Source organism: Cupressus sempervirens, chromosome 8, assembly GCF_028749045.1.
Source record: "Cupressus sempervirens isolate cs-2001-9-10 chromosome 8, ASM2874904v1, whole genome shotgun sequence".
Lineage (NCBI taxonomy): Eukaryota > Viridiplantae > Streptophyta > Pinopsida > Cupressales > Cupressaceae > Cupressus > Cupressus sempervirens.
Genome location: NC_143125.1, coordinates 313,102,024 through 313,246,202, shown reverse-complemented (window position 1 = coordinate 313,246,202; position 144,179 = coordinate 313,102,024). Strand labels below are relative to the sequence as shown.

At 36.4% G+C, this 144,179-nt stretch overlaps 3 protein-coding genes across 3 annotated transcripts; all 3 read left to right on the top strand.

The window, feature by feature from the left end:
• The first annotated feature begins 25,069 nt into the window (after positions 1 to 25,069).
• LOC149542644 (NAD(P)-linked oxidoreductase superfamily protein) lies at positions 25,070 to 141,774 on the top strand. The gene is made up of 11 exons (XM_089797530.1): positions 25,070 to 25,328; positions 25,666 to 25,757; positions 25,849 to 25,889; positions 88,570 to 88,731; positions 88,824 to 88,846; positions 89,051 to 89,122; positions 89,269 to 89,436; positions 140,056 to 140,138; positions 140,249 to 140,311; positions 140,940 to 141,008; positions 141,115 to 141,774. The coding sequence occupies exons 1-11, from the start codon at positions 25,085 to 25,087 to the stop codon at positions 141,229 to 141,231; spliced, it is 1,134 nt and encodes a 377-aa protein (XP_089653656.1). The 5' UTR covers positions 25,070 to 25,084; the 3' UTR covers positions 141,232 to 141,774.
• Positions 134,185 to 135,379, top strand: LOC149542646 (uncharacterized). Its single transcript, XM_089797532.1, has 2 exons — positions 134,185 to 134,984; positions 135,124 to 135,379. Exons 1-2 carry the CDS (start codon positions 134,311 to 134,313, stop codon positions 135,362 to 135,364), a joined length of 915 nt encoding a protein of 304 aa, XP_089653658.1. The 5' UTR covers positions 134,185 to 134,310; the 3' UTR covers positions 135,365 to 135,379.
• On the top strand, positions 135,475 to 137,502 carry LOC149542645 (uncharacterized). The gene is made up of 4 exons (XM_089797529.1): positions 135,475 to 135,624; positions 135,766 to 136,166; positions 136,304 to 136,709; positions 136,844 to 137,502. The coding sequence occupies exons 1-4, from the start codon at positions 135,480 to 135,482 to the stop codon at positions 137,422 to 137,424; spliced, it is 1,533 nt and encodes a 510-aa protein (XP_089653655.1). The 5' UTR covers positions 135,475 to 135,479; the 3' UTR covers positions 137,425 to 137,502.
• Positions 141,775 to 144,179: the final 2,405 nt, after the last annotated feature.

Genomic DNA, 144,179 nt, shown 5'->3' with positions numbered 1-144,179 from the left:
AGCAGGGATGCAAATCCTTGCACGGTGTGTAGTGAATCCTCGAGCAGAGCCATGCACTTTCTTGTGCGTAGTGATGCAGTCTCGCGTAAAACTCAAGACCAGTGCTCTTTCTCATGCGAGAAACAGGAAGCAATTAGGCTTGGTCGAGGAAGTTTTGAAAGTTGGTTTTTGGACACCTTATTAGATTTCACACCTTTCTAGTTTAAAACAGTCTTTCTAAGGGGTTTAAAATATATCGTTTAAGTATAAGTGGACATATTTAATTTCTTATATTTAAGATATATGTTAATATATGCGACGAATCTTTTGAGATAGGTTTTAGACCTCTTCGAGATAAGATAAAGATTCTAGGAAATTTCAGGGCTTTAGAAATTTAGACTTAGCCAAATTTTAGGATTCTTCATTTTACCCCATCTTGGTGTTTTGTTGATGAGTCATCATTTCTTCGAGCCCTCATCATGTGTGTGGTTATTGTTGACCTTTGTTTGCTTGTGTCTATTTGGTTGTGGCATTCAAAGATTTGTTGGTTGCCGGGATTGTGGCAAAGTCTTCCATTGCAATCTTTGTGATCCCTATATGATGTTGTCATGTGCATTCATACTTGTAAAACAAAAATATCTTGGCTTGAATTGAATCCTTGTTCCAAGGATCTCTGAGCTGGGTATTACACAAGATCTCTATATATATGCATACATATATACATATATACATACATACAAAAGTACATACATATGTATATATATACATGTATGTACATACATACATACATACATACATCTACATATGCAACTTTATCACCTTGAAAAATTGTATTTGATCCTGCTAGCTAGGAACAATTGATTGCTCATTTTATTGTACCTCATCTGATGATAGTTCTATAAGAATTTGTAATCAACCTAGCTAATCAACAACTAGACCATTTTAACTAGGTTATGGCTTGTTTCTTTTTTTAAATATCTAATATGATATGTTTTTCTAAAATTTCTTATCCATTTTTCCTGGTCTGCATTATTTTTGTTGGCTGAGAGGTTATAAGACACTTAATGTTGCATGAAGAATAAAATGTATTAGCATTCAAGAAATGTCACAGATGCTTTTGTATAAGTTGCATGGTTTTTGGATGGATACAGTCGTTCACAGGATGTTGAAGAATCCAACAAAAAGGTTGTGCAACCAAGATAATGGAGGTTTGAAGTAGTTTCTTAAAATAGCAATGAAACCCTCATTAAGTCTAGGGTTTGAAGGTCTAGTCATCTCTACAATAGCTAGGTGCCCAAAAGTCAAAAGTTTGGACACTCTTGATAAGGTAAATGTGTAGGCAAGTTCATTTGTCCAAGATCTTTGAAGGTTTTGTGAGTTTGTGGGTTGAGTGTGTCTTTAGGCCTATTAGCCTAGAGTAAGGCCTATGATTTGAATACCTTAATGAATAGTTGAAAAACTAAGATTTTAAAGTTTAGTAGAGCTCAGTATTGGGTATCTAAATCCTCCTTTAGCTTTGGTAGTTGTTTTGAAGAATTTTGATTTCTTGCTTAAACACCCCAAGATAAGGCTACAACGAAGAGCCCTCATTAGGTCAGTTTGTTAGGATTGGTGCTAGAGCCCACTAAGGTGCATGTAATCTTAGGAATGTTTGAAAGATACATAGATGTTGAGAAGTTAGAGATGATGATGCTAATGTTGAAAATCATCTACCTATCACTTGCAAGTTGTTGTTGATGTATGAGAAGATATTATTGTACCTTAAAGGATACAATCAAGTATGCAAGCTTTAATTGTGCATGAATTTGTGTGCAGATGGACCTCTCTAATCATTTCCCATTTGATATATTTTTTAAAGTGGGAAAGATAAATTGGCATAATAAGTTGATTATGAAAGGAAATATTTCAAATGCATATTGTGGTTTCTTGAAAAGCATTTGACATGAGGAAGCAAAATCATCAGGGCCACTCAGTGAATTTCAATGTTATAGAATTTGGAGCAGTTGGTGATGGTTCACATGAACTTAAGATCTCTCAGATAAAAGGCTCACAATTTATGGTTGTGTTGTAGGTTGCCTCCTAAATATCACTATTTTATTGCTTAAATACAGTAGTATCATTTTTTATAGAAATTGTTGACAAATTAGATGTTTTTCACCATGTTTTAGGCAATGTCTATCGTAAAATGCACAACTGTTGTGGTGGAAAATTTGGAATTTTGGAACAGAAAAAAAATGCACCTTGCTTTAATCTACTCCTCAAAAATCCAAGTCATGGGATTAAAGATTAGAGCTCCTAAGAAGAACATTAATACAAATGGAATTCATCTTCAAGGAGCCAAGAATGTCCAAATAAGAAACAATGACATTAGAACAAGTTGCCAAGTCTAAATTACATATTACTTTGTCATCTTTAGAATGAAAATATTTTGTATAACTCAAACTGTCATAGTTATGATATTAAATTCATAGCATAAGGAATACTTGGTTTCTTTTTGGGTCTCTCTTGACAAGGCCTGCCATTTAGTTTTAGACCTACCTTGACAAGGCCTTAGATATATGGTTGTTAACTTAAAAGATGTCCAAACTATGTTAATTATAAAAAGATTATGTGACAATATTCTTAATAAATTATGAAAGGTCTATACTTCATTCTAATTTGCTAATATAATTTACTAATTCTAATTATTGTTGATTATGAAGTAGGGGATGATTATATCTCCATTGTATATGAATCCTCCAATGTTGATATTCAAAAGATCACATGTGGACTAGGCCATGGCATCAGGCATTTAAGGACTTAATCATGAGATATTACATGTCTAAGGGCTGATTTTAATGTTTTCTTTTGTTATTTTCAGAATTGGGAGCGTAGGAAAATATGGGGAAGAAGCAACAATGTTAAAATGTTCATTATAAGCCTTTAGACCTATTTAAGGTACCAAGTAGGCATGTGGTAGCATAAAATGAACAAATACTTTAAAAACTGCAAAATGTTGCTATGTTGTCAAAATCTTGTTGACAACATTTTGCAACATGACAATTTTTAGAAGATGGAAGTTCAACCATCTTGGGATGTGAAAGGTCATTCTATTACTTAAGCAATGCAATCTCATGTAGAAATTAGAGAATGGAATGTAGATAGGAGAGAGAAGAGTATGGTGAGGGATTAAATAATAAAAATCATTTTTTGTGAAATCTATTGGCTAACTATACTTCTAGGCTCCCGTATGAAATAAGCTTGTGAAATATAGAACCTAGTATAATTAGCTCACTACATTAAAGCTCCAAAAGAGGGGAGCTATTCAAAATTAATCCCTAAATCACTGCCTAATACCCAACTTATATAATTTAATATAAATTTTAATTACATTATGATTTACAAAAGATCCCAATGACCATATGAAGACAAGTGTTTTAATCCAGTCATTATCTAATGACAAAATGAACACTAGAGAGCCAAGCCAAAAATGGGCATAAAAGCCGCACTCATTGATTTTGACCCAAAATTCAAATTGTAACCATGACACTAACAAAAGTCATCCGATGTAAACACAAACTAGATCCCTAAGTTGAATACAATATCTCCAAAAATAAAGTGAGATCCATCAAATTAAGACATGTGAGATCACAAAGAAGCCATGATTTACTATAAAGCCCTTTGAAGCTAGCAATTACCAAGGTAGGTACATTTAGGAAACAAATGCAAACCCAATCAGACTTCTTATTTACTGTATGAAAGCAGCCCATAAAAATTGAGTGTATGCAACATATTTTAAACAAAATTATACACAAATAGTCTTCAAAATAGAAGTACCCTAAAAATTAGGCTACATTGCAACATGAATGTATAACATTTGAACTTAAATATAAGTATCACAATTCGATAAATATCACATGACCAGCCATATCAAAACTTCCATTGAAAAGAATGACCAAGTTCATTCTATTTCTATTTGTTCAAAAGAATCTAAAAAGTCTTTCACTTCCATATCAACATCATCAATTCTATTTCTATTGTGCCCTAGATGGCCTATAGTGAAATTCTTAGCAAAATTTGGAGGTAGACATTGAAAAATATGATCTCTAAGAAACATGAGAATTTTTTTTCCTCACATCTCTTTTGGGGTTATTCTCTACCATAAATATAATATTTTCTTTCTAAGCTAAAGCTTTGAAAATATTGATGTCCATTTCTAATATTCTATGGGACTCTAATATGGGTAACATCAAACTTGTAGCCTCCATTAGAATGTTTGTGTACTTCTATTTTTGGAAAGACCTTAAGCAGAGATTGAATCCTAAAATCATTTCAATTCAAAATTACAAGGTTCATAATAATGCAATTTGTAAAGCTAGTTGTATAATTAACAAGTCAAAAGATTATTTGGTTAATGATTCAAACTGATTGGCACCTTTTATGTTCAATGAACTATAAATGTGCCACTATATTTATTCATGATGGTACTAATTTTCATAAGTTTATAGAATATAGTAATCTTGTACCAAATTATCTTATTATGATATTGAAAATTGGTTTATTTGGTTGGCAAAAATGCAGAGTTTGTAAGTCAAGTATTTATTTAGATTGGAGATAGAATTTTATGTTTCTTTCTTAAATATTGTAATGTCCAATAGTTAATACAAGCTTTGAAAGAGCAATTTTCCTATTGTATAGTATCATATTGAAATTTGTGCCAACCTTATTGTATTAAAGATAAGATAAATATGTTTACATCTTTCCAAATCCTCACAATTGTATATTTTATACTTTTAGGTACTCTGGAGGAACTAGTAATTAATATCTATATATACATTATGATGCACTACAAATTAATGGATAGCATAAAGTTTCACCTAATGTTAGCTATGACAATATACCCAAAACAAATAAAAATGTCATTCTAGTGGTCTAATAGATAACGACATGCTTGAATATTGGATGATTTTGTTTATGAAAATTCAAAAGTGTATAGAAATGCCTTCTTGAGACTTTTATGCACACCTAATAGATCCTTTTGTTTTTGTCTTTGGGGTCATTATTTTTGTTGAGTTACTGCATGTTACATGTGGTTTGACACAAGGTCTATTTTCTTTGGGTATTATAGAAATTTTTGCTCCTTGTAGCATTTCAAAGCATCCTATTTTGAGTAATGCTCTTGGGTTTTGTAGAATGGAAGAAAAATATTGTTTTGGGCTTTAATATACCATCAAGGCTAAGAAATTACAAATAAGTTGGACGATTAAGATCTCATTTAGAAAAGTAAGTTTCCTTATATATATTATATCAATTTTTTGGTCTATGTGTCTTCATTGTAGATAATCTTGAAGTAGTTCCATCTACTTAGCTTCTAAGAGTGGCGAAGGCCTTTTAGAGAAAAAGAGACTTTGTGCCAGAAGCCCTAAGAAGATGCAATGTGTCGAAGATGAAAAAGACAAAATATGTGCTAGTTTCTTTCTCCCAGTATTCATACATTCCAACTACCACACCAAAATCATTAAGGTAAAATGTGTACAAATAATAGATAGAGAATTATAGAAACCCTAACCTTCAAATTTTTTTGGAGAAAGTTTGAGCCATGCCTCTCTGACAACTTTCAAAGTAGGTTTGAAACTTCCTAAACCACACTCACTTACTTTTGTCCAAAATATTTGAGAGGTTAATGGGCAAGGAAGACCGTTGATTTTCAATGCCATTGCCCTTGATTCATTCTTGTCCTATCAGTCTCTCTAGGAACCCAAGATATCTAATTTTTCATTGTCTTAGGGAGAAATGCAATTTATAACTTGAAATGGAAGGCAAGGTCCAGGGTACTAACCTAAAATGGCTCCCGTGCAAACTAAACAATAAACTCCCACCACCAAACAAACTTGCCAAATAACAAATGATGTTATGAATTTTTTTTTTTTCCATTATGAACTCGATTTAGTCAAAATTTTGACCAACTTAGGCATAAAAACCCTAGTTTGATCAAAATTTAGACCAAATTAGGGATAACAACAAAAAGAAAGAAATCATAGACCAATATGGCCTTTGGTCAAAAATATTGGTCAAAAAACAAGGGGAAATGTACTAGTGATTGTACATAGAACTGAAGAACTAAAGATAATGGAGAAATAGAGACAATAACTTTTTGTATTAATTTCTTAATTGGAACTATTAATGTTTTGTAGTTGAATGCATTCCTTTGCCTAGTGTGTCATTAGAATTTTAACATCAACATATTCAAATGATAGAAAACTAATTGTAAACATAAAAATTAATTTTATAGAAGATCTTTATTGCAAAATATTAATGCATTTACAACAAAAGATACAACAAACTCTAAATTGGTTAAGTGGAGTAGATAATAAATAATATTTTATCATTATCCATATGAAGGAAAACACTCAATATAAGGAAATAATACCATGTAAGGAGTAGTGGACTCTAGCAATTCCAAAATAAGCAATTCCTCTTTTGTTTTCCCCATGAATAATGTGCTCAATTATTGACAGGTGGAGGCATAAATAGGATAACAAGATACTAAGGAGGGTGGTGGTGGGGGGAGCGGGGGGTTTGAATCAAATCTTAAGCACTTTTACTTTTCACCAATTCATTCACATATTCACTAGTTAACCAATGTCTGTAAAACTTGTAATGATGAAGTTGTTGTATCATATAAATTTAATCTATCACATGCATGAAAATAAACACATAACACAATATTTGGTACCAAAAAATCCCCCAAGGTGAAGGTAAAACTAGGGTGGGGATAACACCCACAAATCTTCACTACTGTAGCAATAAAGTTAACCTATTATGGTTACAATGTTTGATCATAAAATATGATCTACCTTGTGAGGGTTCTACCCTGTTAAAGGCTTAAGAGACTACTAGGTCTCACCTTGTTAAAGGATTTAACACTTACAAAAAAGAAAGAACCCAGTTAGGAGATTTACAAAGATTTGTTAAGACTACTTTGTTAAGAGATTTACCTTGATTCAAGTCGATTAGAATTGATTTAGTACCTAACTCTTGGTATGCTCTATAAGTTGATTTCAAGTCTTCTCCTTGCTAACTGATCCTCTCCTCTTATATGATAATCCTTGTCTTCCCCTTCACTGTTATGATTAGGTCACTTGCTCTGTTGAGTGATAACAAAACAACTTCACTAACTTTTGATCTGATCTTGATTCTTCACTTCATTAATAGCATATTACTCCTTATTCACATGCATACACTTCTCTTCTCCACTCTCTCTTAATTTAATCTAGGTTATAGGTTAAGATCTTTATTTAAAGAGTTTTCTAAATCCTTCCATAATAGTCTCTCCATCTGAATAGTTGATCACAACACAAAGGGACATGTAATCCACATCATTCGTGCATAAAAATCTCTATAAAAACCTCTACAAATATTAAATATTCCTTCCATGTCGGCTCAAAAATAGTTTACCTCAAAATTTGTTCCATTCCTAACTTTTATATAAACTTTGCATTGGTCAACCTTTACTATTTTCTAACACCTAACATTATTTTTGCTTGATCTGTATTGTGTTTAGCACAAACTATGTCACTCGGCACTTGGATGCTCAAAATTGCTTGGTTGATGTTGAACTCAGCTCGTATACAAAATGCTTAGTGATTGTAATGCCTCGCTTAAGCACCCAAAAGAAATAAACCTAATATGTTACAAAGTTTACTAAACTATTTTTAAAAAAAATTTAAACAACATCAAAGTAACATTAATGTGGAAGCAATATATACATACATATCAAGAATACGTAATCAATTAAAAATATAGTTTCAATTCCTCAAGGGTTCCTTCACATTGAATCACATTTAAGAAAGTTTTATTAATAAGTTTAAGTCTCAATTACAATGTCCATAATCATAAAATGAATAAACACATGCATAGTCATATAAGCAAATGCATAAGTACAACTAATAATATGAAAGTGCATCTAATGAATAACATCTATTGCACATGTCATAGGGTATATGAAAATAGATACAAGTACATCAATATACAATACAATATCCTATAGGATCTCAAAACACATGATACATAGATACATCAAATGAATAGAAGTCTTTAGAAGTCTTCAAGATAATATGAAGAATGATAATGGTACCACTGTATCAAGGAGCATCCAACATCTAGCAATATAAGGGGGACCCAAATGGTAAGAATATGCTACCTCCCGACCATGTGGTCACCTAATCAAGCTCCTGGTCCCACTGTGCAAGATAGATAATGTATGATCCACACATAGATAATCAAATTATAAAATAATCCTAGGAAAGAAATCTTGATAGCCAAAACTACCTCAAGGGTAACACAAACTACTCAAGAAGAAGAGATAATCAAAATTGAAAGGACACTCATTCCAATATTAATATCTCATACCAAGTCAACATACAAATACCAAGACCAAAAATATACAACCACCTCGAAATCAATGTCAAGTTTCACAAGTACAATGACCAATAGATAATAATCGTCATCAATAAAAGTAAACTACCAATCACTAACTCCAACAATAAAAACACTACCAATGAATAACTAATCATTCATTAATAAAAGTCAATTGTTAACAATAAATGAGATCTAATCAATAACAACTCACAATAAATACACTATCAAAATTAATATCCAACAAGTACACCACTAGAGACAAATATATAAAAAAAAATCATGAAGAAGACTCAGGCTACATACTATGGAGTGTCATCACATGAGCCAACTCTAAGGTTAACCTTGCAGTCTCTCAAGACCCTGACCCGCTAGTGACTCTATGTAGAACTAGAATACCCTCTCATGATAATGAGGAAACTAGTCATACCTCTTAAGGTATCATCTTCATCTCATCCCTAGTCTATACAAGCACTCAAGGCATAGACTAAAAAAATCTCTAACTTATCTTTTTAATGTATCTCAAGGAAAAGAGCTAGGCAAGATATTTAATTAATATATTATCACTTGTTACACAACTTACAATGAGTTACCCCGGCCGCCACGTCGGGCCCCGACCCACATTGTAAGCCACTTCCATAGACATGCAAGTAGACTACCTTCCCAAAAATCAACATAAAATATAAATCTCAATTCAAATCATGAAGTTCATCATGACATCCAGTCAAATAATCATAAAAGAAATCTCAAAAATGCCTCTAGTGCACATCCTAACTTGGCCAACTAAACAATCCACAAAGAAAAACTATCAAGAAAATAAACATCACAAGACTATAAATAGAATATTAAAAAACACAGTTTTCAGCCAAATGATTTAATTCCACCAATTTATCTTGTTTAGTTTGGGTCATAAGGATTTGTTTAGAAATAAAGTAAGAATATATATGTTAATATAAATTGTTATGCTAATAGAATTATTTAAAAATAATAAGTATTCAAATATCTAATCTTTTTGTGCATATAAAATATCATGCAATATTATCATGTTATTAATTTAAATAATCTTAAATCATAAATGATTTAATTAATTTCATAAATGTATATTATTAGATTAAATATTAATATCAATTTCATTTCTAAAATATTAATTTGACTTCTATTTAAGTCCAATATTAACATTTACTTTTCTTTTAATTCATAATGCAACAAGAGATAAAATTATAAATTTAATTTAATTATTTATAATTTCTCTTATAAAGTCAAATAGTTATTAACTAAATGATTACAAAGTGAACTCTACCACAATTTCTCTTAAAATATAATAAAATTCTAAATATTTATTTATTAACCCCCCTTTTGCATTAATAAATATAAAATCATTTATATGCAACTATGAGTTTAATTAAACTTAAATTAAACTTAAATAAATAAATATGAAAATTAAATTATTTTTTTATAAAATAAAAATAATTATACAATTAGTATTTTCACATGTCTTTGATCTTTCAAATCATGCAAGCATACTATACTCAGTTTTCTATTTTTAGCATATTTGTTTTCACATGCATGTAACCATACTATGCTTTCTACTTTTAGTATATTTGTATTCACATGCATGTAACCATACTATACTTAGTTTTCTATTTTTAGCATATTTGTTTTCACATGCATGTAACCATACTATACTCAATTTCTATTTTTAGTATATTTGTTTTCACATGCATGTAACCATACTATACTTAGTTTCTATTTTTAGCATTTTTGTTTTCACATGCATGTAACCATACTAAGTTTCTATTTTTAGTATATTTATTTTCACATGCATGTATATGTTTAGTTACAACGTGCTTTCCTCTCAACTAATCTTTTGCTTTCCAAATAAATATTGCAATTAAATTATTTTAGATGTAAGAAGAATATTCATCTATATTTAGAAAATTGATGATAATCACATAGTTCTAATGACAAATTTAAAGTTGAAACCCTAACTATTTTTTTTTTATTTTCTTCCAATTTTCAATAATCAAATTTTTCGTTATATTAGAAAGGGGTTTATAAGATTACAATCACAATAATTTTCTATAGTTTTCCTATAATTTTTCTCAATCAAGTTTTCTTGATTATAAGTTTTTCTTTTTCAAAATCTACAACATAATTCTTTATTCAACAACAATACAGTAAATTAAAACCCTACTTCAAAACCACAACTAAAATCTGAGACAATTTGTGAATGCATACAAATCCAAACCCTCTGAAACTTTCGAAAATTCTTTTGATCCAATTCCAAATTTTGCTTTCCAAAACCTATACAACTACAAAATGAGCTCTAGATCTCTGATAAAAAGTTCTCCCCTAAATTGGGGTTTTGATTGTGTAATCATAAGAGGGAACTCACTAATCAATTATTGTTTATTACTTTATTACCTTTTACCTTTTCATGCACAACTCTTTTAGACATTTAATTACAAAATATCTTAATTTAAATAATCAACTTTCTCTTTTTAATTAATTTTTGAAGTATTTTTAATAATACATTTATTAATTTAATTAATAACATTATTTAAAGTTTATCATTAAATTAAATAAATATAACTACGCAACAATTAGAACTATAACTTCATCTTTAAAGTTCATTCTTTTATATTTTATTTTCTTCTAGTTTATTAATTAGTGTTATTAATTAGTGCAAGCACTAATTAGAGCATAGTTTAGTATTCAAATTAATAATAATAATCGAAGCTCATTATTTAAATGCAATTCTAATTTAATTATTATTAAATAAATAATTATAATAAAACAGTATTAAATCTTTAATAATTTTTGATAATAAGTATAATAAAATGATTCCTATTAAGACTCGGATTCAAGGAGGTTAATTAATGTTCAAATCTCCTCTTAATAGGGTTATATGCAATATGACTCAGTTAGTATTACTATCTGGTGCTTAAAGTATGGAATAAGGATTTAAGATGTTGAATCCAAAGTTTCTATTTGTTATTTAGCACAAATACTTAGCATTTCTAGCTATTTATTGATGTTCCTTTTGAAGACTATATAGGTGTTGGCTATTTGATTTTTAGGTTAGAATAGTGATTCTTTGATGTTAGAATTTGATAGGATCTTTAATAAACTTCAAACAAGTTTTTGCTAACTAAAAAAGGATTGATATCATTTATTTTGATACATGCATTTTAAAGAACTAGTACATATAAATTAATGTAAGGTGATAACTATTTTCTAAGGTATCCATTATATTTAATATGATTATGTAGTTTTATCACTAACAATTTTGATGGAGTTAAGAAGGCAGGGTTGAGTTCTTTGCGCAATTACGAAGGGATGCAAAAGTATAAAGGCTAAAATGATCATTCTACAAAGGTCACAAGTGCATTCAAGAATTAATGACAAATGTATTTATTTGCACTGTATACTCTTTTGAAATAATAACTTTTTGAACTGGAGTATGCCCCTTTTATGCTTTAATGATAAATGATGTTAGTCCCGAGCTAGACTAAAGATTTTCTTCTCTGTTCTTTCCTGCCAGTGCCCATTTGAATGGAGAATTGCTGATGTAAATTATTAATTTGTATTCATAAATATAATCAAGGCCTTGGCCATTTACCAATAATAATAATAATTTAATATTTTAATTATCTCTTTGTCCAACTTCTCAAATTAGACTTTTAAATTAAATATTTTAAACTGAAGTACATATTTAATTAATTTATAATTAATTTAATATCATCATATTCTAATTTCTCTTTAACCAATTTTCTAAATTTAGACTTTTAAATTAAAGCACACATTTAGTTAGTTTTTTTAATTAATTAGATATTCTCATGCTTTAATATTTTCTTTTTAATCAAATAAAATTTAATAATTCTCAATATTACATGATTAACCCAAATATTATAATTAAACCCTTTACCAAATAAATCACATAGCAAAATCCATATAAAAGAAACATTACCAAAATAGACCAAAGCTCAAAATCAAACAACACAGACAAAGATAAACTCATAGGTTTTAAAAAGGGTGAAAAGTCAGTTATGAGTCCTCCTTGCAAGACAAGTATTTAGGCTATGGCTGGAATTGGACTTGAACAATATCTCCCCATTCTTACCATTGAGTTATTGTGATAGGGCATGCTCATCCTAGCAATTCAGGGAAGTTGATGCTCGATACCTACATTATGTATAAAAGATGAGAATGTACTGTTGGAATTTACAAGTAGGAAGATTTACTTCTGAGAGGGGGGGTGAATCAGAAGTAACTAACTTTAACCTATTCAAAACCTTTTAACTGAAAACATTCACATGCATCTAATTCATCTAATAAACATGAAAGTAAAGACATGCATGAAAACATATAACACAAGATTTTGGTAACCCAAAAACCCTCCAAAATGAGAAGGTAAAATTGGGGTGGGGATGACACCCACAAAGTATCACTGTAGCAATATGCAATTGTTTAAGGTTACAAATTTTGACCACTTTCAATGGTCTGCCCTATGAAAGACATGTCTTATTAAAGACTTTACACCTTGTTAAAAGCGACCTAGTTAAAGGATTTACAAACACTCCTTTAGAATGTTACCTTGTTAAAAGATTTAGTACCTTGTTGAAAGACTTACAACGTGGCTATTAAACCAACCTATCATCATAGGATTTTTATTCCTAATACAATGTCTAGAGAGTATTAGAAAGTCTTGATCTAATGACTTGCAATCTTCAATTACTGATTCCAGATCTTTGTTCTGCTCTATCTGTTTTGATCCTTGCTTGATCTAATATATCTCTCCTCAAAATTTTGACTTTGTTCTTGATCAACTAAATTTTGCAATGTTGTTCTACTCTTTCTAAGTCTTTACACCCCTCTGCACTTCACTAGCATTCTTCCATAAACTCTTACTCATTCATGTGAATAATGGGGTTTCATCCTCCTTTTAAGGGCTTCGAAGACTTAGGGTTAGATATGAATCTACAATCAATATTCATTCTTCTTTTTTCACTTAATTCTTTCATTTTTCCTATTGGTTGCATGTTTTCTCCATTTTTCTAATTGGTTGCATGTTGATTACATAGGGAATGCAAAAGATTCGATCTTATCTTCAAGATCCTTTGAGATTCATCTTGAGTCGGCTCAAAAATGGTTTACATATGAGTTTGTGAAGACACAAACTCATATGTTGATTCTGTGTTACTTGGCACTTACTAATTGCTGATGCTCGACACATATAGGGATTCTATCTCACTCGACTCCTGTAGTAATTATATTTCACTCAATATCTATACTTTGTTCAACATCTATAGTGACTCAGCATCACTTGTCACTCGATACTTGCTACTTGCTTGGCACCTAAAGTTCACTCGACATCTATATTATGCTTGGCATCAACTTGAGAATTGTCTAAGTGTGTTGACACTCAATTGTCAAAACCAATCTGAGACCAACAATCTCCCCCTTTGACATGAGTGGAAAAAACACTTAACTAAACCTTATGAATCTGGTCTCTATGAGTATACTGCGCATTCTATTTGGCATATATACAGATCTTCAAAAACTTATTCAAAATTCTATAGAAGACTATATACCTCAAAAGCTTGTAACTCCCCTTGAGCTGATATGCCATTTCTGTAACCAAAATTCCCTTAAGCTGAATTTGTCTCATGCTGATGTGTCTGATACTCTTTGCCTTGTCTGTACTCTATATCTGCTTTTGTTTGTATTCCCCCTTTGTTTTTTCTTTGTGTCTGCTCCCCCTTTCACACATCTTCTTTCAGTTTTTGCATCCTTTTTGATGTATCTCCTTATTACTTCCTCAATATTCTGATTATCTCTCCCTTTTGGTATTTCTCCCTTATTTACACATCCATTCTTATTATATCCTATCTTTATTATGTCTCCCTCTTTACATGAATATCTCCCCCATTCTTATTATATGCATAGTGTTTATATCTCCCCCTTTTTGACACTTATCTCAAAGGGTCCTAAGAATGAATAGAATATTTAGCCAAAAATGTTTTGTTTACCTCCATTATCATCTTCAGAGAAGCATCCCAATTGTCCAATGCTATTTCCAATGCTTTGAGCTGGATGGTTGTCTCTATTGCAAGATGTACAAGGCCTTCAAAGGTAGAAAGATTAGGGTCTTTCTTTAAAACATTTTCTGCATAGGCCATTTCTTTATGTAGTATTTTCAGATGTGGGGTAATAGCAGACTGTATTTGTATTAATTTGGCCTTAACATTGGCCTATTCTGCTGTCAATAGAGCTAACTCCTTCAGAGTGTGAAGCGTTGTGGCAAAATGCTTCTCACTTTGAGCTGGACCTTTAGGTAGTTGTGTGCTAGATATCTTAAGATTCCTTTCCAAGCTCAATATTCGTTGGCTAGTTTCTTGTGTGAAATATGATAAATCACACAATTTGGAGTACAATGAGAATATGTTCTCAAGTACTATTTTAACTTTCTCAACCTTTTTAGCCAGTTCAACCTGTGATAGTGCTATCTCACTGGATATCTTCTCATTAACCTTCATTTGAAATTTCTTTTCAGACCATTCTAATAATTTGACATTAGTATCAAGGTCTTTGTTCTGTACTCGGTCCATAATGTTGGATAATTGCTCCATGAAAGGCTTTGTTTCATTAGGTACAGGCAAGTTGAATGCATCAAGAAATATGTCTTTGATTTCTACTAATGCTTGATTTTGTCTATACTCATTTCTAAGTATCTCCTACTTCTTCTTTCTCTCAAGTGCCTCTTGCACTTCATTTATTTGTGCCAGGTTCATTGTTTTGTAGTCATAACTTGGTATGACTATTTCCTCATCAAGTTTAGGTTCTCCATAGTGAAGTACCCTTGCTACCTTGGTGGAGCTCAATCCTGGTGCTGAGATTTGTAGTGGTACTACGTCAGTGCTTGGCTGCTTGGTAGGAGTCGCCGTAGTAGGCAGATTAACCAATGTCTATATTGCCTCTTGCTCTCTTTCCTTAGGGGTTTTCTCCTCTTCCTTATCTTCTCCACTTTTTCCTTAATCAATGACAATGATTTGAGGAGGTGCACCTTGGCTTTATGCTATAGGAACATCTTGTCCTGTCTGCTCCTTTGTTGGCTCCTCAGTAGTTGTTGTTGCTATTACTATGGGATCAACCTTAATAGTTGTGTCTTGTGTTGCTTGCTCTTTTGGTTGATCATTTGTAGTTGTGGGAGGTTGTGAAGGTGGTTCTTGTATGTTCACCTTCTCCTTGGTAATTTCCACTACAACTTTTTGCAACTCTTCTACGCTCACCAAAACAAGATTTGTGCACAACTATGATTGCAATATTGTTTGGTGAAGGATATTTTTGAGATCCTCTACAGTTAGTGGATTGATGTTCTAACCTAAGGTGTCAGGAACATCCTTTACAATTATAGTTTCTACAGGTGTTGTATGTGGAGGACTTGGTTGTGTCAATTGGGTGTCTTGGACACTTTGTTCTAGTTGTTGCTCCTCAGTTGTTGCCTCATCACCTTCTTGTGTGTTCTCCACTATTACCTCTTCTTTCTCTTTCTCTCCTTCTTCATCCTTTTCATTCTCCTCTTCTTCCTCATCATTTCTTCCCTTAAAGGGATCTTCCTGCCCTTCCTTGACAATAGTCAATCCATAAATTAATTTCCACATTTGTGTGGATTTCTTTACAACATCCTCTATTTTATTCTTTAAAATACTAAAAGCTTTGTATTCAGGTGCAAATTTGCTCCCATGTTTCTTACTAGCCTTTCTTATTTGACCTTTAGTTAGGTCAAACATCACATGAGCCAATGTTGACTCTCTTATTTCCTTTTCCATATTTAGGCAGTAATGCCATTTATTTTCTACACTGGAGCTTAGCTCCTTAGGCATAGAATTGTCCAATTCAAGTGGGGTAGTCTTGAACTTGGCCATCATAGTGTAGATAGACTCTTCCACTATGTTATGTTCTTCTCTTGACAATTTATTAAAATCAATTCCTTTTAATCCAGTCAAATCTGCATTGTCCCTAATGTTATCACAAATATTTTACAAATTAGATTTGGTGGAATGTCTTACCAATCTGAATTGATCATTATCAAATTCTATCTTTTCTTCATTTGACTTTGGGGGTGCAACATATTTTCTTCTTTTCTTTTGTTTTGCAGGCCCTCCTTGCTCTATGGATTTTTGCTTCCCCTGTTCCTTTGCCACTTGTGTTGTTGCCCTAGTGTCTACCCTTGTAGTTGGCTTGGCTGGGCTCAGATTTGTTGTTTTCTTCTTCCCCTTGGGTTGTGCAGCTGGTTGTTTCTATGCCTTTCTCTTCTTAGGCTCTAGCTTTGGTGCTTCTTGCTTGGCACCTTCTTCTCCCTCTGCATCCTCACCCATGCCTTGGGTCAAAGAAATTGTCTCATGTCCTTGTTCTTCTTCATCATCTTCAGCTTCTTCTTCATCATCATCTTCTTCTACAGTGCCCTCACCAAATTTGGCTTTAAGTTTCTTTACAAGCTTATCCTTTTTCTTCAATGTGGAGGCAGTCTTCAACTCCATATCCACCTTTGACCTTACCACATCATAAGTACCAAAATGTGGTATACTTTTGTCTACTTCCTCAGCTAATAATGCAGTTATGGCTATAGATGCCTAATTTATGTTTATTTCATAGCTAAGAGGTCTTAACCATCTAACTCTTGGTATGGCTTCTTGTATGCAAGTATAATCAATATCTACAAGAAAACATACATCATTTACATGCTTTTCTACCAATGAAACTGGTATTCTTAGCCTCTACTTCATGGTCTTCTTGAAGTCTTCAAAATAGCTAGTCATAAGGGTCTCAAAATTAGCTCCCATTTGTTCTATATATTCATTTACTTGAGCTATTATAGACCTATTTTCTTTCTAGACAACTTTACCAAAAGATGGAAATTCATTCTATACATAAGAAAATATGCAAATCAAAATTGCACCAAGCTTGCACTATGCTCCTTTGGTTCTCCTTGTTGCTATTAAGTTCTCATTGATTTGTTGCAATTGCAGTTCTGCAAGATCATAAGTATGATCCTTTTTCACTAGTTTGTAACCCACATCCACTGCAATGCAAGGTACACTGTTAAGTCTGCTAGATTGATAAAATTTGTGTGAAATGACCCTAACAACAAAGTCAACAAGAGGGTCTTGGATAGTCTCTATTGTCATTCCTCTCTTATTCCATTTGGCACCAGTGTTCTTTTCAATTGCTTCCTTGGAATCACTTCTAAGGGTCTTTGGCCGATCTAGGGTTGGATACCCTGTCACTTTGTGTACAATCCTTTTTGTTATTTTTATTGGACCATCCTCCAACCATAAACTTCCATTATGAATCCTGCTAAGCACTATCCTGATCCATTTAGTTTTGAAAACTGTGGGGAATTCTAGGGCACGCGTCAAACCCTTATTCTCAATGATTTGGTATTCATCTCTCAATACTCCATTTTCACACAATTTGTCATAGGCTTCCCTCATCTCCGTGTCTCCTATGGCTCCAATTTTGTAGTTGTAACATCTTCTAACATCTTGGACCATAACTACCTTAGGGGGTATTATGGATAGGGCTCCAAATGGGTAATTTTTGTATGCTACTTTTGGGATTGGCCAAAAATATGGCTATTTCACTTTATTTGACACTAGTTGAACCTCAAATGGCTCTTTCTCCTATGGTTTCCTAGAACTGGAGGCCATTTGTGCTAGCTAGGGTTTTAACATGAAGAAATTTAAAACTGCGTAGCTCGACACAAATGTAAATACCTTGAATTTGATGAAACTGTGTTGAATCACTGTTGAAATTGGCTCAAATGTTGGATTCTCTGCTTTGAAGTCATTCTGCACTCTTCTTCATCTATGCTCTTTGTTTGCAATGAAGAAAATGATTCAAAATGCGATAATATACCCTATTTTCATAATATTTAATGCTTAATACATTTACAGCTGTCCACTCGACTTCTTAAGAATTTATGCATTACTCAGCTTCCATTGTCTTTCCACTACTTAGCATCCACAAAAGTATCCCTCATTTGGTTTCAACTGAAATTTCTCTTTACTCGGCTTCCACTACCAACTTGGCTACAACTAATCATTCGACTTCTACTAATTTTGGCAATCAACTCAGCTTGTACTAGAATTTTACTCGGCATCTAAGGGCAACTTGACAACACTTATGAAATATTAAAATTTTAACTTTGCATCTTTATTCATGCTGGTCTTTTCCATCTTAGTACTTACTTGTTTAGGAACTGATGTATGATAAGTCTTTGTATATCAGTCCCACATGCCTTTTCTTTGCTTAGTTTGATGAAGTGTGACCACTTGACCTTTTAGGTGAAGTGATCCCTTCATTTTATGCACTACTTTCATCTTTCTTTTTCCATGTTTTATTCATTTCTCCTCTGATGTTTTCAACATCCACCTTCTCTTTTCCTTTGTTGATCTCTGAGTTGGGTGCCTTTAACCTTGTTGGGCAATTCCTGTTGATATGACCAATCTTCAAAAAAGTAAAACATGTAGTTTGACTTAACCATCTACTATAGTTTCCATTGAAATGTTTTCTTATACAATTTTTAGTAATGGCAGCTATACCTGGTGTTGTAGCCCCAATTGTAGTGATGTCTATGGTTATTTCCCCTTACTGGCTGATTAAGTGTCCACATAGGCTTTAATCTACACTCAAAAGCTCTATGTCCATACTTCTTGCAATTGTAGTAGTGGTCTTCAAATCTTGGTGTTCTGATAGTCCTAGTCTTGCAGTCATGTGCTTGATGTCCTTGTTTGTTGCACTTGTGACAGTGACCCACATTCTTAGGTTTGTCATGTTGATGGGCATTCTTGCTCCTGCATACATTAGAGGTATGTCCTTTTTTACCACAAAAATGATAAGTAGGTTTAGTGTTCTTACCTTTGTTACTCATTTCTTCTATAGTTTTGGATGACTCTCCTTGTTCAGTGTTGGTGTATCCTAGTCCTGAAGTATCATTGCTAGCCCTTAGTAATTTTAGTAGCTGCTCAAAGTACTTGATGGCCTCATTTGGTTTGTTGAAGCTCTTTGCAATTTTCTTCTCTCTTTTCAAGTCATTTTGCAATTGTTCATTTTGCATTTTCAGTGTGGAGATCTCAATATCTTTGACATTCAGTTCGTGGTGTGCATTCATCATATGACTTAGGGTGTCTAGCTGCATGTTTGAAATTCTTGCAAGTTCAATTGGCTTTTCTTCCAATCTGTTGGCAAGGTTTCTTTTGTCTTCTTCTAGCATAGCCTTATCTTAAATGGCTTCTTTCTTTTGTTCAATCACTTCACAAAGCATCATGGCTTGTGATTCTTGTTCAATATTGAGTGTTCTGATTTCTTCTACTTGGGCTCTATTCTTCTCCATTAGGTCTGCTATTGTTGCATCAAACTCTTTGGAATCTCCATTTGCAAACAATTTTGAGGTGTTAATCTCTTTGTATTGTGTATCATTCTCAGCTATTGCAATCTCTCTTCTTCTCTTTAAGGATTTTCTCAGTTCTTCTCTTGCTTCTTCCAAGGTGTGTAGAGCAAGTTTTACATCAATTGCCTAATTCTTTATGATCTTCCCAAGTTTTTAGACTTCCATTTCCAGATCTTTTCTCCAAGCTGTAAGGCTCCTCCTTGTGAGATCTTGGCTTTAATACCAAATTTTGGAATTTACAAGTGGGAAGATTTACTTCTGAGAGGGGGAGTGAATCAAAAGTAACTAACTTTAACCTATTCAAAACCTTTTAACTAAAAACATTCACATGCATCTAATTCATCTAATAAACATGAAAGTAAAGACATGCATGAAAATAGATAACACAAGATTTTGGTAACCTAGAAACCCTCTAAAATTAGAAGGTAAAAACTAGGGTGGGGATGACACCCACAAAGTATCACTACAATAGTATGTAATTGTTTAAGGTTACAAAGTTTGACCACTTCTAATGGTCCGCCCTGTGAAGGGCCTGCCCTATTAAAGACTTTAGACCCTGTTAAAAGTGACCTAGTAAAAGGATTTACAAACACTCGCTTGGAATGTCACCATAGTAAAGGATTTAGCACCTTGTTGAAAGGCTTACAACATGGCTATTAAACCAACCTATCATCATAGGATTTTTATTCCTAATACAATGGCTAGAGAGTATTAGAAAGTCTTGACCTAATGACTTGAAATCTTCAATTGCTGATTCCAAATCCTTGTTCTGCTCTATCTACTCTGATCCTTACTTGATCTGATATATCTCTCCTCAAAATTTTGATACTCTGTTCTTGATAAACTAAATTCTGCAATGTTGTTCTACTCTTTCTAAGTCTTTACATCCCTCTACACTTCGCTAGCATTCTCCCATAAACTCTTATTCATGCAAATAATGGGGTTTCATCCTCCTTTTAAGGGCTTTGAATACTTAGGGTTAGGTATGAATCTACGATCAATATTCATTCTTCTTTTCCTGCTTAATTGTTTCATTTTTCCTATTGGTTGCATGCTTTCTCCAGTTTTTTGATTGGTTGCATGTTGATTACATAGGGAATGCAAAAGATTCGATCTTATCTTCAAGATCCTTCGAGATTCATCCTAAGTTAGCTCAAAAATAGTTTACATTTGAGTTTGTGAAGGCACAAACTCATATGATGATTCTATGTTACTTGACACTTACTAATTGCTGATGCTTGACATATATAGGAATTCTGTCTCACTCAGCTCCTATAGTAATTCTGTTTCTCTTGGCATCTATACTTTGCTTGACACCTATAGTGACTCAGCATCACTTGTCACTCAACACGTGTTACTTACTCAACACCTAAAGTTCACTCAACACCTATTATAGCTCGATATCTGTATTATACTCGACATCAACTTGAGAATCGATTAAGTGTGTTGACACTCAATTGTCAAAACCAATCTGAGACCAACATGTACATGTATATAAATATATCTAAACTAAACAAGCAATAATAGGGAGTGGTACATCATGTAGATCTCGACTAGCAGGTGACTACAACCCCCTCCCTTAACCACATCAAACATGACAAACAAAAAGATAAAACAGACACACACACCATACACATGCAACTATGGGGTAAGTACCATAATAATTATAAGTCAAACATCAAATTCTCAGATACAATAATGCATCGTTACAAATATAAAGTAATCATCATTAAAGCATCATTTAACATTGCTATGAAACAAATCACATTTATTAACTACGAATCATTAAAGAATCATTAATTCACTAGTAACCATAATAATTAAACAACACATGAAATATAGTCAACTAAGTAATCATCATTGATATATCTCTAGTCCAAGTCATGAAATAATATCCTTGAAACTCACACATCCATGAAATAGGCATAAAAAAGTTTGGTAAATATAATGGAAACACAAACTATAGGTGGGCACTGTAGTGACCATTCACTTGCTTGGCTCCTATAGAGCTTGTTACATATTTGCTTATGCACATGACTCAACCTATGTAGAGTAGCTTAGTTGCAATGATAACTATCTAACTTTGCCTTGTAAATGACTAAGTGTTTAACACTATTAGACAACAATAGTTACAGATACCAACACTCAACATCATATATGAGGTTTGGTTTTCATATTGTAATGAATTTGGTGCTAGGAGTGCTTTTGTAGAATAAATAAACAACAACAAAATGTTATTTTATTATAAAAGAAGAGGGGTCATACTCCCAATCCAATTTGAAATTCATCACAGTCAATTGTGGTTTTGTAAAAGAAGTTAATATACTCTATACATATATGAAGAGAAGGAATTCAGAGCATTATAAATGTGTAATGACATGATTTAATAAAAGAAAATAGATAATTCTAAACTCTAACTTCAGTAGTTTTAAATTGGAAAGCATCTTCATAAGCCCTCAAGAAAATTTATTCAATTTTACTAAAAAAATCAAGCATACGTTAGAAGGTAACACATTTTTTGTAGCATTAGTCTTTCCATGAGAAGTCTTTAGATAGTAAATAAAAATTCTACTATATTAGTTGCAATACAATCACAATGTTAATAAAGTTTACATAAATATCTTGTAATGTGTTGTGAACATTTCTTAAAAGTGATACAAATGGATCATTGAGATCTCGTGCAGGGTTAAACAATACCAACCAAAGCTCTAACAAAAGCATAACCATGTTATAATTACATTCTAAATCTACAAAATATATTCACAACTTAAATTACCCATTCTTTTGTGTCTTGGAGTTTCTATTACAATAAATTTTATTTTATTTTTAGCATGTTTGCGATATAAGAAATTATGAGCCAATTGTTTATCCTAAAATAAAGAATTATATGATTTAAAAACTTGAGAAATTGAAAAACTTCCGAACAATATAAAAATATTTGATCATTCTTAATTTATGAAAAAATTGACAATATTTAACATAAAACAATTCTTTATTTTTTCAAAATTAACAATTAATTATCATCTTTATACACTATTTTTATTTATAAAAAATATTTCATAAATATTAATCATTATCATCCACAACTTGACAGGGAAAAATGATAAAAGACATTTTAAATATTAAATACATACAATAAAATTGTACATATAATAACTACCATTTTTTAATTCTTTGTCCTCATTATTTACTTTTTATTATTACTTTTCATTCTTCTAAAAACTAATGTTTTAAGGAGGAAAATAAATCTTTGATTTTTTAATTTATGAATAGTCCTTTTATAAGTTACAATTAGTATTATATTATTATTAATTTGACTAATGATAAAGTATGACATCATATACTTTCAATAATATTAATTGCACAATTAATGCAAAAAGAGTTATAAATTTTCCTTGGTTTTTGATTTCAAAAATTCATTTTCTCCTTTACTATTTTTAGTGAGAGCTAATAAGATTTCAATTAAATAGTATTCTTCTATTTCAAAAAATAACACAAAATGTTCAAACTTTATAAAGAATTTAAAATTTAAAAAATTTCTTGAAATGATAAAGTGTGGTGTGACATCTTCTTTTGTGATATTTTCAATGGAAAAAATAATAATTTAATTTTTCTTTGGTTTTTTTATTTCAAAAATTCATTTTCTCCCTTAAAACAAATAAAAGTTTAAAGTTTATAAAGAATTTAAAACTTCAAAAAATTCTTGAGTAAACATATTTTATAATTTTTTATTAGTTATGCCAAAGGCAAGAAACTATAATATTAATTGTAATCTCATTTTTAATTAAGTTGTCCAATTATGACCATTTATTTTTCAAAAACTTTCCATTCTATATAGTTTTCATGTATTTTCAAAATTTATTAATTTTATTATAAAATATTTACATCTCATCTTATTGGTTGCAACCTACTATAGTCATGAGAGGAGCTTTTATATTTTTGTTTCCAAACTTGCTTTTATATTTTTGTTTGCAAACCTTATAGGTGATAAGACAATTCATGCAATAAAATAGATAAATGGGACAATATATTTGACAAGTGGGACAATATATTTCACAAGATGTGAATATCTTTTGTATATTCTCACACATTTTATCTTGAGAAATTAAATGTTTATTTACATGTTACAGGAAATGAAATGTTTTATTTGGTGGGTGTTTGTTATTATTATTTATTTTGCAATAAAGGAAGTGCAATATTTTTATCATATTAAAATAAAATATTTTAACTAATTAAAATATTTTTATCATAGATTAAAGTTTTATTTATAAGAGAATTGCAAATGTAATAATCAATGTTAATCACGTCTCCACAATCAACAATGACAAAAGGTAAACCACATAATTTAATAGAGCAACCAATTGAAAGAAAAATTAATTCAGTAGTATTTAATATATCACACACAGATATCTAATTCAATTCTTCCCTACTATTGCAACAAAAGAATAATAATTATGCTCCACCTTTCTTCACTCCAACTGAATAATGATATGTACATTGTAATAATAGAATGCAAAATAATTAGAATACTTATGCTTTTTACTATACTAGTCCAAATATGTAAAATGCTTCAACTCCAAGAATGTAAATTAAAGATAAAATCAAATATTAGTATGCTATAATTAGTTATGGTTATTTTGTGAAAGAAAAACAATGTCAATGTTATCAGACCACAACATTAGCTACTTTAGCATTTCTGATCTCATCTTCATAATTTTTCCAAATGTATGATAGTTATACATAACAATACATTTAAAAATATGCAATGTATCTAATCAATGTATTACATAAAATGCATTGTAAAATAAAACCACAAATTTCATCATAAAACCATTTCAATATGTACTTTTACTAAAATAATATTTACCACCATGTTTTTACTAAAATTAGATCTTCCACCTTACCTCATGTCCCATCGACAACTAGATGCTTTGCATCCTTGTTACACCTTAAGCATTCCCGACGAACTAATAAGTTCTTTACTCCCCCTATGCTACCATGCCTCTAAAAAAATGAGGAAGGAGCCTCAATTCACAACTCACATCCCACCAAAGCCCGAATTGGCACTTAGAAAGAACGGTATGATAGGTTCACTGTGTCAAGATTTAGAGCATTCACCTTGTATGACGTAAAGTAGCAGACGTTGCGAAATAATGGCCAGGAGAAACGATATAGAATGTGTGACAAGCATTCCTCAATATTGTGTTGAATATATACACCAAAATTCTGTAGCAGAGTGGGCTGGGAAGCTCCATGGCGCTCACATTTTGCACTCATCCTAATTTCATATTGAAACAACGTATAAACCACATAAGAAACATGCGACCAGTTGGCAAAAACCATGTCGCGAAAGTTAGTGGTGGAAATGAGTTGAGCACAATGGAGAAAGAGACGGTGACGGTGAAATTGGGAGCATCGGAATTAGAGGTCACCAAGCTTGGCATTGGTGCCTGGTCATGGGGCGACACCACTTTTTGGAACGATTTTAGCTGGGATGGTATGGTATATGGAATCCTCTGCAACTAAATATCTCTTTCACAATTACCCACTCAATCTTTTAGGGGATTCCTAATGGTTAATATAGTACCTGTTGAATTGGGTAATCCTGTTTATCATGAAATGTCCACTTGCTAAGTGATTGAATTTACTTTTCGTTTGCAAAATCTTTAGCCGAAGTTTTATTTATGATGTACTCAGTTGTGGAGATACACAGCTCTTGCTACTTTGAATATGTTTTTAGTTTTGGTGGAGTTTGAATTCAAGATATCCAGACTTGTATCTGGTGTAGACAGATTACTGAAATGACACTTTTGCGTGTGAATCAATGAATGCAGACCGTAAGATGAAAGCAGCAAAGGCGGCATTCAATGCCAGCGTGGATGCTGGCATTACATTTTTTGATACTGCAGAGGTGTACGGTTCCAAGGTTGGGGATATCTACAAGCACCTTTTTTATTTTATTTCCATGAAGGTGATGTTTTGGAAGAGATGGATTGATGTATTTGTCAATGCTGCAGCTGGCATTTGGGGCGGAGAATTCAGAAACTCTGTTAGGAGGGTAACTACTTCAATCCCGTTCACCCATTTAGTTCTTGTAAGATCGATTTCTTCACAAAGAATAAAATTTTCACAAAAAATAAAAATTTACCTCGTATCTCGTACAGCACTAACCTCTGGTACTAGTACACTATGTCCCCATGTTGCTGCTTAAATCAATTTTGTGCTTAAATTTAATTAGTATAGTGTTCCTATGCAAAATAAAAATTGTAGGAAAAGGAAAATTTAAAATCTTTTCCTAGTTTTGTAGAGCGGCTATTTTTTAGCAAATAAAAATAAGTTGTGGGAAAAGAAAGGGGGGCTAGACATAAGCAGTGGCTGCTTATTGAAAAAAGTGATGCGTCTTCACTACATTTTTTTCATACCCTTTTTATTTGCCTATATTTTTGTTTTCAGAATTATTTGCAAGAGAAATGGGAAAAAATTGATTTAAAAATAATATTTAGAACACTGCTTAAAATTAAGCAGCAAATATTATGATCCATGGGGCCACTAGCTCCACAAATTGTGCCACAAAACAATGAGCAACTGCTGCTAGCAAAAATAAGCCAAGCTGCCGCATAGGGACTTGCTCGTAGAGTCAATTAGGGTGATGTATCGTTGAAGTTAATTTGTATCTGTTTTTCACACAAAAGGATGAAATAATGTAACTTTTAGCTTGATTTATTCCAACCAGTATAACTTTCTAAGGACTTTTGAATTTTCTCTTTTTAGAATTTGAAACATTGTCAAACAATTTTGATTGAAGTGGCAATAAAGGTTTTCAAAGAAGACACAACGTATACAGCTGGCCTAGAACAGAATGGACATGGCTATCCTCTCTACAAATTGTTCAGTTGACTGATTTTCAAAAAATTGAAAACATCATGGATTTTTCTGAAAATTTCAGCATTTGATCTTCATGATCTGCATAGTTTGTAGTCAAAAGCAACAAAAAATTTGGAATAAAATCACTCTATTTTCATGAATCTAGAAAAAAAAAGTTTGACTTTGTTTTGTCTTTAGTGCATTTTGTTTGGAGAATAGCCTATCTCAAACAGAACAACCTCAAAACAGCAAACCGCAGAGCATAAAATGAAAGAAAGACCAAGAAAATATTACAAACATTTTCTTGAGGGTATCAACAGCTTCCAGCTCAGCCTGGAAGAAGCTTTGTTGAAGTTCTTGATGCTCCTTAGATTTTTTTTCTCACTCTTATTGTTTTACTTTACTTTTTGGCAGACATCACAGGACCACAATTAAGATGCCAAAAGCCTTAAAATATGAACCAAAATTTAGTTTTACACCATGAGAGTACCAACACGCATAGTTATATATTGCCTCTTATGTCTAGAGGCAAATTCAGGAACCGTAAAAGATAAGCCTCAAAGTACTTCCCACTTGCCGAATATTGAAGTAGTGAACTTATGTTGAGGCATCTTGAAAACTTATGTCGAGGCATCTTGAAGAGGTCTTTTGGCTCTTCTTGAGGGTTAGGATTTGCCCATAAGTCCTGATTGCATGTGTACCAAGCCTTTAGGATATACAGGGAGTTGATCTTTTGCGCAAATTCTCTTGAGCTGGCCTTCAGTGTGCAATTTGAATGCTTTGTTTGCTAGCATTTTTGTGGCATGATCACGGAAGTTGTTTGCCTTTTTGGATAATGAGTTTGATACCAATTGCCAAGTTTGCTTCTATTTATAGCATGCGCGTCTCATTCTATCTAGCTAACTAAGCTCCAACCAAGAGCTAAATGGTTTATCCATATTTTCTGAAGCTACTTCATAGTGTTTGAATATTTTTAGATGAAATTACCTTTGCAATTTTGGAGTATTCCGTCTATCCTTGCTCTCCTTAAGTTCCACTCAGAAGCACCATCAATATAGAGCTTATATTAATCTGGGTGAGGGAGGCTTTGGAATATAAATCAGTCTTAGATATATCAGGAGCCACTTTAGAGTAGAAGGCATTGCTCCAATTATATGTCAAACTGTTGCTCAACATGCTTGTGGAGTCAACATTATCTGTAGATTTTTTTTGGTATATCAACAATCATTTTAATAGGGCTTTGATTTGCTGGATTACTAACTCCCCTATGTGAATATGTGTTCTTAAATGTCCTTGCATTGTGTTCAGTCCACAAACACCAGGAGAAAAAACCTAGGGCCATTATATGCACCCTGAGGTTTTTTCATTTTTCTTTGTATTGCTTTTTCAGCGTGGATATATGGGTTTTTGAAAACTCGGGGTTTGGAGTCGTGTCCAAGTAGCATGCCAATATGGCTATATTGAAGATACATAAGTATAATAGGAAAAAAAAATGACATATGAATTTAATATTCTGCATACAGTTTGTGCATTATCGAAGCAGATTCATTCTTGTTTCTAAAGACTATTGATTGCGAGAAGCATAAAATGCATAAGCAACTAGAAAAAGATGCTTGGTGATGCAGGCCGACATCAATTTCCATTTCTGTTTCTTAGTTTGCTTCCTTCAGCTTAACAGTACCGAAGGGTGTAAGCTGAAGCCATTATGCATTCTCTGAATTAGTATACAGTCATATCATCTTCTCATCTTTGTATGATAGTAAAATTTGTTAGTTTCTAAGAATCTCAATTAAGGAAGAGATCTGCGAAAGATACTATTGCCTCATGCTCTGAATTGTATGTATCTATCTTAGTGGGAGCTTAAGTTATTTAGTCTTATAGTAATCAATAACATGGGAAAAATCTTGTAATTGTTGGGCATTTTGAAGTTCAATTTATTTAGAGTTACATTGTGCGGGGGATACCCATGCTGATGATTCTTCTAAAATCTTACTCTTACTGCTTGCTCTAATTGGTAATTATCTGCCATATTGGGAGCTTACATTAATCAAGTCTTTCAGCACTCTAAAAAATGGGCAAATTCTTGTGATTGATGGGAACTTTGAAGCTCTTTAGCTAAAATTTAGATAGTGGAAAATGCTTATCCAAACAATCCCTCGAAAATCTTATTCTTAAGCCAATTACCAGCTTTCCAAGTGAGTTGTTTCTGGAGAAATTTTGTTCTCATTTCAAATGTGTTGTAATTCTTGACATTGGTTGTTGTCATAAAACCTATGTTCCCCCGAGTTTCCGATACGGAGTCGATGGGGGATGGCGGGACGGGTTTTTGCGATGGCAAATTTTTTTGACAATTTTGAGGACTGAGGGGGGACAACAAACGGGGACGGATATATATATATATATATATATATATATATATATATATATATATATATATATGGAAATTTTAAAATATACATTGAAATTTGCAAATATACATGTCATTCATATGAAACTAAGCATAAAGCTTGTCATTTAAACATTATAGAACCATAACATACAACATTTGAATGCTATATAGGAAATAATATCTGATTTTAGTACCCAATTGTCAAAATGCATATCAATATCAGTGAACACTGAACAATGAACATTAACAATTGTCAATATCATAATGTCATAATGATAGGCATGATAAATCTAAAAATCAAAATCAAAATATGCCCAAAGCTATAGGCCCAAACTGTAGAGGGCTGCCATAAAATAATAAGTATCAATGTATCATAATCATGTTCATGTTCAACATAAAAAACAAAACATAGAAAAATGAAGTAGATTGCTGCTCCTATTCTGCCTCTACTGCCATGGCATCAAAATCAGAGTTCCCCTCACCATCATCCTCCACAGGAAGTGTAGTCTCATCTAATGGAACCCCAACCAATCCTAGTGCTGTGTCATCCTCATCTATTTGGGCCACATCCTCAGGCTCAACATCCCATCACAAAGTTGGTGTCTGCCTATGCTCTGGAGTCTGACGATGGGCAAGTCGAAGAGCATGATGCACTGTCACTAGCTTCTCCGCTCTTTTAGAGGTAAGTCTGTTCCTCTTGATAGAGTGGATATATGGATATGTGGACCAATTCCTCTCTGTAGCTGAGGAACTAGCTACTTGTGCAAAGAGGCGACTGGCAAGTATTTTTAACTCAGGTGTATCTCTCCCATGCCAGTTCCACCATCCAATAAGATCTCTTTGTGCCAAAACAACTTTATCCAACCTTGCTTGTGGCTTACCCAAGTTTGGGCCACGAAGGTTGGTGAAGTCAAGGAACTGTGCACGAAGAGTAGAGGCATATTGAGCTGAATACATCTTATCAATTGCTCTTGTGAAACCATCCAAAACCTTAGGATTATCACATGAGAGGCCCCTTCCACCCAACTATGCATACCATTTGGGATTTAGAGCAAAGGCTGCCATATGAAGCAGGGTATTTATTATGTTCCACCCCTGCGTCATAATAGGCTTAATATGCTCTTCATAAAACTCCAATGTAGGATCCTTTGCTGCAACAATTCTCTTCATCTTCCTCAACATGCTAACAATAGTCTCATAGATCTCTCCCAAACTAGAAGCATCAGTATCAACATATCTAATGACATCTATAATGGGTGCTATGACAGAGCAAATATATTTACAAGATACAAACAAAAATAAAATCAGAATTAGAATTTTAAGAATTTTAAAACTATTAGTAGGAAAATCTGCAAGCAAAAGACTAATAGCAAATTTAAAAATCAGCAACTTACTTCATTGTGGACTACCAACTCTCATCAAGGATCCTTTGCCTCACCGCTTTTCCTTCAGAGGACTTAGAATTAGACCATCGTCCCCACTCTGGATTCACCAGCATTGATTGAAAGGCCTCATACACCTCAATCATCCTCTCCATCAAGATGAAATATGTGCAATACCTATAGCAACAATTATAAATTAAAATATTAATAAATAAAAAATTTAAACTTAAACATTAATGATTAAAATTTAAAACTAAAAGCATCACATGTAAGTAAACTTATAAATAATTTTTTTAAATAACTTAAAGTTAAAACAAATTAAAAGTAAACTATAATTAAAATTGACATAGCTTGTCTCGGTTGGTTTGAGGAATTCCTTAGAGAAGAACCTGAATAGACCAAGTGAAGTGTGGTGGTTGCAAATAAACATTTACACTTCTCTAGCTTCTAGCACTGCCTGTTTCACCCATTCAATCTTCCCTATGTCTTTCAATGCATTGTTCAAGGAATGAACACCCAAGGGGTCCAAAAGATATTCCTAGAAGCACCCTCTATCATCAAACCGGCTAATTTGCACACAAGTGCAGAATTTGTGATAACCTATACAACACTAGATGACCCAATCTCCTTTATGGAATCTCTCAAAATGGTGAACTGGAATTTTGCATCCTTCTTCTTTCCTGAGCTTTCAAAAAATAAGAGCCAGCAGGGGATGTGACAATGATATTGATGAGTGACCAATGTCTAACATCAGTCCACCCATCCATCACAATAGAGCAGCCCGTCCTAACCCAAGTGTGTTTCATATCTTCAAATAACAAAGCAACCTTTGAGTACTCTTCATCTCGGATGGTGGTTCGTAGCTTATGCTCACCAGGGGGTAGAATTCATGCTTAAAATATCTTTCACCATTTGTTTATAGTAAGTGGAACGGGTTGCATTATATGGGATACCATTAGCAACAAAGAATCTACTAGAGGATGCCTCACACTTTTCCTTTGCTTGTGTATTAAACATACTTTCCACGGAGCCCTTCTCACCATTACTCATCTTTCTTTTCCCTCTAGACTCAGCAGGGCTGCCACTAGTACCAATGGCGGATGACATATGCCTAGATGATTGTGAGGGAATAGATGGTGATGTCACTGTCAAATTTTGCCCCTCCATTTGAGCCTTTAAGTGTAGCCTTTGGCATTCTAATTTTTGTTCATCAGTCAAGTTAGGACAAGCTTTGACTCCTTGGCATGAAAGACCTAAAAAGTGTGATATCACTCTTGTATAGCTGCCTCTAAAATCATCAAGACAAACATGGCAATCCCACACCCTAGTCCCTCCTGAATTCTTTTTATCTTTTGGCCGAGGTGTGACATATTGGAGAAGAGGTTTTTTCTTATTGAATGGACTCTTTGCGAAATTCTTCATAATGGTGGAAGGGCATGTAATGTCCCCGTTTTGGTGGTAATTTGATTTAATTAATTTAATTAATTAAGTTGTCCAAAATAATGAATATTTTATGAGGATAATTAATTAATTATTTTAATTAAATAAATAAGTGGTATTAAGTTAATTATTTATAAAGTTATCAAATAAATAAATATTAAAAAGGTAACTTTATATTTAATTAATTTAATAAAGTGACTTGAAAAAATATCTTATAAAGTCACTTAATACATAAAATAAAAAGTGTTCTAGAAGTTCTTAGTAACTTCTTAGAAAATGATGCTTTTAGAAGTCCTTAGTAACTTCTTAGAAAAGTAAATAAATAGAGGGCTTGGCCTCTCATTTGGAGAGATGGGATTTGGTAACTCAACTACATCTTCTATGAGCATTTGTGGAGCCTGATAGTCTGCAAATATTCAGCATAATCCTTGAGAACGATACCTCTCAAGAGATTGCATAACTGAGGAAGTGAAAGACCTTCTGAAGGGTTGCACTTTGGAAGTCGTATTCAGCCATTTTAAGTTGAGCTTAATTTGTATACTCAGACTACCTGAGGGTTTGAGTTTTTAAAAGCAGTTCGAAAAAGCGGATCCGAAAAAGTAGTCCGAAAAAGCAGATCAGAAAAAGCAAAGCAAAAAGGCAGCATTGGAGAAAATTATTACAGCCATCTACGATTAGGTTCTTTTGGATATTACATGCATTGTTCTTATCATTTAGATGCATATTAGGAGGTAAGGCTATGTTGATGCGAATTTTGTATCACTTACATAACATATTAGGATTTGAATATTCAATATGGGATATCAAACATGCAACTCCTCTCTTGAAAAGTTATTACTCATGAAGCCATAAGCAATAGCTCCAATGTTCCTTACATTGTTGGATACTTGCTCAGTTTTATCGAAGTGATTTGCTGGTAATCATGTAGGCGGCCTTACGCTATTCATTCGAGGATGACTTGAACTTTGGTGGGATGAAGGTGGTGGTGGCTTGGTTTGTGAAATGTGCAGAGGCAGATGATGTTGATAGTGGTGGTGATGAAGGATGTGTCTGCTAGGGATGATGTTGATGGGAAAGCGATGGGTATGGGAGGTGAATGGATGTGCTCTAATACTTAACTTAGTCCTCTAACTTGCTTCTCTAAGCTTCGACTACCCAGCTACTTACTATTCTACTCCTACTCCTATGAATGGAAGATTAGCAAATGGACGGGGATCGAACCTAATGAGAGCTGACCAGCGGCCTCACTTCCACAAGTGCAATGATTCAAACGAATAATAAACTAGCTTACCACACAAAGCTTCCCAACCAGCCGCTAGGATGCTAGTGGTCTAGTATTGATCCCTATCAAACATTTACCAATGCTACCATACAACTATCCATCTACTTCACTCCTACTTAGCAACTTGAAATGAAACCAACTTTAACAACTTGAAAGGAAATCTAACTAAGTGGGAGTAGAAAACATGCAATAATACCCAATGTTCTTAATCAACATGCAAATCGCAACAATGAAAAAGAGAGCAATTTTGGTATTATCTTCGCAACAATTTCTCCAACCCCTTTACAAATGAGAGCAAATGGCCTTTTATAGGGGCCATAAATACAACGGACGGTGGAGATCAAAACAAGATCAACAATCCAAATTGGATCCTCAAAACCCTAATTAGGGTTGCCACCCAATCGGCCAATGAGAAGCTGCCACCTCATCAATGGACCAATGAAAAAAGCGCAAAAAGTGGCAACCAATGAGAAGGCACCAAAATGGTGGCCAATCAGAAATAGACACTTGTCCTATTTTAGAAGAAAGGGAAATTGCCACTTGGGCTTACATCAAATGACTTTCTAATATAAATCTTCCCTTTTCTTTCATCTTCTTAGCTAAGGCAATGAACTTAGCTAGCCTTTCGTTAACTTCTTCCATAGGAGGACAAGGTGTGTGCTGCGCCCTGAGTTCCGTTGACTTTGCCATGCCACTTGCAGCTTGTAGTATCCTTTCGTGATTCTCATATTCTTTCTCAAGTCCAATAAAAGCATTGAGAGAGAAAAGGGTGCCCAAATGCTTCTTCTTGATAGCAACCTTCCCCAACTCATCCAATCTCGATCCAAAATCTGTTTCATTGACATCCTCTTCTCTGATATCCTCAAAATCAAGTGCCACCTCAACGTTGCTCATCATGATTGAAATGGAAGTGTTGACGCTTGAGTTGTGATGTGCAACTGCCTTTTGTATATCCTTTTATGATACCGCCATTGGTATTGGTTATTCGCCTCATTTTTGAGAAGGGAGTTTTGGGCATCATATCCTCTGTCTTTTTTAGTGTTTTCCCGCTTCAGATTCTTATTTGCACTACCATCCTCCGTGCTCGTTGCCCTATTACGGGATGGTAGAGTGGTGGACCAGAAGGCAAGAAGAACCAAGAGGAGCAATCCTTAGACTAGAATGAAAGATGGATGTCAGCTTAAGGACCCCTTGCAACTCTAGATGATGAAAATTACCTCTACCTATAGCCAAGGGGGATTGTCCTTCTTTTAGTCTGTCTTTCATTCGTATCATGTCCACTGTAGCGATATTGGTGTCAGTTATTCTCTTCATTTTCGAGAAGAAGGAAGTTTTGGGCATCATATCCTCTTTGTCTTTCTTAGTGTTCGCCCGCTTGGGATTCTTACTTGCACTACCATCCTCCATGCTCGTCGCCTTATTACAGGATGGTAGAGTGGTGGACCAGAAGGCAAGAAGAACCAAGCGGAGCAATCCTTAAACTAGAACGAAAGATGGATGTTAGCTTAAGCACCCCTTGCAACTCTAGATGATGAAAATTCACCTTAACCAATAATCTTACAGTGACTTTTCGAAACCTAGGATATGACTTCAAGAATTTCAAATCCCTTGCAAATCAGAAATTTATCATGCAATTCACCTCCAAATAAAATTACCCAACCTAGGGCGAAAATCGCAGCCTCTTAAAAAAATCAGAATTTTATCTCCCACAAATTTTTGCCTTACAAATTTTGCCCTCCACAAATTTCACCTTCCACAAATTTCGCCAAGCAAGAAAAGTGGAGATATGCTCTTGCAAAATCACCAACACCTTGAGAAGGAGAAGTGAAAAGTGAGAAAGAAATGGGAGAGAGGCCTCCTCTTATACCCAACTTTCTTCTTGGACCCTGGGAGAAAGAAAAACAAATAATTAATGCAAAATTTTGGCCCACAATTAAATACTTAAACAAAATTAATTTTGCCATGATGAAAATTAATTTTTAAAATTGCCAATTAGTTCTAAATTGCAAAAAGAAATTAAATAATGCTTTGAGGGTGTTAAATATTTCCATTTAATAGGGGTTTAGTAATTAATACGTTATTAAATTTGGATTTTGGCTAACCAAAAACTATTTTTTCAATATTAAATTACCAATTTCATTAAAGGCAAAAAGTTTTCAAGGCAATTTTTATCTATTAAAGCCATTTTTTTGCAATTTTTATCCAAATCGATTTTGCAATGCCAATAATTTTTTTTTTTGACAAAAATAAAATAAAATTTCTTCTAGAGCCAAAAATCGATTTTGCAATTTTATTTCACCATCACAAAAATAAATTTTCTTCACCAAATTTTTTTTTTTTTTTTCCAAAAGACCAAATTTAACAAAAATTTCATTTTTTGAAAATTATCCAAATTTATACAATTATATCCAAATTTTCAAAAGAAAATGTCTAAGTGCAAAATTTATAATTTTATCATGGCAAGTTGGAATTAACTTTGAAATTTGTTCGGCCTAAGGATAGAATTGGTGGCTCTAGAAATCAAGTTGAAACTGGGTGAAAATAAATCTAACTTTTCTCCCATTGACCCGAAAGTGTCCAAGGCTCAAAATTCTCAAAATTGTTGTACAATCCAAAAATTTGCCGAGGCGATAAAAAAAGAAGGGGGGTCCCCAAAATTTTGGGGCGATGGTGTGAAAACCTCACAACAGGCTGTAGGTGAAATGTTGTAACAGATTTAAGCATTATTCATGCGGATGTAAGCCAAGAGTCTTGGCTATTTCATACTAGCATTGTAATTGACATTTTATGTGCAATAAAGGGGACATAAGTTGCTAGTCTGATATAGTGTAATTGAATATGTATTTATCATTCATGATCAACTTATTCGTTTGCTTGCCAATTGTTTGACAAAATGCCAAGTGGCTGTAGGTTCTCTTTTTTGGCATAAATAATGTTATAATTTTGTATCTTAAGTGTTTGTCAAAATTACTAGTTGCTGTAGCTGCATATTGCAAGTAGTTTTAGTTACATATATGCATTGAATATTGTCAAAATAAGTTGCACATTCATGTTAGGTCATTGTTTAGTCAATTCAGAGTCTTCTTGCAAGCATTCTTATTGATGCTAAGTGAAGGAAAGAGCCATAAAAACAAATTGAAATTTTATATCAGTCATATGACCCTTGTATGCAAAGTGTTTTCTTGAACCTTTAGCAGCATTTTGGGATTAGATTTGAGTAGGGTCATTATAGTGGTATCAGAGCTATAAGTCCTGCCATCCTGTGGAGGTCTTACTGAGAATTTGGAATAGCTAGATAGAGAGAAAAAATGTTTGACAAAATGTATATCAGTCCAGATCAAGAAAATATAATGTTTAGGTTACTGGATACATTAGAGGAGCAAAATAGGCGAATGGATATGATGCAACATGAGCAGAATAGGCGAATGGATATGATGTTGCAGCTTATGGCTAGACAGATGGGCATCAATATTGATGATTTGTATGTTGCTCCAATGCAGGAGGTAGTTGATTCCTCAGGTGGGATCAAGACACGTATAGAGCCACTTAGCTATGATGTTGGTGTTTCAGCAGAGTCAGTCAATGTGGGTTTACACTCTAGTCTAATTGATTCACAATCTGGCATTGAGTCATATGTGCAGAGTCAGGAGTCCACATATGAAGCATTGTCAGCAGATGACGATGCAGCAATAGTGGGACTAGGAGAATGCGAAGATACTGTCATATCAGCAGCCACTTCTATGTTAGTTGAACCATCCAATGAGGAGTTTAGTAGTATGCATGCAGTGGTTGATGTGTGTTCTAATGATGGCACACATGTTGATGTTGATTATGAGATTTCATCAACTCCAGATTCGGTTAAGTTTTCTATTGCAGTTGTTAGTGTTGTTCCTATGTCCATATATTTTGATACAGCTCCACCTATTGTTGATACAATTAGCATGAGTGCATATGGTTTGCCTGTAGCTACATCCTTTTCAATGTATGATGGTGATGACCAGGATTTTAGTCCAATATATTATGTGGGTAGATACAGGGAAGAAGAGATTTCTTAGATCTTCTACAAAGTTGCCTTTTGGTGTCATCTTGACTTCTACATCACCCGCACAAGTTTTGGGTGCTATGTTATAGGACGTGGTTGGTCTTGATGAAGTTGATTTGTAGTTGGTTTAATGTCCACAAGGATGTCACATGCTACTTCATTTGGGGTCCAGGTGGAGGTTGGAGTTCATTGTGTTGTTGGATTGCTTGAGGTCAAGCAATTTCAGAAGGGGCGGACTGTAATGTCCCCATTTTGGCGGTAATTCGATTTAATTAATTAAATTAATTAAGTTGTCCAAAATAATGAATATTTTATGAGGATGACTAATTAATTATTTTAATTAAATAAATACATGGTATTAAGTTAATTATTTATAAAGTTATCAAATAAATAAATATTAAAAAGGTAACTTTATATTTAATTAATTTAATAAAGTGACTTGAAAAATATCTTATAAAGTCACTTAATACATAAAATAAAAATAATGTTCTAGAAGCTCTTAGTAAATTCTTAGAAAATGATGCTTCTAGAAGTCCTCAGTAACTTCTTAGAAAAGTAAATAAATAGAGGGCTTGGCCTCTCATTTGGAGAGACGAAATTTGGTAACTCAACTACATCTTCTATGAGCATTTGTGGAGCTTGATAGTCTGCAAATATTCAGCATAATCCTTGAGAACGATACCTCTCAAGAGATTGCATAACTGAAGAAGTGAAAAACCTTCTGAAGGGTTGCACTTTGGAAGTGGTATTCAGCCATTTCAAGTTGAGCTTAATTTGTATACTCAGACTACCTGAGGGTTTGAGTTTTTGAAAGCAGTCCGAAAAAGCGAATCCGAAAAAGCAGGTCCGAAAAAGCAGTCTGAAAAAGCAAGTCCGAAAAAAAGTCCGAAAAAGCAGATCCGAAAAGGCTGTTCGAAAAAGCAAAGCGAAAAAGTAGATCCGAAAAAAGCAAGTGAAAAAGCAGAGATCAGAAAAAGAAAAGCAGAAAGGCAGCGTTGGAGAAAATTATTACAGCCATCTACAATTAGATTCCTTTGGATATTACATGCATTGTTCTTATCATTTAGATGCATATTAGGAGGTAAAGCTGTAGGTGAAATGTTGTAACAGATTTAAGCATTATTCATGTGGATGTAAGCCAAGAGTCTTGGCCATTTCATACTAGTATTGTAGTTGACATTTTATGTGCAATAAAGGAGACATAAGTTGCTGGTCTGATATAGTGTAATTGAATATGTATTTATAATTCATGATCAGCTTATTAGTTTGCTTGCCAATTGTTTGACAAAATGTCAATTGGTTGTAGGTTCTCTTTTTTGGCATAAATAATTTTATAATTTTGCATCCCAAGTGTTTGTCAAAATTACTAGTTGCTGTAGCTACATATTGCAAGTAGTTCCAGTTATATATATGCATTGAATATTGCCAAAATAAGTTGCACATTCATGTTAGGTCATTGTTTAGTCAATTCAGAGTCTTCTTGCAAGCATTCTTATTGATGCTAAGTGAAGGAAAGAGCCATAAAAACAAATTGAAATTTTATATCAGTCATATGACCCTTGTATGCAAAATGTTTTCTTGAACTTTTAGCAGCATTTTGGGATCAGATTTGAGTAGGGTCATTACAGGGCATTTAAACAAATCAGCTTTAAGATCGAGTTTTTTTTCTAGTCTCACTACTAGCAACATCAACCCCAACTACATTTTCTTCTTCACTACTACTCGTACTCCCACTGCTGCTCATTGTGCTTTGTTTTGACTCTTGAGAGGTTTAAATATGCAATAGATATATGAGCTGAAACAATGAAAAAATAATTAAAAAGTCAGATTTTGCAAGTTGCAAATCTATTTAAAAAATGATAGATGGAAGCATAAATTTCATACTTGGTGCACAAAATAGAGGATCAAACCCTTGGTCAAGCTCTTGGAAGCAAAAATATCACCTCCTCTTCTTGCAAAATGAAAACTCCAGCCAGCTGCAACACAAAATGAAAACCAAACAAATGAGGAAACAACTAAAATGTGTTGAGTTTAAACCTTTTAGGGCATTTGGAGGGGTGGGGCCAACCTGGCTGACCAACTTGGAGGCTATAAAATATTTTTATGTTAACTTTGATCATTTTTATGCAAACAAAAGAGGGGGATGACCGACTATACCCGGTAGGGTTGGGGGATGGCTAGACGTCCCCTTTTCGTACCGGGTACGGCCGGCTGTCCCCCTTTTTCCCCTCTGGCATCCCCAAGTTTCGAAAACGTTTCCTGCATATTTTGAGTTTTTGGGGAGAGCTGGGGGACGTCCCATACCTATCCCCCTGTCCTTGGGATGTCCTTGTTCCCAAAACGTCAAGTTTTAGGCCGGGTACATGTCCTCGGGGAACATAGCATAAAACATTGTGGGTTGCAATGTTTGCATCTAGTGGCTCATTTTTGTCAAAGGTTTTCATTCTTACAGGTATAATGTTTTCTTCTATTGAGCTTTTTATGACTTTTAGATTTCCAAATACTGTGCCAAGCCACAAGAAAATACCTGAAATTATTTTTTCCTTGCCATAGAAAATTCAGTTCAGTAAGTATGACACTTGTAGCCATGTGCTTTTTCAGAGGCAAGAGATGTAGGAACTAAATGGGGACTACTTGAAAAGCTGACCTGAAGAGTCTTGTTACTCCCAAGAGAAAGAGCTATTCATTTTTTCGGTGTGATGATTTTACTTTTGTTTGTGGAATTGTGATATCGCACAAGTTTATAACTCAATACTATTTTTAGAATGGAGAGGAAAACCCAAATATTTTAATGGATAACTTCTAGCATGGAAACCAGGATTTTCAGATTGGCCCTCTCATAGGGGGAGGGGCTGGTATATTTGGGAATATAACGCGAGATTTATTTCTATTCATTTTCTTGCTTTATTCTTCTGCTAAATGTTTAGGAGATGATGTCAACAACTGAATTTTATTAGTAGATTCGAAACTGTAGTGTATCTCCAAAATAAAAATTGGAGAAACGAGTTTCTTCTATTAGAGGGAGTACCACCTACTATTAAACTTGGCCTCTTCTAGAGAATTTCTTTTCTTTTTACTCATTATGATGAATGTGTTTGGGCTCAATGGGTCCCCTTGTCTTAAATCCCTGGTGGGCATGAAGGTAGTTATTATATTGCGCTTAATAGAGATAGTAAAGTTGGGTGTTGTTATACAACTAGTAGTCCAACTAATTAATTGCTGATTGAATCTTAAAGCTTGAAGGGTGTTGGAATATCATTAACCAATTGCACTTATCGAATTTTTGTATATCCCATCTGATCATGATCCTAGGCCTTCATTTGATTTCTAGATAGAGTAGAATTTCTTGAATCATCATATTGTTCTCAATTATTTGTTTTACGGGGACCTCGATTGATTTTGTCTTAGTTGCCGATTCGAGTTTGGGGTCGGATTCGGGTTCAAGAATCCAATTTGTGGATTTGTGAGCACATATATATAAATATATATTTATATATGTGCATTATATATAAAAATATATAATATAAATATATATGGATTCTTGTATATTGATTCCAAGTTTGGCTTGTGGGTCCTTGGGGATTTGTGATGGATTCGTGCAACTATTTGGATTCGACCTTGTGGATTTGTTTCTCTATATATTGTAATTCTCACATATATCTATTACCTGCCCTTTTTATTAATACTTACGAGATTCGCGGAGCGCGAATCGGGACGAATGCACAGGGTCAAATCTAGACCCTGCGTGAATCCAACACGAATCGGTTTGCGAATCTGGACCTGGATCCAGTTCGGGGTCCGAATTTGCGAATCCAGTAACTAGGGATTTTGTTAGAGACTAACTTACTTATAGATGTTTTATATCTGATCATCCAAATTCTGAGATGGTTTTATCATAGGTAGTATTCCTGTATTGATCCATCTATTCTTTGTGTGCTACTTGAGGAATTAGAGCCAACTTCGTGGTATTCAACTACTTTAAAATTTCTTTGTTTTTGTAGAATTCTTCCACAACTGCCACTATATTGTTGTGTTGGCTCCCAATAGTGTTGATGAAAGAGGTTTAGAGATTTATCCAACACCCTTTTCACACCTATAATATTTTTATCTAAGTTGTCAGTTTAGGTTTGGGGATGGGTTTTGATTTGGGTATGGGTTCGTGGGTTTGAGGGATATGTTTTTCCATTTGAGTTCATGGGAGGGTATATATATATATATATATATATATATGCATTAAATAGACAAAAAATAAGAGAAACATACACAATTGCAAAACTAAATCATTTCATAGTATGAATATATGTTGCTTGATCATTGATAAATGCCAACTGTCAAAGATAAACATTAAATACTCACTCATTAATCTATGTTCACAATTCTAACAAAAATCATACATTGAATTGCTGAATCACAAAATGAAAATTTAAAACGTACACTAGTTCATCAAATAATAATGTTTGAAACATAATAATAATAGTGATAAGTGTTTAATAGTTTATCATTGTATCAAGACTCTTCAAGGGTCAAATGGGTCATCAAAAAAAGAGGGATCAATGGGTTCATCCCCGACTACAACTAAATCAAGATCCTCATTATTGGAACCCAAACCAGTTCCACTAGCCCTAGACGGTGTTATGTTATCAACATCATCATCCACATCTAGCAAGGTAGCTCTAGCTAGATCCTTAGTGGTCATATCTGTTACATCCCAGTTTTTGCCAGATATTAAATTGCTTATGTAGAAGTTGAGCTTTCATGTGAAGATGACATGTTAGTTATTTGTTATGATGTTCTTATATTTTTATTTAGAAATATTGGTAAGATGGTTACCCATTCATGAGAATCATGAGAAGTGAAATGGTAGTTAGCCGTTATGATGTTTTATGATCATTAATTTGTTACAGTAATTATGACTATTTAAGGAAAATGATATTATCGTGGAGAATTTCATCTTGTAGGAGCATGTCAAAGAGGGGAAGTATTATCAAGAAAGGAATTGGGCAAGGGACACATCACCTATGAGTTGACAGGTATGAATTCTACCCCCAAGGCTAAGGGGTAAATGGCTAGGCAAGCAAGAGTATACTAGGGACTACCATGAGCTGCTTGGTCAATAAATATGCACTATTAAAAAGATCTCTAAACATTTAATTAAAATATGTTACCTTGTGCGTGTGATGATCTCAGAACTTCATGTGATATTGCTATGCCTTAGCACAATCATATCATATTATCTATATATGCTTGTATATATATATATACACACACACATATATGTATGTATGCATGAATTAGACGTATGTATACATCCACTTAATATAAGATGTATATGTTAAATATGATGTTAAAATACCACACACACACATATACGTGTGTACATACATACCCAAGTATAATTAGGTGTTGTATGATGTTATTTTACTAAGGTAAATAGCATGGGTTGATATTATTCCTTGGCAATAATCTATATTTCATCTTGAGTGGCTATATTTTTATAATGTTTTCCATCGGCCTTATATTATTTTGTATGGGTGGCCACATTAATAATTATTTTATTTTCCACATTGAACTGATGGCCGTATTCCTTGTAACTCCTTGCCATCTTTGCAAATCTTATTCCGAACTGAACATGCAGCGGAGAAGACTAAGTATAATATGAAGTTCATTTTGTTATAACATTCTTGCCTCTATGGAAACCTGATACGAAGCTCATTTTGTTATAACATTCTTGCCCCTATGGAAACCTCACACCATACAAATTTTTTCCTATATTCTGCTCTTGCTTAACCATCATTCCTACAAGTAACTGACATCTTTTTCAGGCAATTAAGTTTAGTCAAATAAATATTGCAGTGCCCAATCCAAGGGCAATAGGCGATCATGCTTCTATAGCTTCGGTATTTGGACAACCGAGCTCAATTAGACTATTCTGGCCGTGCAAGTATCGACCACTATTCAGGTCATGTAATCATCATTATTGTTAACTTTTTCTCAAATTTCAAAGTTATATTGAGGCATATTTGAAGTCGATCATGAAATGTTAATTAGGCTCAATCATGATATGAACCGATTTTCTCTCTTATTGAACACTTAGTAAGAGCGATTTAGAACTATGACATTCTCTCATTTATAAAATTCTTGCTCTCCAAGATCATGAATACTGGAGCATAACTTATATAGGGATATTTGAATGTATATCTCCTGAGATAACAATAGCAGCTTGCGAATCAAAACTATACTGTTTTTAATTTCAATTACCTTTACATGTTGCCAGCATCCAAATAACTAATGCATTGATTGTATGTAATGCTTTAACATTCATTCATTTGTTTACTATGCTAGTGCCAGAATGACAGATGTATTGCTTGTGCAAATAAATGCTTAGCATTCAGTTATCTTTTATTTATGCCAAATACCAGAATGACAAATTTTTGTCTATGCTTATTAATGATTAAACATCCTAACTTCTTTGTGAAAGCCAAGGCCAGTTCGGTAGAAATATTGGTTGTGATTACCAATGTTTATACATCCATCCAGTGAATCATCCAGGAAGATCAGCATGGTCGAGATGAGGGGTGTAAATTGACAATCCTTGAACTATGGATTTATTCTTGCGTGATAAAAAGAAAGAATCATTAGTAACTCAAGCAAGTAATTATGATTTGTTAAAACCCGTGTTAGCTCATGATAGTCCTTAGTGTAGTCTTGTTGTCATTGAGTGGTGGGTGATTGGGTACATAGTGCCCTCACAAATCCTTAGCCAAGGTAGGTTAGCGGCATGCTTGTTGCTATGATCACTAGAGGTCAGGGTGCTAGCAATTGGTAGATAGGTGTATGAAAGGTATCCTAAGCCTAGCTAGCTATTTAGTCGATGCTCTAACACCAGGATGCTAAGTGGCTGGACAATGGTTCCCCAAGCCTAATTCCCAAGGTAGGGAGGGACTTTCTCGATAGAGATTGTGTGGGATACTTAAGGATCCACTGTTGAGAGGTTAAGCCCAATGGAAATGCTTCTCCTCTCCTCTGGTAGCTAAGGCTTGTACAACCCAAGGTCAAAGTCTTTATGAAATCGACTGAAATTTAGGTACTTCACTTTATATTTATGTTTCATATTTTCAGTTAATTATGATAGATGGAATGATTAGCTTCTCTTTATGTAGATTAAGGTGGTTACTTCTGTTATTCATTTACTTGTTTATTTATAAATGGAAAGGAAAATGACATCCATGCATAGTTATTATAACTGTCTTTAATGTTACATTGAAAAGAAATCTTATTGTTAGATATTTCCAATTCATTGAAATAGTATGAATTTTTAGTATGTTACAATATCCAAGTTAGCAGACTCGGGTGCTACATCTCACAACTTGTCTGCCCCTTTCTATATTTTGGGTCCTTGCGTGATAGGAGGTACAAGTTGCTATGAATGAATACCAACTCCTCTTCTTTCTTGGCACTCAACCGGTCACTCTTCATTGACTGGATAAAGGAGCATGTGCTCCAATTCCACTCAGCAGTAGAAGAGGTTGCAACCTAGAGAGACAAACAACAAAATTAATAAAAATTAGAAATACAACATAATTTTACGAGTGTTAATTCTACAAGGTAAGTGGCCATAAAAAAGGAAAAATATAATCTTGAAAACTTAATTGTGAGAGGACCTTAATGGAAAGAGGTTGGAGTACATATAGTCTTGGCCTTATAGGTTCCACCATCTAATAGCATCCATTTTGTTTTGTTCATTAATTATATTAGGGTATGCATCTTTTCCTGAGATAGAATCTCCAAACTCTCTCCTAACATTTGATGCCTTCGTAGGAATGCTAAAGAGCCTACTGAATGCCTTTTTATACCCACTAGAAACCTCAGGATCTCTATATGGTGGCACTCTACCAGGAATAGCAAGTATCTCAATGCTATAATATGTAGGAGATAATGCATATATGAGGAGGTGTAGTCATCTTGTTCCAACGATGAAGAACAATTGACTCCACCTTTTTGTACAAGGTGTCCTCAGGATCATGCTCTCTCCTCTAAATGATTGGGATGTCAGATGATGTTCATGTGAGCTATCTTGATGTAATGTTAATAATTTAAAATCTCTCAGTAAACAAGGATAGAGGATTGTATTAAACTTACCACTTATATTTTCTCTAGCATGGTGTCCATGACATCATAGATATCCCCCAAACAAGGCTTATCAATGTCAACAAACCAAAACATAGACATGATAGGCTCAGTGAATTCTAATACATAATCTACACGGGCCTACCAATCATTAGCCAAGATCATTGCTTTCACTTTTTGAGCCCTTGTTGTATTTGATTGCTTCCAAACACCCTATTGGTTGTTCATAACCATCTGGGACAATGCATCTTTCACCCTCACAAGTCGTCTAAGGATGATTGTGTGTGAAGCAAATCGAGTTGCAAAAAACTAATAACATGTTAATTGTAAGTTAATAACACATTTTAAATATGTAAACAATATTTTTTTTATTCCATTGTTTAAACATGACACAAAATGGTAAATGAAATTGAATAAATAATTTTTTAAAATTTACCTTTAATAAGTCTAGATTGGAGAAAGTTTTGAAACATTTGGATCTCCTCACTCTCCTCATTTACTTTTTTCACCCATTCAATTTGGGTGCCAGTTTCTTTCATCACCAATTTAAGGAGTGGATGGCATATGGTGTCCAAAAGATGTGATCATATTGTGTCTCTACCAAAGCATCCACAACCCTACAAACTTTTACATTCTCCATTTCTACTTGGACAATATTATCAACACCCACAAACTCTATGGATTCAATGAGAATATGGGAAATAAATTCAGCATCTTTTACCTCCCCTTCATAGTTCACCACCTTAAAAAACATAAACCCCTTGGAGGAGACAACAATCACATTTATTAATGGACAATTTTCGCAATCTTTCCATCAATTAGATATAATAATCACTTCCATTTGAATCCAAAAGTCTCTTATTAATTTTAGAAGGTTCTCTATATTTTTTCTCTCACTATGTAATAAGGTGGTTCTCATCTTTTCATTAGTAGGACCTTGGTAACCAGCAGGGGCTTGATTTGCTGCTTATAACATCTCTCTTCAATAAAGTGATCTTGTTGATGTTCTTGAAGGATGCAAATGTACTAATACTGTTTGTAATTTTTGTGTTTTCCAAATTACATTCTCAATGCATATATATATGACATTTAAGAGACATGTCTCTTCAACTCTCATTAGTTATCAATAACATTTGTTTACTATGATTAAGAATGTGATAATAACACACACACACACAAACAAATATATCTCTCCAATAAGTTTTATCCGACAGAAGCTACAAAACATCAACACTCACTCTTAGCTAGGGAGGATAAACACAAGTTAGATATTACACCATTGGTAATATTAGAAATGACAAATTTTAAGGATATTTGAAAGAAAATTGATTAACTATGAAATATAATATATTAATCTAAGAGAGTTTGAAATAAAGAGTTACCATAAACTCAAAGCTAAGAGATCTTCCCAAAGATCAAGACAAATGAAGACAAAGATTTTGAAAGGGGAAAGCAAAGAAAATCCCTTGTGTAATATTATGAATGAGGGCGAAGCCTATGGAAAGAGAGAGAGTTGGAGCAAATTAGCTCATTTACAATAATATCAAAGCAATGTGTAGAAGAATGAGAGAGGCATCTCTTTTATAGAGATGAGAAAGGAGTTGCATGTGGTTGCATGTGTAACTATCATTTCTATGAATGCTACCACTCATAATGTGTGCAAAGTGCTAAGATCCTCTTAAGGAGGATAAACTAATTTTCTTATAAAAGGAATTACAAAAATAAATTGTCCTCACACATGGATAAGAGGACAAGTAAATGACATGTCCTCACATATGGACTAGATGACAAAATACATGAGGGATACCTTGGTTTATCCCAAATTAAATAAATACAATTTAATGAAAGAATACTAATTCTAACACCCCCTATTAATCTTTACTTGGGCAGATTACATCTAAGGGTATCAACCCCAAATTCTTACAATGAAATTCAAATTTCCCTCTAGAAAGAGGCTTTGTCAAAATATCAGCAACTTGATCTTCACCCTTGCAATAGATGAGAGACGCTTTCTTTTCTTTAATTTGCTCTCTAATGAAGTGATGGTAGAAATATGGTTTGACTTTGCATGGTGGATAGGATTCTTTGCCAAGGCTTTTGCACTTTGATTGTCACAATACAAAGGTATAGGTTCTTATTGAGGTAGACCCAAATCTTCAAGTATTCTTCTAAGCCATAGAGCTTCTTTAGATGTATTAGTACAACTTTTATAATCAACTTCGGTAGAGCATAGAGAAATGGAGGTGTCTTTCTTACTTTTCCAACCAACAAAGAAACAATAATCACAAGTAGATTTCCCATCATTGGGATCTCCACCTAAATTGGAATCAATAAATCCTTGTAAAGTAAAATTAGAATTTGCATCATAAAATAAACCAAGACTAAGAGTTTCTTTGATCTTAAAATTCTTTTAGCAACTTTCAAATGTGTTTGTTGAGGTTTGGACATAAATCTTGAATCTAAACCAATACTATATGCAATATCGGGTCTAGTAAGAGTGAGATAATTCAAAATTCCTACAAGTTGTCTATAAGAAGTAGCATCAATAAAAGTAGTGTTTGTATCAACCATTAACTTAGTTTCTAAATCACATGGAATAGAAACATGGTTAGAATCATTCATTTGGAACTTATCTAAAAGATCTTGAGCATACTTGCTTTGAGAAAGAACAATACCCTTAGGTGTTTGCCATATTTGCATTCCTAAAAAGTAATGTAAAATTCCTAAATCGGTCATTTGACCTTTTTGATTAAGTTGAAACTTAATATTAGAAATTAAAGTGCTAGAACTTGAAGTAAGAATCAAATCATCAACATATAGAAGAATAGTGACAATATCATCTTGAAAATGTTTAATATATAAAGTAGGATCATTTATACTTCTATCAAAAACCCTTGAGAAACAAAGAAAGCATTAATTTTGAAATACCACTCTCTAGAAGTTTGCTTTAAACCATAAATAGATTTCTTTAGTTTACATACTAAAATTTCGCTACCTTCTTTAACAAAACTAGGTGGTTGAGCCATATAAATTTCTTCATGTATATCACCATTTAAAAAGACACTTTTAACTTCCATTTGATGATTAGGCCAATTCATTTTTGAAGCTAAAGCAAGCACAACTTTTATAGTAGGCATTTTAGCAATAGGTGCAAAAGTTTCATTGGAATCTAAACCTTCAATTTGAGAAAATCCTCTAGCAACTAGTCTAGCTGTAAACTTACTAATTTCATTATTGGCATTGAGTTTAGTTTTATATAATTGTTTGCATGAAACTAAATTCTTACCATGAGCCAAAGGAACTAAATCCCAAGTTTGATTAGAAGTTAAAGTGTCATATTCCTCTTGCATAGCCTTTTGCCAATGAGGTTGAATCTTTTCCTGTTCAAAAGTTTGAGGATCATTAGAATTCATAAAAGAAGACATCAAACCATAATTGCAATAATTAGTTCTCCTAGTTTTAAGTCCACCCATTCTAGTAAGATAATCATCACTTTTATTAAGTAAACTTTGAAACCGTTTAGGTTTTCTCTTAGTAGTAATAGAGTCATCACTAGAAGAAGAGTCATGATCTATAAATGCATCATTAGTATCAACATTATCATTATTACTATCATCAGAAGAAATAGGAGGAATAAAAGAAGATACTTGAAGAGTAGGGTTTAGAGGAGGTTATTCCTCCACTACCACAATTTTACTTCCACTAAATTCATCATCTAGAACTTTGGAACAATCATGTACTTCATTTTCTGCAATACAAACATCTGTTGCAATTTACACTTTGTTAGTAAGAGGATTATAAACTCTATAATCTTTAGTTCTTTCATCATACCCCACAAAAATAAATGGAGAAGACTTAGCATCTAATTTATGCCCTTTTTGTTTGGGTGTGTGAACATAAGCAATAGATCCAGATATCCTTAAGTGTTGCAATTTGAGCTTCTTATCTGACCAAGCTTCTTCGGGAGTTATATCTCTCAAAACCTAAGTAGGAGTTTTATTAAGAATATAAGTGGCACAAGCCTTAGCTTCAACCCAAAACTTGTAATCCATATTTTTAGCATGTAATTACATTTAGCCATTTCCACATTAGTTCTATGCTTCCTTTCCGCCACACCATTTTGTTGTGGTGTATAAGGAACAATAAGCTGATGCTTAATACCAAAAGATCTTAAGTAAGAATGGAAAGAATTGTTAACATATTCGGTACCATTATCAATTTGAAGAATCTTAATCTTAGAATGATGTAGCGAGTATCCGAGGGTACCCCTACTGGAGGTAATCCGAATCCCTACAAATAATCACACAACGAAAACACAACACAAATGCAAGATCTGGTACAAAATCACAATACTTGATTCATAAAACAACTGTTTACATGCAATATACCCGGATGTAAGTCCTTCTGGGTTAGGGCCAAATACAATAGCAATTACAACAAAACAGTTCTGCAAGATCCTTTAAGATCCAACTCAATCCTAATCCCAGCTAGTCCAGATCCATACCGTGGTAGAAAATCCCCAGGAAATCTCAACTTGTGCTCACAAGCCCACCAAGAAATCTCTTGGTTTACCAAGCCTCAGCTACTAGCCCCTCAAAGTTCGCTCCTACACTTCATCCTCTTCTCCAAGCTAGATTATCTACAATCAGCCTTAAGCCTCCACCAAACACCCTTATACCCAGCTAAGCCAAAAGTCGGCCTAAATAAACCCTTACATTAAATTTTTGTATAAACCACAAGTCGGCTGCAACACAAATTAAATACCTATACATAAATTAAATGTCAAAAGTCGGCTCATTGACAACTCAGCACCACAGGAACCAAGACCAAACCAAGTGTTAGAGAAAACCATGCCGAGTGCCAGCATTCCACCAGACATAACCAAGTTCCTTCACTAACCGAGCACAAGCGTGTGTCGAGCCCTTCAGAAGCAACCAAGCCTGATCACAAGTTGACTTGTGCAACACTACTACCGAGCTCCCAGTATCTACCGAGTAGTCCAAGCATCGCGGAACAACTTCAGTAGGCTGCCGACAGACACCGAGGGGGTGAAGGAGCACAGATGGAGGGAGTGCATTCACTCAGCAGACCAAGGAGTGCCGTGGAATTGCTAGAAAAGACTTGATATTGATTAAATTTGGTGGAAGAGACAAGGGAGGAGTTAACTTGTATATGCCAAGGGTAGAGAATCTGGATGAAAGGGAAGTAACTCGCACGACGCTCTTCGTTCCCAATATACCCGACGAATGGATACAGGTAGAGAATCAAACAACTTCGCTTTAGGAAGATCTTTTCTCACCGGGTAACGCGGTTGTTGGAAGTAAGGCAGTTGTCCGAAACAGTGCTGTTGTGCAGAACAACGCAGGTGCTTAGAACAACACAGGTACACAAGTACCACAGAATCAAAAGAAAGTAGCAATGGTAGGACCAAAGGAGAAATTGCTAAAATTTAATGGTGATGAGAAGGTAGATCTGATCAGACACTGCAAGACATGTAAAACAATATGGACAACAAATGGTGTAACAGACGAGGATGATTGGGTCCGACAGTTTCCAGCAACCCTGCGAGGTGTGGCAATTGATTGGTTTGCGGATGCCAACCCTCAAAAATTGACTACAAGGGCAGAAGTCAAAAGGGGTTCATAGCAGAGTTCCAATTGCTATAGGATGATAATGAAATTGTAGTAGAAAAATACAGCACAAAGCAGGGATAAAATGAAATAATCCATGTTTATGCAAGAAAGCTAAAAGAGTTGGTGGAGAAGATGGAGAGCCCACCAGCTGATGGATTAAAGAAACGATGGTTTGTTGAGGGGCTATGGCCGGCCCTGAAGAAGAAAATGAAGATTGTACCTCCAGCATTGTATGCAGAAGCGTATAATTGAGCGATGGATATGAAGAGTGAACAAAAAAAGTAAGAAGAAGAAGCACAAATCATCAGATTTAGATGATTCATTGTCTGAAAGTAGCAACAGCGATGAAGAATCAAGCAAGAAAGTTTGAGCATTACAGAACGATATGTTACGAATGATGAAAGAATTTAAAAATTTGGAAAAGATTCCTGACTCAATGAAGGGGGAATTGTGGTGTATGGACTGTAAAGAGGAAGGCCACACAAAGGGCTCATGCTTGAAAGAACAATTCTGTGATATCTGTTAGGTTGCAGGACATTCCTTAAAGGAGTGCCCATTTCATATGAAGTCAAAATGACACCAACAAGTAATATCAATGCAGGAAGTGTCCGCCGGAACAAACACAAACAACGATTCAACCTTAGGAGGTTATCGCAACAATAACTGGCAGGAAAGGGGTGGTAATAATAATAACAATAATAGCAATGAAGGCCAAAGTCGGATACAATACGATGCAAGTGGACGGCCAATGATACAGTGTCATGCATGCAACCTCTGGGGGCACTTCACTAGAGATTGTACCACGAAGGAGATGTCGCAATTGTTATGCAGATGGTGTGGTTCGGGAGACCACAAAGATTCATGCCCAAAGTAGGGGGTAAATTTGTTAAGCATTGAAGCATGTGATGAGAAGATATTAGCCATTACATGTGACCAAGCTAAGAAGGCAAAGTACCTTGATGTAGAGGAAGAAAAAGAGAGGTTGCAGCAAACACGAACAGAGTTGAAAAAATAGATGGAAACGGGAAAGTTATAAGCAAAAGACACGATCGATACCTCGAAGAGGAACCTAGCTGAACAAAACATGATAAGGTAGGTAATGCAAATAGAAGTCCCTATAAAATTAAATGACCTTACAATGCCTTAGTTACGAATGATGATTCTAAACATGACACCACTTTTGAAAGCAATGAAGGAAACAGGAAAGGACGGTAGTGGAATGATTGCAGCAGACCCAATTCTACTGACACTCACAACGGGAAGGCATTCAATAGTAGTTGAGATGGGTATTCTGGAAAATGTACTTACAGACACAATTGTGGACGGAGGGTCAGGCGTGAACGTGTTACCAGAAGATATATGGAAAAAGTTGGGACAACCTATGTTGTGGCCACCTACATTCCAGTTACTCATGGCGGATCAACAAGGAATCAGGTCGTTGAGAACCCTAATGGCACAACCGGTGACTATTGGAACACAACCATTTTTATTAGATTTTGTGGTCATTCTACTGAAAAGAAGAGGGTATGATGCTATCTTTGGATGGGGTTGGTTGGTACAAGAAAAAGTGAAATATGATTGGAAACGAAATACCCTATCCATGGAATACGAAGGCAATAGATTCGTAATCGACCTGCACACGTAGATGGTAGGTGAGGTGGCAGCGTCGTCTGAAGGTGAAGGTGAAGGTGATGATGAAGGAAAGAAGAGAATGGAACCTAATGAAGAGGGAGTATTGAGACTGGAAGGAGGGTCTAATGATGATGACTTGGACTTGGTGAATGACCTATTCCATTGGCAGATGGAGGATTACGAGCTCTTTCCGAGCTATAATATGTTAAGGGTCGACACAGGTGAGAAAGGAGAGAAAAATGAATATTCGAAGGAATACAGAGAAGCAGAAGAAGGAAAGGCGGTTACAACTGAAGCTAAAGGGAAGAACATATAGTACAAACCCAAAAAAAGGAAAGATTCCACTATATGGTATACGATGAATGGACTGTGTGGAAAGAAAAGGTTACAATGCACCACCGATTTACTAGAAAGGTGCTGGCAGCAAAGAAAACACATCGTACAGTCTGCATAGGAAACAATGAGGAAGGGCTTAATAAAAGCTTAAGCAGTATGGAGTGAAGGTTCTAAAATCAAGAATATAGTTATTGACGGCAAGGAGTGGCAGCCAACATAATTCATGGTACCGACTTTCAAGAACAAATTGGATGATATGAAAAACCTGAGGGAGAGATTGTATAACTTAAATAAACTTGATGAGCGATGATTGCTGGTACTTGGGCCACTAAGATTGGTCCGCCTCACAATAGGTGTATCATAGTCATGCTCTAGGCCATGCTTAGGAATAATGTATTCAATCTAAGGACTATTTTTCCCACTATGAGGTGCATTTAATCTTGTCAACTTAGGGACATATACTTGAAATGGTCGGCACAGTATGTGCACTAAGCTTATACTGCAGGAAAGTAAAATGCAAGGAAAATAACTTACACTATTGCTGCAGGAAACTAACACACTTAACTCTATGAATATTGGAAATACAATGAAAGGCTAACAAATATTCCAACTCAATTCATCTACTATAATTGTTCTCACATATGCTGTAGGAACATTCACGAAGTGTGATGCTACAGGAAGGAACTTACAACTTCTACTTATAATACTAAAAATGCTTGGAAATAAATCTATACTATCCTAATCTAATCCACCTTCCAAGTGGCCCCCCTTGATCGGCTTCAACTGAACTACTAACATAGGATAGAAGCCAAAAACTATTTCATTACATTTCATAAATTCATTACATGGGAACAACACATAGAACTGTAAAAACACAACTCACTATAAAAGTTAATAGTCTGTTCTCATAAACTCTTTTCTTCTAATTCCCCTAACACACTTGGTCCGATTCCTATATATAGGAGATTGACGCTTATTCCGAAACAAAAAAGTAAACAACCTAGCTATGAATCCACAGGAGAGAAAGAAGGAAAATAACAACTCAAGGTGGGAAGAAGAGATAATGGCTTAAGGCGGGAATAATAAAGTCTAAACATCCGCTTGTCATAGGAATAAATGCAGAGAATGCAATAAGTCTTCATAGCTCCTCCATACTTGCTGTCGTGTCCTTTGGAACCGTTATGACTTCCCTCCACCATGGCTACACCTCAACGTTCTTTTCTCTTTGAATGCTATTAACGCTCATCTTTGAATTCTTCTAGTCATCTTCAGCTTCATTGCTAACAGGTTAGTTATAATGCAAAGATAATTGCAAATAAGCATTTTCAAATTAAATTGAAATATAAGAACACACATTTTGATAATTATATGAAATACTCCATCATATATATGATATTGGCAAAACATGACATACTATCTACCCATAGGTTAATCATTGGTTTAGGTAACATAGATTCACAAATGTCTTGATGAAAATGAAACAAAGTATTAACAAAGTGTTTAAAAACTATCATGAAATAGAGGCAATAATTAGCCTCATCAAAGGTTACACAGAACAGGCATAAGGCATGGCACGACAAGCACTTGAAGTTGAACAAATTGCAATCAGGACAATTAGTTTTGAAGTGTAAGAGGCGCAATGAGATCAGACCAGGTAGATTTAAAATAAAGTGGGTTGGGCCATATAAAATCCACAAAGTGGGTGATAACAGAGCAATAAAATTATGGACGCTTGAAGGGAAGGAAGCAGTCAATGCAGTGAATGGGTCGAAGCTAAAAGTCCATCATGAAAGAAATAACGCACCTCTGTGGACGAACAACTGAGAATAAATAATGAATATTAATGTATATATGTAAAATAAAGTGTAAAATAAAATATTAATTTTTTTTAGAAGTAAGCTGAAGAAAAGAGATAAATACTAATATGCGCAATAAGGAAATATGGATTTAAGCATATGGTCTTAACAGGAGAACATTAGCCGAAAGAAGCATTACCATACTGCACAACAGAGAAGGCCATCAAAAAAGAAAGAGATTATAAAACGTGTCGTTGAACAGAGAAGGATAACATGCAAAGGAATAATCATCGCATAGGAGAACACCATTCAAACACACTATACGGTGGTGGAGCTCATTAGGAAGGGTAGCCTGGAGCAAAGGAGGGAGGGGAAGTTTAGAGATTGAAGGGACCTTCCATGTGCCAGAAGCATGCTCAAACAGGGAACATTAGTCGAAAGAAGCATTACCGTACGATACAATAGGGAAGGCCATCAGAAAAGAAAGAGATTATAAAATGTGTCGTTGAATAGAGAAGGATAACATGCAAAGGAATAATCACCGCATAGGAGAACACCATTCAAACACACTGTATGGTATTTGGAGCATAACGAACGACTGGAAAAGACATCGTACGGTGATGATAGAGAACAACGGGATACTTAAACACCGTACTGAAAATTAGTGACATAGTATGACATTAACCAGCATAGGGGAACATGTAATGTATGGTTTGTACGGAATATACAAGAAGGGAACCTTGCAAAGACACCATACAACAAGGAAGCCGAGTGTAGGACTGTACGAACATAAAATACACTGTTGTGAAGGGGGAAAACACCGTAGGGCCCTATACAAAGCAAAAAGTAGTGACCGTACGGTTCAAGGAAGATAATTAAACTAGGAACAAACAGGCCATATGGTCGTATGGACAAACAGAACATAGGCGTATGGACTGTATAGAAATACGAGTTTAAGGAGCACAAAAGGGGTATGTATTGAATTGTACAACCAGGCAAAGGAGTACAAATTGAATAGATAGTGCATTGACATACCGTATGGCACAAGGACAATGACATATTTTTCTATATAGAATACACTACAAAAGCATTGCATCATGTAGCCATATGCTGTACGGAGTTAAGTTGTGATATAGTAAAAGGGATCAGAGAAGCCGCACTGACAGAGGTACAGTAATAAAGTTACCCTTCGGATGCTGTACCAGAGCATTTAAGAGGAAGGAGGAGCCATACTCTTTAGGAAGCAGGAGTCATAAAAAAAAAAAAAAATGACAACAAATCAAAATAGTTCATAATGAATAATGTATGATACCGAAGGGAAGGGAAAGATATAAATAGATAGTAAAACATAAGCAGTTAGCAGAAAGAGTATGGGATTGGAAGAAAATCACAAAAATTGTGTGTTCCATGGACTTTTATGTGGGTTTGAGAGTGCTAATTTGGTCTTGTGGCTCTGCCCCAAGACTCCACCTCGACCTTGCTGGGGGCGTTGCCCCTTAGACCCTCAGTCAATTTAGTTATCAGTCATGGGAAGTGTGATCAGTTGATGAGACTTGGAGCTACTGCAGGCATAGAGTGTCTATCTACTAGAGGTGGAGAGAGCACTGGAGCAAGCCTTTTGAGAGGGGTGCTACGCTTTGAGGCACTCGGAGTAAGTGTTAGACGTGAAGCTGTCTTGGTGGATACATAGAGACTATAGATGCAACGTGTTTTGGAGACCAGTTTGGTGTAGATACGGAGGAATGTGAATGTGATGTGACGGAAAAAGATCTATCTTCTTATAGATGCATATTACACCCTTCGAAGGAGCCAGGCAGACTAGGTAGCAGCGGAGAGGGCTCTGGAGGAGTCAGCTACTAGGCTAGCTGTGGGGAGGGTAGCCTAGGAATCCAAGAGGGCAGCCTTGTTAGCTAGACAGAGTCAGATACACAAATTGGCAGCGGAGAGGGCTCTGGAGGAGTCAGCTACTAGGCTAGCTGTGGGGAGGGTAGCCTAGGAATCCAAGAGGGCAGCCTTGTTAGCTAGACAGAGTCAGATACACAAATTGGCAGCGGAGAAGGAATAGTTAGCAACAGAAAAGGAGTGAGTAGCAGATGAGAAAGAGAGAGAGCTAGGAGAAATTGTTGGGATGATGCAGTCAGCTTTGGAGGTACAGATGGAGGCTGAGGCCGAATTGAAAGTTCGAAAGGAGAAAGTGTAAAAGCTACGGGTGGAGCTGAATGAACTGAGGGTGCAGACGGCCACTACGCCAAGAAGGCATCCCTCTGCTTAGTATCTATACATTGATGTAATTAGTTGTTTATTTTTGAGTTTTGTTGTATTGTCATCCAGAGACGACTTTACTTTTTGGGGGGGATGATGTTGTCGGTAAATTCTATATTGTAGCCGACAGGTAAAATAGTATCCGAAAGGGCGCGTGACAGTTGAGTCACTCCTTCGAGAAAGTATATGTACACCGTCCGGAAGGGATTTTGGATCATCATCATAATCAAATTGTAAGCATTGAAGTGCCTATTGCATATATGAATAAAGTATTTGTTCTGTGTTATATCTTACTGTACTACATGCGATAAGTATCCGTTTAACCTGTACAAGGAAAAACCCTTGTGTAATATTATGAATGAGGGCAAAGCTTATGGAAAGAGAGAAAGAGTTGGAGCAAATTAGCTCATTTACAATAACATTAATGTGATGTGTAGAAGAATGAGAGAGAGGCATCTCTTTTATAGAGATGAGAAAGGAGTTGCATGTGTAATTCCCATTTCTACAAATGCCACCATTTATAATAGGTGTGTGCAAAGTGTCAAGATCCTCTTTAGGATGATAAACTAATTTCTTTATCAAAGGAATTACAAAAATGAGTTATCCTTGCACATGGACGAGAGGATAAGTAAATGACATGTCATCACATGTGGACTAGAGGAAAAAATACATTAGGGATACCTTGATAGATCCCAAATTAAATAAATACAATCAAGAAAATATTACTAATTCTAACAATATCTTTGATCAGAAGATATCCACCATTTTGATATCACATTTGATATCATGAGTATTGGTCTCCTAGAATATCGACATTCGATATTCACCAAGTACTCAAAGTTTTGATATCACATTTGATATCATGAGTATTGGTCTCCCAAAATACATGATATTCACCAATTACTCAAAAATGTTTGATAGCACATCTGATATCATGAGTATTGGCCTTCTAGAATACATGATGTTCACCAAATACTCTTTGAGTAATGGCCTTCTAGAATGTTGAAATGAAAGATATTCACCAAGTACTGTGAGTAATGACCTTCCAGAATATCAAGTTGCATGATATTCATCAAGCACTCCATTAATGGCCTTCCAGAACATCAATTTGCATAAAATTCACCATGTACTCAAAAAAATGTTTATAAGGTATGTGCACATGCTTTCTCATAATGTTTACCATTTTAACATCCAACATACAAAGTATAATCTATCATGATCTGCATAGATATCAAAAGATATACATCATAAAAGAAAATTTAAGTTATTGTAATATCGTCACCTTTCAATAACTTCTGCAAATACAAGTGATAATCATTTGGAAGTTGTCACTTCCTAATGATCTACATAGGGGTTAGGCCCATTAAGGTCATATAGTCACAAACAAAGACTTTCGAACTCCCTCTAAATATCAATATTAAGAGATTCTCATCCAATGTTGCCTCTGACGCAATGTCAAACTCTCTCTGAATCTGATATGATCAAAGATCTTCAAGGATCAACTAAAACATATCCTCTATCTGCTCTTTTAGATGGATGTGTCAGTCTCCCTCTGAATCAGATATCAATCTCCCTTTTCTTGCTAGAACATTCTTGGAGGAAAAGATCAAGGCAAATAATACTTATAATACAAAAAGAATGTTAGTAGTTAAACTCATGCCTAATACTGACAACATAAATATATTTCTCATTAATGTTGTCAGAATTCACATTATAATTCTCAATTGGATAAATTCATATATTTATACTTTATATAGATTTATATTCAATAATCTACAATCAGGAGAAAGTGATTTCACATTTAAAATGAGAATTCATAATGGTTTAATTTTATATATATATAATTTCCTCATATCACATATGCAAGATAATATTTTAATCACATAACTCTTCATTTTAAATTTTCAATAATAAGAAATAAGATAAAATAAAACTCAATCTTTACTTTTCATACTCTCATAATAAATCGCTTTATATTTAACAAACATTATATCAAATTATAATGTCATAATTTCCTTACACTATCAAGTATCTACCATAATATATTAACAATGCAAGGAATTTAAAAATTATATATTTCATAAGAATATCAAAAGAAACATAATTAATATACCTCCGTACTTACTTGGTCGGCGGTGGGTCCCTAGTCCTGACTTGTACTTCCTTCAAATATTAATGACTTGAATATTAAACTTTAATTAAGAGGGAGTAAGCCTCAGGAGAAATATTATTATTTTCCCATTTCTCCTTGCACCTTTTAGGGCTATGACTGAATCCCATGGCAGACATTTCGGTTGAGATTAAGTCGCAAGGCTTTGCTTTCGGCTAAGTCTTGTGACAGGGCTAAATCTCTGGCAGCAGACAGGGCTTGATCCTGTGGCCTCATCTCAGCTTCTACGTTAAGCCTCACAAGCTTGTCTCTTCCCAGATTAATTCTCCCATGTTCAAGCTTTAATTTAATTGTCTGAAATTGTACAATGAAATGCCTCAAGTGAAATGTTGCTTGATGGAAAGATTTCCATGTTTCAATGGGAGTGAATACAGCGACACATTTGGAAGACAAAGGACTTATTTCTACCATGGAACACCATTTCTCTTCAGAAAAAGTTGCTTGGAAATTGCACAGACATACTATCCTTGCTTGCTAAGTGCTGGATGGTGCAATACAAGTTTGTCAATTTGCCCATGCATGTCTTCTATCCATAGTTGTCCCTCCCAATATCAATCTTCCTTGTCTCTAATTACCCCTGGCCTTTCTTTTATAACTCTTCTTTAGAAGGTGTGTTTACTACCTGTGCCAAACGTCTCCCACACTTCTTCCAATTTTTTGTGGGTTCACTATATGCTCCATGTTTATTCCAGTCTTATTATTATCAAACATGTTAGCCTACTTGTCTGTTAAATGACAAATTTACTTTACATGTAGAGACTAGACATTGTATATGTAGTTTTTGCCACCTATTGCTGAGACCTTCAATATGCTGTTAGAATTATTTTCATCACAATGACTGCAATGACTGTGTAAAACATATTTCCCTACCATTGTTCAACACCTTAAGAATGATATCTTGACTACATTTAGACATCAATGACATCTAACAACATGCATATCCAGCATACACATGCCCATGCAATCAATCAAGCCAATATAACTAGTTTATAAAACTGAAAGTAATAAGAACAGGTACAGGAAACGAACTTGCTCTGATATCATGTTGATTTTCCCAAGGGATGTAAATGTACTAACACTATTTGTAATTTCTGTGTTTTCCAAATTACATTCTCAATGCATATGTATATGAACATTAAGAGGCATGTCTCCATAGAGACATGTCTCTTCAACTCTCATTATCTATCAATCACATTTGTTTATTATGAGTAAGAATGTGATAGTAACCATAGTTCCAAGAATCACGGCGATTCATGCGATTCACGCGATTCGGCGATTCGATTCAAGCCAAACGATTTTTTGTGAATCGGTGAATCAAATCAGCGATAAAGGGTTTATGAAATAAGTTACTCACTAAATTTCAAGGGTTTTTTAAATTTTCCGATTCATGGCCGATTCGATTCCGATTCATGGCCGATTCACGATTTGATTCGGCCTTGCCGATTCCGATCCGATTCCGATTCTTGTTACTTTGATAGTAACATATATATATATATATATATATATATATCTTCAGTAAGTTTTATCCGATAGAAGCTACAAAACATTAACTAATCTAACTAGATTGTATGGAAGACCATTTGCAAAAAAACAACATTGAACATTTATATCAGCAATGTCTCTTAATGCAGTTTGAAAGCCCTATCTAATGAGCCTCTCTTGTGGCTGGTGGTTTTGGGTGCTTCTACATCTTCATCCCTAGAAGCCATAGGTAAAAAGGGATGACATGTAGTAGTTAGTTGAGGGGGGTGGTGGCGGTGCTTTGTTTTTTGATTGTTCTTGTTTCTCCCCTGAAACTAACCTATTAGATTCTTCTTGTTCTTTTAACATTGCTGTTATTTGAGAAGATGGCAACCCCTTCTTTTTTGTCCCTAAGCCCTCACCCGTATTGATCCCTTTACCCCTAGGGCCCAGCAAATGATGTTTTACTCGGTAATAAGAGCTTCTATATTGAGTATTGCAAAAATTTCATTTCTGTATAGAACTCTCTCTCCAGTTTATTGTTGAATTTTTGTTGTATACTTCCACAAGGAGACCTTGTCTCAATTTTATATTTTTGAGACCCCTCCCCACTCATTGAGCTCTGAGTACTCATTGTTGTAATCTATAATAAAAAAGAAAAAAAAAAAAATTTCAAAACTTATACAAAAACTTGAAAAAGCTTAGAAATTTTCAAAAATTTAAAACAACCTATCAAAGAACTAAAAGAAATGATCAAATGTACACCTGGAACACTCGAATATGATTCTTGGAAGGATTTATGATTCCACAATCAATCTCTAGCACCTTCTCTTCAAGCGTGCAGAATGGACACACCAAAATGAGAGAGCCAAATAAGAGAGAAAATGATAATTAAAATCTGTTTGATGTATTCTAATAGGCTCTTTTTAGGGTAAGAAGAAAACTAATAATAAAAGAATATAGTTTTTGTGTTTTTAACTTACTTTTTGGCCTTATGCATAGTAGGTCCTCACATGGTCCTTAATGGTCCTTTCCGAATCCATTCGGGTCTGCGGGTCAGCGGACCTGAGAAAACCCATAGCCCATGGTGCGGACCCCACCCGGACCCGCCACAGACCCAGAGCGAATCCAAACCCGAACCCGGACCTAGCTGATAGGGTTTAAACCCAATATCTCAGATTTTTATCCTTTGACCTAGAAACCAATACCCAAGTTTTATTTTTCTCAATTTGATTTATTTATTCTTCCATAGCTTTATTCCAACACTCATCTTGACTGACTTTAGTATAATTCTTAGGTTCTAATCCTGAAATCAAACACAAATTTACCTATATGGAAGATTTAGATAGTTTTTATAGTCTTGCTTCACTTGCTATTCATGTGATTTGTCTCCAAGATTGCTCCTCTTTAAGATGAAGTGTAGACAATGTTTACTCCAATAGGACCGAGTTATTTAATGCAGAGTAAATGAGATAGAACATACATACCATAGAACATCAACACAAATTTGTAGGCTTCAAAAAGATAGCGCATGTATTTATGTTCCAATAATATGCAAATCAGTACAATCAACTAAGCAAGAGCAATGTTCTAACTACAACCAACAAGAATAAATAATGTACTGAATTGGTTAAGACTAACAATTGCTAGTAATTGTCGACTACTATGTTGTCAAGAAGTAACCTCTCTTATTACAAAATATAACAAATCGTATTTAGCCAACTATAACAACACTTTTTCCAAATACATCAACCCATTGCCCCCTTGCCCTGCCAAAAGAAAGGACTCATCTTTGAGACATCTGAAAAAAAATGGAAGTTTGGACACAATAAAATTGCAAACATATCTATTGAGAAAGATGAGAAGATGTCCCTAGCTGCACAAAGGACATTGGGCTAAAGGTGTTGGGTGGCTACCATATCTCGCTTCCAAGTCACCTTCACCATGTAGGCAACTTCTATCAATTGCTTCTTAGTCTTTTCTAATTCCTCATCCTTCTTGTTGGTTGTTGGTCTTGTTCATCAATCAAGATCTCCTTCTCTATCAACATAGTGGTCACCTTTGTAAATTGTCAGTCCTTTCCTATCATGTCTCCTCAACTCCCACCTTTTACAGTTGTAGCATTGCTAATTGTATACCTATACGATTTCACACTTACCTAGGCCTCATAACATTTTTTACCTCCTATGCCTAATCATGTTTAATTTTGCTCGCACTAGTTCAAAAACATCATTTTCATCTAATTTTGGATCTTTGGTCCCTGACCTTGCTTGATGTGGCAGCCCAAGATTGTTAGGGATGTCCTTGTCTGAAGACAAGGTTTTTTGGGAAAACATTTGTTGAGGACAAGGTCGCCTAAGATGAAATTGACACCACAAAAAGGGGGCCCAAATTCAAATCATTTAATGGCTACTGTATAGGAGTTTGGGAAATTGTCTTCTATGTTAGCTTGCTTCAAAAATACAAACACACTTCATAAGGAGAGGTGCAAATGAAAGCTTACACCGCCCTCATTACCTAATCAAGCTCAAACACTCATGACGACATTTCATATCGCCATATTATTTAGATCTAAGCATTGTGGCAAGTTGTGAAAACCTCCATGAAAACATGCATTTATGATTAATTTGCTTTTTAGGTCTTCTCAAGTCATGTTATTGCATCAACTCTTGTGATCGCATTCAAAGAGCATTACATCAACAAGGTATAAGGTTCAAAAATGTCATTCTTAGATCTAGCCTCTACTACATTACAACACACTTTCAATCCAAGCATAAATCAATTCACTTTCATGGTTAATTCCAAAAACAGGGTTTGACCTAGGAAAACCCTCATCAACTCCAAAAAATTCTCTCTTTATGTGTATAGGAGATAGGATTTGAAGACACAATTTTGGGGACAAATTGAGCAGATATATGCCTATAGATCAGATTTTCATAGATTCGAAAAAGAAAGGTCTAGATCAATCCAAGCACTTTTGACAAAACTTTTGGGGAAACATTTGAGCAATTATCTAAATCCCAAATTTATCACTTCTACTCTCATCTAATGCTTCTAGGTGTAGGTTGCCCTGAGTGAAATAGTTTGCTTGATTCTAGCTCAAATTTTATAGGCAAGTTCCTTTTTGGTTCTTAGTTTCAGATCTATCAATTTTTTCTGCATATCCGATTTATTTGATATTGCACATGTTGAAAACCCTCCTTTTATCATATCTTTCCCTAGGCTCAACATCCACCTTATATATCTTTAGTATCATTTCCAACACAAACAAGAACTGTTGAATTTACTTTGCGCCTAATCTCTTGAGCCAAGTGGATCACGCTCCTTCAATATATTTAAAATGGAAATAGGCCTAGTTTCCTAGTTTGTATGCACGAGCTATTGAACCCTATTTCCCTATATTACACCAGTGCTAGGTCTGATTTTGTTCTTGACCCAAATGCTCTTGTGACTTTTGGATCAGCACGACCAACTCCTTCCTTGCCACCATGGCCTAGTAAAGGGCCTTTTCGCATGATATAATGGCTTCCTCCATTGGAGCCTCATGCCTCCGGTATCAGAGAAACAAATCGTAGAGGCATAGCTCCATTCCATGGAGCACTCAATACCTTACCATGTTGGCCCCCAATTGTCGATTGAAGAAAATGCCAAGCATCCTATATCACCCAAGTCCTCAACATGAAGCAACCCTCTAGAAATGAAACATAGAAAGAACTCCCCTTGACATCCCACCTGCATAAAGACTAGAATGCGCTTTGCCATCTATATTGTGAGGGGAACATGGTGTTGATGTGAGTTTATTCCACTACAACATGCAAAAATCAAATATTCAATGTTTGAAAGTGAAACATTGAACACTTAATCCTCTCTTGATATAATGCCATCTTTAATGCTAAACTTGCAATGTAAGATCATCAAATGACTTCATGGTTTCTTTGACTATAGATACTTAGAGAAATAATGCAATTTGTCAGTAATCATTTAGGGGACCTTAAGCTATCCGTTCAATGGACATCATTGCTGTTCTAAATATTTAACTTCACAATATGCAATGAAAATACAATTTTTGACTTCTAACTTCCAGTTCCACTTAACTTATGCTACTTCTACTCCTAACTATGAATGCAAGGAATCAAATAATGGACTCTACCAAATGTACCTTAATCAGCGACTCCACCCACCTAGTGCAAGCTTCTAATGAACACTCCAATGGTTTTCACATCATTTTCTCCTCAATCCCATTAAATGAATGCAAACTAAATATTGAATATTAATTGAAGTTAGGTGCTTTCATTCATCGACTTACCACACAAGGCAGATTTACAATCAACAAAAGGCTAGTGGGTGGGATTTGTGGAGTCAATTAAATAAAAATCCACAACAACTTTCATTCAACTAAATTATTTCAACATGAATGGAATCTAATCCATGTAAAAGATTAAGAAACCATGCAATACTTCAAAGCAACATTAAATAATTGACCATGAAGAACCAACAATGAACTATCCATTATTTGATCAAGTCTCTTCCTTAGCTAGCTTAATCTAACCTCCTAGCTCTCTACTGCCTCCAATCTCCTAAGCTAATAAATTACAATCGAGAAGGTCTTGGCCTTACATAAAGGGCCTGTATAAGATCAAGGGCTAAGATTTCTCCCTACAAACCCTAATTAGTGTTACCAAATTTACAACCAATTACATGAGGACACCAATTTGTAGGCCAATGAGAAAATCACATTTGATTTTGATGGCTAATGAGAAAATAGGACACCTGACATGATGTGATGGAATTTGATTGGACTTGAAATTTTCTGATTGGATGAGACAACAAATTTCCACCTCATTGTCCTTATCCTATAGATCTATTTAAGAACATATAATTTGATTCTAGGCTTCTAGAAGGTGCTTGTTAAAACTGCAAATATTTCTTGCTTGAATGTTAGAAAACAAATCTTGACTTTCAATCGTTCCAACTTTGATTAATTCTTTTGAAACCATTAACCTTCTAAGGATGATTGAGATAGTTCATGTCTCTTTCTGATTTTTTTCCATCTTTTTGGGGACTTGAGTTGAATTTGCACCCTAAAATTTTAGACTTGGTGTGAACTTGATTGCATTGGTGTTCTTGAACTTGATTGCACTTGATCTTCAATCTAAAATCTCTCTTGATGTTGAAATTTCCTTCTTATTTTGAATCCTTTGAGCTCAAATCTTCTTTCTGAGTCTTGGGCATCTCCTTGCTTCCTCCTCCAAAGAGGATCATCGTGCAAAACAAAAAAAGAGAAGTATTAAGCTCACTCGATGATAAAACATGAAAGAAACTAATTTTTTTATTAAAATGAAATTGCATTGATAGCAAGGTGAAATTTGTTAATTTCAAATCAATCTCCCTCTTGCGAATCTCTTGACATGATCACTTGGGTGGGGATTCAAGCTACACTTCTTGTCTTCAAAACCTTATTAACCGAGTTCTCACTACAAACAAAAAATTATGTGAATCTGACCAAATTTGATCTCAGACAAGCATTACAATCTTAAAACTGTTCAGATATTGCCTTCTCCGTCTCGAAACTCTTTTGAGTTGTTCGTAATGTTAAAGGTTGCAGCCTTGCATGGAAGCAATGCACTGCCAGCCACGAACAAAATCCCAGTCTATATGCAGAAAGGAATTTGTCAGTGCCTTAAAATGAACTCATTCACGTGCTCTTATATAGGCCACTGTGTGGGGAAAGGTGCAATCTCTTTGCATGGACTGGCTTGGCAACTTAATAGCCAATGAAGAATTTTTTTGAATTAAATCATTCTCAGCCACATTGGCCAACTTGGCAATTGTCATGTCCCCACTCTAGCTCAGTCTAACAGAGACATGTGAGTCAGCTTATTATGGGGCCTTGTAGGCTGACAGGGTTGGATAGAGACCCAATATGGTTATTCAGTGTTGGGGACTTGGTTTTCTGGTGGGTATTGATCAGTTGGGTGACGTTCCTTGTTTTTAGGAGGTAGTTCCTACATTTATGGGGTTCATTCCTACTTTTTAGGAGGTATGATCATGCCCAGGGCTGGGTTTCCATGAGATGACCCTTTGGGTTCAGTTTCAGAGGGATAGGGCTTGTTTCCTAAATTTTAGGAGCATCCCTAGATTTTAGGGATGAGACTGCTAGTGGATCCTTGATTTCCGACTTCATTCACAGACAGGTGACAGGATGATTTTATGGTTTGTGATGTCAGTTGGGCAGTTTATGGCTATTTGGGTTATATTTTTAATATTTCCTAAGTTAGCGTTTAATATTTAAATAAGGCTAAGTTAATAGCCATTTTGGAGTAATAAGGGAATTTTGGCCTCATCTGGATGCGTATCCCATGTTATGATAGCTCGTTGGAAAGGTCTTGAAATTCTCTAAATCTTCCTCTTTGGTCTCAGGGCAATTCGGTGAGCGGATTTATTACTATGGTGGAAAAGTTCATTTTCTAGTGAGATGGTCACTTTAAAATAAGATTTAATTCATTTTTATAGCCAACGCCAATTGGGGGTCACTTTAGGGTTCGAATTGCTTTGCAAGGGGTTATAAGGAGATGGGCGCCATTTCTCATGATTATGCATATTTTTCAAACACTTCTTTTCAGATTTGCTCTGCTTGAGCGATTTGCATTTTGGGATGCAAACCCCAGGGTAACTGCTGGTTGGGACGTAACCCTCAGCAGCATTGGGTATTGGTTTGTCAGTAGTTTCAACAGTATTTAGGAGGAAGGTAGACGGCACTTCAGCTTGGATCTACAGTTTGTTTTGTTGGGCATGTTCTTTGGCGTATGGGAGGTGAATTCTAGCAGCTGTACACTACCATTTCGTGCAGCCGTACTTGTAACCGTACTCTGCCATTTGCAGCACTTGGATACATAGAAAAATCGGTTACTCAGCAGCAAAATCTTGCATCTTATCAGCCCGTTTTCATCAGCCAGTTGTGGCGTCATTGTTAGAGGAAATGTACTGGATCTTTTATTTGGCTCTTTAATTCAGAGATCTGCCTGGTACGATTTGTATCAACTCTGACTTTACTGCATATTGTTATTTATTTTCAGACTCTTTTCTTGCCATTTGTTACTTCTCATTTCTATGTGGAATAATCATCAAAAACACAAAAACAAACAAACTCTTCTGCATTTCCGTCTAGTTCTACAAGAAAACATTAATAAACAGGAAAAAAAACAAAAATAAAACAAATCTACAGTAGATTTGCAGTAGAGATCCATCAGGGATCTTTCAGTGGTATCAGAGCTTACATCCTGCCAGCCTGTAGGGTTTGTGAGAAATTGTCACAACAGATTTTGGCATCTGGGTAGTGGATAAAAGTTGTTGATAAATCATTTCAGCATTTGGGTAGTCACTAGTTGGTGGATTGAATACAAATCTATGCATCCTGGTGGAGAAATACACAGATTCTATGAGCGCAGGAGAAACCAGTGGCAAGCAGAGGCTGCCAGAGACGCACAGATACCAGCTATGGGTGAGGCACAGGGTGTTGCTGGCGACAGCATGCCTACAGAGGCAAAAGAAAGAGAGATGGTGCGGACCCTATTCACTACTCAGCCTAGGATCGCTCAGGCTCTATACAGGTTACAGGATACCTTGGAGCGTTTGGAGATGGGTGGACATAGAGGCAGGCAAAGTAGATCAGTTTCAGTGGCTGGTAGTCAGCGCAGCCATCAGTCCCATTCTTCAGTTGGGAGCTCCCTTCATTCCAGTAGGAGGCATCGCCATCGTACACCTACTACGAATAGGCCATTGCTTCCCCAATTTATACCAGGTGAACGTCAGCGCAGGTGGAACCACCAGAAGTGGCGTTTCAGGAGTCAGTTTTGACGGCCACAGCTGAGTGGAGAGCTCTACCTCCTGAGGTTAGAGACGTCTTCCCTCTTCCCCAGTATTGTGCACAGCATAGAGATACAACTAGGTTTAGGGGAGATCGTGGTAATAGACTACCACAATAGCAGCAGAATTATGGCCTCAATAGAGCTACTGGGAAGATTACATTGGCCCCATATAATGGCTCAGGAGACACTAGTGCACGAGCTTGGGTCCACAAGATGGACATATACCTTTCATTGAGGCCCATGCCTGAGCGTGAGGCTATTCAGTTTGCTGTGTTGCATTTAGAGGGGATTGCCTATGATTGGTGGCACCATGGATTGGTCACTCAGGATCATGCCTTAGTTCACTCCTATGCTGAGTTCACCGAGCGACTCATTGCACGATTTGACCGTAAGGATACAAAACTTTATTACAGGGAGTTGGCTCACCTTAAACAAACTGGTCATGCAGAAGCCTATATTAATGAGTTCCAGCATATTGCAGTTATGGTACCGGATATGCCCCAGAAACGTAGTGTGATGTTGTTCATTGAGGGTTTGCAGGATAGACTAAAAGGATTGGTACGTGCTTTCCAATCAGCTACTCTTAAGGAGGCTATTGATGTGACATTGAGATTGGATACTGTTCCCACTTCTTATCAGGTAGATAAGAAACCATTTAGAGATTCACGGCCTGCACAGAAGGCCAATACGACACAGAACAAAGGAGGGACCTCATCTAAAACTCCTTGGATGAATCAGGAGACGAGGAATGAATTGAGGAGGAAAAAGTTGTGTTTTTCCTGCAAAGAACCATGGGAACCAGGACACCGTTGCATGGGTAAAGGAAAGGTTCATTTGATTGAGGTGACTTCTGAGTTAGGAGATAAGGAGGTTCCTGATATTGATATTGAGGATAATACAGAGGATGTTGAGCATTTTCCGACGCAGTTGGAGTTAGACACCACTGAGCCTGTGGCATCAGCTAAAGTAGCTATGGCTACCCTCTCCAGTTATCCTAAGTTTCATGCCTTTCGGTTGAAAGGTACACTTAAGGGTAAGCGGATCACCAGTTTGGTAGACACAAGTGCTACGCATAACTTTATTGATCAAAAATTAGTTGAGAGGCGCGGCTTACAGTATGAGGAGTTTGGTGGTTTTGGAGTGAAGGTGGTTGATGGTGCCATTTTGGGTTGTACCAAGCGGATTCCACAGCTTAGTATTCAGATGGGAGATTATACTTTAATTGATGACTTCTGTTTGCTTCCCATAGAAGATTATGAAGTGGTTTTGGGCATGCAGTGGTTACAGGGTATTGGGCGTTACATTATTGATCACCACCGTATGCAGTTAGAGTTTCTTTCTGGCGGGCAGAAGGTGATTTTGAGGGCAGCGTCAGATGGTGGACCCAGGGAGGTGACTTCTTGCAGGATGGAGACCATCCTTAGGCATAATGATGTGCTTTGGGCTACACACTATTTGGTTAAATCCAAAACACCCATATATCAGGATGGCCGTGTATTTCATGTGGACATTCGGTCAGTGATGGATCGTCACAGTAGAGTGTTTGGTGATATACCTCCTGGAGTGCCACCAGATAGAGGGTTTGAGCATGGTATAGAGTTGGAGGATGGAGCGAAGCCAGTGATTACTACCCCATACCGTCATCCTAGAGCCTATAAGGATGAAATTAAGAAGACTATTCATGAGCTATTGGACATGGGTTTCATTCCACCTAGTTCCAGCCCCTTTGCTTCTTCTATAGTGCTTGTTAAGAAGAAGGATGGGACTCTATGGATGTGTGAGATTATGGAGGGATTGATAGTGGATGACAGATACAGTGTGGTAGATGATATTATCTACTATAAAGACAAGGTTTACCTTGTTCCGGGTTCTCAGTTGAAGGAACAAATTTTGCATGCTCTCCATGATATTCCTATAGCGAGACACCCAGGATATGGTAAGACTTACAGGACGGTACGTGAGAGATTCTCTTGGAAGGGTCTCAAAGATGATGTTTTACACCATGTCCGTGAGTGTATGACTTGTCAGTAGAACAAGTCGGAGCATACCTACCCAGCGGGATTATTGCAGCCCTTGCCTATACTGAAACAGAAGTGGACAGGGATCTCCATGGATTTCATTACAAGTCTTCTTCGGGTTCAGGGGAAAGATTGCATCTATGTTGTTGTGGATAGGCTAACGAAGTATGCCCACTTCTTTCCCATTGCATTTGATTTTACAGCATCGGAGGTGGCTGAGTTGTTCTTCAGGGAGGTGTTTAGACTTCATGGTCTTCCCAAGACCATTGTGAGTGATAGGGACAGCAGATTCATGAGTTCCTTCTGGCAGGAACTTTTTACACTAGCTGGTACTTTGTTAACATCTAGTACTAGTTACCACCCTCAAACGGATGGGCAGACAAAAATAGTTAACAAATGGGTTGAGGGATATTTGCGTAACTATGTGTTAGGGCAGCAAAAAGCATGGGTGCGTTGGCTACATTTGGGCGAGTATTGTTATAATACTACGCATCATATGTCCATTGGCATGATGCCTTTCAAAGCTCTCTATGGATATGAGGCATTATCTTTCACTAATTTGGCATTTGGTGACAGTAGAGTTCCCTTGGCTCAGGATTGGTTACAAGAGAACCAGGATGTCATGAGATCTCTTAAGGAGAATTTGCAGCAGGCCCAAAATCAGCAAAAGATGTATGCTGACAGGCACAAGATTGAGAGGGCATTTGAGGTGGATGATATGGTCTTTCTGCGTTTACAACCATATCGGCAGAGCACACTAAAAAGGGGGGGAGCTGAGAAGCTCAAACCACGTTTTTATGGTCCATACAGGATACTCAGGCGAGTGGGAGAGGTTGCATATGAGGTTGACTTACCACATGGCAGCAAAGTTCATAATGTATTTCATGTATCTTGCCTGAAAAAGGCCCTTGGATAGCATATTATAGTTTCACGCGAATTACCTCCTATGGATGAGGAAGGTAAATTGATTTTGGTCCCTGATGAGATTCTTGAGGTGAGGGAATGGCGGCTGAGAAGCCGGGTGATTCGAGAGCATTTGGTTCGATGGAGAGATCTTCCCATGGAGGATGCCACCTGGGAGGGTGAGAGCATTTTACAGCATCCTGCATTACAGTTGCTTGTGGGAAAGCATCTCCGAGAGGGGAGGACTGTCATGTCCCCACTCTAGCTCAGTCTAACAGAGACATGTGAGTCAGCTTATTATGGGGTCTTGTAGGCTGACAGGGTTGGATAGAGACCCAGTATGGTTATTCAGTGTTGGGGACTTGGTTTTTTGGTGGGTATTGATCAGTTGGGTGACGTTCCTTGTTTTTAGGAGGCAGTTCCTACATTTATGGGGTTCATTCCTACTTTTTATGAGGTATGATCATGCCCAGGGCTGGGTTTCCATGAGATGACCCTTTGGGTTCAGTTTCAGAGAGATAGGGCTTGTTTCCTAAATTTTAGGAGCATCCCTAGATTTTAGGGATGAGACTGCCAGTGGATCCTTGATTTCCGACTTCAGTCACAGACAGGTGACAAGATGATTTTATGGTTTGTGATGTCAGTTGGGCAGTTTATGGCTATTTGGGTTATATTTTTGATATTTCCTAAGTTGGCGTTTAATATTTAAATAAGGCTAAGTTAATAGCCATTTTGGAGTAATAAGGGAATTTTGGCCTCATCTGGATACGTATCCCATGTTATGATAGCTCATTGGAAAGATCTTGAAATTCTCTAAATCTTCTTCTTTGGTCTCAGGGCAATTCGGTGAGCGGATTTATTACTATGGTGGAAAAGGTCATTTTCTAGTGACATGGTCACTTTAAAATAAGATTTAATTCATTTTTATAGCCAACGCCAATTGGGGGTCACTTTAGAGTTCGCATTGCTTTGCAAGGGGTTATAAGGAGATGGGCGCCATTTCTCATGATTATGCATATTTTTCAAACACTTCTTTTCAGATTTGCTCTGCTTGAGCGATTTGCATTCTGGGATGCAAACCCCAGGGTAATTGCTGGCTGGGACGTAACCCTCAGCAGCATTGGGTATTGGTTTGTCAGTAGTTTCAACAGTATTCAAGAGGAAGGTAGATGCCACTTCAGCTTGGGCCTACAGTTTGTTTTGTTGGGCATGTTCTTTGGCGTATGGGAGGTGAATTCTAGCAGCCGTACACTGCCATTTCTTGCAGCCGTACTTGCAGCCGTACTCTGTCATTTGCAGCACTTGGATACATAGAAAAATCGGTTACTCAGCAGCAGAATCTTGCATCTTATCAGCCCGTTGTCATCAGCCAGTTGTGGCGTCATTGTTAGAGGAAATGTACTGGATCTTTTATTTGGCTCTTTAATTCAGAGATCTGCCTGGTACGATTTGTATCAACTCTGACTTTACTGCATATTGTTATTTATTTTCAGACTCTTTTCTTGCCATTTGTTACTTCTCATTTCTATGTGGAATAATCATCAAAAACACAAAAACAAACAAACTCTTCTGCATTTCCGTCTAGTTCTACAAGAAAACATTAATAAACAGGAAAAAAAACAAAAATAAAATAAATCTACAACAGATTTGCAGCAGAGATCCATCAGGGATCTTTCAGCTACACATGATCACTTGACATGATCACTTGGGTGGGGATTCAAGCTACACTTCTTTTCTTCAAAACCTTATTAACCGAGTTCTCACTACAAACAAAAAATTATGTGAATCTGACCAAATTTGATCTCAGACAAGCATTACAATCTTAAAACTGTTCAGATATTGCCTTCTCCGTCTCGAAACTCTTTTGAGTTGTCCGTAATGTTAAAGGTTGCAGCCTTGCATGGAAGCAATGCACTGCCAGCCACGAACAAAATCCCAGTCTATATGCAGAAAGGAATTTGCCAGTGCCTTAAAATGAACTCATTCACGTGCTCTTATATAGGCCACTGTGTGGGGAAAGGTGCAATCTCTTTGCATGGACCGGCTTGGCAACTTAATAGCAAATGAAGAATTTTTTTGAATTAAATCATTCTCAGCCACATTGGCCAACTTGGCAATGCAATGGCAGTTGGTTTTATTTGATGGCTGGGGCGGAAAACATAAAGACTTGTGGAAAAATGCCTAGGAGAGTGGATTCTTCCCTCTCTTGGGCAATTTTATAAACACAAATTCAAACTTGCACCTCTAGACTTGGAGACACTAATCAGATCCGAACTTTGTCTCACTGATTTCTCAGAATTTTGCAATGAAAATATGCTTGCTGATGAGAATCTGCTTTTTTTAAAGGGGTCAGAATTCCTCTCGATTTGGGCACTAATGCCAGGGTCAGAAACTAACCCTTTTTGGGCAATTCTTGAAACTTAATCAATTCTTATTAATAGTTTGTCTGTTAACCACTTGATCCTCAGATTTCGCCCATTTTGGCCTGATATTGATTGCAAAAACAAAGATCTCAACTCTTGATGGGGGTGGAATTTGGGCAATGTTTGGCATTAATGCCCAAAGAGGTCAGATTCCAACCCATATTTGTCATTTCAGCCAAAAGACTCAATCGCTTCTATAAACAATTCCAGCCCCTCTCATCTATTTCCTCTCCAAATTTGCCAAGTAATCAAAGATTTTTTATTTGTGCCAAAGGATTACTGGCTGGGTAGGGGTGGAAATCATCACAGTCTAGGCAAAAATGCCCTTGTGACACATCTTGGGTAATCTCAATCAAACTCAATCATTCCCACCAATTTTTCCAGCTTCAATCATTCTCCACTACTCTTTGAGTCCTCTTGATGCTCTTTCTTCTTCGACATTGACTAAGTGGGCTTCAAGGCGCCTAACTGTACACTTAAGTGGTTCTAGTAGAATACGGTTGTCCCTAAACCATTTAGTTGTGTTAGCTAAAATTTTTGTAAGTCACTAATTTTACTCCTTACAAAATTGTACTTTTAGACAACGTATAGTTAGATAAATCTCCCACTGAGCAATAGGGAAGGCTCCCTTCTTACTGCACATGGCTTCTATAGAGACTTAATTGAAATTACAAAATGGGGGATTCTCTTAACTAATTCCTCTTTTTTCAGGAATGATGCATGAACAACTATGACTTCAAACTGAACAAAAAGTATCTTCTCATCCTTGTATCTTTCAGTCCCTTGGACCCTTTAGTTGGCCTCTTCTTGGACATTAATATCATTATCTTATCTTATCTACTACGATAATACTAGTGGCTCGGTGGTTGACTTAAGAACAACTCCTAAGACAATAGTTACAATTATATTTGGTAGATCAATAACAAGAGCTCAAAATCTCTTGTGATTAATCTGATTCAAGTAAAGAACATAATAAGTAGTAAGGCACAAAGTCTCCTACCAGTTACCCTTAAAACTCAAAGTCTTCAACTCTGAATGATTGCAGCCATTATTAAACTATAACAATCTCTTTCCTTGAAGCACAAAGTCTTCAAGAAACAAAATGGAATGCTCAAATGGTTCGCACAAGAGGACCTAGCAAATGAATTAAAGAATGACTAATTAATGCAATGTAAGAAAACATAGATTAATCTCAAGATTTGCAACACAAAGTTTGAAAAATCTTGCTTCTTTTATTCAATTCTGAAAATTGTACTATGAAACACAAAGTCTTCAAAATACAAGATATCCAAGCATTTTCCTCTTGCCTAAAACAAAAGATTATCATTTACAATGGGCTCTTTCCTTTATATAGGATAAGAGGAGAGAAAAGGTATAGAGAAAAGGGGAAACCTTGAACCATCTTGACTTATTACATAACAAACTAGCTAACTTTGACTTGTTTAATATTGCCAGGCCTAAAGCACTATCAACCTGATTGCATGAAGCTACCATACAAGTACATGTTTTCCTATATTTACAACATATTCATGCTTTGCATGTATTTTGTCACAATATTATCGTACTCTATGAAAGCATGTAAAAATAACTCTGTGTCCATGACATTTGGAAGCCATCTTCAAAAGGGAGTTGACAATGGCTTTGAACTTTCTAAAAGTCTCTTGCATGACAGATGGATTTGGTGCTCCTCTTTTTTTAGCAATAACATTTATTTTATGGACCTTATGTGTGCTCTAACTTGTTGCATTCCCCAATACTCTTAAAGTGACTATTTAGTAAGACTTTGAAATTTGTCTTTTCAATGAAATTACAACCAAAGTCATACACCTCAAGCTATAGGTGAATTACTTCTATGAACCCGGTCATTATTGTTTCTTCATCTCAAAGGTCACCTACTTCATTGACCAATTTGCATGTTAGCTCCTGAGAACCTTTGCTAATTATACCTTCTTGTGCATTACACGAGTCCATTGTTTTGAGCTTTGTTATCAATCCCTAGATAAGATGTTTTATGTTAACCATTAGATTCAAGTAATCGTAACAGATTTGTAATGAATAGATGACATCATATTTGTATAGTGTTTGTAGATAAACATTCAACATGACCTTCCAAACATTTATATCCTCTAGCACATTTAGTTGTTGATTGAGCGATGCAAGATGATCATTCAAGCTAGAAATACCTTCCCTAGCATTATGCAACACACAAAATCCATCTTAGATCACCTTTACTGTCATGTCCCCTCTTTAGCTTTGTCTAGCAATGACATGAGAGTTATCCTATTATGGAGTTTTGTAGGTCAACAGTGGTGATCAGGGACTCAGTTAGGGTTTTCAGCATTCAGATTTGGTATTACAGGCAGTAGTAGATCAATTGAGAGCAGTTTCTTGATTTTAGGAGGTAGTTTCTTTATTGTAGGAGGAGATTCCTACCTTTTAGGAGGTGGTGACATTTCCAGAGTTGAGGTTCTATGAGATCACCCCTTGGTCTCAATTTTAGGAGATTTGGGTGTGTTTCCTATTCTTTAGGAGTATCCCTAGATTTGAGAGTGAGATTGCCAGTTGGCCCAAGTTGTCTGACATCAGTCACAAGCAGGTGACAAACTCAGTTTCATGTTTTGGAGGTGTTTGGGTTGTTCCTTGGTTACTTGGGAAATATTTTAATATATTTAAATATTCTCCTAAGTTAGCATTTTAATAATTTAAATAAGGCTAAGTGTTTAGCCATTTTGGAGTAATAAGGAATTTTTTGGCTCCATTTGGATCGGTTTTCCTATGTGTGATAGCTCGTTGGAAAGAGCTTAGTCTCTACTATTTGATTATCACTTGCTGGGACTTATTTGATGCTTGGAGCTATTTGTCATTAATAAACTAATGATTTTTTTCTATTTGGACACATTTATTGAAAAATAATGTTATATTATAAAGTTCAAATGAAATCCGCTTTAGGTTTCGATTTTCCTTGGAGAGGGGATATAAGGAGATAGTAACCTAAAGGTGAGTATCTTTCATCTTTTTGTCAACCTATTTGGATGCTATTGCTCTGGAAGAGCATTCCTTACCTAGGACGCAAACCCTAGTGTTGAGAGCAGATTTGTTGGGATGTAGCCCTCAACAAGATTAGATTCGAAGGTTCTTATGCATACAATTTGATCAACGCAGAGGTTCGATTTCTAGTATTGCAGTCACACTTTGTAGGCAGTGGATTTTTAGGGAAAGCGACCACTTTGGTTTAGCATGGCATTTCCTTATAGCAGCTCAAGTGAGAAATTCTGGGGTGTTTATTTGCAGCAGACTGGAGTTGTTTTATTGCAGCAGCCTAGGCTTTATCATTTGAACTTGTTTGGCTGTAGTTGGTTCCCATATTCAGCCGACATCAACTTTGTTTGAAGTACATTTGTATTGGTACCATTCTGAAATAAATCAGACTCTATTGGTATGGCTTTAGAATCATTTCCAAATTAGTATGTATTGCTACATATGATTTCTATCACTTCTATTTTATTAGTTACTGTTATTTATTCATTGTAATACCTATATTCTGAAAAATACAAAAAGAAACAACACTCTTTAGCAACTTCTGTCTAGCGCAGTAAGATCAAAGAAAAATCTACAGGAAAATATAATTTATATAATTAAACATTATAGCAGTAGCAAAGCAAATATCCATTTGGGATATTTCAGTGGTATCAGAGCATCGAACTTGTTAGCCTGTTGGGTTAGTTGTAGGTCAATACCATGACTAGAATTAAAAATGGGCGCTCTAAGGTTTCATCTCCATCAACTAGTACAAGTAAGATGCCTCTTGCTAAGGCTTTCAGTGATGCAATAATGAGCAGTTACCATCAGTATTGTTCTCTTCCTAAGGATATACAAGACATGCTTGCATTCACATAATTTATGGGTATACCAGATGTCGAGGATGATTTGGTATCCAAAAGTTCATATTAGCAGCAAGGAAGGAAAGAAGAATCAAAGGATAGAAAAGAAAGTATTGGGAGAGAAGATAAGTCAACAAGGGAAACAAGGACCAGCAATAACCAGCAAGAGGAATTACCAGATGAAGATCTTGAGGGGGTATCAAAAGAGGATATTGAAGAGCACCCTTCTCTTCAATGGCAGTCCACATCCTTTGCTTAGAGAGCCAACTGAAGGTTGGCGAAGAAAAGGTCATTGCAACCTTGTCACATTTTGACAATTCCCACAAGTAGTAGAGAGCTACATTTGGAAGTTCCAACTTGAGGGAAGACATAAATGTAAAGAAGAGGCTTCATCAATCTCTGATTTGCATGTGTTTAAGACAACCATGGAGGCAATGAAGAATAATTACTTAAACCTCCTTTCAGATAGAGATCATCTTCTTGACCTTGGTGTTATTTACTCTATTGCTTTGAGGGTTTAAGAAGAGGAGATTGATCAACTTATTTCAAAAATTTTAAAGGTTAGAGAAACTTTGGGAAATTCTCAAGTAGCTCTCCTCATGGCAGAAAATCAGATTGAAGAACTAAGCAAGGAGTTGAGTTTAATCCATGCTTTACCTACAAAATCAGAAAATCAGTGGGAGGAACATTGTGTGGAACTGAGTCTACTACATTCTACTTCAGCTCAATCAGAAAACCCACCTCTTGCGATAACTTGTTCAGATAGACAACATATTCATGAGGTGAATGAGGAAGAGGAATCACTTGATACATTATCTAGTGATACCAATAGTTCCATTAATACTGAGGATATACAAGATGATTCCAAAGAAGGTATAGAGGAGGATTCCAAAATTCTGAGTTTGGATAGCAACAATTTGACTTCCCATTCTCATGAGTTTGCTACCCATAGTCTTGAAGAAGTTGATGACATACATTTAGTCATTGTTGATAACCCCTTTTCCGAGATGAGTGCTGATTTGATTTTAGATAACCCACTCTTTGAATTGGATGATGAGGAGGCTCTTCATCTTGATGACACAAATGATACGAGGAGCTCAATCTTGGAGTATGATTGTGAAGTTGAGCATACACTTGGTGGGCCAACCACTTAAGAGTTCTCTCTTATGGGTATGGATGGCACATAAACTTCTATTAAGAGGTGGCCTCATGGTTTCCTTAACGGGGCAGAAATAACCTTGCTGATTGGTGACTTTATACTCTTCAATCCATTGAGGATTAGTGACTATCCTAGTGGGGATCTTATGACTCATTCGAACTTTTCACTATCTACATTAGATTTTCAATAGTATGGGAGTGCTAAGAGGTTCCCCTATAGGTTAGCAATGGAGTGGGAGTGTTTTTTGTTGGTTGGAATTGGTTTGATAGTATGTTTGATATCACTTGTGTTGCTGGTCAGAGTTATGATAGTGAGATAGGGTGGCCATTGTTGATAGTTTTTGAGCATGTGAGATATTACTCACCAATAGTTATGGTGTCTTGTATACACAAAGGGTTACTTGATAGTGATGGTGATAATATGAAGTTCTTCTACAAAACACATAGTACGACATATGTTTTGTTATAGGATCCAGGTATTAATTCGCGAGATACATCACTTTACATAGACTTCCATATATTGCTTCATGGTTTGGAGTGTTTGGGCATTTTTGTCAGAACAGAACAACTGGTTGTATGTTTGAAAGATATGGAGGGTCGCATGTTGTGGTTGAGCATGTTATTTTGTCAGTTTCCCTAGATTGCATCAGGTTCAAGGATTGTTAGTAGGGACCTCATGGAGAGGCATTGGCAATATGGGTTTGCACATCTATTCAGACAGGTGCAATATGAATATGTTGCATTTTTAAAAAAATTGGTTTGGAATTTAGGAATCAACATGTATAATACATTTCTCCAATGGATTGATGGTGAGATGCTACACTTTGAAGATCTTGATGTTTAAATCAAAGTAGCACAACAGAGGACATGGGTGCATTGGTTGCACTTGGGCGAGTATTGTTATAATACTACATATCATATGTCGATTGCTATGACTCCATTTAGAGCCCTCTACGGTTAGGATGCTCTATCTTTTGTTGATCTAATGATTAGTGACAACAAGGTTCCTTTGGCATAGGATTGGGTACAGAAGAACCAGGACATCATGAGATTTGTAAGAGAGAATCTTCAACAGGCACAAAATCAGTAGTTCTACGCTGATTGACATAGGATTGAGAAGATATTTAAGGTGGGGAATATGGTGTAGCTACGACTGCAACCTTATTGACAGAGCACCCTTAAAAGGGGTGGAGCTGAGAAGCTCAAACCTCATTTTTATGGACCATACAGGATTATTAGGCGTGTTGGAGAGGTTGCATATGAGATTGAGTTACAATTGGCTGTAGGATTTATAATGTGTTCCATGTGTCGTGTATGAAAAAGGCACTGGGACAACATATTATACCATCTGCAGATCTACCTCCCTTAAATGAGGAAAGTAAGCTGACATTGGTTCCTGAGGAGATCTTGGAAGAGAGGGAATGCTAGCTGAGAAGCAGGGTGATTCGAGAGTATCTAATTTGCTGGAGAGGTCTTCCTATAGAGGACGACACTTGGGAGGGCAAGACTATTTTATAGCATCTAGCTTTGTAGTTGCTTGTGGGCAAGCATCTCCAAGAGGGGAGGATTTTCATGTCCCCTCTTTAGCTCTATCTAGCAGTGACATGAGAATTAGCCTATTATGGAGTCTCGTAGGCTAGTAGTGGTGATCAAGGACTCAGTGTTTTCAGCATTTGGATTTGGTATTACAGGCAGTAGTAGATCAGTTGAGAGCAGTTCCTTGATTGTAGGAGGAGATTCCTACCTTTTAGGAGGTGGTGACATTTTCCAGAGTTGAGGTTCTATAGGATCACCCCCTGGTCTTAGTTTCAGGAGATTTGGGTGTGTTCCCTATTTTTTGGCAGTATCTCTGGATTTGAGGGCGAGACTCCCAGTTGGCCCAAGTTGTCTGGCATCAGTCACATGCAGGTGACACTCAATTTCATGTTTTGGAGGTGTTTGGGTTGTTCCTTGGCTACTTGGGAAATATTTTAATATATTGAAATATTCTCCTAAGTTAGCATTTTAATAATTTAAACAAGGCTAAGTGTTTAGCCATTTTGGATTAATAACGACTTTCTTGCTCCATTTGGATCGGTTTGCCTATGTGAGCTATGTGTGATAGCTCATTGGAAAGAGCTTAGTCTCAACTTTATAATCCCTTTCTCCTTCATTCTTTCAGCCTAAAGCTTGCAGTCCTCATGTGTAACACCCTCTGAAAACCTGTTTTTGGTTTTTTCTCCCCATACAAAGAGCTGGTCAAACCCAAATCCATTGACATTTTCGCTGTCCTAATGTTTCCCAGCCATATTCCTTGTTCATATCCTTGCAAAATCCACACTTGTGCATCAAAAGCTCGCAATGGATCCATCTCATAAAAATGTACCCATTTTCTAGAATTTTCATGCAATAGTTATTCACGAGCATCGGATTGCCATGTCAGGAGAAGCTATCCCAATCGAGGGAAAAGAGGAAAGGAAGAATTTTCAATATGATCAATACCATAACTCAATCCCCCCTTCACTTACCTCATATTGTGATGAGATTGGAGATATTAATATTGCTCATATGGATATGGATGATTTTCTCAGAAGAGTTGATGCTGCAACAACAGAGAACATGGTATACATCAAGCAATGTCACATACACTTGGACTCTACTTTTCCACTTGCAACGCATGAGCTAGAGTTGGTGTTAGCATGTGCCAAAAACTTTGATCAAATATCCAAAACTATTAGGGATGAAGATGGAAACACCATTATAAGCCTTGATCTTGAGACCATAAATCGAATTTTCAGAATTCCACGAACTCTAGTTACTGATATCAATAAGCAGAAGGCTTTGGAACGATGGGATGAAGGCATCACATGCTGCATACTGCATTAAATGCATCAATAATCATTGGCTAATAAACAAACAACCAAACCTCACTAGATGGCCAAAAGGTATGCACCGATCTAAATTTAAGGAGGAAATTAATGATCTTATTACATTGCTTACTCACCTTGTAGGACTCAAGGAATCAAACACTTTTGAGTTGTGGATGTATGAGTACATCTCACATCATTCAGTTAAAGCAAAAGGTGTTATGGGGTGAGATGATCAATGACATCTTGTGTGAATAGTTGGCACAAGTTTCCTCCACATGTACATTTTACATGAACTCATATATGGTCTATATTGTTGTTGCCCTTGGATCATTTTACGACCTCTCAACCAAGGGAGATAGATCACTTATACTTGTCTGAGAATACTATGATCAGTTGCCTCTAAGATAGAGCCAAGTGCATTACATAAGGGGACATGATGCTTTTTTCAGGCATTACATGTGCTTATTTGATAAGGAGCTTCCTAAGAAGTGTGTTTTAGATGAGGCATGGGACAAAGTAAATGGGTATGCTAGTCTATTCCTAATTTCCTACAATTCGTCAACTTCACATATATGTGAGTTGGGTACTTTAGAGGTGAGCAGTATACATTACCACGGTATCCCACCTACAAAATCATATTAATGGAGTTGGTGAGACAGCCCATGGCAATGCATGCATACCATTCTGCATTACACAGGCGAAGAGGGGATTTCCTCACAAAATCCATTGAGGATTGATGGGTACTCTTTAGATACGTTGTCCAAGGAAAAGAACATAAAGTTTGAACTCCAATAGATCACCTTGAAGAAGTTCATGAATAGGAGTTGTTTTGACTAGAGGGGTTTGAATGACAAGATGAGTAGACAATTTGTGCCTGTACATCACCTAAAGGACCTTTGGATCAATTTGTGTACAAAGGTGGACATACAAGTGTTAGACTGTTGCAGACTAACCATCAAGAAAATAACTGACTTCAACCTTGCAGAGATCCTTGGTGGGGTTGATGATGATGATGATGTACTTGATCCGAATTATGCAGAACGTCATGTGGAAAGCTTGCCTATTCTGCCACATTTGTGATCATGCTAGGAAAGCACATCTATTTGGGATCAGTTTCAATCTATCCTTGCCAATACCAATATCTAGTTGAAAAGGAGAGGCCTTAAGTGCATCAAGATCAAGCCAGTTAAAGACTTTGATCCTGTTGGTCTAGTTGTCTTGAGGTATAAGATTAAAGGCAAGGGTAAAGATGACATCAACTTCAGCATCAAAGCCTCCAATTCCATCCATTTCAAGACTTACCGTCAAGGGAGATCAGGCTACAGGAAGGTCCTTGAGGTTAAGACTATGGAACCCCATAGGATTCAGATTAATTCCGATGATGATGAGATGCCTAAGGAGCCTAAGGATCCATCCCTACAATATCTCATCCTGTAGACACATTTGTTGCGACAACACTTCTAAACTCTACACTTGTGTAAGATGAGTCTCCTAATTCACCGTTGGACACAGTTATGGACGCATTCATTACGGAACATGTACCTCTTGTGGATTCAGTTATGATAACACTAGCCTTGCCCATCTCCTTAGTTGCTCTTGCACTTAATCAGAGGATCAATACAACTTCAAGAATTTGTTCGACAAATTTTCAATGTCAATTTCATCTATGGCATTGTTGGATACCACATCAGCGCAATTTGAGAAGTTCATGGTTGAGGTCACGCAATATGGTAGTTATAGTAGTCCTACATCAATGGCCATTCAAATGGAGACTCCCCCCATTATGACCACAGTTGTACAAGTGGGACTCACTTACCACATTGGTCATTACATTCGCAATGAGTTCATCTTCCTTCTCTTTACCTCCATGGTTAAGTGCAATATTACAAAAGAGAAAGAAGGAAGCAATTCAACTTGAAGACTATGTTTTCAGACAAGTTACTAAACCCAAGGTCCCTAAGAGCAAAAGCATAAAAAAAGTTCCAAAGCTCGTAGTTGATGCACATGAGGTCAAGTATGTTGGGGTAGTTGAACCTTTGGTTGATAAGCCTATTAAGAAGATGCAAACCATTGATTATAGGTTGACACGAGTTGAACTTGGTAAGCAAACATGCCTTAGTTGTCAACATGATGATCAAGATGCAGTCACCTTGCTCACGCAAAGGAATAATAAGTTGTGCGAGAAGAAGAATAGGTTGAAGGAAGAAAATGCAAAACTTCTTAAGACCATTGAAACGATGAAGAACTCTTCTTAGAGAGCTTATCCCAATTCTACATCTCTTCGTGAGCATGTTGTACAAATGGAATGAAAGGCCAAGGCTCTAGATGATTGGTGCGACAACTTGAAATCATAGGGTGTACATGAATATCCCAAATGGATATTTGCTCTGCTGCTGCTATAATGTTTAATTATATAAATTATATTTTCGTGAAGATTTTTCTTTGATCTTATAGAGCTAGACAGAAGTTGTAGAAGAATGTTGTTTCTTTTTGTATTTTTCAGAATATAGGTATTACAATGAATAAATAATAGTAATTGATAAAATAGAAGTGATAGAAATCATATGCAGCCATAGATAGTAATTTGGAAATGATTCTAAAACCGTACCAGCAGAGTGATTTATTTTAGAATAGTACCAATACAGATGTGCTTCAAACAAGGTTGATGCCGGTTGAAGATGGGAATTAGCTATAGCCAAACATGTTCAAATGATAAAGCCCAAGCTGCTGCTATAAAATAGCTCCAGTCTGCTGCAAATAAACACCCTAGAATTCCTCATGTGAGCTGCTATAAGGAAATGTAAGGCTGAACCAAAGTGGCCGCCTTCCCCAAAGATCCACTGCCTGTAAAGTGTGACTGCAATACTAGGAATCTATCCTTTGCCTTGATCAAATTGTATGCATAAGAACCTTCAAATCTGATCTTGTTGAGGGCTACGCCCCAACAAATCTACTCTCAGCACTGGGGTTTGTGTCCTAGGTGAGGAATGCTCTTCTAGAGAAATAGCATCCAAATAGGTTGACAAAAAGATGAAAGATACTCACCTTTAGGTTACCACCTCCTTATATCCCCTCTCCAAGGCAAATCAAACCCTAAAAGAGCCCTAAAGAGGATATCATTTGAAATTTATAATATAACATTATTTTCCTAATAAAGGCATCCCAATAGAAAGAAATAATTACTTTACTAATGACAAATAGCTCCAAGCATCAAATAAGTCCCGACAAGTGATAATCAAATAGTAGAATTTTGCATTCATAAACAACAAAAATATATATATGAAAGCCCTAAAATAAGCACAAGAAAACTTACCTCCTTCTGCAGAAAACTTACCTCCTTCTGCAGTAAACTTAAGAAGTCTTTTAAAAATCTTGAGCAACATCTGAATCAAATCCAAGAGATTTTCAGATTTAGAAAAAGATTGGTAGAATGGAGATATATAGGCCATGATTTTGACTCAATCTCCTTGGGAAATTAATACATTTTCAATTAAAAATTAACACTTTGACTAGTGTGTGAGATTGAGCAACAAAATGCATGATAATAGCAACAAGAAACACCTGCAAATCTAAACTTTCTCAACTTGATATGCTAATGAGAACAAAATTGACGCTAAGGAGTAACATTTTTGTTGAAGCCAAACATAAGTTGTAAATGAACTGTTTTTTCCCTAGATGGGCTTCCTGATTCAAAACACATGTATTGAACACTTGCTTTTGCCTTTATAAATCTTGTTTTTTATTGAAACATGACCTAGACGAGCTGCTTAAGAGAAAATGTAGGTGTTTTATTGCATTTAAAGTGATGCAAATGCAATGAAAATTGCCACCCAGCACTTAAACGAAAAAACACAGCACTTAGAGGAGTATATAAACATTCTTTAAATACTAATACATGGCTTTGTGATGTGCAAAAGCCCTAAAAATCGCCACTATGAGTATTTGATTAAACATGCAGGCATAAAGCATGTAAATACAGGCTGTTGAAGTGCTCTTACATATGCTTTTGGTCTGAAAATCGCCACCATGGGGTTCTTAATTAAAAAACAAATCTTAAATTCATAATGACGTGTTTTTGGAAGCCATTAGACATGCAGTTTGACTCAAAATAGCCACCTATAGTATAGATGGATTTTTAGAAGCCATTTACACATGTTTAAAGCTTATAACATGTGCAAATATATTCAAAATTGTCCCCAATAACTCAAGACGTGCTTTTTGGAGTTATTTTAAGGCTTTACCTATGCAAATGAATTAAAAATCACCCCATTAAATAAGGGAAAGCAAAATACAAATGCAAGAATATCAAGTGTTTGTTAATATATGCAAGTTTTCATAAAAAGGCCACCAAAAATAATGAAGGGTTTTTTAAAGTTTAAATCATTGATAGAAAACTCTCACTTGGCAGAAACTCGCCAAGCCCAAAAAGAACTTGGGAAAAATTCCTCTAGTTTTAAAAAAAATTCGGGAACCTAAAAAATAGCTTAAATCTTATTAAAAATACTTTTGTTTTGCAAAATTCAATGAGATGATGCATCAAATGAGTTAATTAATGAGAACACAAAAGAAACAAGCAAAGTATAGATATATATAAATGCAAAGAGGGTACAAAATCACATTCTTATGCAGAATGCTGATGGTGGGAAGCAAAACAGTAAATATGGCCCAGGGGATGAGAAACATCCATACTTGCGTCCTAAGTCACAGGGTTCGCCGAATTTTTGGCATCAAATTCGAAATTTGGCGAACCCATAAAATATGAATAAAATTCGCTCAAATTCGTGAAAAATTCGTATGGCAGCAAGTTTGTTGCCGTTTTGTAGAAAAGATATGTTATTGCCGCGCTTTGCAGGATATTGCCCTTCGTTTGTTGAAAAACGCATGAAACTAAAAGATGGTTAGGGCAATAAAACTATTACGACATTGAAGATGCATGCATCAGATCATATTTGCGATTCTGAAGCATTTGATTAGCGTTCACGTCATCCAAAGGGTGAACACTAAAACCATTTCGTTCAACCTTATCGTTCCTGCGCTCAATCTTGCCCAGCTCTCGACGGCCATCCACGCTTTGTTTTAATTATTTTCATTTTATGTTTAGGTTTCAAGCTCCCGGCGGCCATCTCCATGGTAAGTTTATAACGATTTTCATTTTATGTTTTAGGTCTAAGTTTATAAAAAAATTTATGTCTTTTGTAATAGTAAAAATATTATTGTATTTTTTAACATTTTATAACTTTATTAAATATATGTTAATTTTATATATTTATTAGGAAGACATTTATATTTATCATATACATTTTATTTATTTTTATTAGAAAAATATTAATGTTTTGTATATAAATTTATGATTACTAATATATATATATATATATATATATATTTTTAATGATTATTAATATTTTTATTATTTTATTAGTAAAGATGGTTAAGTTCTTCGAATGAAACTCATAAACATTCAATAATAAATGATGTATACATTTGTTTTGGAAAATTATATAAGGCGAACTTAACGTCGAATTTTTTTCGGTTTTTTTGCCTTATCGAATTTCATTCGAACTCCATTGTCGTCGAATTCGAACTCAAACTCGAACCTTGTGACTTAGCTTGCGTCTCTATTTCGTACCCGGCATGGGTAAAAGGCAAGAATGCTAGGGGATGTGTCCCCGTGGAATACAGGAAATTCTCTATTGATTGTCTTAGTATTTGTTGATCATCAATTTCATGAGGCTTGTTTGATTTTGGATTTAGGTCCCCTATTTTCACTTTGATGTATTGGTGAGTTGAGTTCATGTAAGCATAGTGAATGCATTGTTGATGTATGTCTGCATGTGATTGTCATGAGTGATTCAACTTGAAAACTCATTACTAACAGTAGTTTGAGTTAGGGATACTTGAGCACTATCCTTGTTAGCGGGATGCAAAGAAGAGGCAGAATCAGTGATACTTTCAAGCAAAGGTGCAGGCTAAGAGAGTTGTGATATGGCTCATCCCCAAATTGAGTATGTTAATGTTATTTTAGAAACATATAAATAGCCAAAGACTCAAAAGAAAACATTTTTCGGACAGGAGGATTTAAATTAGCTATTGATTAATTCAAATTGCATTACAGCTAGATAGAACTACGTTGAAGATATTAAGGGTTTGGATTTCGCAATCACATCCAACCAGAAACTACTGAGATTTGGAAGCAAGCTAGGACTAGAGCTTGAGTCTTTATTAGAAATGTAGCATGTTCAAACTTTTGGGAGATCCCTTAGGCTAGAGGAGAAATTATTTGATTAGGTGTCTTATTCATATATTAGGTATTCACTGCACTCTAATCTTGGGGATCAAATAATTAATGAATTAAAGGGCTGAAATTATGCAGATACCGGATAATTTGGATTTACCATGTAAATTGGACAAATAAAAGATTTAGCCAAGTAGTTTATTAGTTAATAGTTAATACTATCATTAGGTTGACTTCATTGGTATCTGAGGTACTTTAAAGATATTTATATGAGATGTCTCTGTAATCTTACATGACTACATCATGGTGATGGAGTCTTGTGGGGTAATCTGAATTATTAGGATTTAATAAATGTGTCGTAGGTTATTTTCTGAAAAAAAATCCTTAATTTTTAAATTGTTTTATTTAGTTTCATCAAAGAAAGACAAGGACAGTCAACAGGTGTGCTTTCAACTATCAAAGAAAATTGACTGAAAATAAACATATGTTCTGTTCAAGTTTCAAATTGGTTCTTATATTTGCAAATTTTTTATTGTCATCATCAAAATCAAAATTAATAGATTAAAATCTCAAAAACTGTCTCTCTCTAGATTCATCAAAGAAAGGAAGAAAAGAGATTCAACAGATATAGTAGTTGCAACAAAATTTGCAGCTTTACCTTGGAGATTTGGTAGAGGCAGTGTCATCTCAGCCCTTAAAGACTCATTGAAACGTCTAGGCCTTTCTTCAGTAGATCTCTACCAGCTGCATTGGTAATGTGTGATGTTTCTTTGCTAAATGTATATTGATCTTTGTGGAAGAGTCTTCTATGAATATAATTATTATTGCTTATGGTTATTTGCAGGCCAGGAGTTTGGGGAAATGAAGGTTCGTAATGTAAAACTAATTAAAGTTGAGATTTGTACCTAGTGATATCTTATGTATGCTTGCTTACATTAACACTATAAGCCATGCCAAACATATATTGCTAGTTGCTAGTGATATCTAAAAACATTTTATTCTTTTATTTTCATGCTTATCTACATAGTTTCAGAAACATAAGGAATTCTCTTCATAAGATTTTGCTTTCAGGATACATCAATGGTCTGGGGGATGCTGTTGAAATGGGCCTTGTCAAGGCTGTTGGAGTATCAAATTATAGTGGTATTATATCACAGTGGGATTTTAGATATGATTGAAATGCTATTTACTTTGAATACTCAATACTTGTTATCAATTAAAAATTTGCGACTTCCAGTAGTATAACTTTGCTGAGATCTATGTTCTTAGCATTTTTTTGCATACACCAGAAAAAAGGCTTCGGCAAGCACATGCCCAGTTACAGAAAAGAGGGATTCCACTAGCCTCAAATCAAGTAAACTACAGCCTGATATACAGAGCACCGGAAGAGAATGGCGTTAAGGCAGCATGCAGTGACTTGGGCATTACGCTGATTGCATATTCTCCAATTGGTCAAGGTATGCAACTGATTCATCCTTTACAAGTTTCTTTCTTTACGCACACATGCATTAGTATTGACTATTTAATAATACGAAGATTTTTAAATTTGTTTTAAAGCATACATCTTATGGTATATTGCGAAATCCTAAAACATCTAGTTATATAACAAATGATAGCCATAATTGTTATATGAAGTTGAGAACTATTAGGAATGGTCAACATGAAAATAGCACATGGAAAAGTATAATTTCCCATACTCCTACTTCGAGAAAATCCATAAAATTTTAAAAATATTGAAAAATGCATGTTTTGTAAATGAAATTCATATTCTTGTTTAACAATGATGAATAAAACATGAATTAGTGAAATTGATGTCAGTTTATTTGCTAAAACTCGTTTTGAATTTTTCAAGATGTCACTGTCAACAACTTATTGTTGGGGGCAAAAAAAAGATATTGGCAAATATTAGAGATAAGTCGGGAACTTAAAAAATTGCTTAAATTTAATTGGAAATGCATTTTTTTGCAAAATTCAATAGAGAGATGCATCTAATGAGTCAATAAATGAGTAAACAAACCAAACAAGCTGATATATATATATATATATATATATATATATATATATATATATATATATATATATATATATGCTACAAAATTGCATTGTCACATGGAATGTTGTAATTTTCCCACTTTTAATAAAATACTTTAAATAATTAACGGTCCCAAAATTTAAATAATATTATTTGGACCTTTAAATTATTTAATAAAGGGGCCCAATTTTTATTAATTATTCGTAGGTGTTTTCCGTATCGGCATTCTTTTGTAAACCCTCAAGAGTTTTCTCTGAAGGGGTATTTATATGTGGCATGTAGGAAGTTGTTAGGATGTGATTTGGATTATTTCTTTGTAGTTCAAATTCCTGTTGGAATTTTGTATTGCTCGCCATTTCGGAAGTGGAAGATCTTCCCTACTTGGCTATTTTGGTTTTGATGGGATTCAACCCTCACCCTATTCCATCTTGTATTACTTTGCTTCGGATCTGGCACATTTGGAGCTCCATTTTTGTTTTGCAAATACAATATTTTGAGTTTTGGCAAGAAATTGTTATATCTCTATGTTGACATATGCTTTTGTCTCTGACTATTATGTGGTGTATTGAATGGATTATATCTTTCGCTTGGCATCTCCAACTCACTCCCTTCGACACATTCCTCAAACAGGGCCATGGCATTAGAACTTTCCCTCGGTCACTTTCCCTTGGGTACTCTCCCTTAGGTGCTCCCCCTTGGGTACTTTCCCTTAAGTGTTTCCCTTGGTTACTTTCCCTTGGGACTTTCCCTCCTGTACTTTCCCTCGGGCACTTTCCCTTAGGCACTTCCCTCCCTTGGGTCCTTTCCCTTGGGTGCTTCCCTCGAGTTCTTTCCCTCGAGTACTTCCTACGAGTGTCTTCCCTCGAGAGAACTCAGGTGTGTCATTGGGGAACATTACAAATGTTGATGGCTTGCAGCCATAGTCTGATAGTTTGAACTCTAAAACAAACTAAAAATAGGATATTGTCTTTGTGAAACTATCAGCCAAGTACAACATCAAAATAGGCTACATCTTCATCTTCCCCTTCCCAGCAGTCCGAGTAAAAACTATTGGAGAGGGAGAGAGTCTAGCTCTAGAGGTTTTCTATGACTGTAGTTGTGGTTGTGGCTATGACTGGACCTCTATCCTAGATGTAGATGGTGCTGACATTGGCAATGACTCATCATCTGAATCCTCCTCACTCTCAGTGCTCTCATCCTCGTCATCAATGCCATCCAATCCCAATGAGAATCCACCCACCTCCATAGCCTGCCTCTCCAAATCATAGATGTCATCGTCTGTGAACATGGAGTTTCCTCCTGTAATGTCTAGTCACAATAGGGATCTATACCATCCAAATTAAGTGGTCCCACTAGAGCCAACTCTACCTTTCTTATGTGCAACTTAAGGTTATAATGTACACAAACAAGGTCATTGAGGCATTTATGTGCTAATATATTCTACTTCTTTGTGAATGGCCTTGAATAAGCTCCAATTACACTCACAACTGGATGAGCTACATGGCTGATATAAGATGTGAGGTGCAAGTTTTCATAGATTTGGAACGTTTCCACCCCAATTTTGTCACCAAACATCTCCAAGATAAATATTAAAGAGTTAGAGTGCAAGGTGAAAACATTTTTTAGTAATTTAGTTTTTTATCTACTTATCATGCATGCGAAAGACACCCAAAGTCCAAATATTGCACCTGGGGTTTGAGTGTTTCGTCCTCTTGTCAAGTCTAGGGAGAATAGTTTTCCCATTGCATTTTGATACACTTCCATTTTGGCCACAATGAGATCCCTCACCTTAACTTCAGGAACCATCCTCTGCATATCAACAAAGCCCTCCATGTCCTCTCTATTGGGATCCTCATAGGATGGAGAGAAGCAAAATCAAGGGTTGAGGAAGAACCCTTACACATGAATGGGTTAGTGGAGCTTATTGTTCCACCTATCAATAATTGCCCATATGGGGTCAAATTTCAGGTTGTCCCCCTTGTAGTAATCTTTTATAGCCTCTTTGGCCCTATCCATGGGCTCATAAAGATACTCCATTGGGGTTTGATCCCCATCTACCAAGTGAAGAACTTTAACCAAGGGCTTTGTCACCTACAATTGAAAAGTAGAAAAATATTATCATTAATCAAAGACTAGAGTTACAAATTAATAATGAAAGACTTGATTATTGAATACAAGAAAAATTAAATATTCAACTTTTAAAGTTCCAACCTTCACAAGTTATGTGGCACCATCAAAAAAGTGGTTGTCAAAAACAATGGATGCAATACTCTGTCCATCAAGCTTCTTTGTATAACTTGAGTCTAACTATTGTTGACTTACAAACATTTGCTTCATAGAAGTGGTACCATCAAAAAAGTGGTTGTCAAAAACAATGTATGCAACACTCTGTCCATCAAGCTTCTTTGAATATCTTGAGTCTAGCTATTGTTGACTTACAAACATTTGCTTCATAGAAGTCAAAGAACTAATAACACTTTGCAATGTTAAGAAAATCGTTGCAAACCTTGTGACCGCAGATCTTACTAACTCCTTCCCATGGGTGTATTCTCTCATCAAGTGGAGAACCCAAGGGTGATTGTACATATATTTTTGTTACTTTCTTGCATCCTCTACAACTGGTCTCATCTAATCCAAATTTTCTATGCCCTCATAAAGAAGGTCAAGAACATTTTTTGTAAAAGGAGACCAAAAAATGTGCTATACTTATTTTAGTGGATCCTACTTGCTGCCACATATGTTGCTGCATTGTCAGTTATTATTTGCACCTCATTAGCAACCCTCACCTCCATCACAACTTGCTCTAACATTAGAGCCCAAGTTTCAACTGTATTTTGTCCAAGGCATCCAAGGATTTCAAAAAGACCAAGAAACCAAAAAATTGGTGGTCTAGTTTCTTCCATCTGTCCATCCATCTGAAATTATAGTTCAACGAAATTGTTTCCATTGTAATTTTTGGTCTTCTACCACATCTTTGGCCCTAGAAACATCTTTGAGCAACCTACAAGCATGCAATAAAATTAACACAGAGTACGCAATTTTGATTAAAAATGCTTACAATAAACAAAAATAAGTAAATTGTTAAACTACAAAACATTTAAAAACTAAAATAGGTGAACTAACCTCCCACACAAGACTATAGGAGTAGGCATCTTCTAGCGCTTTCTCACCACAGTAATTCCTATTACAAAATTCAGCCAATAAGGACTAGCTACAACATTGGATGGGATGTTGTTAAAAAACCAAAAATTGACACATTGAATGTCAACTTGCCAATGCACATTGTTGTTCCACCTAGTACCCTTCTGTGATGGTTGTGCTCTGAGAGTGTTTATGTGCACAAAAAAGATAGATCTATAGAAGATGTGTGTGGTGGTGTTCTACTAGAACCAATAGAAGTGTATGCCGAGGGGATGGTAGATTTGCAGATCCATGGGCTGCGATAAGAGTCCACTATGCCCTCAAGTGCTTCTTCATCAAGGTTTGCTGAGATACCTAGTCACAACCCACATTATTTCATTACGAAAGGATATATTTTTTGCAAAATCTAGATTCTAAACTAATGATGGTAATTGTAAAATAATAAATGATTCTTAAAAAGGAGATATTTTGAGATACCATGCGACTTAGAAATGGTTGCCCTTATGGCCAATTTCACCCTCTCCCTTTGAAACTTTTTCTCTTCTTGGGCAGTGAGCAAGGTATTTATCTCTCTTTATTTCATCTGTGGTGAACTGACAGACCTTTGTGTCACACCTTATGATCCCTCCAAGATGGTATTTCAAATGAGATATGCCTCCACTAATTACTTTTTTCACATTCTATGCATTTTATGGTATTATATTTGGGTCCTTAAAAGCATATGCCCATGCATTGTCTCTAGCTCCTTTAGGGTGCATTCATACATATCTTGATGGACATGCATCTATTGGGGCATTGGCAGACCATACAACTACCCAGTTGTAGAAGTTTCCCTGTTTGCCATTCATTGAAAAATCAACCTACACATGTCACATACAAAATGAGGGTACAAATTTATGAATTTATAAAGAAACTCAAAAACAAATTAAGTTAGTTTAAAACTTTAAATAAGTTCAACATAGCTGAAACTTGAAAGAAAAAGGTAAAAAAAATGTTAGGGTATGAAGTTTTTAAGACAATATGAAATTTTTGATAAAACTACGATTTTTTTTCAAAAATTGCTAAAGTAATGGTGTTAGATCTTATTCATTAACTTCTAAAAGCAGTTAGAGTGGATTAGAAATGGTATGAGAAAATAAGAGAAATTTATGTCCAACAAGAGACCACCAAAAGGGTCTAAGGGATTGAAAGTGTACAACTAAGAAGACAGACAACAACAGGAGCACAAATGGGTGTGTGGGTAAGAGCAAACAACAAAGAAAAGCAAGAAGCTCGTCATGGCAAGGACGAAGAGTCCTTCCTTAACGGGAAGAAGTCCAGCACCAAAGAATTTGTATAAACTTGGATGCATTTAATACAAGATAAAATGATTTTAAAAACAAAAGGGGAAGAATTTTTTTAAAAACTTACTTGGGAATCCGAATCTGCTTGATAAACCTCTTTGAATCAGCTTTAAATCCACAACAAATCTATCTAAAATGTTTCAAATGATGATCTCTCCTCCAAAACCTTTCTAAGATCTCCAAATTTGCTCTGCCAAAAAAGAAAATCAATTATGGCCTTTTGCTTGGCTGTCTCACAACATAAACTGGCACGGGCAAGAACTTGAGCGGATTCTGCAAGAAGTCTACAAGTTATTGGAGATGTTTTTAAGTTTTCTCAGCAAGATTTTGACAATATTTTACCAATTTATCTAGGCGAGATTTTGGCGATATCCTGACGCTGTTTGCTGCCAACATGAATTTATTGCAATAAGAAAACTTAACGACGATAAGTCAGGGACAATTTGATCTATGGTTCGAAGTGATCTTGGTAGAAGCCAAGTCATATAATCCTCAAAGGAATTATCCATATATAAGAGATTTCTTTTTTCAAAATTAGTTTTATAATCATTTTGATTTTGTTCTAAATTATTTCTACCTTTGTAAATTTTTGTAGTTCTATTTTTCATGAGGTTGTTTCTTTGCTTGATTAGGAAATTGAGGTTGTTTACATAGGCTATGCTGGTCAAATATAATAATTTCTTAAGTTTTTGTAGAGATTCTAAACCCTGGAGCTTTTAAGACATAGGTTCAGATGTTATCCTCTATAAGATGAGACTTTCTAAGGAATCCTATTAGAAAATTATTGTAGTTATCATGCTCTTTCTGTAATATAAGCTACCTTTCATCACATAAACTATTTACATCTTTGTAACCCACATACTTTTCCTCAAACTATCTCAGTTTAGTTTGTTACATGGTTTGGTCACTTTACATTAAGCAAAAACTGTCTCTCAAGCATTTATATTTGAAGTCAAAACTAGATATTAGGAATGCACGTAAAAACATTTGCTTGTTCTCATTCTCCTAGTTGATAGTATTGTTGATTTGTTCAGCTCCTAAGCTTAGCATTGATTTTTTTTGTTTGACAACAAAATTAAATTAGCAGAAAAAGTTCTTGTTATTTCCTTGGATCATTCAATTCTGATATAGGGGATTTATCTTTAATAAAATACAATCAGCTTCTGACAGAGGAATATAAAGGATTTGAAGTTGAGGCTAGAAGAATGTTTTGTTCAAAATTCCAAGTCACTGTATGTATTTGAAAGTATGCACCTTATGATACTGTTTACTATCCTTTGCACAAGGCTCACAGAGCAAATTCCTTTTATACAATTTTCATAAAGTACTAGTTGTAGACTGCAATGGCTAAGGCAGTTCACCTTTCTTATAATTGCTAATGTTACATCATCTTCAGATACAACTGCTCTTCACAAAATAGCCAAACTTCTGGCTGGAACATCAGTATAAAATCATATTTGGTTATGGTGCTCAAATACCAGGAATTAACAAGAAATCACTGAACTCATTATACATTTGTTGGAGCAAGTCTGAAACATACTCATTCTTTTTGAGATTTGGAAATCCATTAAAATTTCAGTTGCTTTGTTGTAATGTCCCCATTTTATCAGTATTAGAGTTTCAGGGATTAGCCTATTATTGTGTTCCTCGTAGGCTAATTATTGTGGATAGTCTTCGGAGGCAATGACTTGGCTTGGGAGGATCCTAACTTCTCTACAATTCAATAAGCTACAGGTTGGTCTTCATTTGGATCAGGTTGGACTTTTGTTTGGGCTTAGTTTGGTGTACTTACTATTTGTGGTAAGTTGGGTGTTGATTGAGATGGACCCTTTCTTTTTTTTGAAAAGTGCATTTGGTCACATGGAGAAATAATGGGTGTGACTCCTATTTCAGACGACATATTTAAATGATGAGTATTTTGGGAGTTATTATATTTTTAGTGGCCAAATTATTATTAATCATTAAATGACTTATTATAAAGTTATAATTTAACTTTATAATTTCACTTAAGTTGAGGGTTGAGTCATATCATTGGAAGGGGACATTTATTATACGCCTAAGCCAAGTATTAAATATTTAAAGTGATGTTGTGTTGGAAAGTTTCAAGAGTTGAGTTCTTTTGGGAAACTTTCACAATTTGTTGAAGTTGAGTTCTTTTGAAAACTTTTGTCAAGAAGGCATTATAAATATGAGCTCATTTCATTGGGAAAATCAGGCTTGAATATTTATTTTCTTTTGTTGCCTTTGTGGCTTCTTTTGAGGTCCTGAATTTTAATGCCCTTATTGAAGTAAAGGGTCTGAATTCTGAGTTGTTCCATTGGATCTACAGCTGAAGTATTGTAGATTCAGATATGAGATTTTGTTCTGAGTTGCTGGGTAATTCACAGTTGAGGTATTGTGGATTAGTTAAGAATAATTTTGAATCATTGTTGAAGTATAGTGATTGTTAAATGTTGCATTGGTTGAAGCTTCTTTGCTATCTTACATTGTATATGAGAAATCATTTTATGCCAAGGGATTTGTTTGATTTGGAAGAGAATTCATTGACTGTTGGAAACATTGGAAGACATGTGATTAATTTTGGTTAGTCATTGTGCACGCTAAAGGGCTGTTGACAAGGCAGCAGTTTGACATTTTGAGGGCTGTGTTTATCCTTGGAAGGCTTGCAATCAGCTTTGGAGGGCCTATGTTTTTTGCTGGAGGCCACATGCCTAATCTGGAGTCCACACAACCTTGGTTGGGAGCAGTGAATGGTTTGGGCGGCTATTGTTGCTTATCTACAACATAATGTAGGTGCTGAAAGGTGTTGTTGTGTGTGATGTAGTGATTGGAAGTGCAACTTGGCACTCATGCACTTTTTAATGCCATTTTCTCTACAAACCATCTAGGTTCTTTATGTTAGCATTATTTATTTTATGTAAATTCAGTTGAAGTATTGCTTGTTCTTGTATTAAAGATTGTTTTCTGCAAATGTAATAATGTTGCCATTTTTATTGGTGTGTTCCATGTAATGTTCACAAGTGCAGAGGGCTGGAGACAACCGGCTTGATGGTCATACAAATTATCTAGGGTAAGGACCGCATGGTGTAGAAGACACAGGAATGATTGTATAGGAGTTATGTTTTGGCCATACGGTAGAAGAAGGCGGCAATGTGTACAGTTCAGAAGGCCATATGGTGGTCAAGGATGGCCGTACAGTGGTCTATGTTGGGCGTATGGTGGAGATGGAGGCAATGGTGTATGGTGTGAGAGCTAAGATGGTCATATTGTAATTCATATAGAGGATAGATGGAGGATGGAAGGGAAGTATGAAGGTGTAGGTGTAGGGTAAGAATGAAGGTCGTACGGGCAATGAGGAAGCATTACAGGGACTTTCAAAAGCTGCACGGTTAGGCATCTAAGCCACAACTGTGAATGCAGTCTTGTTCATACATAAACACAATAGATTTAGATGAAATCCAGACAAAATAATAGAAACTTGAATACGAATAATCCTTCAATTAATATATGTCGAAAGATGATGCTCCAATTTGCCAAATCTGAGTGAAGTGTTACAGGCGACGGAATAGGGTGAAGGTTAAATCCCACCAAAAACGTATAAACTAAGTAAGGAAGGTCTTTCACTTTTGAAATGGCGAACAACAGAGAACTCCAATAGGAATTTGCAATACAGAGAAAATAATACAAATTGCATACCTAATGACTTCCTACAAGCCATGCTTAAATACGCATCGGGGAAAACTTTTCGAGGGTGTACAAAGATAGTTGACGACAACACAAACTACGAAAACAAAACAAAATGGTTCCGAGATATATTAAATCAATCAACCCATTAACAATAATTTGATTAACACTCTATTTTATGACGGGGATATTATAGTCCTCCCATCCCAAAATTAGCTTGTCCTCAAGAAAACGCAATGCTGGATGTTGTAGAATATACTTGCCTTCCTAGGTTGCATCGTCCATCGACAGGTGTTTCCAACATACCAAATATTCCTTCACCGTTCGGTTCCAGGGTCTTCTTACGTACTTCAATAATCTTTGTTGATTCCAATATGAGCTTTCCTTCTTCATTAAGTGGCGGAAGGTTTGTAGCTACCGTGATGTTCTGTCCCACAGCTTTCTTCAAGTAGGAAATGTGGAAAACATTATGAATACAGCTTCCCTCCAGAAGTTTCAGCTCGTAGGCAACTGCACTGATGCGACGCACTACACGATAAGGGCCATAAAATCGTGGCTTCAAATTTTCCTATCCCTTTTCTTTCAATGAGGATTGTTGGTATGCCTGGAGCCTGAGGTAGACCAAGTCTCCTATTTCAAAACTCCTTTCTATTCAGTGTTTGTCAGTATACATCTTTTGTTGATTTTGTGCTCGTTGTAAGTTTTCCTTCAAGTATCTTAGGATGTCCAGTCCCTCGCCCTTGGTGCATAGCTATCTCCCAGAACAATGTCGATGAAGGAGAGGGGTTAGTACCTGTATAGTGCTTTGAATGGTGCCATTTGTAATGGGCGCCCTAGAAATGCCCAAAAACTGAATCAACTGCTGATAGGAATTTAGTCAAATAATTTGCATCCAACTCTTAATTTCTCTGTAAACCCTCTTTATGACTCCAGAAATAAAATGTTTGTTTGTTTTAATGTCTTTGCATAGATTTGAAACCACATACATGAACAAAAAGAAATTTATAATAATATGCAAACTGAAGATTGAACTACTGCTGAAATAATATTGATTTTCAAACTAATAAAATTAGATACATAGTAGACTTTTCAACTCAGTAGTTACTCTAGCATTATAACACAATGTTCTAGTAATGGCTTCCTATCTTGCTACTACAATAACATGAATAGTGTCGTGCAATAGTGACGTGAATAGTGTCACACTATAGTAATGTGAATAGTGCTGCTACAGTAAAATTTTCCTTCAATTAGTCCAAGACCCTCATACAATCATCCCTTCAGACTGGCATAAGCATCAGACAAGAAGCGGGAATGACATGAGCAAACACCCAATCGGCCTGTAGCTAGAAATGCACCCAATCTGCCTGTTAATGAAGCTAATAGCAATGAATTCCAAAGTCCAAACCCCAAGGGAATGACGTCTAGAATGTCACACAAGAGGATAAATGTCCTCTAATGCCAAGAACATATTTGCAACTCACACATCAATTGTCTTCTCATATTCAACCCGTTGAATGAAGCCACTAATGCTCCATTTTTATTCTTTCTCCAAGAGTCAATTCAACTCACATGAGCAATGTGGGATAATAGATGTGTAATATGAAACATATTAAAATAATCACTTATGTCTCCCTTAGCCTTTTTGATTTGCACACATTCCCATAAAATTTAATATTAAAGTAACACTTTAATATTTTACAACTAAATTAAATGTTACTTTAATAATACTTCAGGCATAAAAATATATTAGCTATTGGACTCCGAATATCACAAGTGATAGCTCATCAGAAAGCTCTCGCTGAGTAGTGTCATATTCAATCACCAAATCTAGCCTCCCCTATGTCCTGCTGATTTACTAAAAATAGTAAGTGTGCTTGAGACTAAGTAAATCAACTCCGTTTTGACTCAAACTAGAGATGACTTGGCCAAAACACTCTAAGATCCCTTTGAACCCTTTGTTAGCCCTCGGGACCATGTAGAACTAGGCTAACACACACACACTTGGTCGATTGCTAAAATGGGGACATTACAGTTTGCCCCTCTTGAAATTGTTTGTCCTCAAGCAATCTCAATCCAGCCTACTGAATAACCTGCTCACTCTCCTATTTAGCATCCTCCTTCGACAAGTCTTTCCATCTGACCAAAGACTCCTTCACTATCTTGGTTCTGAGTTTCCTCTCTCGGATGTCCAGAATCGCCTCAAGTACTAACACAAGCTTTCCCTCCTCATCTAAAGGGGGTAAATCTGTAGAAGGAACTACACCTTGACCAATGGCTTTCGTAAGCGTCGACACATGAAATACATTGTGCACTCGACTGCCCTTTAGAAGCTCAAGCTCATAGGTGACTTCGCCCACTTTGCGAATCACCCTATAGGAACCATAAAATCTAGGCTTCTCTTCTCCTCTTGAGTGATGACTGCCTATATGGTTGTAGCCTCAAATATACCATATCCCCTACCTCGAAACTGCGCTCTACCCTATGCTGATTAGCATACAACTTCTGCTGATTTTGAGCCTATTGTATGTTCTCCTTAAGCGCTCTCAAGATATCCTATCCTGCAATAGGTCTATGGCTTTGGGCACTCGGCTATTATTGAAAACTAAATCTATGAAGCTGGGTGCTTCATATCCATACAATGGCATAAATGGAGTCATCCTAATGGTCATGTGATATGTGGTATTGTAACAATACTCCCCCATGTATAACCACTTGACCCACACTCTTTGTTGCGCAGTCACATAGTTCCGCAAATAACTTTCCACCCATTTATTTACTATCTTTGTCTGCCCATCTATTTGAGGGTGGTAACTCGTACTAGGTGTAAGATTTGTACCGCACAACTTGAACAACTCCTACCAAAAGGCACTCATGAACTTGCTATCCCTATCACTAATAATAAATCTCGGTATTCCATGCAACTTGAAAACCTCTCTGAAGAATAAATCTACCACTTGAGCTATTGTATAAGTAGAAGGAATAACAAAGAAGTGAGCAAACTTTGTCAATCTGTCTACCACCACATAAATACAATCTCTTCCCTGCACTTGTGGTAAACCAATGATGAAGTCTATAGAAATACTTTCCCATTTCCTGTCTGGAATGGGCAAGAGTTGTAGTAAACCTGTAGGAAATGTGTGCTCTCCCTTATTTTGTTGACAAATTGCATACTTCCTGAGATACCTTTGAACATCATCCTTGAGCCCTCTCCATGAGAACTGCTCTCGGAATTTTCCTATAGGTCTTGAAGGCCCCTGGATACCTAGCTATAGGTGCATCATGAAATGCCCTCAAAATCTCCTCTCTAAACTGTGATGTAGGGATTAAATAAACCCTGTCTTGAAATCTATCTATCCAACAATGCATACTTGTTATCCTGAATGGTGCTTGCCACTATTCGAGAAGCCCAATCATCTCCTACATACTCCGCTGCAATTCGATCTCTCCAATCTCCTGAAACCTCTACCAGAGCACATAGTGAGGTCTCCAAAATGAAGCATCAGCCAACACATTTTTCTTACCTTTGACAAACTCTATATCAAAGTCATAAGCCTGCAATTTAGTAACCCATTTCTGCTATCAGTCATTAAGATCATGCTGGCTCATGAAGTATTTTATACTAAATGCCCACCTACCAAATATGATCGAAATTTGGCCAATGCATGCATTATGGCCAACATGTCTTTGTTGTAGATATAATAACTCCTCTCAACTCCTCGGAGCTTCCTACGCTCGAATGCAATGGAGTGACTCTTCTGTATCAATACTACTCCTATCTCGTCTGCTGAAGCATCACATTGAAGCTCAAATGGCTTCGTGAAATCAAGTAGAGCTACAACTAGGCAAGATGACATCACCTGTTTGAAGTGGTCAAAACATCTCTGTGTTACATCTGTCCATGTGAAGGCTCCTTTCTTGGTAAGATTTGTCAAAGGTGTGGCAATCTGTGAGAATCCCCTAACGAACCTCCTATAAAAACCACATAAACCAAAGAACCCCTTAAGCTGTGCGAGGTTTGTGGGGTAGGCCAATCCACAATAGCTCTAATGTTTTTAGGATCAACCCAAACACCATTGACACTAATGATATGCCCAAGGTAAAGGAGCTCGGTCATGCCAAACTCGCATTTTTATTCCTTGGCATACAATGGCTCTCTATCTAGAATAGATAACACCTCCTCCAAATGCTAAAAGTGCTCCTCCTAGGTCTTACTGAAGACCAAGATGTCATCAAGGAAGACCAAAACAAATCTCCTCAATTGCTCCCTGAACACCTAGTTCATACAACTCTAAAATGTAGTAGGGTCATTGGCTCAAATGGCATAACCATAAACTCGAAGTGGCCATAGTGACATCGGAAAGCTATCTTCTCGATGTCCTCTACTCTCATTTTGATTTGGTGGTATTCGGATCGTAAATTGATTTTGGTGAAGAAGCGTGCACCATGCAACTCATCAATCAACTCATCAATCTTAGGAATGGGATACCTGCTTTTTATTGTTTTCTTATTCAGTGCCATGTAATCAATGCACATGCGCATCGTCCCATCCTTCTTCTTCACTAGAACTACTGCTGACGTAAAAGGGCTTTTGGTAACCTAATGTGCCCCATCTCCAATAGCTCCTTAATTGTCTTCTCTATCTCATCCTTGTGTTTCTTAGGATGATGATAGGGGGTAATCATGATTGGTTTGGCTTCCTCCTTGAGCTCAATAACATGCTCTATTCTCCTGTCAAGAGGAACCCCGTATGGGATATCACCAAAGACTTTGGCATGCTTCTCAAGTATCTCCTGGATATCTAGTGGATGACTTTTTACCTATGGCTCCTGTGGAGCTGGCATAATGAAACATTCTGCTGCCCACTATATGTTGTTATGCCGAAAAAGTCTCTCGGCATTCTCCTTAGGGAGACTACTTTGCAACTCCCATCCAAAAGTCCTCTAAGTACAACAGTTCTTCCCTTATGTTGGAATCTCATCTACAATTTTGCTAGGTTGAGTGTGAACTCAATTAGCGAGGCCACCCATGTCATGTCGAGGATGACATCATAGTCTCCCATGTCTACTACATAGAACTCATCCTCCAACTCATAGCCATCTCCAAACCTGATGTGAAGATTAGATATCTTTCAAGTGCATAATAATTTGTCACCATTAGCTACCATGACTCTAAACCCAACATGCTCCTCAGTCTGTAAACCTCTCGTGGCTACTAGAAGTGCATCTATGAAGTTATGTGTAGCCCCAATGTCAATGAGAGAGATCACTTTTTGCCCCTAGCTAGTACCCCTGACCCTTAATGTGATCGCCTTTTGAGCCCTTGTCAATCGTGCCAACAACCTATCATCCTTAGGAATGATATTCTCCTCTAGAGTGCTACTCTCATCTGAATCAAAGTGTTGATCCTCCCCCTCTAACTATGACTCCTCCGCTGAAAAATACTCCATTTGATTTGCCTTAGCTTTGAGAGGGCACTTATGAGATAAGTCCCAAGGCTCTTTACAATGAAAACACAACTTCTTCCTCAACTCATTCATGGTGTCATTATCCAACTTCCTATTATCCCCTTTTGGCTATGCATCTTGGTAAAAAGGTTTTTTGTCCTTATCCTTATCGTTCTCTGTATGTGAATCCCTAGGTTGAAATCTGCTCTTAAAAGAAGGTGCTAAATCACGAGCCTTCTTAGTGGCCTCCTGTAATGTAGCCAGGCCATGCCCGTTGACCCAACCCCTTAAGGGATCTGAGAGTCCATCCATAAATAACACTACTAATCTCCTCTTTGAAATCTATGTAACCAACACAACTAACCTCTAAAATTCACTGATGTATGTCTCAATTGATCCCCACTACTTGAGCTGTGCCAAATCTTTAAACTATAACTCGGGATCTTTGGTATCAAATCTCTCTATGAATCTCTTAGTGAACTCATAAGATGTGATCTAATTATGCCCCAAGGTTACCATGCCATGGTGCCACCACTCATGCGCTAGACCATCCAAATGAATAGCTACATACTTGATAGCCTCCTCCTCAGGCATAGGATTCAATTGGAAGTATGTATCTACTTTCTACACCCAAGCTCGTGCAGTCATCTTCCTTGAAGCATCATAATAAGGTAAAGAAATCCAACTTTCTTTCTCAACTCAAAGTTTTGATTCCTCCCTCCTGCTCTAGGCATGTGTCTCATCCTCATGTCCATATAATCTTTGATTGAAATATCCACCTGAAACTTTGGTCCACTAGCCTCCCAATCCCTCCTGAACTGATCCTGTAATTCAGTAATTTGCGATTTGTTTATTGGTTGAACCAGATCTCTGGGTGGAAAGATGGGTAGAAGAGGTCTCAAGCTCACTGTCGGAGATAAGCATGTAACCTGTCTAAAGTCATCGGCCTCATTCCCTTTGTTGCCATGTCCATTATTACTACCATTAATGTTATTCTCAGGACCATTGTTGTTGCCTCAGCCTCCATTATTATCATTACCCCCACTTCCATTGTTTGCATCACCTGGATTAATGTTGACGCCCATCTGTCTAGCCATAAGCTGCAACATCATATCCATTCTCCTATTTTGCTCCTATTGCATACGCTGCCCCTCCTCTAACATACCCAGTAACCATTTGAACATTACCTCCTCTTGATTTGGACCGGCATTCCTGCCTCTACCTAGTCCTGTATTCCTGTCGTCTCGGTCACCCATACCATTGTCTTGTTCAAAGAATATCTCTGTGTCTGTATGACTGGATTCTATGTCCACCTACACGGATGAACTAGACTACTCGCTTTGTGAGTCCAAATCTTTGTTGTCTTGCTCTAGTATGGCAGAAGTAAATGGCCTTGGTCGGATGCTCAAATGTACATTCTTAACCTATTTTATTTCTGGTTTTAGTGTTTTGACATTTTGTTAAACACTTTTCCCTCTATCCAACTGTTCCAAATTCCCTGTAAGGCCTCCACAAGATAGCATAACTAGGCTCTGATACCACTGTAATGGGCACCCTAGAAATGCCCAAAAGTTAAACCAACTACTGATATGAATTCAATCAAATAATTTGCATCCAACTTTAAATTTTTTTGTTAAATGTTAAACCCTCTTTATGGCTCTGGAAATAAAATGTTTGTTTGTTTTAATGTCTTTGCGTAGATTTGAAACCACATAACATGAACAAGAAGGAATTTATAATAATATGTAAACTGAAGATTGAACTACTACTGAAATAATATTGATTTTCAAACTAATAAAATCAGTTACATTGCAGACATTTCAACTCACTAATTACTCCAGCATTATAACATAGTGTTCCAGTAATGACTTCCCATCTTGCTACTACAATAAAATGAATAGTGTCGTGTTATAGTGACGTGAATAGTGTCGCGCTATAGTAACGTGAATAGTGCTGCGCTACAGTGTTGAATCTGCCTTCAATCAGTCCAAGACCCTCATAAAATCATCCCTTTAGAATGGCATAAGCATCGGACAAGAAGAGAGAATGATATGAGCAAACACCCAATCCGCCTGTAGCTGGAATTGCACCCAATCTGCCTGTTAATGAAGCTGATAGCAATGAATTCCAAAGGCCAAACCCCAAGGGAATGATGTCTGGAATGTCACAAGAGAGGATAGATGTCCTCTAATGCCAAGAACGGATCTGCAACTCACACATCAATTTTCTTCTCATATTCAACCTGTCGAATGAAGCCACTAACGCTCCCTTTTATTCTTTCTCCAAGAGTCAATTCAACTCACATGAGCAATGTGGGATAAAAGATGTGCAATATAAAACATATTAAAAAAAATAATCACTTATGTCTCCCTTAGGCGCTGCTTTTTGATTTGCACACATTTTCATAAAATTTAATATTAAAGTAACACTTTAATATTTTACAACAACTAAATTAAATTTTACTTTAATAATACTTTAGGCATAAAAATATATTGGTTATTAGACTCGGAATAACACGAGTGATCCCTCGTTAGAAAGCTCTCGCCAAGTAGTATCAAATTCAATCACCAAATCTAGCCTCCCCTGTGTCCTGTTGACTTACTAAAAATAGTAAGTATGCTTGAGACTAAGTAAATCAACTCCATTTTGGCCCAAATTGGAGATGACTTGGCCAAAACACTCTAAGATCTCTTTACGCCCTTCGTTAGCCCTCAAGACCATGTAGAACTAGGCTAAGGCACACACACTTGGTCGACTACTAAAGTGTGGATGTTACACCATCCCAATGGACATATGGTACGTGGTATTGTAATAATATTCCCTTAGGTGTATCCATTTGATCCACGCCCGTTGTTGTGCTGAAATGTAGTTCTGAAGGTAACTTTCGAGCCATTGTTCACAATCTCTGTTTGTCCGTCTATCTGAGGGTGGTAACTAGTACTTGGTGACAATTCCATCCCTGCCAACCAAAACAATTCTGTCCAAAAGATACTGATGAATTGCCTATCCCGATCACTAACAATGTTTCGGGGTAATCCGTGTAGATGAAAGATTTCTCTAAAAAACAACTCGGTAACTTGTGTGGCCTGAAACTTTGAGGGGATGGTGAAGAAATGTGCGTACTTTGTCAATTTGTCAACCACCACGAAGATACAATCCTTTCTGTTCACCTTGGGAAGTCTAGTAATGAAATCCATCGAGATACTTTCCCACTTATGTTCTGGAATTGGTAGAGGTTGCAGTAACCTGACAGGTAGTGTATGTTCAAATTTGTTTTGTTGGTAGACCGCACACTCTCTTACATATTGCAATATGTGTCCTTTAAGTCCTTTCCATGGAAACCTCTCCCTGAGATGCCTATACGTTTTGAGAAAGCCCGGGTGTCATGCCAAGGGTGAGTCGTGTACCTCCTTCAAGATTTTTTGCTTCAATTTGGATTCTGACACTAAAAATATTCGATTCTTTTAGTAGATTATGTCATCCACCACTTTGTACCAATCATCTTGGGTGTTGCCATCCATTAGCTCACAAGCAATTGTGTTTTTGGAATATTCTACCAACAAATGTGCTTTCCAGTCAGCTGAAATCTAGGTTAGTAAGTAGATGGCGGGTTTTTTGGACAAAGCATCTGCAACCACATTGTTCTTCCCTTTCACATATTCAATGTCAAAATCAAAAGCTTGAACCTTGCTTACTCATTTTTGTTTTCTCTCGTTCAGGTCCCATTGCTCTAGAAAATATCTCAAACTATTGTGATCCATACGAACGACAAACTTGGCACCCACCAAATATTGCAGGAACTTGGTTAGTGCATGTATGATAGCCAACATCTCTTTGTCGTAGATGGAAAATAAGTGTTCTGTTTTTGTAAGCTTCCTACTCTCATAGGCTATGGGGTGTCTGTCTTGCATTAGTACTGGTCAATGCCTTATTCGGATGTGTTGCACTCCATTATGAATGGTCGAGTGAAATCAGGTAAAGCAAGCATGGGACAAGTGCTCATTGCTTCCTTCAACTTATCAAAAGTGAGTTGTGCCTTTGAATTCCACTGAAAGGACCTCTTTCTTGTCAGATCTATTAGTGGTGCATTGAGTTGAGAGAACCCCTTTACAAACCTCTAGTAATAACTGCACAGTCCAAAAAATCCTCGCAACTCTGTGAGTGATTTTGTGGGAGGCAAAATCAAGGATAGCCTGAATCTTCTCCTGATGAACTTGAACGCCATATTTACTGACAACATGTCCTAGGTACAATATTTATGTCATACCGAATTCACACTTGGATGGCTTGGCGAACAAGGATCGATCCTTCATGATCCTTAGGACTTCATCCAGATGCTTCAAGTGCTCTTCCCATGTCCTACTATAAATAAGAATGTCATCAAAAAATATTAGTAAGTACTTATGCAATTGTTTGTTGAAAATGTGATGCAGAGGGAAGGGTGGTGGCAACAATAGCACAAGAAGATTTATAAACTTGAGAGGTTTAGGCACTGTAGACAATCAACCTACCCCAATTCTATATGGAGTTAACTTGCCTAGGGCTTCTATTATAATCTTCTATGATAATTTTTGAGATTATAGGTTATAGATGACTTTGCTTACATGAATACAAAGGTTATACATCAATCCCATACTCCACATTCATTGACTTGTTACAAGACTCTCAAATCAAAAAGCTTACAAATTGTGACTTGAACAATCATAGTAGTTTTGACTTATACCCTATTTCCTTTAGTACATGAAACACTACAACCATCCCAGAGAAAATGCAACTAGTAATCCCCTTGTTTACACCCAACCACAAAACAGAGTTTCTTATGCTTCGGTTTGAGCAACTACAAGTTTAATTAGCCTCTTCAACTCTGTAATACTAAAATCTTCAAGTTTGTCTTTTCAACCTTGTTTTGTTCGGGTTCCCACAAACACCCGATTTCACACCCTCCTATACCAATCTGATGGCGGATTCACCCTTCTATTGGCATAATACACCACTTCCAAACATAATATAAATGCACTAAGTGGACAGGTCGACCACTGTAATCACTTATCCGCTGCCCTCACTGGTTCCTCATTGTTCAGACTATAACCACATTAACCCGCGCGGTCCTGCATATTCATTGGTTAACATATCGTACATGTTAGGAATACTCTTTCCATGAGGATCAGGCCTTCATCCTCATGGAAAGATCTCTATTTCTCCTAAACCCTACTACAACAACTAAACAAATTAAAGGAAGTTTATTGAACTACACAACCAGTGCAACCTCAATTTCAATTTAATTTAAAATTCATCCAAATGATCAAAATTGGATAAAAGAAACTCTAACAATGCATAAGTGTTCAAATATGCCAACTCTAACACTGATCAACTCGAGAGTTGAAAGAACAGGAAATTGCCAACTCTTAACTTTTTATTATTTGTTGTTTCAAAAGCCGTGTACACTAGTCCCCATACTGTCCCGTAACAGAGACCCTCCATAATGTATAAGACTCTAAAAATAACTTCCTAAACTAATTCAACCAACTCTTCATTGAGTTGAGGACAAAACGAAACTCTAACTTCCTTCCATACTCTCGACCAGTCGTTGGATTATGAAAATTCAAAATTCCAACATACCATATATTAAATTCCTTAAAACAAAAAGACCATTAACCTACCAATCTTGATCTTTTATGATCACTATCCTATCCTAAACTCATTCTATACTTCTCGAGACTGTATTGAAGCTTGAAACATAAGTCTCTTACAATTAAGCCCTTAATCCTTTTAAGGATATTATAAACATAACAGTTTTGGTCCTTTGAGGACAGTAGAATTTGATTGAAGGATTGCATTATTCCAATAGCATTATAGGTGCTAAGACCCATCAATTGACTTGATGATGCATCCCATTCTCCTGATCTTCCTTAAGGTTTGTGAAGGTCTCCGTGTTCTTTATCGTTTGTTTGAATGTTTGAGGTGCTCTTCCACCAAGATGCGATTCATGCATGATTGGAATGTAGCAGGTGCATTCGTTAATCTAAACAGCATGACCAGGAACTCATAATGCCTGTAGTGACAATGAAAAGTCGTCTTTTCCACATCTTCCTCCCTCATGTGGATCTGATGGTATCCGAAACGGAGATCTATTTTTGAAAAATAGACTATGCCATGTAATTCATCCAACAACTCATCTATCCTTGGAATGGGATATCTATTCTTTATTTTTTTTTGTTCAACACATGGTAGTCCACACACATGCGCATTGTTCCATCCTTTTTGACCAATACCATTGATGACGCGAAAGGGTTGGAACTAAGACGGATCCATCCTTTCTCTAGCAGTTCTTGAATTGTCTTTTTGATCTCATCTTTGAATTTCTTGGGATGGCGGTAAGGTGTGGTTATGTCTGGCTTGGCTCCAACTTCCAACTCGATAGTATGTTCAAACCCTCGATGAGGCCATACGCCAGGAGGAATGTCTATAAAAAACTTTATCATGTTCACTCAAAATATTGTGGAGATCATCATCCTGGGGAAGTATCTGTTGCCTTTTTATAGGTTCTGCCGAGACAAAACAATGTGCAACCCAAGCAATGTCATCACGCTGAAAAATTACCTCCAACCAATGTGTGGAAACCTCCTTTGGACCCTCATCTTCCATTCCACGGAGAACATCCTTCTTTCCATTGACAAAAAAAGTGAAGTCCATCCATTTGAAGCTCTAAGTGTATTCATCGAGTGTCTTTATCCACTGTATGCCTAGAATAACCTCCATATCATCAAGGTCCACTATGAAGAAATCCTCGGTCATCCTGTGATTCGCCATTGTAATACTTAGTTGAGGAAAGGTGTGTGCAAGGCATAAGATTCCCTCCGGTAACATTGATCTGCAATCCTGCGTGCGTCTCCGTAGGTAGACCTCTTCATTTCACCAGAGATGAGTTTATAAAATTTAGAGTGGCTTTGCTATCAAGCATCACCATAATCCTTTGTCCTTGAAGGGTTCCTTGTACACGAAAAACCATGCACCTCGGGCTACCGACTAGGGCGATAGTTCCTCCGCACCGCACCAATGCTGCAATTCTTTTGGTATAGTTCAAACTAACCATTTTGGTGTCTTCATGGGTTGGTTGTCTTAAAAGGGTATATCTTCCTGTTCATCCTCATCATCGGAGACGACCTCAATGTAGTGGATTTTTCCTTTCCTGAGGCATGTGTGCCTAGGTTCCCATGGTCCTTTGCAGTTGAAACATAGTTTCTTCCTTCGGAGCTCCTGTCTGGTAGCTTCGTCCAATGACGACTTTCTCGGTGGAGGTTTGTTATCTTTATCCCTTGGAAACACCAACGGTTTGAAATGTGAGTAACTTCGAGAGGATGACGTCATTGATGATGCCATACTCCTTGCCTTCTTATTGGCCTCCAAAAGGGTGGTAGGATTGAACCCTTTTATCCAACCCTTTAGTGGTTCTGTCAGTCCGTCCATGAAGAGCACTGTCCGTCTTCTTTTAGAAATGTTTGTGACCAAAACAAAGAGTTTCTGAAATTCTACAATGTACTAGTCAACCAATCTAATTTGCCTCAGTTGTGCCAAATCTTTCAAACTGAGTTCCGGATCTTTCCCTTCAAATCAATCTATCAATCTCTCAGTGAATTCCGCATAGGTATTTATTTGATCATGCTCTAGTGTGATGGTGTTGTGATGCAAATTTAATTGCTTCTTCTGGCATGGGATTAAGTTGGAAGTATCTGCTTTCATTACCCACGCTTGCATAGATATGGATCCAGATCCGTCAAGTGGTGACAAATTTACTTTACTCAACTTCCTTCTGAGATCATCATTAAAATATCCTCTATTTCCGCCTCCCGAATATCTCATTCTCAGATCTGCATAATCTTTGTAAGATATATCTTCCTCAAAATTGGCATTCTTCTAGTCTTCTCTCAATTGTTCTTGCATTTCTTCTAAGGTTGGCTGCTTCCCTCCGGGTGGTGTCTCCGTCTGTGGGGGAAAAGACGGCATGGAAGATTGAGAGCGTGTTGGATGAGGGTTTGCTTTACTTGACACCAAGTCCGCACTGTGACCATTTTGTTCTTCGGATATATTATTAATTGCCAACTTCTTGAGTTGCTAAGTATCATTGATCTGTGCCTAATTCCTCGCAAGTTCTCTCAGTAGTGCCACGAGTTCGACAGCTATGGGTTCTGGTTTGGCAGCCATTATATCAACGGAATGGGTTCTTCTTCTCTTGTGGCTATACAATTTCATTCATTGTCCACAGGTTGGCAAGATCAAAGCTCTGATACCACTATAATGTTCCCAAGTGTAGAGTGCTGGAGATGATCGACTTGATGGCCATATAGATTGTATAGGGTAAGAACCACACGGTGTGGAAGACATAGGAATGGTCATACGGGAGTTATGTTTTGGCCGTATAGTAGGAGGCAGCAATGTGTACGGTTCAGAAGGTCGTACGGTGGTCAAGGATGGCTGTATGGTGGTTTATGTTGGGCGTACGGTGGAGATGGAAGGAATGGTGTACAGTGTGAGAGCCAAGATGGTTGTACGGTGGATAGATGGAGGATGGAAGGGAAGTACAGAGGTGTGGGTGGAGGGTAAGAATGAAGGCCGTATATGTAATGAGGAAGCAGTACAGGGATGTCTGGAAGCCACATAGTTAGGTATCTGAGCCACAACTGTGAATGCGATCTTGTTCATACGTAAATACAATAATTTAGATGAAATGCAAACACAATAATAGAGTCTTGAATACGAATAATCCTTCAATTAATATATGCTGAAAGATGATGCTCCGATTTGCCAAATCTGAGCGAAGTGTTACAGGAGACAAAATAGGATGAGGGTTAAATCCCAATAGGGAAGGTTTCTCACTTCCGAAATGGCGAACAATAGAGAACTCCAATAGGAATTTGCAGTACAGAGAAAATAATCCAAATTGCATACCTAATGACTTCCTACAAGCGGTGCTTAAATACCCGTCGGTGAGAACTTTCTGAGGGTGTACAAATATAGCCGACGGCAACACAAACTACGAAAACAAAACAAAATGGGTCCGAGATATATTAAATCAATTGGCCCATTAACAATAGTTTGATTAACAATCTATTTTATGATGAGGCTATTACATTCCAAATGCAGATTTGATGACGTTAAAATATGAGAGGAGGAGAAGAGACATGTCTCTACGGTTAATCATCATTAGATAACAATAATATAAATAACCATATATGCATATTATACTTATATATATATATATATATATATATATGATGATTTACCATCAACAGTGAATCTCATAATCGAATCAATCTGACTGAAGCTATAAACTTAACATTGTCTAATTGTGTTAAAAATCAGAATTGGGGGAAAATAAAGAAGTTGTTGATCTCTTGCAAATAATTCTATTAGAATTGCATTTTTCTACTATCATTATTTCAAAGTGTTAAACACAAGAGAAAAGGAAGATATATATACATTGCGATCTATCAGCATAGGCAATTGAGCTGGTTCATTTCAGTGGTATAAAGATTGCTTGCCAAGTGTTTGGAAAAATGTCAAGTAATTAAATAGTAAAGAGATTGGATTCGAACAAGGCTATAACTGGTTGGGGTTATTACAATTGCTTAGTTATATGAATTGTTGTTCTATTTTCCTCAGCAATAGAGGCCTCATAAATACTCTATTAAAAAATATCTCCAAAATATCTTTAATCCATAAGAAAGGAAAGCATCATCGGCAAGGAAAGCTTTATATATCAGTAATATTTATTTCTCAGATTATCGGAGTTTCTACATTATATATAAAGTCACATCAATCTTTTATTGTGAGTAAAACAATTGTAAGGGATGAGAGTTCATGCAAGATAGACGAAGGGAAGAAATCACCATGATACAGTTATTAGTTGTAACACATTCCCATGGGGAAAACATAGGCTACCTAGTTCTTCTGTTTAGGCTTGTATATCAAATAGATATAGGTCTGGTTGGGGTCTAGGACAGGCCTAGGTTTGCCTAGGGCCTGGCCTAGATGCAAGGTCCCTTGCGATCACGACTCAGAATGGACACACTATGAACTGAGGGTGAACCCAAGGCTTTCTTGATGGAAAAATGAAAAAATTACTAAAAGAGGGCAACTGTGCTCTGCATTAGACACATATAGACATTGTTTCTGTCAAGATAGAGATGATGTTTTGCATACTTAATCACAAATCAAATTTTCTTGTGGGATGACTAGAGTTCTTAGAGTTTATAAAGGCCTTGGTTATTGTTAGAAGTTGCCATTCACTCTGAACTCTGAAGTAAACATCTATAGTTAATCTGAGACCATGAAGACCACATATTCTAAACCAGAGGCACATTGAGGTGATTTAGTAAGGTGTGAATCATCTTTTATTCCCTAGATTAATTAGATTGTCACAAGAATTAGAGCAGTGATTGGAAAAGCTTATGTTAATTAATTAATTTATTTCTACATAATCTATCAGTATGAGGAAAAATAATACAAGGTTATAATTTATTAATATGCATTGATTTATACATACATTATATGTTGTAAATTAAGTTACACATATTATATTTAATGTATCACTTGTATGATTTAATAGTACTTTATATAAATATTAAAATATGCAGTATGACTGTACTGGGGGGAAAATTCCAGTGAATTTCAAATTTTCAACAAACCCAAACTTTGAACCTGTATCTAAACCTGAACCAAATCTGGCAACTTAGGTGAAGATAGATGGTGTTCTCTTAACTGAAAAATACTATATTTACCAATGGATGAACAATAGCATTTTTTTACATTTAGTAAAATAGAAAACTATGTTTGGTAATGAGTGAATAGAAACTGCTTTCACCAATTGGGTGAACGAAAACTGCTTTTGACAATTTGGCTGACTAGAACTTTATTTTAACTGATTAGAGAATAGGAATTTATTTCTAGGAAGGGCCAATAGAAATTGCTTTCAGGAAAAAATTCCTCATGAGAAAAGAGATTGCTTTTAGTAGATGGGCAAGCAGAAATTTGTTTGATGATGTCCAAACAGAATTTTCTTTCACTGCAGATTGTTCATGATGACCAGCTCATCTGATATAGGAGAGGGTTGTCCCCTTATAAATTGTGAATTTCAGCTTGAATTCCAGGTAGGGGCTCCTACTATTCTTTAGTGCTGTCGGTCCCTATTCTATGGAGGAGCACTATGGGTGGGTATTCGAGTTGCCCCTGGCAAGGGATGGGTGGGAGTAAAGGGCCGCCTAACATTTTGCTCCAAGCTACCAAAGATAATCTGTCTTGTCCTGGGATAGGTCAACAAATTCCCTCTTTTTCCGTGTATTATAATAGCTAGAATTGGGTTCATAGGCTCTACATTTGTTTCTTTATTAAGGTACTGGACTTACACGTACACATGAGCCTGGAGACTCAATTTGATGACGAAGATGTTGTGCCACAAGTACTGATGAATAAGCTCTACCTACTGCGAAGGCCAATGCCCATAGAATTTTAGGGATCTGGTGAAATGTACTTATAAGTTAGAGGGGTTTACCCATACCTCAATGCTCAAGTGATTAAGACTCACCCCCTTATCCTTTAGGATGTCTGGCTTCCTCCGTTTACTCAAGATCAAATGAGGATGAGGGAGCTATAAAAAAAACAATGTTACAAAGAATATAAAATGCTACAACTTTTTTAAAATAAGGCGAAGTTCAACTTAAAATCAGATCAAACGAATAACAAGTTCAGAAGATAAAAAATAAAGGAAAGGAGATCAACAAATGAAAATAGCAGTTTATAATTGGTAAATCAACCACTAGTTGTAATATTTCAAATTTCAATTACCCCAGCTAGGCATGGTGAAAAAGTGCAAAAATGTGCATCTTACAATGAGCTAACGAACACCATGTTTTCTGATAGGCGAAACCACTTTTACGTTATTCATAACTGGAAAAATGGAATACTGGATTGCTTTCGTTATATGTTAATGATTAATTTGTTTGGTAGGTCCCATTCATTTCATACTTAAAACATATTATTCAAGTCTTTATTGTAACCAGCTATAAGTTATAACGAATTTTACTAATTCTAACATACTTGTTTATATTGGGTTGAGGTTGAAGAATTTTTTTTTTCTTTTTCGAAACAACAATTGGAAACACTTAATTTATTCTTAACAAGAACGAGTATTTAAAACAACTAATAATTTCAATTAACTTCTTTAAAAGGAAAGGAGTTACATAATCTACTCTATACTCAAATAAATACTTTTTCTTTTAATATCCTCAAAACAACTTGTAGCAAAACTAAATAGAATACTCATATTATATGGAAGAGGTTGAGTTGAAAGAGAGGATTCTGCATGAAACAATGTATCCAAATCTCTAGCTTGTATCTCAATCAGGGGAAAAAGGTATCACTGAGATGTTTAACCACCCAACCATGGATCCTTTTCGATCCCCCTAGACTGCTTTGAGATCCAAAGCACACCCGACCTTGCACGAGGGATGGTGGATGGTCAAGTCAGGTCTCCTGGGGATCTGGTGTAGAGTCACTTACATCACGATCGGTCGCACCCGGTAGCCTACTGCTACTCCTGTCATGGATGCATCTAGCAACTCCATTCTAACATCCATCAATCTTATCTTGGCCAAGGGTTTCTTTGTAAATTTGGAGTCATCGTCTCACCTTCCCGTGTGGCCTAAGGTTAAGGTTTTCTCTGAAGGTTTTCTTAACAGAACCTCATTGCATTCTAGTCTTTCCAGATTGGATTATTAAGAAATAAGTTTTGTTAAATTAAATCAGCTTATTTCTGAGTCCTACTGCTCTATAATTCTTGGATCTAAATCAGCATGAGAGACCTAGCCAAGGCTACCAAAACATGATTATATTGAACTTATACAAGGTATGCACGAGGCTGTTCCTATTTTCTGACTCTCCTAGTCTAGGAACGTCAATTCAACCATTGTAGAAGCTTCTACTATTCAAAATCCCATAAGTTTCGTCAACTACAGGTTCTGTTTTGAATGTTCGAGGTTATTAGCTTATCAAGTATATTATGATGAGGAGTGTGCTGGAAAAGATCTCCTTATTCTTTTTAATTGAAAGTCACAATTACTGCCCCTACCCGGTTTCTGCCCATCTTGGAGTTGTAATATTCTTTCTATTTTTGTTTAGCATATTTATCATTTGACTATCCTGATTCTAGGTTCTTCTACATATTGGTCGTGTGGGACACACATTTTCAGGGAAACATTGCGGTCGGTTCTTGTTTCAACTAGTGTTTGGATATTTGTCAAAAGTTTCATGTTTGTAAAATCCGGCTTATCTTCCAATTAAACGTTGTCACCCCCATGATATTGTTCTACACTCACATATGTGCATAGATTCTCACAGATTGTCTTGGAACTGTATGAGCTTGACTGGGCGTTTAGAGAATTATTCTTTAAGGAATCAATAAACAGAAATTCCTTTATCACTTGCAACTTGGAAATGCTTATTCATCCCAGATTCAATGTATATTACAGAATTATGGAAGGGAAAAGAAGTGTTCCAACTATAGTCTCTTTTGAAAAAAAGATTGGATTGATATACCAAAAACAACAATGGCAGAGATAGTGTATTCATTCAAACTTCTTCTAGAATGGTGGATAGATAGTGTATTCATTCAAACTTCTTCTAGAATGGTGGATAGATTTACTCAGCAAAAAATAATAATAATAGAGACAAAATTTGTGTGAGCTTTCCACTGAAAGATGATTAGATTCCTTTAGCACAAATAGTTATAGCAAAAACCGAATGTGTATTAAATTTCCTCCAAAAGGTTGCATAGATTTATTTAGCAAGATCGAATAAAGATAGAGACATAAGTCGTATTCCTATTTAGTAAGAAAGAAGACTCATTTGCTGATCCAATTGGCATTAACTACTCTAGTTCAAAGTTTTACTTGCCTGGTGTGGTGTACGGATCTTTTGTGTAAGTAAAACTTTGGTTATTGTCTTCCTATTCCTAGTAGTTTGCTTTGGAGCTTCTACCGCTAGTTCAATGGTCTACGTCTGGTTCAAGAGCTTCCAGAATCGGTTTCTTCTGCTGCTCCCTTCTTGTGTCCCCATTCAATACAAAACAAAATGTAATCCTTCCTATTAACAATGTCGCCACCTTCATTCTTTCCCCCATTCCACAGCTTGGCGGAACGTTTTCATATCTCTGTCGTAGGATTGATGAGATGATGCTATAGATGTGCCAACCTCTCGAGCATCTTCTCTACATTCAAGATTAGGCATTTAATATGAATATATCCTAATTTTGAAGGTTACCCAAAGTGTTCGCATGATGAAGCCCAATGATGATAAGCTTAAAAGAATTCGGCAACTAAATTATCTCTAAATTCATATTCCAAAGGTGGGTACAAATTAATAATAATGTGGAGCAGATTTTAGAAAAAGGAAATCTGATTGATCAATTATAGTTTTAACTTCCAAAGGACAAGCAAGGACCTCATTGATAATGATAGAATAAAATGTGGTAAAGCATAAAGGTGCACCCCTAGAGTTTAATCCACTTGGCCATCTAGGTACTATCTTGTCAGATCTTACCACCCTAAGTTGTTTTGAGCTTGATCATCCAACATCCCCTTTCCCAGTGATACCTTTTTCCCCTTCAAGTTCGATTCGCGTTCTTCTTGGATCCAATTAGAGCAAGTGGTTAAACATTGATAAATCACTTAAATAAACATGATCTTCATCATGAAATTATATTAGTATGTCTATAAACACATTGCTATTTAAAAATTAAGTTCGATCCATACATCTAATTAATAATCTTGATTACAATTAAGACATTATCAATTAAAACTAAATTGAGAATTTTAAGTTTGCTATACCCTAAATTCCAAAACCATAATCCACCTTGGGCACAATCTACAAAACCATGGTTAGTCCACATATACTGCTTAGGGCACAAAAGTTATACCATTGTATCGTAATAATCAATACCTTTTAGGGCAACAAAACCATTGTTTAGATTAGACCTTTTCCCACTTAGGGCACATTTACAAAACAATTATTGAAATAACAAATTTCATCTAGGGCATCAACTAGTTTGATATCCTTTCTGAATGACTTTAATGTATTTCTTTTTTAATTGGATTTTTTGAGAAGCATAAACCTATATGATTAATTGAATGCTCATTTTTTATGTGGTTCTTTATTATAAATTTTTCAATCAAAGGTTTATATTGAGATAAAGAGAGGATCAATAAATCTCTTTTATAAATAATCAGTGGTTGCCCCTTCATTCCAAGATTTATTTGTTCACTTGTAAAAAAATTGTATAGCTTGCCAACCTTATTTGTGACTCTTCTTTGTCCTCTTCTCTTTCTAATTGAAGTACATCATTTTTGAGCTCTAGGAAGAATGTTCTACCTCTTTCATCTCATTGCTTTAAAATGATTTCAAAAATTCTTTTTTGAAAACATCGCCTATTCTAACTTCTAGTTCTCACTTTCATCTTTGTTTTCTTCTTTAATGAACTTTCCTCAATCATGTTTGAATGACACTTTCCATAATTCCTTATGTTACAGCCTCTGGTGCATTTTTTTGTTCTCTTCATTCAATTATTTTACTCTAGTGAGTATTAAACTTATTTATCTTTTTCAAGCCTTGAGCCTTGGGCTTGTCCTCTTAAGATTTTCCCTTCCTCTTGGCTTTTCTGATGGCTGGGTGTGTAATGAGCCCCCCTAGCTCACTCTAGACTATGTTGTAGAAGTAATACTGTTTTCCTTGCATTCCAGAGTTTGAGAAGAAATAAGAAGACTGCATAGAAATAAATGGTAATCCGCACTCTTATTTGTAATTTTGCAAATATATACAATGAATGTTGTATGGGATGCACATTTATTAAATATCTGAAATGCAAGGAACCCAGTATGCATGCTGGGTCTTTGCAAGAGAAGGTATCAATCGAGAATAAATGCGTGGGCCTCTAGGAATGTAACTGCAGACCTGCAAAGGTGTAATGCTGGCCAAACTTGCACTAGCAATGTCTCAGAACCAGATCGCAGCCATGGAAATCTGAAAGCTTCTCCTCTATGTATAAATGCAGGCCCTGATGATTGATGCCAATCACTTGTACTGCCCCAAAAAACTCTATTTACCAAAAATACTAGCCGTTTCAACCTCCTTTGAGTAGAACTGATCTTCAACACACTTTATTGACTCCCAACAAAAAAATTTGAATATTTTCTATGCTCAAAACTTCAACACTAATGCCAAATCGATTCAGTAATGGAATAACCAAACCTGACACAATTCACCATTATCAAGAATGGCTCAAAGTGTAAGCAAAGACATGGTGTCCAGCCATGAAATCTTTTCAAAACCCTCAAGACCAACTTCTCCAAAAAATGTAAACAAAAGATATCCAAGAATTATTTCATTTGCAACAAGCCATTTCTTTTATTTTAATAAAACGAATCTTCCTTATCACTTCAACAATTAGCTTCATGAAGACCCTTTTCACTTAAATGCCCTTTTCTTTATACTTAGGCACATAATTGAATGATGTAATCTATTAACTTCCTTTGGCTCCAAAAATAACCTTTTCATCAATATCATGATATTTTGGCACACAAGGCCATTGTTTCCGGTACCCAAGATTTAAATCTTTTTAACCAGTTCCAATGAGCTATGACACTACAGTGACCAATATGCAATACCAACAAAAATAGCAACTTCAGCATATTTAATTAAATAATAATCATAAATCATCCATCTTGCAAAAACAATTGAAGAAGCATTAGAATCGAAATCTGATAGCACATGAGTGATCCTGATGAAGAATGATGATGAATGAACTTGACGCGATGTCTTACTAAAAATAGATGCTCAATCTAAGATTCTTAAAGCCCAAACTAGAAGCCAAAAAAAAACTAAGAATACCATTCAAGTCCTCTAACTCATTTGAGCTCATCAAAACCATCCATTAACTTACTATAAATTGTAAGTCCCACCAAATAGAGCAATAACACCTAATAAGGTCTTCTAATCACTAGTATTAACCTACAAGGACCTAGAAATGGGCTAAATCCATCCACTATCATGGTTATGCTAAAAAGGGGACATTACTTTCCTCCCTCCCCAATATTGCTTGCCCTCAAACAATCACATGAATCAAAGAAACACAATGATCCACCCAGATCCCAAGGATACATATGCATAATGTCCTTGGCGTCACCTGCAAACTCCTACGATGATAAAACTATCCACTGATCTATCTTGAACATACTATCACCATACCAACAATGGTGATTCACCCAATCTATAGTGCCGATCCTCCTCCACTTGGATTTTGTTGTCGGTAAAATTGTAAATCAGCCAATGGGGGCCTTCGGGAAGGTTCTTGTTATGAAGTCGATAGGCCCTTCGGTAATTGTTATGTAGCCGACAGACCCCTTCGGGAAAGTTCTTCGAAAAGTATGTATACACCCTTTTGGGTCATTGTTGTGATCATCATAAGCATTATGTAATATCTTTGGCATATGCGAATAATAAAAGAAGTACTGTTGTTCTTGTCTATTGTCTGTGTGCATTAATCTATTTACCCATGCAGTAAACATTTGGTGTTGTTGCCCGATGGACCTGAAACGAAGGCAGAGGAATGAAGACTAGTGCCGAATCAGCTAAATAAAAATAAGAATAAGCTGAAGGAAAAAGATGAAATATGCACAGCACAAGGGAATTTAATTTTGGCACAATAGGCCGAATGCAAATGAAGGTTTCAGAAGATTGCCAACGGACACCGAAACACTGAGGAATTGCTGGAAGAGACTCAATAGCGGTTGGAATTGGTAGAAGAAGCAAGGGAGGAATTTCTTAACCTGCATATGCCGAAGGAAGAGAATCCAGACGGAAGGGAATTAACTCGCACGGCTTGGAGTGCCAAGTGAGCACAAGCGTGGAGTGAACTCTTCGTCCGAGATACACTTCCGAAATGGATAGCTTCGCTTGACGAAAACTCTTCTTCACCAAATAGCACGACTGTCGAAAATAAAACGACTGTTCAAAACAACGCAGGCTTGCAGAACAACGCAAGTGTGCAAAACAGTGTGAGTGTTCAGAACATGGGTTTTCAGAACAATGCAGGTGTGCAGAATAGCACGGGTACGCAACAAATCCCTCAACCTCGAACAATGATGGCTGAACCAAAGGAGAAGTTGCCAAAGTTTGATAGTGATGGAACAACCGATCCAATCAGACACTATAAGACATGCGAAACAATTTGGAGGGTGAATCACATAACAGATACAAATGAATGGGTTTGGCAATTTCTGACAAACCTAAGGGGGGTAGCAATTGATTGGTTCGCCCATACAAATCCCCAAAAATTAACCAATTGGGACAACATTAAAAAGGAGTTTATCACTGAATTTCAACTACTGCACGACGACAATGAGATCGAGTATATGCCAAAAAATTTAAAACCTTAATAAACAAGATGGAAAGTAAGTCGGCACATGGGCTACAAAAGAGATGGTTCATTGAAGGACTACGCCCAAAGTTATGGAAGAAGATGAAGATTGTGCCGCCATCATCATACACTGAAGCATACAATCGAGCGATGAACTTAGAAAGTGAGCAGAAAACAAAAAAGAAGAGTAGCTCATTCGAGTCAGAGGATGAAGCGTCTTCGGAAGAAGAGAGTAGCGATGACAAAAAGGGCAGCAAGAAGGTCTGAGCTCTCCAGAAAGATATGATTCGAATGATGAAAGAATTTAAGAACATTCAGAAAGAGACGAAGGGAAATGACCTTTGGTGCACGGAATGTAAGACAAAAGGTCACACGAAGGGATCCTATCCAAAGAACCAGTTCTGCGAGATCTACTAGATCATGGGACATTCCACAAAAGAATGCCCCTTCAATATGAAAACAAGAGGACCTCAATAAGTGCTCCTAACCTAGGAGGCTTCCGTGTCAAGGAGCGGAAACACCAGTAATGAGGGTGCCACGTCGGGAGGGTACAGAAATAATAAGAGAGGGAAGCCTGGGAATCTGAGAGGGCAGCCCTGTTGGACAGACAAAGTCAGCTACAAAAGTTGGCAGTAGAAAAGGAACAGTTGGCAGCTCAAAAGGAGCAGGTAGCAGTAGGAAAGGAGAAAGAGTTGGGGGAAATTGCAAACATGATGTAGTAAGCTCTAGAGCTTCAGATGGAGGCAGAAGCAAAACTCAAGGTTAGGAAAGAACAAGTCTACAAGCTACGGGCGGAGCTGAATGAGTTGAGAGCACGGACGACCACTACGCCAGGGACGCATCCCTCTGTTTAGTATTTATGTATTGATGTACTTGGGTTATTTTGAGTTTTGTTGTATTGTCGTCTGGAGATGCCTTTTCTTTTTGGGGGGGATGATGTTGTCGATAAAATTGTAAATCAGCCGACGGAGGCCTTCGAGAAGGTTCTTGTTATGAAGCCGACAAGCTCTTCGGTAATTGTCATGTAGTCGACGAACCCCTTCGGGAAGGTTCTTTGGAAAGTATATATACACCCGTTTGGGTCATTGTTGTGATCATCATAAGCATTATGTAATATCTTTGGCATATGCGAATAATAAAAGGAGTACTGTTGTTCTTGTCAATTTTCTGTATGCATTAATCTATTTACCAATGCGGTAAACAAATTCTAATAGAGACAAAAATTGCATCCATCTATAACAAGAAAATGTGGATATCTGATATCATCTGGTAGATCAAAACTCCCTGCTCACCCTACCAATCTTCCATGAGTATGAAGTCTATTTGTGCAATAGGAACTAGTACTCCCCAAAGCATATGTACCATAACCTAGATATCTATTCTCTACAAAACCATCACGGACATGTTGACTCTACAAGTAGCCTCTTGCTAACTTGCAACAACTAATCCCATCAACTGTAGATGCTACAAACCCATCCCATAAAAGATGGTATGAACTTGGAGCTAACTCATGTTGTCGGTAAAATGTATAGTGTAGCTGACGAGTAGAATAGTATCCAAACAGACGCATGACACTTGAGTCACCCCTTCGGAAAGGTATATGTACACGTCCGAAATGGAATTGGAATCATTGTGATCATTGTGGTCATTGTATTTAGATTGTAAAAATTAAGTGCATATATGAATAAAGTATCTGTTCTGCATTGAATCGTGCTATACTACATGTGTTAAGTTTCTTACCCTGTACGGTAAACATTTGGCGCTGTCACCAGACGTATCTAGAATGAAGGAATGATATGAAGATTAATGCTGAATTTGCTTAACAAGGATAGGAACAAGGTGAAAGATAAGGATGAACTACGTACAACACAAAAAATTTTAATTTTAGCATATTAGGCAGAGTGTAGGTAGAGACTTCAGCAGATTGCCGAGGGGCACCGAAGGGGTGAAAAGACACAAATGGAGGGAGTGCACTCACCTAGTAGATTGAGGAATGCCGAGGAATTGTTGGAGGAGACTCGACAACAATTAAATTTGGTGGAAGAAACAAAGGAGTTTCTTAACCTATATATGCCGAGGGGAGAGTGTCTAAACGAAAGGGAAGCAACTCACACGGCTCAGAGTGTCGAGGGAGCACGAGCATGGAGTGATCTCTTCGTTCTTGATACATTGGACGAACGGATACAAGTGGAGAATAGAACAACATCACTTGAAGAAGACCTTTCACTAGACAACGCGGTTGTTGGAAACAAGACTGTTATACAGAGCAGCATGGATATACAAAACAATGCGGGTGTGCAAAACAGCGCAGGAGTTTAGAATAGCGTGGGAGCTCAGAACAACGCAGGTACACAAGTACCTCAGAATTAAAGGAAAGTAACGATGGCAGGTCTGAAAGAAAAATTACCCGTCTCACGGTGATGGTACAACAGATCCTATCAAACATTGTAAAACGTGTGAAACCATATGGATGGCAAATGGCGTGACGGATGAAGATGATTGGGCTAGACAATTCCCAGTGACCCTGTGGGGTGTGGCAATAGATTGGTTTTGCGACACCAATCCTCAAAAACTCACTACATGAGAGAATGTTAAAAAAGTATTTATAGCAGAGTTTAGATTGTTGCGAGACGATAATGAAATAGTAGTAGAGATATATAGTACTAAACAAGGAAAGAATGAAACAGTTCGAGCCTATGCCAGACGACTAAAAGAACTAGTCGAAAAGATGGAAAGTCAACCGGCGGATGGTTTGAAAAAATGGTGGTTTGTGGAGGGGGTACAACCGGTTCTAAAAAAGATGAAGATTGTACTATTGGCATCGTACATCGACGCGTGTACTCGTGCAATGGATTTAGAAAGTGAACAAAAGACAAGTAAGAAGAAAAAGCATAAATCCTCTAATTTAGATGATTCATCCTCTAAAAGTAAAAGCAGTGATGAGGAGTCGAACAAGAAGGTGTGAGCATTACAGAAAGATATGCTTTAGATGATGAAAGAATTCAAGAATTTGAAAAAGAATTTGGACACAGTGAAGGGAGAACTGTGGTGCACAGATTGCAAAGAGGATGGCCATACGAAGGGTTTATGCCCAAAGAAACAATTTTGTGACATCTGCCAGGTGGCGGGACATTCCCTGAAAGAGTGCCCGTTTAACATGAAAGCAAAAGGACACTAGCAGGTTTTACTAACACAGGAAGCGTCCAATAACAACAATAACACAAACAATGATGCAATTCGGGTGGATATCGCAATAATAATAGACACGAAAGGGGTGAAAACAATAACAATAACAATGGAGGCCAGAGTCGAATACAGTATGATGCAAGTGGATGGCCGATGATACAGTGTCGAGCATGCAATCTTTGGGGTCACTTCACTAGGGACTGTCCTACGAAGGAGACACCACAACTACTATGCAGATGGTATGGTCCAAGGGACCACGAAGATGCAAAATGTCCAAAGCAAGGCGTAAATCTATTAAGCATTGAAACATGTGATGAGGAGGTATTGGCGATCACACGAGAACAGGTGAAGAAAGCGAAATATCTGAATGCGGAAGAAGAGAAGGAGAGGTTACAAAAAGCACAAACAGAGATAGAAAAGCAGATGACACAAGTAAAGGACACTGCTGAAACTTCGAAAAGAAACTTGGCAGAACAAAACATGGTGAAACAGATAATGCAAATGGAAGTGTCGATTAAACTAAATGACCTTACGATGCCATAGTTGTGTACGACTATTATAAATATGACGCCGTCCCTGAGAGTGATAGAGGAAGCAAAGGATAGTAAGGAAACAACGATGGCAGCAACAGACCTGATGCTGCTGGTGCATACGACAGGAAGACACTTTGCAGTAGTGGAGATGGGCATTTTGGGTACTGTGTTGACTGATACAATTGTAGATGGAGGATCGAGGGTGAATATGTCGCCGAAAGATATTTGCAAAAAGCTTGGACAACCTACACTATGGCCACCTACTTTCCAGTTACTCACAGCAGATCAGCATGGGATAAATCCGTTGGGAACTTTGATGGCACAACCGGTAACAATTGGGACACAACCATTTTTATTGGATTTTGTGGTCATCCCATTGAAGAGAAGAGGGTACGACACCATTCTGGGACGAGGGTGGCTTGTGCAGGCAAAGGTAAAGCACGATTGGAAACAGAACACCCTGTCCATGCAGAAAGGAGGCAGGAGATTTATAATTGATTTGCATACACAAATGGTAGGGGAAGAAGCAGCACCGTTAGACTCAGAAGGTGAAGGCGAGGGTGACAACAAAGGGAAAAAGAGGATGGAACCAGATGAAGAAGGGGTGTTGAGATTAGGAGGGTCAACTAATGACGACCTAGATTTGGTGAATGGACTGCTCCACTGGCAAATGGAAGATTACAAGGTCTTTCCGAGCTGCAACATGTTGAGTGTCGAGGAAGAAAAAGCAGGCAATGAGTTCCCGAAGGAGTATAGTGAACTGAAGGAGGGAGAAGCGCAGATGGATGAAACACCAGGCCATATGTTCAGTAAAGATAAACCGATGAAGTATGAAAAGCCTATGATGAAAAAAATGAATTTGGGTGATGGGGAAAATCCGAAGAACATTCTAGTAGGAGATGATTGGGACCCAGTGTTGAAGGCGGCAACATTCAAAATATTCATGGAGTACAAGGATGTTTTTGTTTGGACATATAAAGACTTAAAAGGAGTGCCATCAGAGCTATGTGTTCACTGGATACCATTGATTGAAGGTGCAGTACCTGTATAGAAGCAGCCATACCAAATGAATAAGAACTATGCAACATAGGCCATAGAAGTTGCACAAAACCGGCAAAAGGCATGGCACGATAAGCACTTAAAATTAAACAACTTTCAACCGAGCCAGCTAGTATTGAAGTATAACGGACGGAATGAAATTAGACCTGGGAAGTTCAAAGTTAAATGGGTCGAACCATACAAGATACGGGAAGTTGGCTATAATGGAGCAATTAAGTTGTGGACATTGGACGGAAAAGAATACCAAATGCAGTGAATGGATCGAAGTTAAAAATATACCATGAAAGAAATGGTCTCCCGTTGACAAACAACTGAGAAAAGAAAAAATGACTATAAATAATGTATATATGTATAGTAAGTAAATAAAATATGGAGTAAAAGTGCGAAGTAGTAAAAGGGAAAAAAAAAAATGAAGTATTAAAAGAGCAGGAAGTGAAATCAAAATATAATGGTGAAATCAAACTTTAAAAGCAATGGGAGTATGGCCTACCATATGGCTTGAGTCCGTATGGACTTAAGAGGCACACCACAGAGGTATTAATACTCTGTACGGCTAGAGGAAAGTCAGAAGAAAATAAAAACTTGCATAAGACCATACGACGAATGGTAAACGAGAGCACAGAAAGAGGAATTGGAAGCCGTACGGCCAGAGGAAGAACACGACTAAAAGAAGACAATTGTACGATTGGTAAAGAGTGGGAACAACTGCATTTGGCATGTAGTCATAAACTATGAACAACTCCATTTGGCGTGTAGCTTAGAAAATATATATACTTGAAGCTATATAGGTTGTACGGCTGAAGCTATATGAAAAGGCAGTCCGTACAGTAAAGAACTGAAATTGGAGTTAAGAAGAGGACCGCACGGCCACCCAAGAAGGAAAAGAGATCAGTCATAAGGCGAGAAAATGATCGTACAACCCCAAGAAAGTTGTGCAGGCATGTGAAATCTACCATACAGAAGACAAGAAAGGTTAATACTGGAAATCTAGACACTATATGTAGGTAGCTGGGAATTGTACGGGATTCAGGAATAGGAGGAGACCGTATGAAGATAGAAAGGGAGAAGGAGGGCCGTACGGCGTACGACAGGAAAGTGACTGAAATTGACTGTACAGTATGTGGCGGTACGGTGTGTGAAAGCTATATAAACTTGGGAGCCGTACGGATCATTGGAAATGACAGGAAGGAAAGGATACAAAGCCGTACAGTCGGAGGAGTTAAAGTTGTTTCAAAATAACAAGGAAATCATATAGAGCATTCTAAAAAGAACAAAAGGAAGGAAAAACAAGCGTAAAGTCAGGACAGGAAAGCACAAAACAGAAAATTTGTACAGTGATCAGCAATGGAGAGGAAAAACAAGCCGTATGGCAAATCAGATAGGAAGCTAAGCCGTGCCATCACAAGAGGAGCCGATTTAGTAAGGAAGGAGAAGAATTTTTGTGTGTCGAGGGATAATTGGCCCAACCTGGCAGAGGAAAGAGGAAGTGGAAGAGCAAAAATAAATAAAAAATGACGACAAATCAAAACAGTTAAGAATGAGTAACATATGATGCCAAAGGGAAGGGAAAGACATAAACAGGTAGAAAACGCAAGTAGTTGGCTGAAACAGTGTGGAATCAAAAGAAAATCACAAAAATGGTGTGTTTCATGGAGTTTTGTGTGGCTTTGGGAGTGCTAATTTGGTCTTGGCGGCAGGGGTGCTACCCCTCAACCCTGGGGTTATCAGTTGGGGGAAGTGTGACCAATTGATGAGACTTGGAGCTGCTATAGGCATGAGTGTTTGTATGTCAGAGGTGGCACTCGGAGTAGGTGTTTGGATGTGAGGCTATCTTGGTGGATGCATATAGAGCTTGGGAGGAGCTGATCATCCAGTTGAAGGCAATACAACGACATTGGCTCAGGGCACCCAGGAGTTGGAAGTAGAGAAAGCAGCACGGGTGGCTATCAAGGTCAGCTTGATTAAGGAAACAGTATTGTGTTAGCAGAGGCTACATATGCAACATGGTTTCAAGACCAGTTTGGTGCAGGCACGGAACAAATGTGAGGTGACAGAAACAGATCTATAGTTAGTCAGTTACTGTATTTTGTTTTGTTAATTGTCATTCGGAGACGACTTTTCTTTTGGGGGGATGATGTTGTCGATAAAATGTAGTGTAGCCGACGGGTAGAATAGTATCCAAACGGGTGCGTGACGCTTGAGTCACCCCTTCGGAAAGGTATATGTACATGTTTGAAATGAAATTGGAATCATTGTGATCATTGTAGTCATTGTATTGAGATTGTAATCATTAAGTGCATATATGAATAAAGTATCTGTTCTGCGTTGAATTGTGCTATACTACGTGTTAAGTTTCTTACCCTATACGGTAAACAACTCACACTTGCACAAAATTGATTCCTCTACTTGAGGGTCAAAAGAAAAATGAGGAGCACTCCTCACTGTGTCGTGATAAAATGCACCGATCTCCATTAGAGTCTCATCATCATCAAACCAAGAACCAATAGATAGCTCCAATCTTTGTCTTTGGACAACTGGTTGGACAGGATCCCAAGTAAATCTCTTAGCAAACCCAACCACAAAATTCCTACAGGAAAGCATTGTAGCCAAAGTCTCTACAATCTTTCCCACTAAACACCGAATACCGTGAGAAGCCCGAATGGGAGTACCCTTAGAAACTCTGATTGGCACCTCTTGCAATTCCAGACTCTTAAGCAAATTCTCTATTAATGACTTTGTGCAGTAGAAATTATATGAAGAAGCATGAACCTACTCCCCTATAACCCACAACTGATTTATCTGAAATGCGGCACTACCAACTGTTTATCACTATCAGCTATATGAGATGAAGTGATAGATATGCTTCCAGTAAAAGGAAACAAATCCCTTTGAGAGTTTGTCTCTGAATCAGATGATAACTTGCCCAAGTCCAGTGAAGAAGAGGGAGTAGTGTCAGGAATTGGCACACAACTCCCCAAAGAGTCCACTACTATCACATCAAGACTCTCAATAACTTGTTCCACATTATTTGTCGATGTGCTAACTACTGGGGAACCTAGTACAACAAGAAGCTCTTTGCAGTCCTCCAATGACACACTTATCTTATTTGTAGCATTGCACTCATAGCAAGGATGGATGTAATTGCATCGTCATCACATCCATCATCCCTATTTGTGAAAGTCAACTCACCACCAACCACCACCATATGTAGCTGAATTGAATCTAGGGAAAGTGTAGACTGTGTACGCTTGAACTCCATGACCGCCTCTCTCAACTACAACTGCAAATCCTAGAGAGCCAATTGGATGCTCTCCAACACCGCAGAAGTTGCCTTAAGATCATGGGTGAGATCAACCACCCCCGCTTTTCCTAACAATGTCTTATAACAAGTGTTGCCCCACTCAAGAAGGTAATCCTTCTCAGCTGCCAACCGTAAATAATGATGCTTCAAGATCCTGACAACTTCTCGAAGTGAATGAATCTCTGCTAGGGAAAGGAAACTACAACCATACTCATCTAACATACCTTGACCAAATGCAACTAATATCTTCTGGATAGCATCATAATGCTCAAGAGTTGAACAAATATCACTACCCCTCACCTTCTGCTGTTTGGTCACATGATGTCTTTGCATACCATGGTTCATACATAAGCTCTCTAACTCACTATTTGCACTGTGATAGGAATTTGTATCCTCTCTACTCACTGCATGATCACTAATATCATGTGCACTAACAACATTGCACATGTTCATCAACGAGGTACTTCTACAAGGTACCTCTATAAACAACTCATCTAAAGTGGAAGTCGTTGCTATATCCTCACGAATCTCTTCTTCCTCCTTAACCATAAGTCTGTGTAGAATAGGATCCTAAGACCTATCATCATCCCATGACAACTCCAAGTCATCACTTGATGTTTGACATGATAATTCAGACTCATTGCAGCATGAAACATCCTCATAGAAATCAATAGAGATGCCCATAATGCTAGTTTCGGCATCATCTAATTGAGACTCCTTTTCTATCTCATGTTGTTGCATACACGACTCAATGTCAACATGTGGATCAACATCACTATGACATGAATCTACATTGTGTAACTCCTCAACACTCAATTTGTTAGTGTTATCACCAAGTGATTCCATGCCCTTGTCTTTAACACATGAGAAGACTGTTGTCCCCTGCACTAAGCCAACACTATGATTGCTGCTATAAAAATCAGAACTGTCAGTGCTCATATCCTCCTCGCATTCTTCAATAAAAACACTCTCATTAGAAAAGACTAGACTAGCAGTTCTATCAACTGCATCTTCTGCACTCATACTGTCCACAACATTATCAATATACTCACATAAGGGACAGCTGTCTTGAAAATCACACCCTGTATTACCCATATCCCTGCTACTACCAATTGATGTAATCCCATCAAAGGTAGTTGGGATGTCCTCAGCATTTTCCAAATCACTAACTCTGGAACCCTCAAATTGCTAGAACTCAATATTGCTGTCCTCCAATGAAACAGATACATCCACATGTCCCTATGTAGAATCTGCAACATCATAACTGCACATAGAACTAGCAGTTGTCCCACTAAGCACAGTATCATCTTCACCATAATCACTAGTTGCTGAAAACTTATTGTAAAGACTCTTGAATGCCCTCTATGAAAAACTCTAGTTTCTCTTCTTGCATTCTTCATGAAGCGGACTTATTGAAAAGGAAACCATAAACCTAGCTTCCTTGTCAACTGTCAGCGGATCTAAAAGTCTTGTATTTAGCCTTTCTTGTATTTGCCTCAATTTCTTCATTTCATTTACCAGGACGCGTGTTTGTTTTCTGAAATGTGTCACACTACTCAATTGGTTTCCATATTTACTGAATTTCGTGAATTTGTCCATGATTAAAATAATCCGCGAGAGTGTTGATCACTCGCAAATTAAGTGTGGAAACTCAGAATTTCCAACCCCGCAAGATGGCAGGAAACCACTCCAATACAATTTTAATGAGCCTTATTGGCTCATTCCTTATGCTGTAGAAGTAAAATTACTTTCCTTGCTTTTTTGATAGTTTGTGATTTTTGTATTTTTTTGGATTACATACTTTTCAAATTTTGAGAAGAAAAAAGAACAATGCATATAAATAAGTTCCAATCCACACTCTTACTTATAATTTTGCCAAGATACACAATGAATTGGAGCTGTATGAAATGCACATTTATTAAATACCTGAAATGCAAGGAACTTGGTATGCACGTTGGGTCTTAGTAAGAGAAGGTATCAATCAAGAATAAACCCCAATATTTGCGTGGGCCTCTAGGAATGCAATCGTTGACCTGCAAAGGTGTAATGCTGGCCAAACTTGCACTAGCAATGTCTCAAAAACAGATTGCAGCCATGGAAATCTGAATGCTGCTCCTCTATGTATAAATGCGGCCCTTGATGCTTGACGCCAATCACTTGTACTACCCCAACAAACGCTATTTCTTCCTTTGTATTGATTCAATAATGGAACGACTAGACCTGCCACAATTCACCATTATCAAGAATGGCTCAAAGTGCAAGCAAAGACATGGTGTCCAACCATGAAATTTCTTCAAAACCCTCGACCAACTTCTCCACAAAATGCAAACAAAAAATATCCAAGAATGATTTCATTTGCAACAAGTCATTGCTTTTATAATAATAAAACAAATCTTCCTTATCACTCCAATAGTTAGCTTCATGAAGGACCTTTTCACTTAAATGCCCTTTGCTTTGTACATAGGCACACATTTGAATAATATAATTTTAGAACTACCTTTGGTTCCAAAGACAACCTTTTTATCAATATCATGATATTCTGACACACGAAGTCATTGTTTCCTATGCCCAAGATTTTAAACTTTTCAACCCGGATCCAATGAGCAATGATACTAAGGCGACCAATATGCACTACCAACAAAAATAACAACTTTAGTGCATTTAATTAAATAATAATCATAATTCACCCTTTTTGCAAAAACGACTGAAGAAGCATTAGAATCAAAATTTGACAGCACATGAGTGATCTTAATAAAGAAAGACAATGAATGAACCTAACAAGGCGACTTGCTAAAAATACACGCTCCCTCCAAGATTCTTAGAGCCGGAAGTAGAAGCCAAAAATAAAAATTGAGATCATCATTCAACTCCTCTAACTCATCTAGGCTCATCGAAACCATCCATTGACTTACAATAAATAGTAAGTCCCACCAAACAGAGCCATAACCCCAAATAGGGTCCTGTAATCACTAGTATTAACCTACAAGGACCTAGTAATAGGCTAAATCCATCCACTATCATGGTCTTACTAAAAAGGGGACATTACAGGGTGATGAAACCCTCTGCATGTCTGCACTATTTTAATCAAACATTTGGCTTGGAGTTGCTAATACAAACTATACCCAAATGTGTTTGTGAAGATCCATACAAACCGCATGGAACTTTCTTCTTAGATGACACATGATTTGGGCTCCTCAAGCATTTACTCTAGAGTCAAAATTGAGTTGACTATCGACTCAACTCGTTATACACCCTTCTATTTAACATAAATATATGCACTTGCATAAATGTACCCATAAACAAAGTTGCAGTGACATAATTGTCATTCTAGAATGGGAAAAATAACTCATAAAACAAACTAGCATATGAAAAGTAACATCATACATTACACATCTAAATTACATTGTGCAAAATCCTTTTCACAGCACATCACCATTGATGAATGTATGAGCAATTTCAATGCTCAAATAACTACGTACATCACTAATTATGGTTGTAAGCATAGTTCCAAAAATCGCCATGAAATCGCCGAAATCGCCGAAATCGCGATAAGATTCATGGCTCCCGATTTTTTTGAAATCGGAAATCGCTGGTGGCGATTTTTTCTTGTGAATCGCCTGAATCGCCAAAATCGGCGATTCATGGCAAAAATCGCCAAAATCGCCATCGTGAATCTCCAAAAATCGGCCGCGGCAGCAAGGATAGAAAGTTCAATTTTTTTTTAAAAACACATGTTTTATTTGCTTTCTAAGTTGACTTTCCTCTTTGTTATAACCCTAAAGAGCCTTCTATTTGCTTAGTATGAGTAGAAGAGAGGAAGAGTGAGAGAGAAGAAGAGAAAAGAGAATCCATAGGTTTCCAACCGGCAAGAAGGAAGAGCACCAAAGAGATTAGAAGTCCATTTGGGGAGGCCATAAATTGCATTGGGAGCATTAAGGAGTCAATATCAACACTCCTCAACTCATTTGCAAGAGGTAAGTGTTGGTTTTTTTTTTGCATGTTAGTGTAGTATGCATTTTTTGTTAAATTTTTTTAGTGTTCATTTGCAAATCTTGAATGTTTTTTATTTTTAGTTTTACTAAATTGCAAACTAGGGTTTGTTGTTTTGTAGTTTTTGTTTATTAGTTGCAAACTTTGATTTTTTACATGAATTTTTTTATTGCAGCAGCCCTTTGCTTTCATTTTCCAATTTCCACAATGGGTAAAAAAGATGAATGCTGGAAATATAATGAAGAGTTTCCTGGGAGAACCAAATATCAAACAAAATGTATATTTTGCAAAGAAAAAATAAATTCGGGAGGTATCTATAGATTGAAATACCACATTGCTGGCATACCTGGCCATGATGTCACAGTTTGCACTCAACAAACCGCTGAGGCAAAACGCTCTTGTTTAGTGGCATTAGAAAAAATTGAACAAGACAAGTTGACTAAGAAAATGCAACTTGAAGGGTTAAGAGGTATTGGCTCCCGTGCTCCCACATCCGCAACCGCATCTACATCTGCAAGTGCATCTGCATCAGCTTCCGCATCCGTAGGTTGTGTTGGAGAGGGTTCTTCTAGGCCTCCTTTTCATCCTAGTGCTAGTGCTCATGTGAGTGTTAGTGGTAGTCGGTCTCATACTGAGACAGAGTCCAACACCAACCTATTGTGGCCTAGAGTGCGGAAAAGCAGAATGGATAGTTACTTTGTGCCCCGCACTACTCCTGGCTCCCAACCCACGCTTGAGGGCATGGGTTTGAACAAGGAGATTCATGATGCTGCCAGAAAAGAGATTTGCAAATTCTGGTACTTTTGCAACATTCCATTTATTGCAGCCAGGTAATTGATTCTTTTTTCTTTGTTATCTTCAAAGTTAAAGTTAAAAGTAAAAGTAAAACTTTAATTATATCTACTTGTTTTATGATTTTAGTTTTGGACATCTAAATTTCTAATCAATATCATTATCTATTTGTGACAGGACTCCTTATTGGCAGAACATGATAGATGCAGTTACCATTTGTGGTCCGGGGTTTAAAGCCCCAACTGAGGCTGAGTTGAGTGGATACCTCTTGGAGGAAATGGTTGAGGATATGAGGCGTGAGCTTGAGGACAACCGAAAGGAGTGGATTGAAAAGGGTTGCACCATCATGACTGATGGTTGGACAGATAAGAGGGGAAGAACACTCCTCAATTTTCTTGTATCCTGTGAAGGTGATTGATCATTCTACTTTCCTACATACATAATTTTGAATCGTGATTGACTATTTCAAATTTTGATTTGTTGATTGCTAATAGTAATTATAATTCGTTGTTTTGTTACTTGTAAGATATACCATGTTCCTCAAATCCATTGATGCTTCTGCTCATGTAAAAAACGCCACATACTTATGTGAGGTTATTGAGGAAGTTATAGCAGAGGTGGGGGAACAACATGTGGTACAAGTGGTGACGGATAATGCAGCAAGTTATGTTGCTGCAGGTAAACTTTTAACTTTTTAAGTTTTGAAAATAAATTTATTTGAATTTTGAACTTTTTCTAATTCTAACTTAGAATTTCTAAGTTTCCTAAGTTCTAACATGTTTGAAATTTGAATTTCTAATTATCTTAAAATTGTTGTAGGCAAAATTTTGATGGAGAGGCACCCCACCATATTTTGGTCCCCTTGTGCAGCACACTGCCTTGACCTCATGTTGGAGGAAATTGGCAAACTTGAGTGGGTCAAGTCATGTGTGGAAAGGGCAAAAAACATATGTAAGTTTATTTATAATCATTCATTTGTCCTTAGCACAATGAGGAAGTACACAGGAGACAAAGAGTTAGCTCGTCCAGGGATCACGAGGTTTGCCTCGAATTTCATCACCTTGCAGTCCTTGTTGACATCAAGGGATGATTTGAGGAGCATGTTTGTTGGGCGGGAGTGGATTTCATCTTCCTATGCTACGACCACTGCAGGGATAGATGTGGTGGATTGCATAGTTGATGATGATGGTTTTTGGAAACCTGCTAGAGAAATACTTAAGGTAATTTTATTGCAATTTAACATTTAATATTTTACAGTTTACTATGCTAATTGTTTAATGATTTAGTTTTACCTTATATTATTGAATTATTCTATGTTTAAGTTTTGACTCAAATTTTTGTTTTACTTTATATGTAGGCCACTGAGCCTCTTGTATCTCTCCTACGAACTGCTGATGGGGAGAAGCCCTCTATGGGCTACATATTTGAGGGCATGGATAGGGCCAAGGAGGCCATTAGAGCTCAGTATGCAGGAGTGCAGGAGAAGTATGCCCCTATTTGGGACATCATTGATAGGAGATGGCAAAATCAGCTCCACAGACCCATCCATGCAGCAGCTTACTTTTTGAATTCGGCATTTCGTTTCCGTCCTGATTTCAAGGCGGATGAGGAGGTTCTCACCGGATTATATACAGTGATCCAGAGGTTGAGTACTGATGAGGATAGCAGTGCTGCAATTATTGAGCTTGATAAGTTCAATAATAAAGAAGGGCCACTTTTCTCTAGCAGGGTAGCCATAGATGCTCGGGAAACAATACAGCCAGGTAAAAATTAAATAATATATTCAATGTTCATGAATCTAGATTCTAAACTTAAAGTTGATTATGTAATTTTAGAGTTAACTTGTAATTTGTAATTTGTAAATGAGACTAATTATTTTTATTTTCCCTTATTTCAGATAGATGGTGGCAAATGTTTGGGGCCACAACCCCAAAACTTCAAAAAATTGCCATTCGTATTCTGAGTCAGCCAAGCAGTGCTTCTGGATGTGAGCGCAGTTGGTCCATGCTCGAGCACATCCACTCGAAGAGGAGAAACAGGTTGACAGTGCAGAGGTTGAATGATCTTGTCTTCGTTCATTACAACCTCCGTCTTAGGATCAGACAGATTTTGGGCACTGACTCCTCTCCGATCATTTTGGAGGAGATTGATCCAGAATCAGAGTGGCTCACAGAGGTTGTAGATCCAGTCTTCACTGAGGAAGACCGTGCATGGATTGACCAGGTGGATATAGAGGCTGAGGCAGCTAGAGCACGTTCTTCAGGCATTGGTAGACGCACACGTGCACGCACAGACACAGGCCCTAGCGACATTCGTGAGCCCATCTTATATGCGGGAGATATGGCTCGACAGTCCTCTAGGACCTACATTAGACGCCTTGCTACTAGGCAGACTGGATACTCAGAGGCTGAGGCTGAGGCTGTAGCCGAGCTTGAGGATGATGTTGAGGATGATGATGACTATGAGCCTGAGGCTTGAGCTGGAGCCTTGTTTTTATATTTTGTTTACAGATATTGATACTGAATCATTGATAGACATATGTTTCAAAGTTTCAAAGTTTCATGGATCTTCATCTTAGATTCTTACATAAATTTATGATTTGATGTCTTATGGATCATCTTACATACATTCTATGATTTAAATCATTATGATCATTTGATTTCTATTTACTTCAGCTAGCCTACAATTTACATTTTAGATAACATAGTTACGTATGTGATGGATTTTATGTTTCATGTTTATGTATGTTAAGTTTTAACTTCTATTTGATGATGTTATAGTGTGCTTAAGTTATATTCAATAAAGGGTGCATGAAATAAGTTTTAAATTGTTAAAATCTTTAAATTTAAAGGGTTTTTTCAAATTTGCCGATTCATCGCCGATTCATTGCCGATTCACGATTCGATTTGGCCTTGCCGATTCCGATCCGATTCCGATTCACGTTTCTTTGGTTGTAAGACATGATGAAACTTGAGAACTGTTCTATGCTTTCTATACATACTCCCTTGCTGATTTTAGTTGCTGGAATGCTTCAAATCTGATTTCTAATTCTACAAATCTGGTGGGTTTTTCAAAGGGCTCAAATATTTTATGATGGGGCCATTTCAATCTTACCTTTATCCTTTCGTTGGCATTTGTGCATCTTGAAGACTCTCTTGGATCAAATATATATCTAGTCCCTTCGACTGGTGAGTAAATGCAACAAAGCTGAATAATTGGCTTAAGCAGTAGAGAATTTATTTCAGCATCTGTTATTACAGTGGGGAACAAAAAGCCTCTTTGGCGAAGTCAGTGATGTCTTATCATGCTATAATATGGTATGAGGGTTATGAATTGGCTTAAGACAAATAAGTCATCAGTTATGAAATGAAAAACTCTCAAGGATTTACTTGTGCAACAATCCTGCATCATATCCCAAAAGGAAAACAGCTTATGAAGTTGCATTTTCTCTTGCCAAAAGATGGCCTAAGTGTTAGCAATGCCACTGAACTTAGTTATTGCATGTGGATGTATCCCTGATCTTGGCATAGTGTCTTGGATGTCCAAAATGCCTGGAGACTCTGACAAAATGTCCCATTGCCATCACTTTGACTTACGAAAAAATGAAGATGTCTCAAGGATGTTTTTAATTTTCCTGTACCAGGGATGTGTTGCAATATCCGTTACCATTTGAAGAATGTTAATATGTCTCTCAACTTGGGTGAGAAGTCTTTCTTCTAAACTCAAAAACTAATTTGAAAAAGGCATTTTTGTTTCTGTTACTCTATAACTATATGGTCACCTACCATCTCCAGAATCCAGCAATTATCTTATTTTGTTCTCCGTCACCATGATTTTATCTGAAAAACTCTAAGAAACACCGGATTTGAGGCCTTTCCCAAAAGGCCTACATATTGCTATCAATAATTTGGCAGATTTTCTCTATGAGTTTTTTTTTTAAAATTACTTTTTAAATCAAAGAACCTTGAGATGGAAATATAAACAAGGTGCAGGAAGGGAGCTAACCCAGCTCCAATCAGTGTGATGCTTTGAAGGCAAGATTAATTTCTTTCAAATGACTTCTATTTACTCCATGTTGACATGCTTAATAAATTACCTTTCATTACTGTGGGTTCAAGGTTTTCTGCAAGAAAATCAAATTTTATGTTCCTTTCTTGATGTTCCAACTTCTGCATTGCAGCCCCTACCCATTCTGAATAAAAATGGGAGAGAATATCCATGAATTTGTCACAAGGTGACCAAAAGTCCAAGATAAAGATTGTGAGCATGTGGTTGTTGATAGACTCACTAAATGCACACTTTCATGCCTTATCTTCAAGATTCAAAGTCTCAAAAGTGGCAAATCCATTTTCCAGAGAAAATTCTAGACTTCATTGATTAACAAGGAACACTGTAAGTGATAGGGACAGCAGGTTCCTTGAATTTCTTTCAAACAAACCTACTTTTTAATAAGTAGGTTTCTTGTGCTTTGCACAGATTTTTTATCCTCAAGTGTTATCTATGACACAATACTAACTCTAATGAAATGAACATTTTATTTGTATAATTCAGTTTGAGATAGCTTTATATTTTTCAGAATGTTTTAATATGTATACAACTGTAGTCTCATGCTCTTGTTTTTTTCGGTTGGTTATGCCTTGAGTTCCTTGGTTGCTTCCTCCCTTCCCATATATAAATCTTTGCTACAATCACTTATGATGACTTTAAAAATAGAGATGACAAAGCTATTCCTGCGTAAGGATGTGATCAAATATTTCTAATACAAACTGAGAAATGAAGGTATAGATTGGTATAGAGAAGATTAACGCAGCCACACTAGCTTTTGGTGTGAACATAAAGTATTTTTTAAATGCAGAAGTTCTTTCTATCTGTTATATAATGAATGAAGCGTTGCTTTCAAAATGTCATTGTAATGCTTTTGGTTGCCGATGCAATTTAAGTTTTTTCAACAATTGTATTTTTCACATAGCATTTGGTTTTAACTTTCTTGTGTATAGCTTATACCATTTATTTGCCTGCATGGTATAAATATCACAATTACACTTTAAAATTCTAGTACGATATTACCATTTGTCTTCTTTATGAAATGATGTATTTGTATATTGTCAGGTGTTTTGAGTGGAAAGTATACACCTGAGAATCCTCCAAGTGGTCCACGGGGTCAAATCTACAACAAGGATTTCCTTACAAGAGTAACTTTCCTAGATACTACTTCCATTTCTATTATGGAATTCTTTAAAAAAAATTATCATGTTCATCCTTAATTTGTCACTGATTCATTAGTTCTCATACTCATGCACAGGTCAGACCTCTTCTAGATCAACTCAAGACAACTGGAGAAAAGTATGGCAAGACTTCTATACAGGTTCTGTATTTAGAGTCTAGACACTTCTGTTCACCATTGTCCTTTCCCTTAAAAAATAAAATATACAAGATATATCACTAATATAATTCTAACACAGAAACTCAAATTATACAATAATTTGGGTATATTGCATGTAGATAAATAAAATGCATAATAATAACATATAAATCAAAAAATCAATAATAAAAATTCTGCATGCCTGGTAAATTTGGTAGCAAATCCTGTACAGCTAAATATATTTACCCATCAGCACTGCCCTTCACATAGCTGGACAGATTGTGATAAAAGGAAAATTTTAAAAATTAACAATTTTTTCCTAAATTTATTGATAAATGAGTCAGCAAATCCTTTCAAGTTATTTGGAAAAATCTCAGTGTATCAATCTTCATAAATATTTGATGTATTAAGCTGTAGAAAATAGCAGAAATGAAACCGTTAAATATAACTCTTACTTCACACCCTAGCTATTATATATATATTATTATTGCAGACAGAATGGCCTGCAAACAATAAGCCTGTTTATGCTGTTTTGTTTGGGGTTCAATTCTGAGTCTTGATCTAATAAAAATGATCAATGACTTAAAAGGTAGATTGGACTGTTAATTTATTAAAGCTGGATGTCATGCAGGTTGCACTCAATTGGCTAATTGCCCAGGGAAATGTTGTGCCTATTCCAGGAGCCAAAACACCAGAGCAGGTTTTTCACATGCAATTTCTATTCTGAAACTTACATGTTATAAATTGTTTCTTTGTTATACAAGAATCAAATGATAATGGAATTGAAAAAATGGGTGCCTTTTCAGGCACAAGAGTTTGGCGGAGCCCTTGGGTGGAGCTTAACAGAAGAAGAAGTGAAGGAGCTTCGAGATATTGCTTCAAAACTGAGACCAGTACAAGGTTTCCCCGCAGAGAGATTATAAGAATCTCTACTTTACAGATAAAAGCGTAGCAGTATTTTTGCTCTTATACTTAATAAATGGAGTGTGATTTTTCTGGAGTTGATTTAAATCCTCTTTACAAACACAGTGATCATCCTCTACTTGTACGCAAAGGTCCCAAGCAAATTATCTTTTTGACTGTCCCGTGACAGTGGGGTTTATTATGATCGCCCGCCACCTCTCTTTATTTGAGGATTCTACTGTAATTCATGTTTCATGACCACAAGCCACAGATAACCATAATGCATTTACTTCAGAGACCAATGTTCATTGTAAGAATCTAAATGGTCCTCCAATATCACTTTCAGTGCTTTTGAGACTCTATATGTTGTTTTGTATCTGATCCATCATTACGAGAGGAAAGAACAGATGGATCAGTGATATGATTCAAAGGTTGATTAAATAATCTTAATACAGTGAAATCCAATGGCGAAAAGTAATTTATATGGGCTGTGGAAATCTCATGCCTACTGTTATACTCCAATATAAAACATAATAAGAAGGCATGGGCTAAATTGGAAATAATGATGGGGTGTGCAAGCATTCTATTTAGCAAAAGCATAATAGCATCTTGCAAGTGCTATATTTTATCAATTTCCTTTTGACAAGACATTTGGAAGGTTATACAATTTCCTCTTGTATTTGAGTGAAAGGGGAAGGCTCAAACGAATACAGGGAAAAACTAGCAACAGTAACTGCACAAATTATGGAAACAAATAAACATAGCAATAATAATTGCAAGAAAATATTGTTAATGGATAAATGCTCAAAGTTAGATTCACCAAATTATATATATATATGAGTTTTCTGCAATACTGACTTTTGTTGAAATAGGCATGAAAATCCTAAACTGATCTGGTGAAATCCGTTGTTGCGTTGGAAGAAATTGATCTTCAACGGGAGCAGGCAAAGCAAACTCAAGACTTATAGGAGTTGAAATAGTAATCAATGTTCAAAGGACAACCCTCTTTAGTTACACCTGAGGTATGGAAGTTGCTATGGAGACAGCAGAAATTTGTTCGGAATAGAAGTGGTGAAGAACAAAACACAGATTATAGTTGTCCCCAGCTTGATTGTTGATGATATATGAAAAAATCCTACATATGTTGGAAGATAAACAACATAGTATAGGAAATTGTGTTGGAAGCCCAAGATGTGGATATAGATTCTCCATCTGCATATAGTAGGAAGTAACACAGTGAACCTGGATGGCACTTGGGGAGAGTTGCAGCTCTTGGAGAGTCAAAAACCTTATAAACGCCTTCAAAGATGAATCTCAATTTATTTTGGGGCTTAAGATACACAAGGTCAGGGATTGTTGATGCCACAATAAAATTGGTGAAGTGCCAATATTTAGAGTGATATTTACAACAACTTGGATTAAAAAAGAATAGAAACAAAACAATAAGAAGCTATAAATGGGGGAAAAATATGAATCACGATTAAATGAGGGAAAGGCAATCACTAGAATAAAGAGGAAAAACAAAATCCCCCCCAAAAAGGGAAAAAACAAGAAGTGATTTAGTTTATCCTGCATGGGCAAAATGGGCGAATGAGCTCTTGTAAGTGCGTTATACAAGAGATTCAAGGGCTCTCTTTCAATAGGTTTGGTTCATTATTTTCTCTTTGGTTTTCAGCAGGTTTGAGGAGAGAAGCCCTTGAGCTTAGAGAGAGTGACAGAAATCCATTGTTAGTTGGAGATATTATTCAGGTATCTCATTTGTGTTTTAAATTTATGGAAAATATGTGTTGTTGTAAGGTACCATTTTATTTTTCTACCAAGCATTGTGTTAGGGTTTGGAGATTCATTTGGACTGTGCAATTAGGAAACCAGCATATGTTAAGGTTCTTATTTCTGGGTTTGGAATTCATATCAGAAATCGTTAGTAGTGTTGTGAAGGAGATTGGAAGCATATTTCTCTGTCATGGTTGCTCCCAGACATACAACTATTGCTGGCCTAAATATTCCTAGTTGGTTGTGTATGGATTGATGTTATTCTTTATAGAGACTGTCAGTTGGTAGAGTCAGACTAAAGTTCATTTGTGGCAGCCCAGACATTAATGATACATCAAGAACATTGCAAAAACTCATGTAGGAAGTGAATAACACTCGTTGCTAGGGAACATATTGTTTGAACCTTACATAACTCAGATGGATTGGGCACCACAGTAGCAGGAGGGCGCCAAGGACTGAAGAGCCATTTTTATCAGTTGTATTCCCTCACAGACCTAACATGAGACTACTGGAAACATTTGTGTGGAGCTTAAAGATCCCTACTGCATTTCTAGGATGTCCATTGTCGTATAAGTCTGCTACAACTAGCCATATTGTTTGAAGACATTATTCTGGACGTTCTTTGTGTACTGGTGTATATTTATACTCATTCAAACAAATGGTTATGCTTACTTAATGTTGCAATTGACTAGTTATATTTGGCACTTCAGATCAAATATGTTTAGATCCACATAATCCATTTGAGCTGAGTTAAAAGTAATGAGTTATACCATTGATATTTGATGCTATAAATCTGAGATATCAAACTGCAGTAGTAGTTTCAATGTTATCAATAAAGAAATAGAGAGTTATGCATAGCTTTCAATCTTTGTTATATTGCAAATGCTTGTTATGTATGGTTTTCTATCATGAATGAAATATGAAGTCACTTAGCAAACAACAAACATACTTATACCACTGCAAACTGAGAATAAATCAAAAAACTCAATAATCAGCTTGCAAGGAAATACGTTTGATGAAATTACACTAAGTGGAAAGACACAAAAAAGTGGTTAGCAAGGGGACATCGTACATTGTTTCAATGAGGGAGTGTGATAGGGTGCGCAAAGTAACCCTCACACTAAGCCCAAGAGTGGGATTAATACCCCCTTATCTTGCATGTGGCAGACACATTAGCCATCCATCGCGGGGTGGC

Excerpts from the sequence above, each read along its gene's own strand:
- LOC149542644 (XM_089797530.1), top strand. The coding sequence starts at position 25,085 with ATGGCGCTCACATTTTGCACTCATCCTAATTTCATATTGAAACAACGT. Across the intron at positions 25,758-25,848 it reads CAGAGGTGTACGGTTCCAAG|CTGGCATTTGGGGCGGAGAA; the intron begins GTTGGGGATATC and ends TCAATGCTGCAG. Across the intron at positions 89,123-89,268 it reads TGGAGTATCAAATTATAGTG|AAAAAAGGCTTCGGCAAGCA; the intron begins GTATTATATCAC and ends TGCATACACCAG.
- LOC149542646 (XM_089797532.1), top strand. The coding sequence starts at position 134,311 with ATGAATTTTTTTATTGCAGCAGCCCTTTGCTTTCATTTTCCAATTTCC. Across the intron at positions 134,985-135,123 it reads ATTCCATTTATTGCAGCCAG|GACTCCTTATTGGCAGAACA; the intron begins GTAATTGATTCT and ends TATTTGTGACAG.
- LOC149542645 (XM_089797529.1), top strand. The coding sequence starts at position 135,480 with ATGTTCCTCAAATCCATTGATGCTTCTGCTCATGTAAAAAACGCCACA. Across the intron at positions 136,167-136,303 it reads CTGCTAGAGAAATACTTAAG|GCCACTGAGCCTCTTGTATC; the intron begins GTAATTTTATTG and ends CTTTATATGTAG. Across the intron at positions 136,710-136,843 it reads TCGGGAAACAATACAGCCAG|ATAGATGGTGGCAAATGTTT; the intron begins GTAAAAATTAAA and ends CCCTTATTTCAG.